General features: G+C 33.5%; 3 protein-coding genes across 6 annotated transcripts; 2 read left to right on the forward strand and 1 right to left on the reverse strand.

Annotated features, from left to right (window-relative positions):
• Positions 1-27783: 27783 nt before the first annotated feature.
• LOC138323911 (extracellular serine/threonine protein kinase FAM20C-like) lies at positions 27784-65020 on the forward strand. The gene is made up of 8 exons (XM_069268841.1): positions 27784-29220; positions 46718-46842; positions 47269-47347; positions 50242-50334; positions 53586-53698; positions 55177-55467; positions 58173-58254; positions 60326-65020. The coding sequence occupies exons 1-8, from the start codon at positions 28709-28711 to the stop codon at positions 60609-60611; spliced, it is 1581 nt and encodes a 526-aa protein (XP_069124942.1). The 5' UTR covers positions 27784-28708; the 3' UTR covers positions 60612-65020.
• An 8632-nt stretch (positions 65021-73652) lies between these two features.
• LOC138323912 (nucleolar RNA helicase 2-like) lies at positions 73653-90984 on the forward strand. The gene is made up of 14 exons (XM_069268842.1): positions 73653-73844; positions 75437-75668; positions 76230-76313; positions 76916-76935; positions 77124-77195; positions 77576-77693; positions 79254-79442; positions 79943-80091; positions 80424-80630; positions 81029-81253; positions 81523-81596; positions 82211-82370; positions 90062-90196; positions 90516-90984. The coding sequence occupies exons 1-14, from the start codon at positions 73764-73766 to the stop codon at positions 90822-90824; spliced, it is 2055 nt and encodes a 684-aa protein (XP_069124943.1). The 5' UTR covers positions 73653-73763; the 3' UTR covers positions 90825-90984.
• Positions 90985-91362: 378 nt separating this feature from the next.
• Positions 91363-113001, reverse strand: LOC138323913 (interferon regulatory factor 1-like). 4 transcript variants are annotated; one of them, XM_069268843.1, is made up of 9 exons: positions 112797-113001; positions 105437-105667; positions 99199-99375; positions 97472-97593; positions 96935-97079; positions 96482-96580; positions 94466-94494; positions 93300-93573; positions 91363-92850 (listed from the first exon to the last, which is right to left on the reverse strand). In XM_069268843.1, the coding sequence occupies exons 2-9, from the start codon at positions 105660-105662 to the stop codon at positions 92810-92812; spliced, it is 1113 nt and encodes a 370-aa protein (XP_069124944.1). In that variant the 5' UTR covers positions 105663-105667; positions 112797-113001; the 3' UTR covers positions 91363-92809. The 4 variants fall into 4 exon arrangements, with proteins under 4 accessions (XP_069124944.1, XP_069124946.1, XP_069124945.1 ...); XM_069268845.1 differs by having other exon boundaries at positions 93300-93570; positions 112797-112999; XM_069268844.1 differs by lacking the exon at positions 112797-113001 and adding an exon at positions 105813-105863.
• Positions 113002-115119: the final 2118 nt, after the last annotated feature.

Raw genomic sequence — 115119 nt, forward strand, 5'->3', positions numbered from 1 at the left:
TTCACACTAAAACAAATATTTCATTTATCCAATAATTTTGACCAGATTTAGTCTGAATTCATTTACCTTTATTTACTGGCTACTGTGCGACATGTAATTGGAAGACAATTTCAATGGTTTACTGGTTGCTGTGAAACAACGAATCTAACAAAGAACGACTTTTGTTTTTAGTCATTACTGCTCATCGGCTAACCACAAATATTTCTATCCACAAAATGATATCAATGCTCTGAAACATGAGAGAGTGCCTACACACAGATATTCGATGCTATTTGTAGTATTTGTAGTACAGTCAGAGTATTCCTTGTGGTAAGCGCATTTGGTTTCATCAAGGATGACACATTCAATTGACAATTTATTATCTGCACATTTCAACCATCACTCTGGAAAAGATATTATCATTTAAAAAGTAGATACAGGTGCAATATGAAAGTAATTGTTCTTGGATATCAAACCTACTAGGACGCAGAGTCAGATATATTCAGATATGACGCATTTGAACTCTACTAAATCTACATGACCATAGCTGTTAATAGGATGTTAATTAATCAAACAAAACTAAATCAAAAGTTAGAAGAATTCATTATGATTTTTAGGGGTCAGTGAAGACCTGCTTTTGAATTCATATACTCATGACATTTCTTTTTGACATGATTATTCAGTAAAAGCTCGTTTTCAATGGCGTGTTCAAAAATTATCAGAAAAGTCAAGGTTTATATACGAAAAGAATGGTTCATTTAATAATAGACTTTATTTAGACTTGATAATATATTGAGTCAAAGACTCGTCTCACATATGGTCAAGTACGCGGTTAAGTAGTTAAAATTTATGTAAACGTCGCTTTTCATATATATTTTAGATTCTTTTTATCAATAAGGAGCTAAATTCAGTTTTCCAATCGATATTTTGCATCTTTCCTAAGGGAAATCGCCATTAATCTTAACTTTGCCTCCACATCAGGTATGAATTGATCCTAAGTATGAAAGGTGTTACGCTGATATTCGTTTTTGCACCTTATTGACATCAACATATTGAATATCTGTCCTATATAATATATCTTTTTTAACAGCAGAGGAATATTGCGATGAACTTTAGATTGTAATCATAAACTAAGACAATGGTTAGTCATATCAAATTGACTCACTTCACACATTGTCACTGTGTCAAAAACATCTGTTACATGTGTTGATATAATTATTTAAATACATTATGTCTAAATCTGATGAATACGACATCTGTTGTCGTAATTTCCTGATTAAAGGTTGGGTCGATCAGGATATTCTTATTGATCGGTCATAACCTCGAGGACATCAAAGATGTGTTTAATAGATACAAATAATCCCCTGTTTGTTTTAATTATTACGACCTTTGTTATTGATATACGACATTTGTATATATGGTACATTTATTTAACAATTAAAGGATTGTTAGATTGCATTTATTGGAGATATAAATGCAATCTGGGCAGCAGAAAAATAGAATAGCGCCCGTACGCTATGAATATTTATCTGCCACCCAGATTGCATTTATATCTCCAATAAATGCAATCTAACAATTCTTTAATTGTTATATTTACATTTTACTTTCTAGTTCAAAGTAAAACATAATTTAGATGCCAGTGAACATTTGATTTTCCGCTTTAGCCATTTATCCTCAACAGCCAAGTTCAATGTGATAGAAAATAGTCCCTATAAAAAATTGAAAAGACAACAAAATGTTTTAGCTTTTCAGTTTACTTTCCATTATCCAGACATTTAAAAGAGTTTTTATAGTTTCATAACCAAACTGATTCATTCAACTACAATGTCAATTTTCCCGCGCGGACTAACACGGTGTCAGTAATCAAGACTCGCATCCATTTATATAGATATTACTACACCAATTCTAAGGCTGCATTTATTGACTCATAATGCAGATCACGATTATCATTAGAGTAATGGGAGTATCTGTGACAAAATGTAAATATATATAGATATAGCTGTGTACGGTACTGACTTAAATTTTTTCTTTAAAGGCCCGCTTCCTTTCCAAAACAGCTTTTAATTTTTTAATGGGAAAGTAAAACGAGATCGATAAGTTTGTAGAGTCACATAAGATACTAACTTACCGTTAATACTATACTGTACTTAGCATCATATTCTGAAAATTTGAATTAAAATAATTACAATGTTAATTTCCATAACGCGGGTCGTCTTATGTTTCCCGCCGTCGTCCTTTTATGCCGCGCAGTAGTTGACTATCACTGCGCCAGAAGGCAAAAAAAGCGAAACGAATCTCCAAAGCTATTATATATTACGCATGAAATCTTGCATATGTTCGGTGTTGTTACCTCATCTTAGGCCATCAATATGTATTTTCAAATGTTATTAATGTTTTTAAGAAACCTTGTAATTTCAATCAGGAAGGTAGTGTGCCTTTAAAATGATTTACTATTTACTGTTTAGGACTTAATCTCGGAGTTCGTGAATATGTCCAAAATAACAATGGCGCGAAGTATTGTACATATATACATGTAACAATATACAATGTGTCAATAAATTCAGTGGTTTGTGATAATTGACAAAAACTGAAATCATAAAATTATTATGAAAACAAAACTAAATGATGTTTCATTCACTCGGTTGGAACAAATAAAGAGAGAGTACAATGAATGCTGTAACTTATTCATATTTCCCGAGGGCTGTGACGTCGCGCACAATGTTCGGTCACTTTTATGTAACGTTATTTAATGTAAAAGACGTCATTATCTTATATAACATGACGAGCGCAATTGACGTCATTTCCGACATTCGGCAAACCTGCAAGACAAAGAAAAAACGCAATTTTTCGAATACTTTTTTGAATTTTCAGTAGAGATTTCGCACATGTATATTTGAGCAAAAACGTATTTTTTTATTATGAATAGAAAACATACTTCCTAATATAAAGTCATTTTTCAACGTCGTGAACTTGCGTGACAGAACAGTCAATTTAAAAATTTCATTTTGTGTCATTTCTGCAAGACAAAGGTTTTGTTCGATAAAAAAGTAGAACGACGTCGCAGTCTATATTTTCTGACATGTTATTAAAATAGAAGAAAAACGTATTTTTATATTAACAATTCATGTCTCTATCTCATGTATTAGTACCGTTTTGTACTGTGTGTATTTGTGTTTTTTCACTTTTTTGTCTTTTCTCTTCGGATCTGTGATCTGTCGATTGGCAAGTCTACAAACAAAGTCCACCATTTTGAAGTATGACGTCACAATTCATTATAACGAAATGATATCATGATAGTTCGTTTTTGGGGAATTTCTTTGTCAAATTTTACCGCCATGTGGTGTTCAGTATGACCACAGTGACACTCTAACTGAAACCGCATACAGGTGCGTGTTACATCTGTCGCGCCAAAAAACGTCATTTTCTCAACAAAAACACATCAATAGAAACATAAATATTACAAATATTTTGATAAAAGTCCTCCCGTAATTGAATAAATATATCCTTTCTGTTTTTCAATTTAAAAAAATAGTATTGCGCTTATATTATTTTACTGTTCAACGCTTTTTCCAATGAAATTCCGGCGTGACGTAAAAGTGACCGAACATTGTGCGTTATGTCTGTACGATTTTGAAAATCTTGTTATATGATTTTTTTTAAAAATCCCTGAAATATGCCGTCTATACGAAGGCCATTGATTAGATGACATGCCATTCGCCTATAAACAAAAATAAAAATAACACCATACATTTTTTTCTTATTCTGATAAAGAAACTAACCTTGCGTTCCATTTGTTGATTCGTACCAGTTGCACTTAAGTGATACGGCACCGCCAAATGGAACGCGTTTGGGTTTTCCATGATGGCGGCACACATATGAAAGATACGCTTCGAATATAAAAGCTAAGTATTTTCGGTGTTAGCAATGATATGGATATAGAAATAATACCTAAATAGTTTCAGCACACATTGAAATAAACGATCCATGTAATTTTATCGGATATAAATACGCTCTGCCTTGTTTTCAACAAAGAAAGCATTCGGGTGATAATTTAAGAATCTCGGGTCCGCCATTTTGGATACAAGAGATACGCTTCTGAAAACGAACCACTTGCACCGGTTCGGTTCGGCTGGTACAGCGCGTTCCATTACAGATACAGCGGGTTCGTACCAGTTGTATCTGCATATCTAGTATTCCACCAAAGCATGCACCCTACACCTGTTGTATTTTAAGCCCTCTCATTAAAATCTTGATTCTTTGGATAAATTCACAAAAGATGTAATACAAAGGAAAGTATTAAACACCCTGCAGACTTAAATCATAATTCAATTAAAAAATGAAATTAATTTAAAAAATTAATCATAAAAGTTTGACCAGTTTTTAACGGATCGGGAAATGCGAAAGAAAGTACATGATCAGAATGTCAGTTATTAACATTTCGACGACAGGTAAATATTGGAATTCCGGGTTCGTCCATAAGATAAGAGGTATCAAAATATAAATCATATGACTAAACTTTCACAGAGTATCGCGCTTTTCCTAACATTATATCCTTATATTTCACTTTTACATGCGATATTTCCTTATCACTTTTGAAAGTTTCTTTGTTCACGTTATCAAAGAACACCCACCTTTGTTAAACGTTTATTTTCAATATGCAATTATCAAATTTTCAAAAATAATCTCGTGATTATTAGAAGCTTATGAGTTAGGTATTTGAAGGTTTCCTTTAAAAGATGCACTTTTCAATGTTCCAAATACTTCCGTAATTTCTTACAACTTAACACGCATAGCCTTATCTCTTCCAATAACTTTTTATACACCTTTGTAGCAGTTTTTCTCTCCTAACGCGCTGATCTATCGCCAGGACAGATTATCTGTCGGCTGATGGAAAGGATTGCACGTAATCGAAATGAAAATACTACATTTGACGTTTGTGTGGTCTGCAGTGGATCCACATGTCACTGTTTTGTAAACAATACTGTTACAAGAAGAGATCTGTCATGTCTACAGCACAAAACAGCGGTAGCCGTGAATCAGTTTTTGATATCCAAAATAAACATTCAACAATGAATTTAGGTATAATTTCTGTGTGAAATTTACATGAAAACCAATAAATCAAAACAAAAATTGAAATATAAATCGATGTACTCTTAAACCAAACTACCTGTTTTATCTATTGTCACACATAACCTTCAAGTTTGCTATGAAGGAATTCAGGGGTTGCTATAACGACAGAGATAGAATCTCCTGAAGTATAGAAGAATGAACTGTTCTAGTTGGGTAACCGGCAGTGATATACTACTGGGACACAAGAAATTTAATTTAGTTTAACTATTTAAGGATTAACTTGAATAGATTTTTTATGTTATGGAGATATAACACAAAAATCTGAGTGTACTCTAAATAAACCGCGAAACGGTTTATGATGAGAGTACACTCAGATTTTTGTGTTATATCTCCATAACATAAAAAATCTATTCAAATTAATCCTTATAATTCAATTTACTAAAGATAATCTCTTTAACATTTAAAATTCATTTTGGGACTCTTTTGTCTATGAAATTATTACGCCGTCATCTCAGCCAATCAGAAGCGACGTTACAAACGGCGACGCCATTTTTTCCTGTATGGGCTGATAAAGTAAATTTTTAAGCCAATGGAAATGCTCGTAACAATCAAAATTGAATTATATCTATATACCGAAAGAACAGTAGCTATATATTCTAATGACAGAGTCCCATCTTGACCTGAAGGTATCCATGTGATTGACAGTGGAAAAGTCAGTGATTTTCTTTGCTAATGGAGTTCACGTGACTTTTAAAAAAAACATCACCATACCAGTATACTGATGTCACATCGACACGGCATTCTCCGACACACACAGAAACTAAAATTGATTGTGATCGGGAGGCATCGCTAAAATATGCTCTTAACTTTAAGCCTTTGGCAGCAGATTTACCAAAACGAGTTTTTATTTTTGCAAACTTGGGAAGCAGAAATTAAAACATCTAGACGAATTTTATAGAATCTCATATGAAATAAACACAAATTGAAGACACTTTTTATCACATAACTTTAACAACCTACATTTCGAAGAATGCCACGTCAAAATATCGAATGGAAGTCACCATTTTGTTCCGACGTCCTTGAAATTCTAACGTCACATTATTTTTCCAGACGTCATTTGATTGTTTCTTTCTTGACGTCACAGTGAATTTTCACGCAAGGAAAAGAGCACCAGGTCCAAGGTAGTGACAAAATTGGGTTTTTTTTGTTTTTTTTTCTTTTTTCTTTTGTTGATCAATTGTTAATTTGCATTCGTAATATTTGATTGTTTTTTTATGTTATTTACCACTTACTTAAGTATTATCTTACTGTTAATATGCTTCCGTTTTGAAAGTTTTTATATTTTTGTTATATTTCGTCCAGTGTGTTTTCAGTTTATCACCTCAATCATGTTAAAGATGCTAGATCGCTGAAGAATGTTGGTTTTTTTTTGTTTTTTGTTTTCCTAGAAAAAAAAAAGCAACTGGAGCTGACGAATTAGTACTTTACTTTAGTTACAACAATTTCTTACTTCACTCCATTACCACCATCAAAAAGATTGACCATCTTATTTGACTTAAGTTGCTTAAATTATTAAAAATGATTAATTGCGTCCACTACGGCCTATGTTAAATGAAAGACTGATCGCGCAGGCATCAAGAGCAAAATATATTATTCTATGTCTTTTTGTGTTATTTAGACATACATTTACATATATGTAAACACCAATTATTGTTCAAACGATGAGTATCGTTATGCTTATTAGACGTTGGAGAATCTTTCAATATAAAAAAAAAACAGGTTTGTAAACCCTTTCAAAAGTGAGAGATATTTACTACAGTCACCGCCAGTTCACACTGATGCCTATATCAATTATAACGGACGATTTACTTGTGATTTACGGATGTTTACCGTCAATCAGGCCACCAAAACACAACTTTTTAAACGCGATATCGATGTACCGTGGGGCGAACTTTATCTTCCCAGGAGACTTTTTCCTCGAGTCTAACTGACTACGAAGTTTCCAATAACCTTAAAATAGAGTTTAACGACATCATGCACTTTTGCATTAAAATAAATAAATCCAATAATTCTAATCTGGGTTCTAACGAGAGTTTATCGTGAGTATTTACTTAAAGAAGGAAACAACAAATATAAAGAACATGCAATGAAGATTTGAGTTTTGGCATTAGTATTTGTATTATCTCTGCGCCGTTTTTAAAAAAGACAAAAAAACCTATAGATTATTTAGTTAGTGTTTTTCTTGCTATATAAATATAGAAACATCGTACTAAAGCACCTCGACTGCACATACTGCTGTTTTATCCTTGATCGCGGTCTAACGCGATACTGGTAAATCAATGTACAAAACGGACTCAAATTCAAGCATAAAAACGTTGTGGCTTAAATAATTAAACATCACGATTCTTTTGTTTTGATTCCAGTTCAAAGTCACTTTAAGAAGTAGACTTTGGATTTACCTAGAACTCATTAATAAATATTTTAATTTTTTTCAAACGCTTTCAGAAGACTACAGTGATATGTTTTTAGTAATTGTGTTTGCAGCTTATTTTAAAGTCAAACACTTTACAGACATGGTGCTGACATGAGAATTTATTTAATAACGGCGATACCAAAATCTCTATATGCTTTGTTTTTCGAAATTTATCGATGAATATGAGAGGATAACATAAAATATTTTAAATCTCATAAGTCTTATAACAAATATAACGTTAATAGTAATATATACTGTAAATTACTTTATTTTAGCGTATACACTATTTTGCCGTCTTTTGTATTTTCCAGCATATTCGCGAATACATGAATCCTTGATTAAGTGATCTTACTTATAATCATCATGGGGTTGAATGTGTCTTGGTAGGCCAAAGCTCCGCTTCGTGTTTCAACCGTGATTTGGAAATCACTCATGTCTCTTCTATGCTACATGAAACACTCTTATAGATATTGCATTTCGTTGACAAAATGATTGCAGTTTATAAAAATGCAAGAGATGATTATTGTCCTCGTTTATTTAAAAATCAGCCCACGTAATTTTCCCGCTGTGAGAAACCATTGTATTTACAGTACCGATACCAAAACACGTTCGATCCCTTGATCATACATATCTATGCTGTTTGTTGTATACACTCATCCGTGAAACATGAAGATCCGCGTCCGCGCTTTCTCAAAAAATTTCACGATTTTTTTAACTCATGATAATAAAGTGGTTTGCGGTACTAAAAATAAGGTACCTCAAAAATTGAGTTTCCCCACGGAATAAATTGTTAATGATGCATTCTCAATTAACTGATAAGGCCTGTACACTTTATAACGTTATGAACAAGACAATATCGATATATAATGAATGCTAAATGCAGAGTAATGATCTTATTTGCTGAATATGATATATATGTAGATGGAGTAAAGTGTCTAATGTGATTTAATTTATGCACACTTTACGCCTTGAGGATGTAGGACATATTCTGCCAGCATGATGGATAAGTAAAGGTAAGAATTAAAGTGATATACTACATAAGCACATCTTTAACTTATCCTACCTGTCAAAGGTGCATGAATGTTCACCGTCCATACAATGCTTTCTAGGTGAAATTGCATTTTGTTTTTTCGTCTGCAGTTTCTTGACATTTGTGATTGACTTAGCGCCATCTGATTTATCAGTACTGGCGGAGTGAAAGGAATAGAAAAAAAAACCAGAATGTGTCGCATGATATTATTCTACTATTGTCACAATAACAATTCAAAATGTTAGCCTTCAATAACTAGTACACTAGTATAGAGGTTTGCATATATATAGGATCTTAAAGATGCTCCACCGCTGACAAATGGTATTTTTTCACTATCAAAAACAGGAGCAGATGATTTGGTATTTTTCTTCAGTTACAAAAGTTACTTACTTCACACCATTACCACCATTGAAAAGTTTAAAATATAAAAAATAATTAATTGCATCCCGAAAAAATTCCCTGGCACTATATTCTATATGGAATGAATTACTGATTGCGCATGCACCAAAAGCAAAACAAATTATTTTATATTATGTTTTGTGTTAATTAGACATGCATATACACGATTAAACACCAATTATTGTTCAAATGATGAGTATCATTTATGCTCTGTCGGCGGTGGAGCATCTTTAAATATTTGAGTGTTCATTTCATATGAGATTTTATGAAACGAGTCTAAGAAGTTTTTTAGCCCACCATTATCAGATGGTGGGGTATTCAAATCGCCTTTCGTCAGTGGTCCGTGGTCCGTCCGGCCTTCCGTCCGTTAACAATTCTTGTTACCGCTATTTCTAAAGGTACTAAAAGAGTACTAAAGGGATCTTTCTCAAATTTCAAATGTAGGTTCCCCTAGTTGTGCATATTGCATTTTTGGACCGATCGGTCAACAAGATGGCCCACATGCAGCCATCTTGGATTTTGACAATTGAAGTTGTTACCGCTATTTCTCAGAAAGTACTAAAGGGATCTGTCTCAAATTTTATCTGCCAGTTCCACAAGGGCCCTTGTTGTGCATATTGCATTTTCAGGCCATTCGGTGAAAAAGATGGCCGACAGGCCGCCATCTTTGATTTTGATTATTGAAGTTTGTGACTGCTATTTCTCAAAAAGTACTGAAACGATCTGCCTCAAATTTCATATTATTCAGATTTCCCTAAAGCCCTAGTTGTGCATATTGTATTTTTCGACCGATCAATCAACAAGATGACCACCAGGCCGCCATCTTGTATTTTGACATTTGAAGTTTGTTTCCGCTATTTCTCAGAAAGTTTTGAAGGGATCTGTCTCAAATTTCATGTGCAGGTTCCCCTAGGTCCTTAGTTGTGCATATTGCATTTTGGGACCGATCAGTGAACAAGATGGCCGACAGGACGCCATCTTGAATTTTGACAATTGAAGTTTGTTATCGCTATTTCTCATAAAGTAGTGAAGGGATATGTTTCAAATTTCATGTGCAGGTTCCCCTTTGAGGTCTTGTTGTGCATACAGCATTTTCGGACTGATCGGTGATCAAGATGGCCGACAGGCCGCCATCTTGGATTTTGATAGTTGAAATTTGTTACCGCTATTTCTCAGAAAGTACCGAAGGGATCTGTCTGAAATTGTGTATATAGGTTCCTCTAGGTCCCTAGTGGTGCATATTGCATTTTGGAACCGATCGGTGATCAAGATGGGCGACAGACGCCATCTTGGATTTTGACAATTGAAGCTTTGTTACCACTATTTCTCAGAAAGTACTGAAATAATCTGTTTCCAATTTCCTAGTTGTGTATATTGCATTTTTAGACCATTCGGTGAAAAAGATGGTCGACAGGCCGCCATCTTTGATTTTGATTATTGAAGTTTGTTACTGCTATTTCTCAGAAAGTACTGAAACGATCTGCCTCAAATTTCATATTAAGGTTCCCCTAAAGCCTTAGTTGTGCATATTGTATTTTTCGACCGATCAATCAACAAGATGGCCACCAGGTAGCCATCTTGGATTTTGATAATTGAATTAAGTTTGTTACTGCGATATATCTCAGTAAGTAATGAAAGGATCTTTCTCAAATTTTATATGAAGTTTGTAGTAAAAGTTTGAAAAGCAGAGAAAAGATCCATCTTTCCATTGTCAGACGTAGATCATTCATTGGTGGGCGCCAAGATCCCTCTGGGATCTCTTGTTTAAATTAAAACTTCGAGACGAGTTTCATGAAATTTCATTTGAAATGAACACAAATTTAAGATACTTTTTTATCACATAACTACAAAAACCTAAATTTTGAAGAATCCCACGTCAAAATGCATCGCGAAAATCCACCGAAGGACGCCATTTTTTCCCGCCGCCTTCGAAATATTACACGGTCAAAATCACTGGGTATCAGGCGGATTATATGATATAGGCAAATAAGAAACGTTTGAATGATAAATACTTTTTGATATTTTAACTATTTTAATCATATATCGAATGCTAAATATAAAAGTACATATCCTTCAATATGTGGATTTGTGTATGCTACTATTAAATCGCTATGACGAATCTTACATTGACAACCAACTGACGACTTTTTACGAATTCTAATATTCCGCGAAATATATATATTAGTGTATATATAGTATGGTAATACATATGTCAACTCGAATCAAATCATGACCTAGTATATCTTATTCAATTTTTAAAGAGAAAATAAATAGAAATTGCGAAAAATGTGTAATGCTCTTATAAACGGACGTTAAAAGGAATACGGTGATCACCCAACTATTGGCTAACTTCCTGTTTGGAAGTTTTCTTTAAATATTTGCTTTTTAAGAAAAGGTATGTGAGAGTGTTACTTGTTATAAACAGGGAAAAATACGCAAACATAATTTTTAAAAACTTCCTCTATTGAAAAGACTCCAAAAAAAGGTAAATGGATTGATCTAAAAGATAAATTTTCTTTTCATTTCAACTACCTGTTCGTACAGTTATTGTCAGCGTTTGAAATGCGTAACGCACTGTAATTCTATAATTCTGTAGTTTCAGTTCTTATTTAATTGACAGGATTTTCATGATTCTATTGGTTATCAAGAAACTAAGCAAGACATTTTCATAAAAAAATGTGATAAATTGACAGAAATTTCCACAAATCGAAACGCAGTTTATTTATCAATTATTTTGAGTTATGAATTGATTTCTTTGAACAAATAAAATCCCCAATGGTTTCGCAGAAATTGAAATAATACTTGTAGAAGTACATCAAAACGATTATTACCTTTATATCTTCCAGAAAACATACATGTCGGACTTTGTAATCAACTATAAGTCACCAACTTCGTATTTCGTTTTCGTTTATGATTTGTTTGCACGCATTAAAACGAGAGGTTATTTATAGATATTCCAGGTTTTGACGCATGAAGTGAGATTCTTCTGCATGTTTCTGACAACTTTTCATACTATCCTCTGGAACATGGAGAGTGTGAAAAGTTGTCAGAAACATGCAGAAGATTCCCGCTTATGGTCACTGTCACTGTTGTCATATCCACCCTTTGGCTATGCCATAGTAAAAGGGCAAAATCAGGGAGAAAACACTTACCTTTGACAGTTCTACAGATTTTTCAAAGCAATTCCATTGAATATTACAGAAAGTGACCGCCCAACTTCAAGCCATTACAGTGTACCGTTATTCCATTCTTTTGATGTACGTCAAATAACCAAACTATTTGTCTTATCTCTTTTCGCACACAGAGCCTTCAGTTTTGTGATTACATAAAGTGAAAACAGATGTTTCAAGGGTTGATATAATGATAATGATAGACACATCTGTAATATAGAGGATGGCAAGCGACGGAAACTAGTGGGACACATCAACCATTAAGCCAACGACAGATAATAAATTGTCAACCTTTGCCTTTCGGTCATATATACAGTCACACTTGTCATTTCGTTATGACTAAACCTTTATAACGAAATGAAAACAACATAATGCACAATTTTGTATCAAGACATTAAAATACTATAAATGTACAGTGAATAAGGCCAATAACTTCTGAAAGACAATACACAATGAAACTCGAATGTGTGCCTCTTTATTTCTCAACCATAAAACCATAATATTCATGAATGTTTTTGTAATGACTTATGATATAAACATATTAATAAATCCTGATTCCTTCATTAATCAGAGATATGATATTGCACTTGACGCATTGCAAGAATTAATGACCTTCAATTAAAACAGCGCGCTCATACATTTAGCTTTGGATAGTTATAAATAGGTTTAATATTTCTTTCTGTCCTGTGTTTTAGACGATATAAGAAACCTAACTGCTGTAGAGTGACGTGTCCTTTACAGTCATTATAGGCTTACGGAATCCTAATGTCACTACGCCACTTCAAAAGCCCATCTGCATACTACAGCTCTCGTTCAAACTTAATAACGTATTTGAAAATATGACAAGCTTATTAATATTACAGAACACATCAGAAAACAGTGACAAAAAGAAGTGTGAATTAGTAATGAGAAATGCGACTTCTAACTATGATGTGTTTGCGCCTCGCTTGCCTTGTACGGCTGGTTAGAATGTCGCCGTACTGTTTGATCTTTTCAACAACTGAAAGCTCAAACAATGACGACGGGGACAACATTTCTCAAAGATCAGTATTGTTAAATGTTTATTTCGTCTTTGCACATTACAGAGTTACCCCCTTTGCGAATATTTATCCATAGTAACGTCATTATTTTTGCAAATAAAACGTCGTTTTCTCTGAATTACGTGACGTTCGCAAACATTTGACGTCATAATCAATACCTATCCCCAGATAATACCCACCCCTGGATTCTGTCATTATAAAACAAGAAGACATTTCAGGAGAGAAAAAACTGACCGATCAAAGGCCTACAGATGCTTCCTCTAAAGATTACATAGAGCGACGTCAAACTTCAAAGTGTACAAAATTCATTTACTCTATTCTTTTGATGTATATTTAAGGACAAACTAAATGTTTCATCTGTTGTTGCACAAAGAGCCTTCAGTTTTGCAATGTCATGTTCCAGTGTGAATATTTGAGAGTGACAGTAACCTCTGAAATACTGTCATGTTAGAACAAGACTTTAACAAATTGGTCATCCTACTATTAACTCTTTGTTTCAACTTTACATAAGGATTACTAAATTTTTGCTTTGTTTCAAATGCATATATCAAAGCACCAATACAGCAAGCAAATACAACTGATCGTGTACTTTCTTTCATAAGAAAAGCATCACAATTGGTCAGACCGAGAAAGGATAGAAGATACACCGAATAGACAACGGTAAATTAATTGAATCTTGTATCTATTTAGGAAATTGTCAATAAATTGATTCTTGTATTGTCCTTTACCACTGTGACAGTACACATAAACTCGTGAACGTTACCCAACCAACCTTCGATTTTCCTGTACGGGTTTCCGCTGTTTTGTCTCACAGCTCCCCATAGAGGATGTCGTTACAGGCACAGGACAATTTGTGTTGGAATGATAGATGTGTAAGAGAAATACTGTAGCTTTCCTATGGAAATTGAGAATCACTAGAATGGAAAGTTTCACTCGGCTTCTCTCCATGTTCCTGACAAATTGATTCACTTGTAGATGCGAGGCTTGTTTGAAGTGGTAATGTTCTTGCATACCAATTCTTCCGTTACATACTATGGCTTATGTAGGATATCAAAAATATAAAATTACAAGCACTTTGTAAAAATAAAGATGTCCTACATATACAGTTATAACATTGTAAATCAATGAAGAATTTGATTGTGTAAAAATACATTGAAGGTATATTTTCATTGCGGGGACCATATAGGATGTAATCTGAAATAGTTTAGGACGGATTAAATGCAAAGATCATGATGTGAACTGAGATGAAAGATAAACGCAAACAAAGACTACTCTTTATATCATGATTGATTTTCCATCCAGAAAGTTGATGTCAAATGTAGATGTAATCTTTTCTTTTTACCATTGATGAGTTCTGTTTGTTGGTATCTATTCATCTTCAACAACCAGCACCATCGGCCTCTAGCATGTCAAGTTTTAGAACGATGATACAAAGTCTTCCGATTTTCTTTTGTACAAAAGGCGGTATCGTGACACATTGGTTAAATGTTCAGTATTGTTAACAAGTGCCATATAGGTATTTAAGTGCAGCAGAACGATTGGCGCTTGTGATCTCAATGTTCAATATTACAACCCAAAATCATGATTTTATTAACAGACGAAATAAATATTGTGATGTTACAAAATAGCATTAAAGCACGACTTTGTTACTTATTAGAGTTACTAGTATCGATCTCTAAGCAATGTTTACATGATTAAGTTTGACAGGAATGACTAATATGTTGCGTTGATGTCAATTAGTGGCATATGTTGAAATCGATGGTCGCTGCAGATATAAGGCCCTGTGGTTTCTAACATTGATGTAATAATCGCATCAATCAAATTAAACGACACACAGACTAGTGGATTCAAACACATCACGGTAGATAAAGGTCAGGGGTCAGGTGTCACAAAGGACAAAGGGATCCAAGTCAGACAGATCAGATAGATAAAAGAATACGCAACAAGAGAGACAGGAACGAAAGTAACAGCAAAAATAAGCTTTGATAAGACATCAAAGTCAAAGAGAATCATTAGATATCATGGAAACTGAACAGAAGAGCCATATTAGATTATTTAGATAAACCAAATTTATCTTTAATGTAATGTTTCACATATGAACGACGTAATGCGAATGATCTTTGATATAATGTTTCACATATAGGACGTAAAAAAATTTAACAAAAATTATTCTGACAAAAAATCCATTACAAAACCAGAGATGAACTCTTATTTATATCAACCGGAACGACAGTGAAATATGTAATGAGTTTCGTTCCCCATCAAGGTTAATTTAAGAGGTGTGATGTATGTATATCATGTGATGTATTTATATCAACGAACTATTCTTATAATGAAGCGAGTTCGTTGGTATATAGGCAGAGGTTCCGTGTCTTTTCGGTACCAGGTGAACTTCAACCGTCGACAACAATTGTCAATTATAATAAACATGATTGTCAATCACCTTTCTTGATTTGATATGCACATATCACCTAATACACTATGTAGATAGATGCATATGAAAGTAAAGCATGTTTGAAATGAATATAAAGTATCATTTCCTCGCAGTCATATTTATGATTATATTGTTTTATTCAAAAAGGGGATGAAATATGATTGAATATCCTCCGGATAGCACGCATATACATGTATCATGAAATAACAGGGATCGATTTCCATCCAGACAATGCGCCCGCCAACCAGAGGTTATTTTATTCCCGGAGAAGTTTCTGTTTCTTTTAAAAAATACGTTTTCCTTTAAATAATGAGGAGTGCCTTGTCTGGTATATTTTGCATTGCTATTTATCACGGATGCTGTCTCACGGCCACGACGTTCTGGGTAATTACCGATCGATCGCCCTGTGATAGGGTAGTTAGGGCCAGTAATGACAGTCTCTCCGAGTCTCGCCTCTAACGAAGTCGACACAACTCTGATCACAGCAACATCAGTTCCAGTTAAAATCAATTCACACTACCGCCACGCTCCATCATTTGGTTTGAGGTTTTTTTTCAGTTTTCTTAATAAAGTAAAAACAACCAATACAAGATTTTCTTTGGCTGACAAAATATTTTGAACATTTTCCAGAAAGGCCGTTTCGACACACTTGCATCTTGTCTGCAACATAATTGAATTTCTAATCTGACTCGTTGTTTTTTAAAATCAATGACTAAATTTTCCAGTAGACCATTGGGATTCCGATGGTAGATCAAAATTGTTGTTTTCATAAGAAGCAATACAACTTACCAGAACGAAAACAGATAATAGTGAAACCAAGGTTGAGTTCATCGACCATGCTTAACGCTTATGCTTAAATGTAAAAAATAAATCTTTCTCGTTTGAAGTAAGAATCTCGAAAAGTATACGAAATAAACACACTCCTTCATATATCCTATATAATACGAAAATATACAACTAAAGAAAACAAATTATCGAACTTTAAAGCTTTGCTTATGAAGGTTTGATTTGGCATTCTTCCATTTATTGTTAGTAACGTTCCTACATTCTAGTCATAGAGTGACTTCATGCAGGTCCTGTTTGGCTATTTCATGGCTTGACCCCTTTTTCCTGTCACATTAAGATCAATAACAGAGAAATACACACGGTAGTTATATAATGTCACAATACAATGCTACTAGAAAATCTAATCAAATGATCTGTCAAGCAGTGTATCCGCGAGGTAAAATGAAATTTCTGAAATATTTGGTGTCACAGAGGATATAATTTGCACTGTTTCTTGTCGTTATCACTTCCTGTGATACGGTTTCTTTTTGTTTGGCTAGTGGAATCGGGAGTAGGAATAGGGACAGGACCACTCTCCAACGGAACTTCATTTCATAACCATGATTCTCTTATCCTTTCAGGTGTAATACTGGCTGGTCTCGGGCAATACATGTGTGAGGCTGTAATGCATGGTTACCCATGCAATATTGTCTTGTGATGTCACAGCGTCAACAAATTACTATTTTCTCGGTACATTTTTTTTCTGAAATTATGTGGTGTTTACTTTAAAAGATACAAACAACGGTATTCGCGTTGAAAATATCACGCAATTTCGACGTATGAAGAAAGGACTTGCAGTCGCGGTTTTGTTTTCGAATTTTATTACAAAAACTGCGGATAATCATAGTTGTAAACGTGCAATAAAACGTCGAGGTATGAGAGAAAAATACTCTTTCATAAAAATTATGTGGATATGAAGGATAGGGATATTCTACCCTCGGGTTTTACAATATTTTATGACCCTCGGGTAAAATATCTCTATCCTCCCTATCCACCTATGGAAGAGTCTTATATTATTGTACTCCATGTGCTCTTGTTCCTTCACTTCCAATATACGTAGATAAGCTACAAAGAAATCTGTATAAGAATAAAAAAAAAAGTCAAAACCAAATTTTGATTACAAGTTATTCCAATACATTTCATTTTTTTATATAACTGCAAATTATAAAGATTGTTTCTTTTTTTTTCTCTAGTAGACACAATCATCGAGTACAATAAAGTTGACTTTTGAATAGCAATCAAGATATAATAATAAGACACAATAACTGTTCATGTATAACTAACAAGTTGTATACCTACGGCCTTGCCTATTCTCAATCCCTCACCTTCATTCGCCCCTGTTGAACCATTCCTGAATAAGTTAATCCTTAACCGTTCGTAACAGGTGCACCAATGATATTCTAATCCTATTATCTAGTTTACGTGTTTCCTTGGGTCGACATTTCTTTCATCTTCTACTGTAAATAAACACAACCCCATGTTCCTCCCAATCCTTGTAACACACATACGCTATTTCTTTGTGATAATTGAAAGATAAATATCCTAAATATATGTAAATCTATACTCTTACATGATGTACTACAATCCGTCTTTAGATAAGTATGAATATTTTACCTGGCGCATGCTTATATAGTCTCTAAGGAAAGGTCATTTCAGATCATAGTGATAATATGTTGTTTATATGACTTGCTGATATGGTTCATATGATGACGTGAATTGAATAATGTTTTCCCCCATCTGCTGCAATAATGTTAGAAAGCATATATACTAAGTAGCATTTCCACACTTTAGCAAAGTGTATCAGGCACTAGGTTTGGGCCTCGTTAAATTCAAATTATTTCGAACATACTTGATTACTCAAATGCACGCAAAGTGCTTCATCGAAGTTATTTCTATCACAAGACTGGCATGTTCAGCCATGTCATACGACCATGTTACGAATATCATAAGACCCACGTGTAATAACATTGCGGTGCCGTCACTTGTAATAATAACAAAAACGATTGTCTCGATCGGCGGCATACCTTCCGGCCGGGTACGAAATGGTCCCTACATGTATGTATCCTTGTGGAGAACTGCCTCCAAAAATCACTCGTGCACAATTTTCTGTATGTTTTGGGAGGTTTCCAATTATTTTATGCGTGTACATACATTTGTAGTTTCATTTTCACTACAGTCCTATTAAATGTATGTAACCTTATCAAGCGCAGTTGGCAGACACATTGACTATGACGTCATTATCATTGTTACGTCATAAAACTGACTTCATGGACTTTGCCTCTGTCCAGTTGGTATTCATATTGGCTATGAATGTCAACTGAAAGACGTTCAATGTTTAACTATATCATTTTTGTCTGAAAAGAACATAACGATCCTTCTTAATATCTCACGTACCGCTCACAAGACGTCGAGTCAACAATTTGTCAGATTGACGTATAAATTCCCTCCGGAAAGATCTTTATTGTGCATATGTAAAAGAATACTGTCTGGCTCTGAATTTGATATTTTATACGATTTAGTTTCATTGTCTTGTAGGTAATTGATATAAAACAAGTACTATAAAATGAATACAAACGTTTTAATAATGATTTGTATGATCATTACTTTGCTCCTTTAGCAGTAATAGGCACCAATTGTAGCTCTAAAGATGATACCATATTCTGTCTAAAAGTCTTTTGAGCTACAATATTGCAGATAGGTTGACGGAAACATCAAATCCGAGCCAGATTTCGCCACTAGTATATAGAAATGAAATTGAAAGGCTTTTCTATTAAACTACCTATTAAACTTTCTTTTTATGGAATGTATAGTCTATATAGCTGTCACAGCTGATTGATTGTCTCTAAACCTCTTGCATCTATATAGACCAGAGACAGTAGACATAAAAGGATAGCTTAATGCTTATATTTAAATTGTTTCTTCATTTTAATTTGATCTTTAAAGTTGTTAAGGATAGCCAGAGAACCATTCATCAGCCATGTTTAATCCATAATCATTTGACGTGTCAACGGCAACATAAGTGACGTCATAATGGTCACGTTTTTTATGTCAATTATGTCACTAAAGACGTCACTTTGAAAAGTTTATATAATAATGGTGACAAGCTAACGTAAATGCATTTCCATGAATACTAATTATGTGAGAAAAATACTCTGTTCGTGGCTGTATTCTATGAAATTTATCTGATGATGATAATGTCGTAGCATAAATTCAGCAGTAAATCAAGACATAAATTTAGAGAGACATAAATCTAGCCATAATCATTACAAGCATGAGAAGAAAACTCAATTATGTTAAATGAGTTCTACATAGTTTTAGAGAAGAATAAATATCGAAAGCAAATGGATCCGTTACGGAAAGCTTATTGAGAAAATGTCTTCTCTCATTAACAGCAATATAGAACGAAACCGATGACTCAAAGCGAATATTCTGTATTTGCATATTACAGAGTTATCTGCCCTTGCGAGTAGGTATTGATTGTGACGTCATGTGTTTGCGAGCATAACGTCATATTTTTCGGCGAAAACGACTTGAATTGCGCGCACAAAATTATGACGTAACAATCGATACCTACCCGAAAGGGAGCTAACTCTGTAATATGCAAAGACGGAATATGTTACGTTACTCATCTCTGACGACCCATTCTTTGATAGTAGTGGTAGTTCTTGGATATTGTGCGCTTCCTTAAAAAGGTTGTTTCATGTCAATAAATATCAATGCAAAATTACGTATGTAATAATCATATGACCATTCTTCGCCCAAAGGTATTCAGTCATTTTCACAGAAGTTAGAGAACATAATCAAGAAGACTTAACGGAAAATCTACTCTCGAACATTTAAAAAATGTCAAACTAGACTTGTAATCCGAATTCTTTACTGTGTTCGTAATCCGAACAAAACATATTGTAACACGAAATGCGTAATTGACTAACTCGACACTCGAAAACAGTAACTTGAAAATGTTATTTTGAAACTCGACAAAAACAATTCTTCAAATATTGCTCGATTTTTATTATATTGGAATTATATTTTCGTCACTTTTGGTACAAGATGCGTTTGAAATATTTCGGAAATTTTGTGCGAGAAAACTTCAAGGATCCAGTGATATGTACGGTTTTATCAATTACACTTTCTCTTCCTTTACCGTAAGAGTACTTTTTGCGTACTCTTTATACCCGGATCTTATATCTCCAATGAAAAAAATTCATCATTGCGAAAAAAAGACATTGGGAATTCAACCTGATATAGTAAGTTTCAGAAGAAAGTGATACAGACTGTCGATCAACTGTTAAAACAAATTATATGATGTTAAAGTACTATTACAATAATTCTCATATCATGTGATTAAGAAAATAGCGTTTATGCTAAAAAGGCCTTTAAAGTTTTATAGTTTAAAAGGTATGTACTTTTAGTACAAGTAAGTACGCAAGGATTATAACTTCCCAAGCTAAATTGAAAACATGATAAATATTGTTTTAAGTAAAATAATATGCTGTCTTCCTTAGACGAACATTAATACCTGAACAGTACAATGGCATCACCGTTAATGATATATCTAGGGTCTCAGTCATTACAGACTCGTGTTTTACGAGAGTTTAAGCATGGAGCCCACTTTTATTTAATGCCGCAAAAACTTAGATAAATACAGAGAACATTTCGTAATTTTAGAAGCACTTCATATAAATTCTTTAAAGATTTGTCAGCATGTTATTTTTTATCAAATTAGACCGAGGAGAATATAAATTGTTGTAAATAAATATAGCCACCAGGTCCCAATAAATGCACATGTGTAATTTTCTTTCTATGCAAGGGCGTTTAATGTTAAAACGCTCTCTTCCGATAACAGCGGAAGACATTCCTGGTCTGTTGTATGTGAAGTTTAATATTGGTATCCGCCTTGTTATTTGGTGAGAAATAACATCTGTGCATCTTGCAACAACCAAAAAATATCAGGACAATTTTAGTAAGCCATTTTTATACGATATGCAAGATTTGAAACTTCAATGTATTGCTTATGGATGATTATTCTCTCGGTCATGGTAGCCATTGTTTTTCTATTGTTTAACTTGATGTAGATAAACATATCATTGACAAACACGCATATGCATATTATATATAAGATGCTACACGAATACCGTCACACTAATCAAGAAAACCAAAAATTATTACCAAAACATGCATATATATTTATGTTTATAACCAACAAATAGTTCTCACAAAGATAATAATAAAAAAAACTTACATAATATACCCAGATGTACCTGAAAAGTAAGCGTTCTCGTTATTTTTGACGACATCCATTAAAGCAATATCGGTGAAATATAGGTAAGTAATGGTTAAAGTAGCCAAAAATGTTAATAATATCTACTATACTTCTGAGGTAAACTCTTTACACTAGTGTTCAGGTTACGTCATTGAACTAACAACTGTAAAATTGCTAAATTTCGCGAGTGTTTATTTCTCGATTTCCTGTTTGGAACATATTCACAGGATTTTATTTTCACGAATTATCGTTGTAGTCTTTCTAATCGTCATTTTTACCACAGACAAAACACGTAAAACGTTTGTGACTCGTATAACTTTGAATTTGATACATTTCGGGAGGTGTTAATTTTCACCAATTGGAATACTAGCATCTACATAAATTTAGTTTCTTTTGCAATTGAGATAACTTAATAGAAACGTGACAATCATAATTTTATAAATCTTGCATAAGCACATCAGTCAATTCTTCTTAATAAAAGAAGATTTGATAGATCAGATTTCAAAATCAAGACTTAGCGTTACCTACAAATATGCTATTGAAATATTATGTCTCTTTCGAAATTACCAACTGTAGCTTGTACTTAGCTTATGATTTACCTTTGATATGCCTATAAAGTGATATTGATGTATGTACCTTTTACCTGGGCAGGTATGCATATTATATGGTGTACAGGTATACCTGTTACGGAAGTCATTATGCCAGGTAAAGTATATCATCACAGAAACACACAGCCTTAGGACATACAACATATTATAGGCTCCGACCACCCATTTACAGACAACATTAGGTCAGCTGTTTAATTCATCGCTCAATATATATTTATTTGTAGATTTGCTAATCAAATAAAAAATTAAATTATGAACATTCGTTGTTCCCTTGTTATATTTCTGGACCCAGTTGTTGAAAGGGTAATTAGCTTATTCATATGAGTATTAAAAAAGTTCATTTCTCACTTGCTGCAAATCGTGAGATTATATTTGCTATTAAAATGTGTAAGTAGACAGAACATGGAAAGTATCAGTTGAAGGTTCTTTTACAACAAATCATTTATCTTTATTGAAAATTGTCGATAAAATGTCATTAGTCTTATTAGGAATTAAACATATGGGCCCCAAGTTAAAAGTAATTCTTTCCTGCATACGATTACATTATGTTAATTGACTTCCAGCTTGAAATTGTACAAAATTCATAAGCAACTACCACCGGTTACTTTAATTAAAAGAAAATTCATAATAACTAATTAACATAAATAATTAAATATTTTGTTTTCAAAAGCAAGTGAAGTCAATGTCATTTGAGCGAATATTAACATTTTTTATCTATTGTTTCGTGTTGAAATTGGCTTGTAATGACCTAGGAATTTCAGTGAAGGTGAAAACAAAAAGATTAATAACGCAATTAAAATTGATTGCACCTTGCATCTGTTAGTGAAACTTAGAGGGAACAGACGTAATGCCCTTGAACTGAGGCTAGAGCGAAACAAGGTCTAATGACACAGACTAAAGAAGGAAAACGTTTCGCAATAAATGACACATACGAGAAAACAGTTTCTGGAATTTTTTTTTCAACTTTAAGGTGTAATTTGAATACTTACTTTTATTCAAAAACATTCTTACCATATAGAATATATAAGACATGTTCTGCGTGTTAATTGTTATTATTGTATTTTTTTGAAATACATATATTAAAATACCAACTTAAATCAAAATATATTTTGTCATGTATAAAAATGGATAAGACATTTTCTATATATAAATAAATATAATTGCAAATATTTAAAAATAAACAACATTGAAGAATTATTTTTTACAAAATGCATGTAATTATATCAAAATTGCCTAATCAATACTAGTAGCATCACAAGTATTTTTACTTTGATATGAAGTGTGTGTTTAAAAGCAACCAAAATATAGGTGTTTGTTAAATCATACACTTTATATTAATATGCATTACTTCCCGGAACATGTCGACTTGTTTTGTCTTGCAGTGGTGCTGGACATTTTACGACCGTAGTTGTATATATTATTGTATCCGCCCAGGTATTCACCTTCTGTATATCTATATGCTTACCTGTATCACGATTTCACAGGTAAACGAGACGTTTTGACATATTCATTAAAAATAACCTCAAACCAACAATCAAATGTGTGAAAGTTTTGCCTTTCTGGACGATCGATCTTGATCAAAATGTCGTCTGCTCCATCGATTTCCGGTGTCCGTCGTCATTGTAACCAACGCCCTTAACCTGTAAAAACAAACAGAAAAGTCGGTATAGGTCATTATGGTTTACCTGTGCAATTTGTCTTTATCCTAAGCGACCTTGGTGATCTCACTAGTGTCTATCCTAAGCGACCTCGGTGATCTCACTTATGTCTGTCTTTAAGGTTAATAAGGTCAAAGATGACAGATTTCCCCGGGGTCAGTTTGTAAGTTTCTTTCATAAAAGCCGCTCAGCATTAGCAAGCTTCCTATATTTAGAAAATGACCTCGAATTCGCTGACCTTGTAGACAATTAGCGAACATATATCAACCATGTAGTAATAAACAAATGATATGTTAAACAACTATCAGACGGATCCATATGATTGTGTTACTACAGTTTGTCACGGATAAATTTGATACTTTACACGATAGAAATATTGGCAGTATAAAGTCCATTAATCGAGATAATTCTATTTGACAGTCATTTCAATAGAGAAAGTATCTATATCTTCATTATAACTGTTTCCGAAAATCCAAAAAAAGAGTAACTACTTTAACTTTATTATGATAGAAAGTAATTAAATAAATGTTCAGAAATATATATATTTAGGTAGAAAAGTGATCAAAACACAAAAAAGTAGATATATACCTATTTGGTAAATATTGCCAAAATATAATGTACAAGTATTTCCTCGCATTTTTATTGAAGGGCAAGTGACTCAGAAAAATATACTTTTCCATATTGAGAACAAATAATTAAATGATAGATTGGAGTATCAACGTAGAAAAAAAAGGAGTTCAGTGTCCATTAAACTTTGACAGAGGATGTCAAGCTACATCATTACTTAATAATTACAAATAATATTGAACAAATTTCCATTATATAATGAGGTTACTGCCTTAAGTGTATTATGCAAACAAGTGTATGACGTGTGAAGATTTGTATTATTCACACTTTTTACCACAACTGCAATCCATTTCCGGGTTTCTGTAAGCTAGCTGTAGCCTACAACTGTTTTACCATATCGACCACACGCGAAGACGCGCCACAAAATTCACCACTGAGAAGTTTGAGGAAAACGTCGACTTCGGCTGGATTCCAATGATTTCGCTAGGTCTCGAATGATAAACCACGAAGTATATAACCTTGTACCTTGTAGTTTTGCAATAAGATATCGTGAACTATCTATTTTCAAATAGCTTACTCTCTTAATTTTACAATTCAATAGCCCAAATGTGAAATTTTTGACAGTTAATGATATTTCATTGTAATGACGATTTCGTAATGGCAGGGACATAAAAGCCATTATGCTAGCTACAAATGTTTGTGGTAGCATTATATACTAATTTATCTTCTGATTTTTAAGAATTCTAACTTTCATGTTGTTTACTATTCTTATATTGTTCTTGAGGCGGTTCTTTCAAAAGTAATTTTCTTTCTAAAAACAAGAATGCATACATTTACTTCGTACAGTTATAAAAAAATTTGTTTGATGTATTTCGATTTTGCAAAATTGTAACATAAGATAGATTATAATAAAACTTAATATAGAATAAACAAACAAACAAAAATGACAAAACAAACTAAAATTGAGCTCAAGATATCCGATCATTTATATAAAACTATACAGAATTGTTAAGGTATTCGAGTTTTAGGAAACAGGTTAAAATGAAATTAATAGATTCTCCATTTAGTGTGGAAGCCATTGACTACCAATCTAGTTGTCACAGGGCCGGTCTATCGATCCAGGACACCAATAGAAAACATACTAAAATTGTATGATCGATACTTCGGATTCCATAATTGGAACATAGTGTTTGTTTGGATTGCATTAAGAAATCGATAACATTTAATCAGTTTCATCGTTTGTTGATTTTACAATATTGACGTACATGTTTTTAGATATACAACATTATACCATCGTGTTTTCCTCTATTCACCTGTAAGTAGCACATGTGTGAACTAAGATAGGTTTTATCTGATAAAAACTCAAAGGCATACATTATTGAAAAGTTAGCATGTATTAAATGCCATTAAATTTGTTAATAAAAGCACTAAAAAGCATATAAGGTTGGAAAAACCTCATCTTCTCATCTTATATGAAACATATCGTGTTAGATTCATCGCACATGCAAATGGTTACCCTGCAGATTATTATAGACAATAGTACACCTTATCCTACCGTTCAGTACAGTAGAATAATCTTGACTACACAGACCCATATTAGAATATCGAGTGAACATGGCACAATTTGAAATAAAAAAACATAATGTCATATATCATTATGTCTTGTGAGACCTCCTTGACAGAAAGCGAAGAAAGAGAGAATTAGACCCAGGTGTTCATGAGGGGTAAGCGTTTGGTGTTTTAGGTCAAACCAAGTGTGAAACAACTAACATAATGTACTAAATTTTAAGACATGACATGATATCCGTTAAATTTATAACTAAATGGTAACAACTGAACTAAACAAAACTATATCTTTAATCTCGACTGTTTTAATGGTCGGTCCATTGCCTTCAATTCTGTTGGTAGTAATAACATAAATTATCCTTTATTACCGTAGGTAAAACTTTCTTAACATTACCCCAATCCTAACTTACAACGTCAACTTAATTGTATAAATTGTATTTTTATCCTAGAAGACAATAGGGGCAATTCAGAGTTCTTTTTAGTCTTTCGTGTAGCCAAGCGTGATAGTACATTGCCAACTCAATGAAATCTTAAATCTATATAAGAAATGGTATTCCGGTCACGTCAATCAATTAATGTGATGCTTGACCTTGACCTTTGACCTTTGTGAGAAGTCAAGTTGATATCTCGATTTCATATTTACTATTAAATATTGGTTTATTTTAGCTGTAATTAATGTAATTGAAATATTCTTTTGTCAATTTCAACAGATGTTTTCTGTCTCGTTTATCGACTTAGTCACGCCTTGTGATAGAACATGGTTGTTTGTTTTTTGTTATTTTCTTTTTTATTAATATTCTTTTATCATTTTTATTTATAAGTTACGTGCGTTCGCGAAACCATTATTTAAATAAATTGCAATGACATGCATCGCGCCAAAATATTAATTGGTTTTAGAGTGTTATAATTATCAAGAACAACAATTTGATATTTGTTCTGGCCAAAATTTGTTACATTACGTAATGGCTTAAAAATGTACTTGGTTTTTATACAAAAACCATAAAATCGTAAGCTTTAATAAAATATGCACTCGGCCTTACTGAAATCGTTTAGGTGTAAACTAGTGATAAAATGTGGGAGAAATTGGCGCAATATGTATGCTGATATTAATTTGCCCCATACATCAAGTTGCGTCTCCGCTCCTAGCTAACAACCCGTCAACACTCGATGGGAAATACTCTAACGGTGATTTGATTTTGGCTAGCAATTCCTTGAAAATCGTATGCATAGCACTTATCTGCAGTCATGGCTTCCCGGTAATAAAATTACTGAGACATAACGACCATTAACAATATTCTCTACTCAACGCCCTTGACCAGGAGACAAACTAGATAGATTATGAGGCTGTTCTATAAACGAGATTTGTTTTTAAATGTGTGTAACTTTGTATTCACGTGGAAACTTGCGCTGTTAAAGAGTGAGGGCCTAATTACATACACAGCAGTAGTCCTCTCTTGAAAAATTTAATGCTTGCACATAAAATGAGTTCGCCGAATGGTGAACACTTGTGTCCTTGTGAGAGCTATCCACCCCGCGCCGAAACATCCAGTCTGCAACAGATGCTGGAGGGCTCCATACCGAACGCGGGAATGCTCGGTGCTTCGCACATCGATATCGTTCATGTGGTACTCCTATGATGTAGTAAATGAATCAAAGCTTTACGAAACCGTGTATTGTTTGGTATGCTTTACGTGTGCGGTGTTATACTGTCCCCGGCAGTTTTCTAGGACTGTGAAAAATGAAGCTTTTATACGTTTCCAAAGGAATTTCTTTCATGCATCTATAAAGCAGTGTATGGTTTAATGGCTTCTACATAAATTTATCTAAACCGTTGTTTTGGTGTTAATATAATGAAGGAACGAGTCGGGAAATTACGATCCATCAACATAAGGTCTTAATACACATTATGTGTTTGTCTAAATGTCTTACCCGTATCGTCTCGGCGTTTCCAGCGAAGCATGAACGAAAAGGATAGTGCTTCTACCTTTAAGTAATTTTGATCAATAAACAGCCTATTGCCAGGCCTTTGATTGTGACGATGTTTATACTATAAAACGAACCCAGGCGGACAGCTCTTTACAAAGTGCGTTACCGAATCAACACTGGGACAGTATGGATTAATGTGTGTGGTTAGGAACTAGGAAAAGTGTGAGGTTGTCGTCTGCCCACGCCGACTCTGGAGTATTTAGAGCTGTACTTCATCATGGACATATAGCTACATAATGACCAAGGTGATATCATATTATGTTGTGTGATAAACGATAGGCTTGTATATACAGGAACTGAACCCCACCGTCTGTAATAATTGGTCCATGACAAAATGAAATACTTGTTTGGGTAGCAGTATTCTACTTTCAGACATTTTTTGTCGTTCTACACGATGTGTATTTGAATACGTTTATTTAGTATGAATAAGCACAGGTAAACACACACCTATACATGTGTGTATTATGTAGGTATACCTGTGTTAGGGCGACGTCCACAAACATGTAGATATATATATATGTAATGAGTATACCTACGTTCTGCCGAGTCGTTCAGCAGGTACGTCCGTAGTCACATGTGCGCAGGTCCGGAGTAAAGGTATGGAGCCAGGCATTAGCAGTTTAGTGTCACAGCTCGCAGCATGAAGTTAAGACAGAGAGCCGTTATCTCTGGTGTGGGACTAACAGTATTAACTTTATTTTACGTGGGTGTAGAAACAATTTACAATGCTAATCCGGAAAAATTACCTGGCTTTTTAAAGAACTCTATGGCAAAAGCCGGAAAAGAATATGACGGATCGCACATATCTGCAATTAGAAAGCGCCTTAATAAGAGCAACTATACTAGTGATGACTTCAGCCCCGAGGGAGGGGACGGAAAAGCCCCGGGGGTGGGGAAAAGTCAGTTACATTCCAGCGACCATCGAGGAAGGGGAGATGGAATTCAGAGTTGGATGTCTTCCCCATTTTTATTGAGGATTAATGAAACCGACTCTGATGTTGACATGTTGTTGGACAAGCTGCAAAGTTTCGACAGACGTAAATTTGATTTCACAAAATTGAAAACGATACCATATTATGATTATCTAAATACGTTAAGGAAACGGATTAAACGAAAAGGAACCAGTTTGGATGCTTTTAGAACTTTTATAGGGTAAGTAATGTTATTTTGTGCATTTTGAGTAAAACTATAGTACTAATGAAGTATAATTGTATTATTCAGGTATATCACGCTTAGACAGTGGCTGATATCGTTCAGAAATTCTGTTTTGATTTATTCAGAAACCTTGTTATGAATATGAGGGGGTGTATACCACTGTGTCTTCCTATGAAAGTCCACAACCCTTTGCATATGTGTGTACACGGTCTTTTTTCGCTTAATTGTTTACATTTCTAAACAGTTTCAATGGTGGTCGGCAGTCTCGGTTTTTTGGGAGGTATTATATGGTTGTTGTATGGTCTTACTGGATAAGAAAAAAATTCAAATGATCTTAACTTCAGATAATTCCTCAGTTATATCAGGTTTCACGTCCGTCCCATTCTTCTCGATACACGAGAAAATGAAATCCACTTTATAAAACGCCCGCTGACATATTGCCTTTGTATAGCATGGATGTTGCCCCCATTTCCATACAATCTATACAATTCTTATGTCAACACTAATGCATTATGTTTCTAAAAACCTATAGGAACTACTTGCTGTATATGAACGATAATCTATATATATACTGGATTCCAAATACCTTGTACAACTTGTTTGGTACTTTCGACGTTTTAAAAACCAGTTTGACTTCACTTCATTGTAAAAGAAAAGAAATTTCAGTATAAATTCCAGTATAAAAGTAATTATATTGGAGTATAGGTTTTGATGTAAAATTAATGCTATTGGAGTATGAATTAAAGTGTAAATATAATGATTTTGGAGTATAATTACATTAAAAAAGGATTGACATTAGCATCAACAATTATCAAGATATAAAAAGAAAAACTCCAACTCCACTTTACGACCGAATCAAACGTTCCCTCTGTGTACAAAACGTCTAAGAGTGAGCTCGCATATAAACAATCCATCGCTCAGATTCAATATTGACACTAGTGACAATGTGTAAGTAAAATCGTAGCAGATCTTGGGTGTCGTTTCAATTGACTAAACAGTTATATTTATCTTGTATTAGTATTGTTTATGAATTGAACCAGGTAGTGGAACAGTCTGGTTGACCTGTTCTTATTGAATCGTCTGGGACGATATTGTAGTTTCTGCATGTTATAAAGAGTATATTGTTTAACTAATGAAGTTGTAATCTAATTATATATTAATTAACAAAAATACTTAATTAAGACATTTCACATGGAGGATATATTCATCACATGACCAAATCTAGATCTAGAAAAAAAAATAATGGCAATGAGATAATTTTTACATGATTAAGATAAATGGGGGATTCCTACAGAAAAGCCATTAAGAGCGTCACGATTTCAGTCTTTAAAACTGTGAATTAATCTATTCTTACATGTTAAACAACATTATTGTAACCTTTGTACGTTACGTCACACTAGGTAATTAATATATAGCTTAATTACTTTTCTATCAAATTTGCATATAAAGTTAAAATTCGTGTAAAACAGCAAGAGTTAACATGACTACCTATCTCTACCAGCTTTGAGAATATACAGACACCAAGTTTCTCGGTACAAATGAGATATATATTAACATATCATATATCGTACCAATCAATTCGCGCTGAGTTCTTCATATCACATAAAATGCATTTCTCGTATAATCTGATATAAGCTTAATTTCTTTGCTATTATATCAGCTTAAAATGTCGCATGGATATATTTTGACTGCTTTAATGGCGAATGATGATGAACCAGAGTCACGATCAAATATGATTGAGACGATTATATAGCTTGTGGTAGCTTGAATATCTTCGTTTAGCCCTGGTGATATCGTTATGAATCACACACATACATCATTTCTCCTTCAGTAGTAAACGTGCAGTAAATATTAATCCCTTAATATTACTGTTGAAAAGATCAGTATTTCTCCTATGTATAAATGTCGATGAATGACCTAAAGTGAAAGAGCGTACAAGAGTTAGGGTAGGTAGAAAAAGGATGACGTTGAAGGTTTAGTCTGTTTGGGAGAAGTTAGGGTTAGTAGAGAAAGGATGATGTTGAAGGTTTAGTCTGTTGGGGAGAAGTTAGGGTTAGTAGAGAAAGGATGATGTTGAAGGTTTAGTCTGTTGGGGAGAAGTTAGGGTTAGTAGAGAAAGGATGACGTTGAAGGTTTAGTCTGTTGGGGAGAAGCTAGGGTTAGTAGAGAAAGGATGACGTTGAAGGTTTAGTCTGTTGGGGAGAAGCTAGGGTTAGTAGAGAAAGGATGACGTTGAAGGTTTAGTCTGTTGGGGAGAAGTTAGGGTTAGTAGAGAAAGGATGACGTTGAAGGTTTAGTCTGTTGGGGAGAAGTTAGGGTTAGTAGAGAAAGGATGATGTTGAAGGTTTAGTCTGTGGAGAAGTAGGTTAGTAGAGAAAGGATGACGTTGAAGGTTTAGTCTGGGGAGAAGTTAGGGTTAGTAGAGAAAGGATGAGTTGAAGGTTTAGTCTGTTGGGAGAAGTAGGTTAGTAGAGAAAGGATGACGTTGAAGGTTTAGTCTGTTGGGGAGAAGTTAGGGTTAGTAGAGAAAGGATGACGTTGAAGGTTTAGTCTGTTGGGGAGAAGTTAGGGTTAGTAGAGAAAGGATGATGAAGGTTTAGTCTGTTGGGGAGAAGTTAGGGTTAGTAGAGAAAGGATGACGTTGAAGGTTTAGTCTGTTGGGGAGAAGCTGAGGATAGTTAGTAGAGAAAGGATACGTTGAAGGTTTAGTCTGTGGGGAGAAGTTAGGGTTAGTAGAGAAAGGATGACGTTGAAGGTTTAGTCTGTTTGGGGAGAAGTTAGGGTTAGTAGAGAAAGGATGACGTTGAAGGTTTAGTCTGTTGGGGAGAAGCTAGGGTTAGTAGAGAAAGGATGACGTTGAAGGTTTAGTCTGTTGGGGAGAAGTTAGGGTTAGTAGAGAAAGGATGACGTTGAAGGTTTAGTCTGTTGGGGAGAAGTTAGGGTTAGTAGAGAAAGGATGACGTTGAAGGTTTAGTCTGTTGGGGAGAAGTTAGGGTTAGTAGAGAAAGGATGACGTTGAAGGTTTAGTCTGTTGGGGAGAAGTTAGGGTTAGTAGAGAAAGGATGACGTTGAAGGTTTAGTCTGTTGGGGAGAAGTTAGGGTTAGTAGAGAAAGGATGACGTTGAAGGTTTAGTCTGTTGGGGAGAAGTTAGGGTTAGTAGAGAAAGGATGACGTTGAAGGTTTAGTCTGTTGGGGAGAAGCTAGGGTTAGTAGAGAAAGTATTATATTTAAAGTCAGGTCGTGTTTGGGAGAAGTTAGGGTTAGTTATGGGATAGATTAATATATTTCAGGCATTAAGGCCGAAATGAGAGATATTAAAGCTGTGCGAACATAGCCAAATATATTTGGGGCACACATACAGGTTTAGAGAACATGAGAAAGGATCCGCCTTAAGATATGGAATGAAAGGAAGTGGTGTACGGAAGAGAATTTCAGGTTTAGAGGCCAAGGAGAATGATATCTAAAGTACCATATTAATGTTTAACATTTAGGTGATACGGGGAAGGGCTTAGGGGTTAGAAATCAAGTAAAATATTACACCAGAATGGATTACTGATAATTGTAAATAGTATCTACACATGTGGGTATGTTGTAGATTATACGAAAAAGTTTTAAGAAAGTAGGGATGTTCGATATCTACAAAATGGCGACTGAAATTAACTACTGGGGTTATGAGATTTTAAAATGATAAATTATTCAAGGCTATGAAAAATATAAACATGGTTTTATTTAGGCTGGAATGAAATACTGTGGTTTAAAGGTCAAAATTCGGGTTAATCTAGAGTAAAACGTAAAGCGTGGAGATTTAGGTTATTATTGAGTTTAAAATGAGTTAACATAGCTTGGAATGGGATTATAAATTTGGGTTTCTAAATAGTAAGGAATAGCATAGAACCAGATTCCAGACAAACTGTAGCCTCTAACCCCATTGTTTTTGTTTCTATCAGCTAAATAAACATTCTCTCTTTACAAACCGTGACTACAGCGGTATTTGTAACCAACTATCTTAACCATCAAATAGTAAACTTGGATATATCACTATCTCTTCAGGACGTTTAATTTATCTATTTAACTCCATTTACGAAATTAGAATGCAGCAGCCATTTTTAAGCTTACGAGGAATGAACTCTATCAAGGCATGGCTGACTTTCACATATTTAAAGCATTCCTATAAACAAAATCCTGCCTTTTGTACTTGAATCTTGATAATAAACGAAACAAATACTTTTATTTACAAAATACCAAATAAGGCTTTAATCTTAGCTTTGTCAGCCAGCAGAATATTACCAATTTTCAGGCATCATCATCGTCTTAACGGTAAACACATATACAAAATACACTCAGCTTGCAGGACTGCGTTTTTCAGTAGTTAATTATGATCGGATTTGGTGCCCTGTTTGATGTGTTCGACTGTATGTGTCTTTGGGATAGAACTGTAAAACGTATATATGCTTTTATATATTTGTTTTTTTTATATACATAAACTTTAGAGTCATTTTGTACAGCGCCATGCATATCAACAGCTTAAGATTATTAGAATGACCTTCATGTGTACAGTAGGTGTATGGGAGATTCAGGAGGCTGTGGTAGATTCGTGTTGTGTCTCCTTGCGATAGTGGTACTCTTGTCCGTTTTATAGTGCTATCCCACTGAACCAAATTGCCGGAGACACTGAACAACACACCCCAACCAGTCAAATGAAGAGTTAATAAACCGTAGTTTCCCACGACAAAACCGCATTCCGACTATAAACACCAACTTCCCAATTGGAGTCCTTTTGTGTAATGAGCTGGTCTGATGATGATAAGCAATTAAGACCAACGAAATCAGTGTAGGCTTAAATTAATTCTTTTTTAAACGTTTACTAATGTCAAATAAATTCCATTTTCGATCATTACATGAATTTTCAATTATTCTTTGAAAGAGGATATACCATTAAGGAACGAGGAGTAATTACTTGATACATTTATTCACAAACATTTTTTTTTCCAAAAACAACCTACACAGTAAAAGATCACACACTATTTCAATTATTTACTTACTCATGTGGATCGTATAAGTTTTCGGCAATTTTGTATACTGTATTTCAAAAATATATACCGAAACGTCGGTAGTTAAAGATATATCAAATAATCATCAAACAGAATATTGAAAAGTAATTACAAATACACTTCATGTTCATATTAAGTGGAAGATCAACACATATATCTCATTGTATAAAGACTAGTGTCTTCCTATTGAGACTTGCTTGGTATTCTTAATTGTTTTATGTTCTGTATCTAGGTATATATGTATTTATACAAGGTGTCAAGTTTACCCATCTATCTTTCACGCGAATGAACACCAGTTTACGTGTAGTATACCTATTCTTCATTTGCCTTAGGCGAAGTGACAGCAGACTCATTGCATATAAAGGTAGATGATGTTGGTGTTGAGAGTTCGTGTTTAAATTATTGAAGATCTTAACTTTACATCTTCTCCCTGGTTAGGTCCCAGATCCCGGCTCCCCGGGATGGACAACTTGACGTCATTCGTACATATTGGCGAGATTATCATGTGCCTGTTGCCATTCGCCCTTATTCCATATATTATTGTTACAGCCAAATACGTCCATCACAAACATACTACAAACCAAATCATTTTGGCCATGCGATTATTTTCGCGATTAATTTATTAATCAATTTATCTATTTTGATTAAAATTCAATAAAAGCAACCAGCGCGAAACAGATTCAATCATAGAGATGTTATTTTGGCATTTGGTCACTGATAAAAGGTGAATAAGTAATATTAAGTCGCAGCGGAAATAGATTGGCTTAAAGTACACCTCATCTAATAGAAATTATTTCATATAAGTAGTTAATGCTATTGATACATTATTTTTATTTGATTTTAAGATGCTTAAAATAAAAGAGATTCGTCATATTTGACCACATTTTGTAAAAAAATTAGAAATACGAGATTGTTTAGACTCACTATACAGATCAGTTCGTTGCTTGATTTAGATTGACGTCGTCCATTTAAGGACGCCTCCCCTGTGCTACGTGAATGAGTGTCTGCATGTTTTGAGAGGCTACGGAATTACGTATTATTTCTCTTTTAAATAGCGGTAGTCTTTGTATAGTGCTATCTCACTGAAGCATCTGCCAATACCACCAATAGCATATTCCACACGGTCATATTATACTGACAACGTCCAAACAAATAGTCCAACTCACTCACTGAACGCGTTGAACATGAACAAAACCTACCACTTGTATAAGTTATACTTAAAGTTTCTACATAACATTTATCATATACCACAGTAAATTGTAAACTGACAAACCCAGACAAGGTAAACAAAATGTTTTACACTCAACGTAAGCTATATCTAATAACTGAACCTCTAGAGAGACAAAATTTCCGGATACTTCGTAATATAAGTTTCAGTCTTTCATTTTGTGTCACGTTTTGCTGATCTTATCATTTTGTTATTAAATCGATAAATCATGGAAGTGTAAACACAGTACCTTTAAAAGGAAGCATGGGGTACACTTAACCAAAAACGTAAGCTTTGAAGGAAATACTTCAGGGAAATACAAATATTCAGACATGTTTTCCTTTTTGTTTCTGGTTACTCACTGAATATCCCAATATGTCACCGTAAAGAGAGTAAAACTATTGATAAAAATTATCGAAAATTTCCATAACTGTAATTTTCAAACTAATTTCAAAGTAAATGGCAATCTACTCTTACTAATTTTCTCGGTAGGTGAGTTCGAATGATAAATACCGGTATTCAAGGAATGGAAATATGGATATATCCCCATCTTTACTATGATAACTGTATGATAGCTGGAATGTCGATGTGTTACAACACATTATGGATAACGTTGTTTGACCTTGACCTATTAGAAAAAATAATCTGTAGGAATGTCAATTCCTCTGGGACTTGTAGACAACAAGTGTGTTTATTTTCCCAGATAAAAATTTCCTTACAGATCGACAGTTTTGATTGGTTGCCTAGCTTGTGAATTATTACGTGACTGAATTGCTTTAAAAGGATTAAACTAATTATATGTCAAAATGTTCAAAACTTAAATCATTTGAGTTATATTTTTTATAATTGCTCACTTGTAACAATTAACTCACGGTCGGTATGTTCAAACGTTTACTATCTGAGCTAGTTAATCCGATATTTGTGTTTAGAGTAACAGGGCTCATGGACAAATTTAAAGTAATTAGTATCTGTCTCTTTTGTGATAATAAAACAGGCCTTATACCATACGACAAACAAGTGAAATATGTCTCTATCTAAATCATTGTTCCCCTTAAAGGGCATTTTCCAGCTGGTCCTAAGGACCGACTGACCCTAAAAGTTACTGGTTCTGACTGTTACAACGTTAAAATTCATATACTAGCAGAGCAATAGTTTTACTAACAAAAATATCCACATATATGTTTTAGTGTCGTGTGCTTTCAACAAAGTTGACTGAACACCAGAATATTACGAATATCCGTTTTGTACAATTTGACCTTCAACCTTTCTACAATGCCACTGCTATTTGTGCTTTGTATATCTTTAGTAGTCTAATCAGAACTGGACCAAAAAGTTGCCTGTCAGAGGACCTGTTGCATGACATCAATTGTCTGTACTACTATAAAGTTGTCGGTCATGGGCAGACGAACAGGCGTGAATTTCGAACGCTGATCTAAATTAAAGAACGTCATTAAACATTAATGCTTTCACCTTCACCTTCATGTATTTCCTGTAAATTTATTTCTAAGGCATCGTTCCCTTGGCAATATTGAAAAAAAATCGCATCTCTTACTAAACAAAACTGTACAAAAATGAATCTTTTACTAGTAAGACAATACTGTACACAAGTACCCAAGCCTATTGCATGGTGTGTTCAAAATATTATGCCTTTCTAAGTATAAATACTATCAAGCACACTCAATGTCGTTTAGGTGGATTATCTGGAGGGAAAATCCAGGATTGGAAATCATACTACCACTGTATCATTCGAATCTCTTTCTACGTTGTGTCTCCAACCTTCACAGTCGTTCACCTTCAATTCCAAATAACATCGCCTACTAGTGATCGGAAAGCAGAAACTCTACTCGCCCTTAATCGTTTCCGAGGAATTTTATTCCCTTATTATGCGTTATCATGTCATTAACGCGCGAATTTGATGCGATTGCTGAAAAGATAAGATAAAAGGCAATGTCATATGAGGAGGCAACAGCTTATATACTGAAACCTAAAACGGTAAATATGACGGTGGGAATGTGAGTGGTACTTATAATGACATAATTATGTCAAAGGGTAAAGGTAGCTATAGGGCTTGAAGACTGTTACGTTAGATGTTGAGATAGCAAATGATTCGGTGGTGTAATCGATGATAATACTTTCATCACTTCAGGTACTACCCCCTCTAGTAAAAATTTTCAAATATATTCCAAAACTGCTGCATTTTTATTTTTTCCAACCGAAACTAACATTTTTCACAAAGACTGTTACGTTAGATGTTGAGAGAGCAAATGATTCGGTGGTGTAATCGATGATAATACTTCCATTAAAAAAAATATATTCCAAAACTGCTACATTTTTATTTTTTCACCTGAAACTAATATTTTTCACAAATGTTGCCAACATTAACCAGCTACAAAACAAAGTACGACGTAATGTTTGCAATGATGAAGGGAATGGAGTCCATCAACGTGGAACTAGAGATGAAAAGACTTAATAATATGAATTAACTTGAATATATTTTAGAGTACATTCAGACGTTTCATAATATAAAAAAAATTCGTTCAAGTTATATTTAAAAAATAACAAAAGTTCATATCTTTATCGCGAATCTTTAAAGAAAGGATATATTAGATTTTAATTATTTGAATGATTGGGGAAAGAACTTATATAGGCTATGCCTGTTGTTCAAACCCTTTTTAAATGATGTATTGAATTAAAATTTATTGAAATTGAAATTGAAAAGGCCTAATGTCCTATTAACACCTAAGACCATTTAAGGACATCCTCTGCTTATGTGATGTGTTGCGTGTGTTAATGTTTTGGGAGACTGACGTATAATTGTGTTGCATCGCCTTGCAATAGTATCTCACCGATGTCTGCCTCCAAAGACATCGACCAACACACCCCACCCGGTCAAATTATCCCTGGTCACATCAATATACTGACGATTGGCAAAGCAATCGCCAACATCCGTTATGCTTGCCGCTAAGCAGAAATTGACGTTTATAGACTATGATGTATCTCGGCAAGGGGATATCTTATTAAATTGACTAGGAGATTTATCACAAAGCTTTCATTTACTACCCTTATGGAGACGCTTCTTGTATTTAAACAGTGAAGATTAATCTGTTTACCTTGGTTTCAAGTGTGTTGAAATAAACATCACTGTTAATTTCATTTGCCCAGTAACCTTGTTACGCCTGTGACCTACAGTATCTCAGAACATCTTTTCAATTTCCTTGTATAAAATGATCATTGTAAGTGACATAATTCTTCGCGTCACCGACTACCTGACAGCTCGAGTTTTGGTGATGAAAGGTCATTAAGTGCTATCGCCATCGTATTTAACGATTTGCATGAATGACTATAATATTATATTGACTATAAAATCCTATATCGATCAAACTTAGATAACAGATAAAAAATAGTGATAATTGGGGAATATTTCTTATGCATGTCGCATAAGTCAAATCATCCTCCGCTAAGAGAAAAAAAATATTTATATATTACCGATATCATTGCACGATTCATTTGTTGGTGTAATGCTTTTTGTAAGCTAAACGTCACTTGAAGTTATTACTATCATTTAAATACCACAGTAAGGTTTAATATTATAGGAGAGTAGTCGTGGAGACAGAATTGTCCATTGTCTATATATCAGATTAATTCAAGGTACTTGTTATAGGCTCACTATTTTTATCATAATACTCCCGTTTTCCGTTTTCCTACGACCGAAAAACATGACATATCATAAAATATCTATATATAAATACATTGTGTAAAAGCAGTATGTAAAATACATAATCAAGATGGATTCACATTAAAATATAAGTGTTCCTACAGTTTAACTTTGAAAGGTTTTAGTGAAGTAGCAATTATGAATTATTTAGCGTTGTCTATTTGGTTTACACATGGTAATAAGCCATATTGAGATGAAAATAGCATTTTCCTTCCCCATAATTATATGTGATGAATGAGCATGTCGTGACATGGGGAGCAAATGTATGTGTCAGGAGTTGTGTTTTTAAAAACAAAACATGTCTAAATCCCGACCCCAAACATTTTTTTTATCTCAGTCAGCATTCACAAACATTTCAGCATGTCTTGCCACGATTCCGTGACGTGTGCACGTGTAATTATGCAAATTATTGTATTCATGCTGGCTTAACAATGTAAATCAGAACATCACGAAAGCATGGGAATAACTTGAGGGGATTTCAGTTTCATTTGACCTGCCGTCTGGTAACTGACACTAAGAAACACATGTGGCAGATACGAAAATACAGAAAGCAATATCTATGTAAATCTTTCTGAGATGTATTCTAATAGCATTTCGGTCGATTCTTCTCAGAACCGTAATGTCGTGTTCCGTGGAATGTGGTTCGGTTTGTTAAAAGGTATAGGCTGTTACGTTCACCATAAATAATAAATAAAAATAAAGAAATTTACGAAGCTTGTTCATAGTCACCGCCTTGTTTGCTTCAAACGACCAAAGTTACAATTAATGCCGAAATAATACTTGTTTGAATTATGAGTAAGCTATACCAGATGGCATTTACCCTTTGAAATGAGAGCTAGACGCCATGGAGTCTTTGTTCATATTTAACTTATTACACTTATTTATATCTATGTAATGTTCTTAAAGACAGACGTTATTAATGGTCTGTAAACAAGTAGTTATTAGACTAATTGACGACATTAAATTCGATTTAATTATTTATAGTTTTCACCTTCCTGACGTAAAGGTAAATGTTTACAGGCACTAAAAACAACTATGTCAATCTAAGATCAATAAGAAGATTTAAACCAATGTTCCTTTGTAGTAAGTGCTCTTTGTCTCACCGTGCAAAGGTGTAATCTACATCATATCGAGGTTAAATCTAGGTCAGATCGAGGTTAAATCTAGGTCAGATCGAGGTTAAATCTAGGTCAGATCGAGGTTAAATCTAGATCAAATCGAGGTTAAATCTAGGTCAGATCGAGGTTAAATCAAGGTCAGATCGAGGTTAAATATAGGTCTTAATGAAGTTCAATATATACTGTGCGACAATATAAAAAATGTGATGAGAACTGAAGCCAATGTATAACTAGAGATTCCGAGCAAGTCATAATTAATTTTACACAAGGAGTATTTCCCGACCATCATATCGGACCTGAAACTTTTCCATACTCTTCATCGACATGCACCCAATGAATTCTAGTGTTGTCGATTTCGTTTTAAGCGAAAGAAATCAGCTACGGTATCCTGATATTACGATCATAGGGAGAAACAAACAGTTATTATGTTATGTCTTTAAGCAAATTGTCCCATAATATCTTAAAATAAGTTAATTGACTGTTTTCCACCCAACATAAAAACAACTCCTTCTGGAACGAATTAGAACATTACGTTTGTCTGGCTGTTAATTAGTGGGTGTTTTCTTATCAAAACTGTCTCCGCGTTCATTTACATTAACCAACAGCTGTTGTATTGTCTGTTTCAAGTTTTGTTTGTTTCTTCTGGCAAACAAAAGACAATATATCATCTCATAAAGTTATTTACAAAGCGGTAAAAGTTAATGTTTTCCTTTTTATGAAAATTAGGAAATTGAAACATTACTAATTATTTAAGAGTATGCGTAAAGGCTTTCTCTCTTTATTGGGGATTTTCACTTGTTTTCGACACATTTTTTACTTTTGACCATGACATGTGTAACTATGTGGAGCAAACACACACTTCATAAAGCGTTTAACGTTTACCGCTATGTTGTTTTTTTTTTTTTTTTTTTTTTTTTTTTTTTTTTTTTTTTTTTTTATATATATATAAATGTTTTTTAATGAATCATTTTCATGTTTTGCAATTGCTAGGAGTCATTTTTGTTGAAGGTCGATAATTCCTGTTGATTTACGACACATGTGCACCTTCTTTAGGCGGTATACTTATCTTTTAGGATATTGAACCTGATTTTTTCAGAACAGATTTGTTTCGTTTTCATTTCTTAGGCTTATAAGTGTTGAGAACATGGAGCGTGTGTATGCAATAAAAAGAAATATAAGCGTAGAAAAGAAGAATAACTCCAAGAAAGAGATATTTATATAGTTTATTATGCTCTTGTTTGAGACTTTACAATTCCCGAAAGGTGGTTCTTATTTACGGCAAATCATAATGTACCTACGTCGCTTTGGTAGCTCGAAATAGACTTACTGAAGAATGTCTTAATTTCATTGAAGAAAATAAACTAATTGAAAAAATACAAGGGCAGGTGTAGATTGAAAGCATTTCATTCAGATAAAAACTTCTCTAAGATTTCAAATTGCACATGTTCTATTCTCATTTCGCCTATTTTAAAATACGTGTGTATGTATCACGTCGTGTGTACCTCTAGCACGAACTATTTTCCGTGACAAAGAGACCGCCTACAGCTTTCTTACGTGTGTCATCTGCCCTTTGATGTACGGTGTAGTGGTCAAGAGCAAACTATGTACACTTGTACGGTGTCCATACTCTGAATTTTCCTCTTAATAACACATGTAAACCGAGTGGGTCGGTGTGGTTTATACATAGTTTTAAATACGGTCTCTGATACTCAGCTGAGGGAGCATGCTTCTTTTTTTTGGCTCAGTAGTTTTTCACACCAGATACCCAGGCTCGATTCTTGGTCAATGCACTCGACAGGAATCATATGTGTATTTTCTCTGTTCTTCTACACACATATATGCATCTAAATGTTAAAAGCACATCTCTCATGCACATTCCCGTTTGAGGTATGCATTCACGTGTGGAACTGATACACATATACATGTGTATTCACTACACATGCACGCAGCCATGCAAACCATCATGATCAGGCCACATACACAATAACTGTGATGTCCATATGTTCTTAAAACAAAACATATTAAAACGTTTTGAAGAACAAATATAAAACTTACACTGATAAGAATAAAATAGTTGGATTAAGTTCATTCATGAGGTGATAGCATCATTTTTTTGTTTAATTCAAAATGAATATCTAATAGAAAATTATAATTGTTTTTATATGAAGCATTTACATGTCAAGAGAGTCAAAATCTCTACATTTGTTCAAATATATAAATATTTATTGAAAATTTTCGTTATTTATTGTATTTGTTCATTATTTATTACAATTTAGAATTATTCATTCAAATTTAGAATTATTGTTTGTTTATAATTATTGTTTGTTTATAATTATTGTTTGTTTATACTTATTTTTTGTTTATAATTAATGTTTGTATATAATTATTTATACCTGGTTTTGTGTCTCAATGTCTTGATTTGTTTGGTTACACTTCACTGATCTCAAATTATTCCGTGCTGACAAGTATACATACGAACTTGTGATGAGTTTCACAAGTCCTAACCATGTATTTGATTGATGGTTTGCTAATGTTCCGGTTGAGTTGCATCGATACTTTGACGTCACCAAAATGTGTGTATAGCGTACCAAACACAAATGTACCATCACTAACTAAGCTCCACTTTTAATCGCACTTGAAATCAAAACTTAAATTTTGGTAATTATCTTTAATCATAAACATATCGATTTTGTTCAATTGTGACTCTGACACTGTACAGTAGTATTTAAAGTGTTCATTATCACTTGTTTCAATTATTAATTAAGGAAGTGAAGCCAACCTGGGCCTATTGATGAGTTTCACAAGTACAAACAATAGTAAATATATTTAAATGATAAATGTCTGAAAATAAGACAATTAATGTAGAAACATGTATGTTGGCCTGATACAATAAGATACAATGCTGCCCCTTGCCACACGATACACACTTTATTATTTTTTAAATGTTTAAGTTATGCGAATTGGCTTATAACCATTTTTGCAATGAACGTTTGTTACACATTTATTTTAACTACTATACACATATGTTAAGGTATGTACGATAGAAACAATAGATTACACAGATCTAAAATAATAACCTTTGTTGATTATCTATTGAAGCATTTCATTCATTGAGTAAATATGAAGGATGGAAATTCTGTCAATTTTCTCTGTGGTTACGATTACCATCAACTTTATTCTATAAACAATGACATTCATGTACTGTACCAGAGTAAATAGCCTCTGGGGATGATTTTACATTATCACATTGTTTTACTTTTTGCTCTATATAATTACATTAACATATAAACAGCTATGTCGTGCTTCATGCATGCATGACTGGTTTTGATGTTCAGATTAGCAAACGTTAATTCCGTACTATAAAAATCTGAACAGCAATACACTAAGTAGATAGTGTCCTTTATAACAAAATGTAATATCCTATTTTTGTTGTATTTATAGCATTTTAAAACGTATGCGTAAGCAACCATATTTAAGTCAAGAAAAGAAGTCCATAATGATAAAGGAGGTTCTTGCTGAACGCGAAAAAGCTGCGAGGTAAAGAACTAAAGAGTCTAAGCACGCCTTTACGTATCAGATGGCTAAATATTACTTGTGTCAAGGTCTAACCTTTATATCTATTTATAAGAAATCGATTTTGAAAATTTGTATTTCTCATTTTAAGGTATTGTTTTCATTCAATTTCGACAAACAAGTAATTGCTATATAAAACCTATATATTTCTTTTTTTAAAAGCACTTGACACTAGATTTTAGTCGTCTGGTATTGCCAGTATTCACATGCACCAACTTCTACAAATGCACGCGCGTATCTCGCGAATGTATTCGCACGTGCAACACGCGCATATGCTTGCACAACAATGTAGATCATTGTTTTGAGTACCAATTGATCGCCAGCAACCAGATTTGTAAGCAACGACATTAGGAATATATGTACTGTACAACGATACACTAAATTACAAAAAAATGTATGTCTTAATTCACTGACTGTCGTATATGTTAATTGTCGACTTAATAAAAATATAATTATTCTAATTTATGTAAATCTTGACGTTCATGAAGACACGTTCTGTTCATGTTGTCATAGATGAAAAAATACTTATATATGTATTTATGTAGTGTATGTATAATCTGTTACGTTACAGACTTAGATTGGAGAATGAAATATAATTTCTTACTGAATTTTTCAGAGTGACTTCAATGTTGTTTTCGAATGAGACAAATCAACAAATCAACTAAGTATAAGGTTAATAGACAAAGAGAATCTGCAAACAATCGTTTATCCACTTAAAGATGCTCCACCGCTGACAAATGGTATTTTTTCACTATCAAAAACAGGAGCAGACGATTTAGTATTTTTCTTCTGTTACAAAAGTTACTTGCTTTACACCATTAGCACCATTGAAAAGTTTGAGCTTCTAATTTTACTTCAAGTTAAAAATATGAAAAACAATTAATTGCATCCCGAAAAATTTCCGTGGCACTATATTCTATATGAAATGAAGTACTGATTGAACATGCACCAAAGGCGAAATAAATTATTTTATATTATTTTTTGTGTTAATTAGGCATATATATACACGATTAAACACAAATTATTGTTCGAATGATGAATATCATTTATGCTCTGTCGGCGGTGGAGCATCTTTAAGGACTTGGTACTATTGTTTACCATTTCATTTATTGTTGTTTTACTGCCTTAGTATTTGCGTATATATTTACACTGAGCAAGTTTTTGCGGAAATGAAATGAAAAGAAAACAACGTTTGTCATCCAGACAAAACATGCATGCATTTAGAAGACGATGATTGTAAAAAATTGTTGAAATTTCTAAGTGGACGCAAAAAAATAGCATGTCATTTTTATTTATATATAATGCACTGTGGTATAAGGAAACAACTTGACCTTGACTCTCAGACAAAAACATAAATACAACTCCGTCTCTATACAACGGCGTCAATGGCGAAAGCGAAACAAACACCCCCAAGGGGCGCGTAGTAATTCATCAAAAGCACTATGTGTAATCAGGTTTATATGTTTTATATGTAGAACATACTAACAGTCTGTCACACGGGCTTGTCATAGTGATGGTCAGTATTAGTGCATACATGAATGGTCAGTGTCCGTTACTAATGAATGTCTGGACATTGGCGTGACGGGTCCTATCGACTAAAATCATGTACATCTTGCTTGACCACACAAGGACCAATGATATGACTGTTAGTACGCAATATAAAAATGGATTTTTTTATTCGATACATAAACACGTACAACTCATTAGTGTTTGGACATTGTGTTAGGGATTGTTATAGATATGATGATAATACTGTCCAACAGGCTATTGTGGTTATGATACGAGCCACACATACATATAAAGCCATCCTCTTTACACTACCACCATCATACTCCCACGACGGAGACATCACATCAATAATTATGAGATGTATCACCGGTCAGTATTTTTAGCTCATAGTATTGAACAAATAACAATAACGTAGATGTATGCAGACCAACATATTCATATTGCGAGGAAACAAAAACGTGAACTAGGTCAACACATAAAGAGCTAAAACAAAAAGAATACAAAAGGTGTTTGTAGACAGGCGTTTCTCTTTCAAATGTGAATCCAATACTTTTAAAATGTCTATAAACATGTCATTCAGACATTCATTCTCCTCAGCAGAAAATACATGGTACTGTTAACTACAGCATATTACCATTTGCAAATGACCGTATTACAACCTTCACACAATCCTCCATGATCCCATTCCATCAGATATGAATATTTTTCCAGAAGAATAAGCAGTTTGTTTTACTGACATAAATTTTCATTTAACTATCAAAAAACCTGTAGTATACTTGCATAGAGTGGTGGTTGTGGATTAGGGCTTATTAGAGATGGTTTTCTAGGAATTGGTGTTATTATGACATCGTGAGTTGGGTTAGTATGAGTTCCAACTTTAAGACTACGAATTCATGAATTATCTAAGGTGATGAAGAAGAATGGCTGTTATGGTAATGGTGTAAAATTGTATAATAAATATTGAACCATTTTCAGAAGTCTGAAGTCTGAAGGTTATGTTGATATCTGTTATGATTATTTGTCAAAATTTCGCAATAAAACCGAAAAATCAAACGATGTCATGTCAGTAGTATTATATTTTCACATAATTTACGAGCATTACGAAAAAACTCAAAACTATGTTCGAACTTTGTATCGATATTCCATCACAGAAGATTGCTTTCTCAGTTGAATAATCAGATGTAAATGTTTTTATATTGTGATATCATATGTCGTGTTTCGGTTTCAGTAACGATAATCTACACCAATATATCATTACTAACGTTTCAGGATAGTGAGTTATTCGTTGCTTTTCTAACCGTTTCTCCCTGTCGTGTACAGGTCTTTGACGACGAGTTGGGAGAGGTTTCACAAAGGTATCCATCAGTACCATCTCTATAACCCTGACGAGTCAACTGTCGACGATCTTCTAAGGGACATTGCCCGGGAGCCTATTGTCGACGTTGGTAGGTAAAATATGAAAAGTCTGAACTATTGTACATTACGTGACCCGTTTTACATTCCCAGCCTAACGTAAACGCAACGCAAAACGGTTAAACGGTTCATGTACTGTACCAGTATTATCCTGTACAAAGAGGGAAACAATCCTATCTTATCAAAATATTTCATAAACTATTTTATATAAAGAATTAAGCAATTGTCAAAGGTCTACATTATGTTTCTCAAAATAATGCCTAAATAAAACAAAACGTCTTTTTTGGGAAAATTGATGAAATTCAAAATCTTAAGATAAATCCATGAATATTCCAACAAATGGGAAGGCAGAAAGTCATACAGTTATTCAGTTGCCGTTTTGACAATATTCGTTAAATATTTTATTTTTGATAAATAATCTAATTTGATAGTAATTCATGATAATTATAAATTTTCAGAACTGAAAGAAGGAGGGACACAGCTGAAGTTGATTATAACGTTCAGTGATGAAGGGCAAGCGTTGTTCAAGCCGATGAGGTGAGATACCTAGAGCGCGTTTCTGTTTCTTCCTTAGTTTTGTGAGAAAATCATATCCTTTTCGTGCAAATACATGATGTCATTCTCATAAACAAATCAATATAAATAATACCATATAACAATATATATAACTCATATCAAATACTGTAACAGTAAACTAAAACTTATTTTCGCACGCGATTGAATTGTAATTCATGCGTAAGAAGAAGTTGGGGAAATAAATCGCTACGAATATGTTTTTAAAAAAAAGTAAAATAAATCGTAAAAATAAACAATCATGAAAAAACACCATAGACATGAAAATGCGAACTCAGTTAGCCGCGAAAAAAATTGTTTTACAGTAAACAACATTAGGACTATATTCTCTGCTACAATAAAAAAAATACTGTAGCTGGTTTGGTGCTCGTTTTTACTTTTTGATAAAAAGCACAACGTGCCATAATTAGAACTAACATTATAATAATGAATATAATGATATAAATTATTAACTGTCAACGACAAGTTGTGATTGATTAATATTTTACGACTGACAGCAGAAGTTATTTTTATCGCAGTTTGAATCACCGGTTTATCATCAGCATGTTTAAGACTATATATGTGTATTGATGAAAATCTAAGTTCCAATGTGATGAGCCAATATTAAACATGGCAGCGCGCATAAATCAAACTTCAAAATTTGTGTAAGAGTGCATGTAAATTCTTACCGGTATTGAACACGCGCCTTTTCAGAGTATATAATACAACCAGTAATACCAATTAGATAGAAAAGATTATTAATAAGCTACTTTTAGATAAATTCTCATATAAAATCTATCAGGACGAATTATTTCCGTAAGGAAAATATTTCGTAGTTTCCGGAAACTTACGAAGGTCGTGTTGACCTTTGACCGTGTACGTGAAGAGGAACCTCAGCCATATAACTAAAGAGTTTTATTTCAATCGATAGTTTTTTTTCGATATGTCATAAACTTTTAAAAGGTGACGTACTTTGGTATAACAATGGCAATCCTTAAATATTTACATAAAATAACAACACAGCGATTGTTTACAAGAGCCAATTTCTGTCATAAAAAGACATTTTCTGTGTGTACCGATTACACATTTGTCAATTGACATATGTTCTTATATTTAAAGTGCCAAATTGATAAAATTGACGTTCGACACATGCGTCAATCGACATATGTTCTTATTGTTAAAGTTCCGAATGGATAAAATTGACGCTCTGTGCATATCGTCTTAAGCAAATTACATATCACAATGGAAAGTATGAGTCACATAGAGCACACTTTTAGGCTGACGTAACAAGTCTGAAAGGAATTTAAAATTTAAATAGAATAAGTGCAGCTATAATATTGAATACAAGAGCTGTTTGTGGAAAGGCGTGGTTCTTCCACCACAAGGTGAACACAAGACTTTTAACATCCGTCGGTTAAATATGTTATTCAGTCATGAATTACCCACTGGAAATCTTATGAACTATATTCTTTCCTTTTACCTCGACATCCGCATAAAACTTCCTTTTAAACATCATTTCTCTCTCAGCTACCTTCATCTTATATATTTTAGTAACTTATATCCCAAAGCGGTTAATAAGGAACTTCAAGGAAATGTTCTGAGCACTGATACAGTAAAACAATAGGAATCTAAATCACGAAATTAAATCATTTCTAATAACATTTCCTACAATATTTTCTCAATCCTTTCTTGAATTCTCTTTTCGATTTCTAGTTGTTTAACTTTGTCTTACATTTTCATACCATCTCCGCTAAATTATGTCATTTCATCAATTTTTTTTTTTTAAAAGGCAAATGATCAAACTACTTTCAACTAACAAAGAGTATATACATTTTTATCAAAGTACTGGTTTAAAATATAATAAAAAAGATATATAAAATAAATACATGTATAATTTAAGATAAGCAAAATTAATGACTTCATCATCATGTTATTATATTGCCTTAAGACTTCCGTGTAATATTCTCTTGCATTCCTTTCATACGTTTGCTTAATCATTTTTGTATTTTAAAATAATCTCCGTTTAATCCTTGATTACAATTCGTTGACTTCATCACTTATCTTCGATTGAATTCTCTACACATAACACCTTGCTTAATCCTCCCCTGAATTTGGATTCACAAATTTGCTTTGGCTTAGCATCTTTTGCTGAATCATGTGGTATGACACCTTCGCTTATTTCTTTACATTTCCAAAAGTTAGCAAAAATCATCATCGTAGGCATGCGTTTCCAGAATATCAGTTTAGTCAAAGAAATCTATATCTTTCACCGCTCCCTTATGAAAATTACTTCGACTAGGCTAAATCGAATGAATCAAATACCACTGCCATAAATATTGCATCACAGATATTCATTATGGTAAAAGATGGCTATGAAATATCTACCATAGTGGTTTTATGTCGATTTAGTAAGCCTGTCTGTTCAACTTTGACCTTTCAGTAAAAATCATTGCACAAAGAAATAAATTGAACGAATCATATTTCGATATAGTTTCATAATACTGTCTATAAATATCTTATAACAATCATCAATTGGAATGAAATAAACAAAAGCAGCGTAGTCGCTTTGCAGTCGTCGTGGGTTTAAGGAATAATTGTATGTTCAAAGTAACTTAAAATATCTTTAACCTTTTCGTAAACAATCATTAGACTGGACGAATAAATCAAATGCATAGATCAAATTGTCGATGTCATTGTCCATCAAAACACCCTCGATCCTAGTAAGAAACGATGTGAGTTTCGCTCGCAAAACAATGACGTCACAGTCGATGCCTACCTGCAAGGGAAGTAACTCAGTAATGTGTAAAAACGAAATATGCTCTCCGTGTAATTGCCTCGTGTTATCTTATTCTAACCGGATTCCTTTGATTTTTCTTCAGGTACCCCCGAGAGCAGGAGACACTCCCAAATCATTTCTACTTCAGTGACTACGAGCGCCATAACGCAGAAGTCGCAGCATTCTACTTAGACAAGTAAGCATGGCTATACTGGTCAAGGCACTGACCGTTAAGACCAATGGTCAAAAGATTTCGGCTGTTCAAAGCGCTGTAAACTATGACTATAGTCAACACAATTCTACTAATATTAAGGTCACACGCGCGAAACAGCCATTGTTTACCTGACACGTTATAGGTCCTGACTAAATACTTATAAACTGTACTTTCCTCTAGAACCATTTATCAACGATAACTTGTCAAAATTTTTGTCCTCTAGGTCGATGGTCAATGATGATATTTAAGGATTAACTTGAATAGATTTTTATGTTATGGAGATATAACACAAAAATCTGAGTGTACTCTAAATAATGATGAGAGTAGGCTCAGATTTTTGTGATATATCTCCATAACATAAAAAATATATTCAAATTAATCCTAATAATTCAATTTACTAAAGATAATCTCTTTAATACTCATAATTCATTTTGGGACTCTTTTGTCAATGAAGTCATTACGCTGTCATCTCAGCCAATCAGAAGCAACGTTACAAACAGCGATGCCATTTTTTTCCTTTATGAGCCGATAAAGTAAATTTTAAGCCAATGAAAATGCTCGTAACAAGCAAAATTGAATTATTTATAGATAAATATGTATACGGGTACTTGTAATTCAAACATGATGTGTGTATTTGTTCTATACCGTTTGAGAAAGATATACATGTATCAGTACGTTCTATACAAGACACATGTAGTACAGCATAGGGACACATATATTAACTAAGGTCTCCTAAGAAAGTCGATAGCAATTAATATGGATGCTAACGTATTACCTGTTAAGTTCATAAATAATTCTGAAATGCTCTTCTGATGTTTTTGCTTACAATCAATCAATCCTGCTCAAACATTTATGTTAACACAAGGTTCATTTGAAGTTCAGATGCTACTTAAACTGTATCCAGGAATCCACGTGCATGAAAATGAAACTCAATAATATATCCAGTGGTTGGGTGATGTGCACTTCCTTCAATGGCATGGAAATTCCCACCGTTTTTGTCGATCACGGGCAAGCAGAAAACCTTTGAGATTCACAGTTTCGGTGTCCGGGAATCGAGAAAGCTCTCTCCCTGAAGGGTTCGAAGGCCCTCGGAGCCAAGGAAGAGATTTCTTTGATAGATAGATTCCCATTCATTCACTCCCCTATATACATGTACCTGTCAGATTTCCATTCAATTATCTCAGATTATAAAGTGATATATCCCAGATGATTGGTCCAGCTTAGAGTCTCCATCTAGAGAATAGCAAATACCTTTTAATTAGATTTATACGTTATATATATAAGGCTTCACTACTTACTTCACTCGTGAAAACTAAAAGCCTTGACCTATCCAACATTGGATTCGCATGTGTATCACGGATGACATTGTTTTAATGACAGTGATGTCATTCCCATTTCAATGACAGGTGAAGGTAGTTGAAACGAAAATACCTTGCAATCCAGTATAGTTCAAATCATAAAAATGTTATAATTTGTTACTTTAGGTCACTGCAATCATTAATTATTACTTTGTCATTCTTCATTGCAATATTCATATTTTTATAGACGTGGATGTTGTGTTGTAGTATAAGCAGTAGAAATGATTGGCTAAACGAAAAGGTGCTTTAGATCCGCAGTTGTAAACTTCAGGATATGGTCGAAAAAAACTTTATATTTAAATGTGATTCTAATTAAAAGAAACCCAAATGTGTGTATATAGTTTTTTATTAATAAAAAGGAACACAACTATAAAACAGTTTTTTTTCGCCCTAGCGCTTGCTCGGCTCTTGTCGGTCTTCAGTGATTTCTTAAAAAAGAACACAACTCAAACCCCTGAAGACCGGCAAGAGTCGAGAAAGCGCTAGGGCGGGAAAAACTGTATTATAGTTGTGTTCTTTTTTATATTAACCATCACATGGACATGCTACTCTTTTACTTATAATTTTTATTATGTATTCAAACGAACACGTTTATAAGGACATGCGGCATTATATTTATAACATCAATTTGCATTGAATTCCTTTTGCTTGTTAATAATGCTTTCCACGTCCATTTTGACTGACCACTTACCTTCAGTCAACAAAGATAGGAACAACATAAAGAATTTACAGTAATTCGTCACAAAGACTAGAAACAAAGTCTTGATTGGGTTATTATGAGACACAGAACCCTTACGATCGACTTGTAGCATTCTTGGGTGAAAGAATGCCACGCTTGTTCACTTTGACCTTTATTCAAGGTTACTGGGGTGTTGTGTATGATTCATGAATTCCCAAAAAGAAACAAAGGAATTTCTGAATATTGTTAATTATTTTATCGCAAAACTGAGGGATAGAAGAATCATCAGAAGTCGTTAGTATATCTCCATGGTTTTGTCTTGCATTGAAAGTTACTATTTATCATAGTCAGTCACACGTGTCAAATATGTAGAGCTCATCACAAAAATCATATACACTGTACATAGATTAATATTCATTCCTTATTAAAAAACAACAGCGCGCTGTGTTTTATTATTATTAGGAAGAAACAACTGCCATATATGTCAACGTTTTTCTCATTCAAACCCGAACAGAAACAATTAGACACTTGATTAGTGTCAAACTTAATGATATATTTATTTATAAATTTATTTAGGTCAGTCTGTACCTTTCCTTGTATAAAACTGCACGATCAGCTGCGTTATTCATTGGATTCGTATATCACGTTAGCATGACAGGGTTATTTAATATGAGATTCTGGTCTATTAATATGCTCAGGTTTCTACAAGTAATTATAATTTAGATAAGAGGACAGCGGTTTACCGCAGGCTGGAATATGAAAAGTTATGACACCTTAATCATACATTTCAAAATATTTAGTGTAACCTTGGTCTATACTAGGCGCAAAATTCCGCTCGGCTAGAGAGGGCTTCTCTTTAGCTCGATCGGTTAAGCGTCAGACTCGTAAACTAGTGGTCCCGAATTCGATACCTAGCGGAGGCAGTGATCAAGTTTATATGAAATTCTCATTAGCATATTGCTACTTCTCATTAGCATATTACTACTTCTCATTAGCATATTACTACTTCTCATTATGATTACTGACAAAAAGGAATTTGTTTTCTGTATCTTTATTGGTTTATTTCAATTTCTATCATTCGTATTTTTATTTACTTACTTAATTTAGTTGTTTACAGTTCAGGGTATTGTAGTTTTTGAGTTCCAATAATAGATTGGTCAAATGTATATTTATTTATTTATTTATGTTTATTTCAGAGTACTCGGGTTTTACAGAGTTCCACCAACGGCTGGTAGAATAGTCAACATGACACGTGATATAAAGCGTCTAGCTGACCATAAATTAGCCAAAACATTCTTCATATCTCCTGGTAAGAATAAAGAGTTTAAATGATAACCTACCATCTGCCATCACATTTATTTGGTTCCAATGAGTTACAATGTCTGAGTAACATAACTAGATTGAGTGTCATAGTTCCTAAAAGTAACAAATTCTGTTTTACTCTTTTAAAAAGAAAAGGGGCGGGAGGGGGTATGGGGTGTTGCAAAGGCTTAGTATTTAGTTGTCTAGACAAATCAAATCCTCTACCCATGGTTGTGTGTTCGAATCGCAGGTCGAAGTTTTTGCTACGGTACTACTTCTTACATTTGTTTGACCCTGTTCGTATGTTAAGAAAAATAAAAAAAAAATGAAGTGAAAAAAAGATTTAAAAAAAAACACAGTTAAAACGAAGTTGTTACGTAAAATGAAAATTTATTCAGCGACTTTGAAAATATATTTAATCTTTGGTTTTAAGAGTGCTTGAAACGCTCATCGACACTACCCATGATGGTTTGGTAGTCCATTCGGCCATATAGACAATGAGATAATGTTAAGTTGAATCGGAATATTATTTATATTTACATATATTTATCATGAAATCAAAAGCATGACCATCAAAGGTATTTCCTCAAATCGTTTTCAGATTAAATACAATATATATGTCACACAGAGACTTTTGAACGTTGGTAAAATAATACAGATGGCCCTTCAGATGTTTCTAAAAATACGATGTCGGGCACATGTGACTGTGATATCCATTATTAGCCTGACCCACCCACAAAGTACAGCGTTAAGTCTGAACATTTGGGAGCAGTTAGTGATTAAGAGATGAAAAACAATGTATGTCTTATGTTTGGTGCTAACAGACAACACAATCTCAACTTTATGCACAAGGATTTTCATTAGTAAATCAAAAGTCTTTGTTCATTATTTGATATAGTTGTTTTGTTCTCATTTTAGGAATTACTATATTTTTGCATGCTTCGTTCAGAGATTTGTTTCATGTCAAAATATTTCCGCATGAATTTGGAACATAAGAGATATGAGAATGCAAACATTACTCCTACCGAAGTTATTCACATTATGAGTGAAATTTAACAAAATTTTCAAACTGTTGTTAGACTAAATCTCACATCAATATTTTGACATGACCAAAAATAGCAGTCTGGTATATTAGTATTATCCTTAAATTATCATCGGTTAGCTTTGTTTATCGCTAACCAGTCAAATATGTTCCCAATTTGTTCCTTCTTATCAAAATATTAAACAACGACCAGATATATACCAGATATATATTAGTATCATATGCATGTATATATACACGTTCTGATCAAACCTAATGACATTACGTTTGAGTCGAATTCTGGAGGATGAGTCGAATTAATTTTGTTGGTTCGTTGAATTTCGAGATAACGAGTTTCGACTGTATATGTATATACTATTGGTTCAAAATTTCTTGCCATGTTCCTGTGGTTATGACATATGACCAATATCTCTGTTTCTTACATAATTCCTTGCTTTTTTCAGCCAACAACTTATGTTTCCACGGAAGCTGTTCATACTATTGTGATACCAGCCATGCGATATGTGGAACCCCGGATTTACTTGAATCATCAATGGCGGCATTTCTTCCACCGGAGAAAATTGCAGCTCGCAAAACATGGCGTAACCCATGGAAACGATCTTATAGTAAACACCGCAAAGCCTACTGGGAAGTGTACGACGATTTGTGTGATAAAGTGAAATTAAAATCTCCGTATAATACAGGGCGTCGACTTCTGGATCTCATGGATACGCATATATTCGACTTCTTAACAGGTAGGTCTCTCATTTTCAAATTCTGTGGACCAACTTGTTAATGAATGCGATTAAATTTTAGCTTTAAAATAAATCTCTCCAAAATTGTTTCAAACACAAGTGAAGTAGAATCATGTGGTTCTAGATCGCGGAATCAAATCGTCGTTAATAAGTAATTTGCCATAAAAAAGCGAAACAAAGTCTCTGCGAAAAGTCTCTGCGTTTTATTTTTAAAACATATAAAATTTGACCACAAATGGGCATCACAAGGTTGTAAACGTGTCGGCATTGTGGCTTTCCTCTTAACGAATGTGTCACTGGTACACAAATTTTGCTTGTTGTTTTATTTGTTCTTGCGAAAATAGTAAATAGGTTTACAACGTTGCTTCAAACACAAAAATACACCACAGTTAATCCATGCAAACAAAGCCTTTAACTCCGCAGACTAAAAACATTTCATAGTATTAAAGTCCATTCACCAATAACCTATTGATAAAGTTTAGAACTTGTAGGACAAGGCAAATGTTCACCATATCTTTGAATTCTGAATAGGTGCATTTTTCTTCCTTGTACATTTTCAATTTTTCCAGATTGCTTCTTTGCCAAATTGCTTTCAAATCAAGTCATATCCATTACTTACTTTTACTAAGTATCTCCACTCTTAACAAAAAATTTCCTTCAGCTTAAAACACTACTTACAGACGGTGTAGCCAGTAGCTATGTGAACTGTCAGGGGTTCAATAGTATCTGGTTCACCTTGGCATGGTTACATAGGAGCGAATCATTTACTACTTTTATCAGTTCAGACAGACGCTATGACTTGTAAAGCCGCAAAGGGATTTTACATCAATTAGGCGGAACTAGATAATGACATTATCTCATAACAATAAAGGCATTGTACATTTCGATATCGAGCCCAGAATAGCGGCCTTTTCACACTTCAAATCTTTCACTGATTTTAACATACCACATAAGTACAAATATCTTTCGTGTGTTGGTGAAAAAAGTACTATACCTGATTTAGTAAACCTTTATGCATCCTAGGTGCATATACTGTTTTACTTCCATATTTTTTTTATCAAAACTAGGCGATAAAGCCACAGATTACTAACAAACAATCAGTCACTTTGAAGGGCAGAAAAGGTCAGTTCATCAAATAGACGCTACTACCGTGCATTTAAGTCCGGAAGCACAGATGAAACACACAGAGTTTATCTTAAAGATGCTGGTAGCCTTGACCCTTAATGCTCGAACAAAGATTATCTACTTATCACATCTTATATGTACCATGTAAGCAAAATGGACATAGTGATCAAACGTCTTTGTTTGTCAAAGAGTTCTCATAAAAAACTGCTGGTAAAGAAGGATATTGTTAAGGGCTAGTAACTAACAGAATATGGGGGTTTTCGCTTTGTACAGAAAATGCAATTGTCACTTTTGTATTAATTTAGGAAGAAAAAAGGAAAATGTAAGCAAAAGTATTAAAGTTATACAAAATTTTATTAATGCACTTGTCATAATATATAGTTATCATAACATAGGTACTAATTATAAATTATGCACAGTCGTGCAGGGGTGATATTAAGTATGTTTAGTGATGTAAAACTGTTTAAAAAAATAATGATATTGACATAATATTTTTAGATATAAACACATTTAATAGTGAAGGCCATAATTTTCTTCAGTTTTTAACATGTTAAGTGTCTGTAGCTTTACCTTGATCGCAGTTTTTTTCCTTTCAATGTTTATTATTTTTTTATAAAGTTTTCTTCATAAAAGGTAAAAGCGTTAAGAAACTTTGAGTACCATTTCCTGCTGTCATGAATTTTCCTTCACTATTCAAATAATCAACAGTGATAAAGTGTTAGTTTATTATTCATCACAAAAATGCCTTCAGACTTAATTATCGGACTGGTTTTGAAATGAACATCTACATGACAAGATGTACATATAGCTAATGTGTATAACTCAATTTGTCGCGTCATTTACTAGCACCTTAGGGATGTGTTTGAAAATCCATGCAAATATAGGGACAATATGTTGACTTTATCTCGTCACGGAGCTTTTGGCGGTGACAAGTTACATTTCCTTTAATTAAACAACCATGTAAGTTAGATTTAGCAATTAAGCGTTTAAGTTAATTATAAGGAAGATTTGTCACATAAACGTCAAAATTTCTACCATTAAATGTCTGCCAAAGAATAAATTTACATAAAAGTAAATAAAAGATAATATAAAAAGGTCAAGCAGAGGAACCATTTTGATGGTAAACCGAGTGAATGTAACATTTTAGATGATTTATTTGGCAAAATTTGCTTTAAATGATATCGATGTATTTCGTTCAATATTGAATCAAAATGGTCTTTATTCAAGAAGATTCCTCGAGGATAAAGTAATAGGTAATATTATTTACTGGAAATTGATGGGTTATCATATATAATAGATGATGCTGCCTTGTTCATGTTCCATGCCAAATTATATATGAGGTTGACTAATTAACCGTCGTTTAGATTTATAGATAATACTCTTAAGTCTGTACATTGATGATCTTGTGAGGTAACTTTATTACTGCCTTTCAATAATATTATCGCCGAATGCTTCCTCATCCACTGATAGAGAAAACAAAATGTGTTTCCAAAAAAAATAAAAAATTGTACATTGAAGGAAAAGGATATATAATGATCTTGTATTTTTAATTTCAAAACTATCTATTTTTTATTTTTCAGGAAACATGGATAGGCATCACTATGAAACATTCAAAGATTTTGGTAACGATACTTTCCATCTTCATCTAGATAATGGACGATCGTAAGTACCCAATCCTTATCTTCCTTACCTGTGGGACATCATTATACGTGTCAATTTCTGGGTATGTCAATAACGTGAAACCAGTACCAAGTCGAAGAATAAATATCCAAAATCTATCAAAGGGCATCAAAGGGCGTTGATTCATACAGAGGCATATAAAATAGAAAGAGACAAACAAAAGGAAAGTCTTCTGCTAAATATTTTAAATGCATCCTTTATTTTCCATATCCTAAACAACATTACAGATAGCAAATAATGTAAATAAACATACAGAATTAGACAAAACTTTGAATATGATCTCATGCAAAAAGTTTCATATTTGATTGTTGAGCAGGACTCAATATCCAGTATGTTGAAGTCATTAAGAAACACAACTGAGCTTAGTAATCATCATGCATTAAAAATCATAAAGTGTTAAAGCAGAGAACAAATTCTTCCACAGATAATACCAATACTATTTATGAATATTGAAAACGAGGTCACAAAAAGCTATATGTTTTTGTATATTACACAAAAAGATAAACCGACCTAGTAATTTATGTCCTAGAGAGGGATAAATGAAATATAAAGCCTCTCGAAAAAATATAACCACGCCAACTGGCGTGAAGGAGAAAGCACTGATCCCGCAGATTGGCGGTGTAGACTGGTATTCTGATAAAGGTTGTAAGTAGGTATTGAGTAAATACGTTCTACATCAACCAGCAGCTGTTGCTTAAGAGGAACATGGTCACTTAAATCTCTCACGATTATCATGAAGTCATTACGTTAAGTTTAAATTGCTGATTTTATATACTGTAGTGTATAATTATTGTAAACATTACACAATGTCATGGGTATTACGTTACCGAGATATCAAGTTATATGCAATGTGCATGTCAAACCAATTATCTTCAAAATTAATAATATTGCAATTAATATGTGTATTCATTATCTTATGTTTTGTTTTCAAAGCAGAGAAATAAAATTATTGTATTTTGGAAAAGTTTGGAATTTTAGGGCCGTATTTTAATTTTTACTTGATTGAAGGTCGGAATTTAAATTATTAACAGGTTTTTATTTAGGTATTTATAGTATTATGAGTTGATATCAGTGTCATTTCCAATAAAGACTTGAAGTAAGTCCGAAACTATATGAAAATGGCTGCAATCTAGTTTGAAAATATCTTAAATGATTTTAATTAAACAATAGAACTATACAACCATATAAAACGCTGTATTACATCGGACAAGATATGGAATTTTAAACCACTTTATTTTTATTTTCTCGTTTTATACATGCCCTGGAAGCAGAAGTCTTTGCTACGGTTTGTAAATCCCAAATCTGTAGAGATTTTAAAACAACTTTATTTTTCATTCTTCATTTTCAATATTTCGTTGTATACACGCCCTGGAAGCCGAAATCGTTGCTATGGTTTGTAACTTCTAAATCTGTTGAGATTTATGTGTTTCCAGTTTGTCTAAACCTAGCATCATACGTTCAATGTAGTGTGAATAAACCTCATTATGAAGCCAGCACACACGCCTTGAATGTGTGTTTTCTCTATTAAACGGGAATTATCAGATAGATATTTTTTCTCTAGCTTTGCGGGCGGCACGATTCAGTTTCGTGGTTCAGGTAGTGCAACTGTTAGGCTTATGACATCACTTATGTAACCAATAGGGAACCTTCGGCACATTCCGTAACGAAAGCGATAACGGACGAGGATTTCCGATCGTTATATTACTAACATTACTAATATCTGCCTCCATATGACCATTTATAAGCCAAAAATCAGAGCATATCTAATATAAAGAAATTGAAGAAACACTTGTTTACAAATTTAACCATGATAATGTCTTGCAGTATTAAGAAAGATGTATCATATTTGATGACTAGATATGTTCTGATTTTCGACTATTCTCATTGGATGATCACGTGTAGGTCGATATTCTATATTTTTACCAGGGCGGTATAACACTATGTGGACCTCAACAAAGGTCCATAAATGAAAATTATTATGATGTTATAAGACATACAGTATATATATTGGTTTCACCAACTGGATTTAAAACTGTTTATTTTTTATCTTCAGGTTTGGAAAATGGCGCCAGGATGAGATGAGTATCCTTGCCCCTATATTCCAGTGCTGTAAGATAAGATATTCCACTTTCATGAAGCTCGCAAAATACTATGTGGGGCCTGAGAAACTTTCATCGTTACTGAAAGCCTCCACTACCCGTGACAAAATATTCCCCGTCCTCATCGAGAATCAACTAATAGCACTGGACCGGCGCGTTATAAAAATCCTAAAGGAAATTAGCATATGTGTGGAAAATGGAAATGACATCATGGATGTGATTGAAGATGATCATTTCTGAGGATATTACAATGAAGAGCTTTCTAGTGTTGTGTTGATTGAAGTACATGTGCTTCCATTTGATGGAGTAATTCACAAATTATCGAATTATTCTACATGGAGCACTTAGTGTAAGACAGAGCGGGTCTTGCCCTGTTAGCTTGCATGTCTGGTAGCGGCCTACTGTGGTATCTGAAGAAAGTAACCAATGTGGGACGAAAGCAGTAAATACCATAACGCAAAAGCCATTGGTCAGATCATTATCAACTTTCATTTCAAATAGAGATGTGGGATAAACAAAAGGGATGGGCATCATGGCGCTGAGAAGGATATTTATATTTTATATAATATGATTAAAATTTGATCTTTCAGATTTAAATCCAGGATCGTGCTAACAGCGTTAGATCCGACCATAAGCCGACAGTGCATACCACTGAGGATATTAGAGGGCGAAAAAAGTTACATAATTGGCGATCGTGACTGCATAATATCTCGACATAAGATACAGGCAAAATTATGTCATAATCGAAGTCTACACTGACGTGTAAGAACCAATGGCGATAGAGGTTTTAATGCGGTATTCATGTCACGACTCACAGAACTCAAAACAATATTTTGGATAACATATATCTGATTTATATAAGGATTGAAAAGCGTTTTTATTGTGTTTACGGTGGCATGAATGCAATGTGGATACAGTCATATTTAATGCCAATTATTATCTTTTATATTTGGGAGTTGAACTCGGTCATTTTTAGATCTGAGAAGCATCATGAGAATATAATCACACCAATAAGTGTATTTTAAAGCATTCCAGAGTTTTAACTATTTCATTTTGCTACCTAACGGGGTAAGCAAAAATATAAAGATGTTTTTGTTTGAATTCTTACAGCGGTATTACTGCCACAATTCGCTTTTAAGTTAAGTATGCGAATGCTTTTTAAATCTTAACTTACTTTAATGCGGTTAATTTCAAATGTCTTTGACACTTGAAGGAATTGTCGATTGTCGCTTTGAAAATGGTATCAACTATAGAAATATGACGTTAGATTTATATGGTAACTATTCTACAAACACACGCATGAGATATCACGAAGCTACAAAATCCTAACAAAATAAAAATAATATGATTTTGAATGTTTAAAGATTGTTTTATTAACACTGATAACTTTGTATTTTATTTTATTTTTCAAATTATTTTATTATTTTCTCTCTGCTCAGTGTTTGCTATTTAGATAGCAACAACTCCAAAATTTGTCATAATGTTACATTTGTATTACCGTACAAGACTATATGATTAATTTCTGTATTATTATTATGAAGTATTAGGTGCATGAATAATAAAAGTGCCTTAATTAAAGTCTACTTTTGTCTAGTTACGTAGGGTAAAATTAATTTAACTGAAAACTGTGTGTTTAATGGGCAGTAATTAATTGTGGTTTCAGGTTTGTTACGTCATTCTCTGGATCATGTTTTAGAATGATTATTAGAAAATTAGACATTCTTATATCGTTACGAAATGGACCTTCAAGAAAGACGTGATGGTGACTAATCATAATCAAGGAAATGCATGCGATTTGTGAAAATAAAAATGTGCTTGAATAAGTTAAATAATCAATTAAATTCGTAATCATTTAGAAAAGTAGAAACTGAAGCAATTAATGTCATAACCCGAGGCCTCATGAAAAAAAAATAAGTATTGTAATTATCGTTAGATGGATAATCAGTATTTTATTAGCTTAGGAAATTACCATTCAACGATTTTATCAAACACTAGAAAATTCTTTAATAATCTAAATTAACATATTAGTGATATGTGTGTAAAAAATTAAACATTTTTTGCGCCTTCAGCCAATGCTTTGATTAGTCGACCGAAAGAAAAGATACATATACAATGTATTATTGACCGATTTCTTTTCGGTTAATATTTTTCTTAGGGTAATAAATCAGGTATTGACCTCAGCCAAAAGCAGTAATTATACACTGTATATCGGTTAAAATGTTTTGGGGCCATGTCTCAAGTTGTGCCATATTCTCTTCTTTAGAAGGGTGAACATCGTAAGAATAATTTTCTACTACAGCCAAAACTTAAAAAATTAAAAACATATATGTCAGAGGGAAAATGTTTGTTTATACATTGTCTTTATTAACTCTCTCTTAATAAATTACGTTAATCATGAACGAATTTACTATGAGATAGTTCAGGGGTGTAGAGATCGTTAGTGATCGGAACCCCTGGAGTATCGAGGATGAGTAATAATGAATGATGAACTATCATTGTATAAAATCACACTATCGTTCTTCTACATTCCAAAACGACCAATATGTAAATAGCATTTATCATACAAAATATGAATTACGCCCTTTATACCAGTATGATATTGTAGAAATATATTTTCAGATATTTCGTCTTTTTCGTAAAATAAAGTTATCTGTTCTTGGCCGCGATAACTGATACATTTTTCCTGCTAGTTACATCAAAAGGATTTTTTAAATAAAATCATAACTGCCATTAGCATGCCCAAAATAATAGATAACTCCGCATCAGGATTACGAAAAGTCCTTATGACAATTTCGTATCAATTACATCATTTAAGAATCGTTTTAGCTTATCATTTTTACACTTGATTAGCTGTGACTAATTAATATTATTTATTTGTTGACATAATAAAATTGTCGAAATTAAGTATTATTGTAGTTAAACAGAAAAATATTTGTAGATACACATGTAAGTAAGGATGTTGATAAGTCGGGAATCTCAATAAATGTCCATGTTCTTATATTTAGCAAGACAAATTCTAATCATTTTGACGCATTCACCCCTGAAATTTCATAATGGACTGGTCTAGTCTTTGATTTAGAAGAGTCTAAATGTGTCTTAGGGGTGAATGAATTAAATGTTGATTTCCTAATGTGTTCTTAAGTTTCATTTAATAATGTAATTATGTTATTGTCGTGTACACTGCAATGCTAAAAATTCTTCAATTTCATTTCATGTTTATGATAAAGCTAACTTTTGTTGATTTCACAAAAATATAAACATATTGCAATGCTACATTCCAAAAAAATATTCACTTTGATGTTCTTTATATATATTTATATGATACATGTATGACTCTCGATTTGAATAGCCAATAAAGTTCACATTCTACATGTAGACAGCAAGAAGGTTTCCTAATAAAAAAAAAATCATATTTTTCCCCGACTGTGAACTTCGGTGAGTATGGTCTTGACATTGTCTAACTATAATTAGAGAGATCAAATCTGTTAATTTACTTACTTTTGTAGCGATTGATTTTCGCATTTTAAATTCCTGACAAATTTTTTTCCGATATAGAGTAACAAAATGCATATATGCATTACGTTTTCTTCTTTTCCATCTTTTTACATAATATTTGAATCGCACACAGAAATAAGTTTTTTTTTTAATAATGATCATCATTGTATTTCCTAGTCTTAAATATATTATATAATGTAAGTATGTTCAAAAACATATCCGAGTCGTTTCCGCCAAAACAAATTGAGCATAATCATAATCTAATAATTCCTCCGTAAGGAAATATTCATTAATATACATTGTTTATGTAAAAGGATAAGGAACTTCTAAGACATTTTAAACTGAAGTGACTTTGATGGTTATTTCCCCTCAAAGATTGGGGTCGTTGGTTTGTTTCAATTATCTGTATTCTGATGTTTTGGTGTTATTTTCATGTTCAAAGCTTTGTGGATAGATGTTATGACGAGAATGATGTGTATTGAGATGATGAGTTGTCTGAATGCCAAACGAGTGACAGTTTATAAGTATTATCTGTGGTTTTTAAATAAGCGGTATAAATGGTATGTATGGTGCTAAAATCAACTGTCAATCCTACACGATTGTTTCAAAATAGCTTCTTTTTTACTCTCAAGCTTTCAAGAGATGCTTTCATTTACTCAAATATAAATTTATGTTTCAATAAATTTGTTTGAGGAAATCTGAAATATACATATATTCATGATAAAACATATTCACTGTACGTTCCCAATGCAATGGATTTTCTACCTTCGAATATAATTTGAGGTATTTTGTTCTGCGGTTTTGACACAAGAATTAAGAATGTTTTATGTGCGTGGGGATTTTCATGATTGACATTTCTTAAACATAGAAATGTGCGAGTGTAATAAATAACCATTCCGATCTATCAGAGTTACGTCCCTTCGTTTCATGAAGGGAAGTAACTCCATCAGTGTGAAACGAAGGGAAGTAACTCTAATGGATCAGAATGAAAATGGCGCATGTGTGTATATATACATAGTATGGGCTATATGTCACGTGAAATAACGTGTGGAATTGACGTATGTTGACGTGTAAATGTGAGATACGTCCTTAAATCATTTTTATGTCTGACAGTGCTATTGTTGAGAATTCCAAATAAACTATAGTTTTCCTTATAGTAGTCTCAGTTTTCATTTTCATATACTGCAAACGCAAGAGGGAAAATGTCGCTAATAGATCTAGACCATTTGCATTTCTCAGTGATATAAGCGGCATATTTTGTAATGACGTAAGAAACACCTGATAAAAACGGCACTTCCTGTCTATTACCTGACACATTTGTTACCGGTGTCAACGACGAAACACGTTGTTTTTGGTGTAAATATCGGCGTGACAACTCCTGATAAGATATTAAGTGCTTGAATAAGGTAGACGAAGGGAAATTCCAAATTTCTTGAAGAACTCTTTCTTTCAATAAAATCATTACGCCGTTTGACGTTGTATCAGCCAATCAGAGGCGATGTTATAACAGTATGACATATGACAGGGAGTTATACACAATGGCAACCTCGATACTCCAGGGGTTCCGATCACTTACGATCTCTACACCCCTGGACTATTTTTTCTATTACTTCAATTTCACTCTGAGATAGTCCAGGGTTGTAGAGATGGTAAGTGATCGGAACCCCTGGAGTATCAAGAATGACATAATGGAAGCAATTAATAGTCATTATATCTCCAATTTTAATCCATCAAGGGCATACATGGAGACTGAAGTTGCATCAACTTGTTTTACATTTTAATATCGCATTTTACGATCATGCAATAGGGGCTACAGGTACAATTCTAACGCACCCAGGTGGTAACTTTTTTTTCCTCTCTTTTTTTTCAACTCCGAAGCCACAGTCACAACCACGGCGTACAATTTTTCTATCTTGCGATGTATACATAAGGCCACAGAAATATGTCTGTTTAGGGTTATTGGACCGACCCTAATTTTTTTTTTATCCCACGACCCTAATTTTTTCCCCATTTTTCTACAAAAAAAAAATAAAAAGTCGGGATTTCGATCTCAGACTCCGGTTCCGGCCATCATTTTAGAGTGAAAGACACTAAAAAAAGAGAGAAAAAAAATCCTCCCGACCGACCGACTCTATTTTTTTGCCAGTGTAACCCTAAACAGACATTTTTGGCCTAATGGATCCTGATACCTGTCAACTTTCAGGAATTGTAATGCTGGACCTGATTATAAAAATTGAGAAAAGCATAATTGATGACATAAGAAGTAGTTGTACTATAAGAACGAGCTCTCGTTAATCTCTCTACTCTTACTGATACATCCGCGATATTACAGGGATTACTATCACTGTCGTAATATCCACCCCTGGATTATGCAATAGCAAACTGACGGTTATGTGTGTGACAACGGATTCACAGTTAATTAGGTTTGATGTGCATTGTAAATGAAAATTGGTATTGTTAACCGTAGTCTGTTAGATTTGGGCATGTCTTATTTGTCATATACATACGTGTAACAACGAAGTTAGCAATCAACGAAATTTTACTCTTTAGGAATTGAAAATAACCTGTTGAAAAAAAATGAAACTTTGATCAAAACTTTGCTTTCGAACGTAGAATTCAAATTTCTCTCTCTTAATTTTTTCTTGAATCAACACTTCATTTAACTTGAATTGAAGTAAAGAGGACACGATAGATATAATGACATACAAATATAGAAAGGGTATATCGCTGGAGTGGGAGAAGGGAGACAACTGTAATTAAATGATTTCGTAACAACAAAAAATTCATTCAAGGGAACTCTTTTATTAGGTCATTTCACCTATGGGCGAAAAGACCTGATGTTTTTGTTCTGTTTTTATTATTCTTTTGCACAGAAAGTTGTATACGAAGGAATTCCCAAATGGTTAGACAAGTCACCACATTGTAGGACATGAGTTGAAGGTGTGACCGCAGCATTTTTATGTTGCCTGGTAACAAATCCAATATGGCCGCTTTGATCCGACTTCATGTTTTAAACTGATGTCAATATCTCGTTAAAGGCATCATGAATTTCATTTTATGTTGGATATGTTATGTAGAATCAAAATTGGGGTAAATAACCTATGTACCACTTTTCTGTAAAACGCCGTCAACTTTCAGTTGGAAATAAGGATCAAAGATCAAAAACAATTTTTTGAAGAAAAAAAACCCATTAAAATATATTCTTCTCAAGTTCTAGAAGGCCCAGAGACCTAATATTAGGCCTATAACAAGCTGACATAAATGCCAACTGACTTTTATATATGATTGACCTTGACTTATGTTCAAGGTCACAGGGGCCAAATAACCAGAAATCTTCAAAATTTCTTTTTCTGCTCATACATTTAACAATTTCGATGGGAAATAGTTTTTTAATTTCTGAAAATTCACAAATTAGTTGTATGTGTTACCCTTGCGTAAAATAAGGATGATTTATTTATTTCTATATATTTCTCTGTAAGTAAATAGTAAGTAACTCAACGTGTATACTTGTATATAAGAAGTACATAGTATTTATAGTGAGAAGACGAATTACAGGTGAGAAGACGAATTACAGTTCATCTGTTTAACGGTAAGTACTAGTACCTCTCAATGTTAATTATCTTAATCGCCGGAGGCAGTCGACTAAATGTGTATACAGGTACACGGTTCATTCCCACTCAGCCAACATGTTATTTTTGCTATATAAACTTTACCTGAGTTTACCTGTGTAAAAGTTGGCTATAGTCTGTATCAATTATGTCGATTAATTCCAGGTGTAAAGGTAAGAAGGGAAGCAGAATTTAGCTGTATAAAATTAAAATACAATTCTTATGATATTATAAATTTAAAAAAAAATGATGTGTGAATTTGGCTGTACCAAATGTAAAACCTTATGATATGTAAGTAATATGTTTTGTTAAAATAAAATGATTTTTTAATCTATGTCTCAAAATAAGGATGCAGGTTAATGTGCATTGCATAGTGATAGATTTTTTTCATAATTATAAAGAGTTTGTTTCTGTGTTATTTAATCAATCGGTAATTTACATTTTTTCACAATATTTTAATTACTTAAGATATATAAGTGATATGTTTTGTTTAAAATAAAATGATTTATTTTAATCTATGTCTCAAAATAAGGATGCAGGTTAATGTGCATTGCATAATAATTTTTTTTTTTTTCATAATTATTAAGGTTTTTTTCTGTGTTATTTAATTAATCGGTAATTTACGTTGGTTTCGGATACATTGCATATCACATTTACGATTAGAACGAATACCTGCTATACCTTTCGAAAGACGACACCATTTTCAGTCTAAAAGCCTTTTGAGCTACAATATTGCAGCTAATTTACAATGTATATTTGCAAACAGTTTCCGGATATCTATACATGTATATCCCAACGTCACTCCGACTATATACATGTGTATATACTGCTTTGCCTCACTTTTCAGTTATTTTTAAGGAAGTTGAATTTTATTTTTTATATTTGTTTCCAATTTTGAAAATTCATTAAAGATGCTCCATCGCCGACAGAACATGAATGATATTTATTATTCGAACAATAATTAGTGTTTAATCGTGTATATATGTGCCTAATTCACACAAAAAATAACATAGAATAATTTATTTCGCCTTTGGAGCATGCGCAGTCATTACTTCATTCAATATAGGTATAGTGCTACGGATTTTTTTTCGGGATGCAATTAATTATTTTTCATATTTTTAACTTGAAGTAAAATTAGAAGCTCAAACTTTTCAATGATGGTAATGGCGTAAAGTAAGTAACTTTTGTAACTGAAGAAAAATACTAAATCGTCTGCTCCTGTTTTTGAAAGTGAAAAAATACCATTTGTCAGCGGTGGAGCATCTTTAAAGTAAATAATGGTGTAACAATCTTTTAACGCACAGCAGATTTAAGGAATCTACACCGACTGAGGGATCAATTAGATAATCATTGAAATAACACAGACTTGCCATTTTAATATAATCAAGGGGATGGGCATGTACTGGTATCATCTTGAACATACAGCGCACCAATTTCCCCTGGTACATGAGGCTGTATTATGCTCTAAATTATTATGTGAAAACGGTAAATCTTCATGGTTCAGTTGTATCAATTCTATCTTTTCAATGACTAACACAAATAAGAGCATAATCAATAAATCTGAATATCAATTCAAACGTATTCTTATTAATTGTTCGTGAACATTATATTAAAATGTGGCACACAACACGCAGTATCACTGTTGAAGGATAGGAAGCTCTCAACTTATTGTCATTTAAAAAGTAATTGCGATAATATCTAATTTACCTAGCAACTCCAAGTACTATTTGTTAACATACATGTATATTTCTTTCTCATACTGATTTCAAACACACAATAAAAATATATCATCAAATACAAAATACATATAATTGATCAGATGTTAGAGCGAATCTCTAGTCATAAGTGCGTTTTCACTTAAAAAGTTGTCTTGTATGATGTCTACTTTATGTAATCATAAATGTTTTGTATGTAAATGCCCCGTGCGGGACCTTGATTGGTTTAATAAACATTGTCTATTGTTTAACATCTCATGACTAGAAGTATCGATACCAACGGGATATCATTCACCTCAGGAAAAAAGACATTAATAGTTTCAATGGTATTATGACATCTAAGAGGTTCGTCTATGATTTCAGATGATCAAACAAAAACGATTCAGAAAATTATATTTTTACTGTCAGTGTGGTGTTATCAAACTATGTACTTAGTTGTTTCCCATGAGTAATCTAGACACTATATGCACATGTAAAGTGCAGTATATATATGTTCCCCGTTTTGTAAACCATTTGGCATTAATTTCTGTCCTGTACGTTAGAACTAATATACGTACCCGGCCTACTATACCTTTCGGCCGGGTACGAATTGGTCCCTATGTGTCGTAGTAGAAAATCACTCGGGCACAGTTTTCTATACTTTTTTGTACGTTTCCAATTATTTTATGCGTATACATGCATTTACATATTATTTTTTGTCCAAAACAAACATAACTACCATTCTTAATATCTACCGTACCGCTCATACGACGTCATATTCACAATTTCTGCACTTGCCGTAAAAATCTCCTTCAATAAGACCATCATATGTATTACATAGAAAAATAATGCCTCGGTGGGAATTTGATAATCTATGCGGTTCAGTTTTATTGCCTAGTAAGTAAGCGATATCAAACAAGTAAGAGAAAATGCAAATAAGCGTTTTATAATGGTTTGCATAATCATTACTATGCTCCATTAGCAGTAATAGGCACCAATTTTAGCTCTAAAGACGACACCATTTTCTGTATAAAAGTGTTTTGAGCTACAAATAGCTCTACTGATAAACTAGTGTTCAAATGTTACAATTAAGTTATAACATCACAAATATTAGCTTCCCTAAAAGCTAAGTGGGCTACGCGGAAGATTAACCCTTTGGTTTGAAAGCATATGGAATTAAACAATGATATGATAATATTGCTTAGCAATTTCAAATGTTGGAAATGAAACCACGATTCGCGGGGGATTTTCACCCTCACGGTGCAAAACACGCGTTCTTTGTAGTAAAACATAGTAAAATAAAACAAGTCACGTGCTTAAACCTCATTCATGCCATTGGCCGAAATAAATATGGAACTGTAATATGGGTAACTAACTGATCACGTGAGTGTGTATTTATTTAAAAATATAGTGATTTCTCTTACCTGTTATTTAGTATATATAATTTCGCCTATTGACGAAGATCGTTTTCTCCATGTTGTTCCTATGTATCTGTTATGAAACCTAAAGCAGGTAATTATATATAATTAATTTAGAATTCTACGAATTTAGCCGGGAGTAGCCGATCTTCGTTGATCCTACGTTAGACGGTTAGACCTATTGAATTGGTACATTCGCATTATACCCTTTATATATAAAACATGGAAATGACAGTTTTATAACTCATTTTAGTCTATAATCTTTAGTAAAACAATACATATGTGCAAGTCAAAATGATATTCAAGCAATATTAATAACATCTTGGAGCCTAAATATTCTCAAACAAATTGATTTTTCCGAAGAAATGGCAAGCAAATTATTACCATATTTGGAAGAAAACACAAAGTCACGTGATTTTATATTTCGGCCAATGGCATGAACAGGTCAGAGAAATCACTATATTTGGAAGTAAACACACACTCACATGATCATTAGTTACCCATAATGCAAATTCATACATGTATTTTGGCCAATGGCATGAATGAGGTATAAGCACGTGACTCGTTTTACTACGATTTTACTACAAAAAAACCGCATGTTTTGTACCATTTGAGGAAATATCCCCCGTGGGTCGTGGTTTGAATTTGATAAATACATGTATATGTTTTCATTAATCTTTTCATCGAAGTGTTTGTTAAATAAAGGCATAACGAATTTTTATTACGGTTTAAATGGTCATGTACTATTGATATCACGGTTCAATATTTGGGGTGAAGATCCTCCCGGGACGTAGTTTTACCTCCAAAGTCGGGAACCACATTGAATTTCATTAATATATATTTACATCCATCATTTCACCGAATGTATACACATATTTATATGAATAAAAGTTCAAAGTTCAAGCGTTAAACAAGTTTGAGAAAATTACCCTCGATAGTTTTCTCTGAAACTGTAACAAAAGTATATATTACCATATTTATTCATAAGAGTCAAAGAAGTAATATCAACAGGATTTTCCAGATTTATTCATATGGATTTTGTTATTATTTATCATGACTGTTTAAAGAAGATAGACAATTAAAAAAATGTGGCGCGTAACATGTAGATGACATATGTAATTATATCTTTCATAACTGCGATTGTCGATACTAAATGCTTTTATTCAATTCAAAATCATATTCACGATATTTGTCTCTTATAATTCAACTTTTCCTGCTCATGCGTGGATAACTGAACACGTACAATATATATATAATGTATACATGTTCCTAAATTATTTAACACGTGTACATAATCAGAAGTCATGTTAAAACCTGAAAATCGAGGTATCGCGATTTCTTACATCGCGCGCGCACCATATCAACGTACGTGAGAAAGATGAGTGGATTAAAAGAATTAAAAGAGAGAATGTAAGGAAGGCAACGACACCACTACTCATTTTCTGTCTTGCCGAGGTACGCGAGTATACATGTACATTTATATGCATTATAAATTGATAATTCTGAATAAAAAAGGCAAATAATTGAAGGTACAAAAGTATGAGTTGATTCTTTTGTTATTGCAAAATCAAAGCAATTCTGACATCCTTATAAGAAATAATTAACTCTGTTGAATGCTATTCACACAAAATCCAAGGTAAAAATTAAACGGATGTGTACACACATAAATCTTATTCAATCAGGTTCGATCTCGATTTCAGAGGTAAAATCACGTCCCGATGGATTTTTACTCTATCTGTGGAACTATCAAACTCACGTTCACTTTGAACTGCTATTTATATACATGTACATTTTGTTATACGTAAACATATACATGAAAGCCGTAATCACAAATTCGCTTTACCTTTATATAGCAAAAGCTTCGGTGATAAGACAGATGCAAATATATATTTATGAAATCCAAAGTGGTTCCCGTCTTTGGAGATATAACCACGTCCCGGGAGGATTTTCACCCCAAATATTGAACCAATATAAATTGTACGTGGCCATTAAAACTGTGATAAAAAATTCGTTATGCCTTTATTTAACAAACACTTCGATGAAAAGAAGTATACACAACTGAAGAAATCCGTGAGAACATCATCAAATTCTTCACCAAACTACTAGCTATCCTGGTGCAAAATCTCACAAGCATACGGTTGTTGAATTGATTAATCGAAAAATCGAAAAATTCACCAGTCAGTATTTCAAAAACGTAGATTGATAATTAATGTCTATTGACTTATCCAATTCCATGTATGTTTAGAAACATTTTTGTCAGCATGCTTGTTTGTTTAAAAAAAAAGGATTGAATACAACGGGTCGTAAACAACAAAGTTGTGGTTGTAAAGAGAGGTGGGGGGGTCATCCTCGATATTCCAGGGGTTCCAATCACTTACGATCGTAAGTGATCGAAAGCCCTGGAGTATCGAGGATGGGGGGGGGGGTATTTATATTGGCAAGGTTTATTTCTTTTCTGTTTATTTTTAAAACTCAAACGTCAATAGAACATATTCCAAAAAAATAATGAAGATTTTTACAACAACTTTAAAATGTGGCTTCTACCAAGGTATTATAAAAGTATACGCACTTGCTTTCACCCAATAACTCGATGATCCCAGTAACCTTACTGCCGGTTATACAAGCATATGCGTCATGTGTGCATGCGAGTTGTGACATACATTGTAGACTATTAGAAAGGCGGCGCACTGCTTCTTCTTCAAATCGGGAACTACGAAAAATATGAACATGATTTTTTTTTTCTTTTGAATGGTTCATGTACAGTATACAATTGAAGTTCTTCAAGACGTCGACGCATTCTAATTAAAAAGGAAACATATATTAATTGAAAAAGACCATCCATTGACTATATTTTGACAAAATAGCCACATAATTAGAAAAATGTCCAGTTTTTTATATTTACCTTTACAACAGTGAAAGTTTTTTTTTTTTTTTTTTTTGTGCCTTGGATCAACGTATTATAGGAGTTGTCTTTCTTGAACTACAAAATACTTTTCCCTATTATTCGATAAACTTCCGGTTTTACGAAGCTAGGCTTGAATTTGATTGGATAAAATTCTGATAGATGGCGCTAAGAGCGGTAGATGCCGGAAGTGGTCATATCCAACACGTGTGAAGCACACTATTTCAGGAAAGCAGTCTAATTTACTCTACAGTGTATCAAATTTTACGTCAAAGATGAAGATTGAAGTGAATGAAAAGAAGGAGAAAAAGGCTAAGGACAAGACTAAAAAAGATTCGAAGAAGTCAAAAGACAAGGTAAAGTATGATAAATTAGTCTCGTACGATATTGTTTTGACAAAATGACATTTGATTGCGAAAGTACCACGTGCTCACCTAGACACACATGGCTTTCTTGGTCATTTTTGACATTAATTGTAATTTATTTATTTCAGTTAAATTTCGACTGACAATCAGCTGATCTCAATGATAGAGATCGATTGGCTGAAATAAATGACGTGATTCGTCTATAAAGTATGTTAATCTTACCAAACGGAGAGCACGTGGCTAAATCTGTTTAGAATAGAGAAAAAGCACGTTGTTAATTAAGGGTAGCACGTGCTCATGGATAATCAAGTTATGAGCCAAATGTGTGGGTTATTGTTTTAATTACAAGTAATAACAAATTTGAAGATTAGCAACATCTTCGTTGGTGATATCGCCGTAACTGAATCATCTATCAGGTTGGGCGTAACCCTGCATATCGGTTACAGTTACCCATTTGAGTAACAGTTACCTGTTTGTAGTAATCAATAAGTTAGCAATTGGGGAATTCTGTGAAAAGAAAACAGATAATGTCGTTTTAAAAACTATTTTCAAAAAAGGGCGTCATAATTTTTAGAAAGTCTTACAACTGATCCAAGACTCTATGTTTCTGTAGGGGAAATATTAAATTCTTTTTTGTAAGATGTCAATTTAGGTGCTCTCCATTGACTACAGTGTATAGCTATTAGGGAAATTCAGTGCAAATATCATGGTTGAGTGAGTTTTACCTGGTTTCTATTTTAAGCACCATAGTAAGCAATGGAGGTGAATTAGTTTATGACTTTTACCAAAACTGAGACAATGAAGTTTGTCCCATTTTGATTAATAATTAATGTACTAAGTTATGTTAGTAATGGTGCCATGTCAAAATTATTACGCCCTTTTTTGATAAAAAAGTTTAAAACAACTTCATGCATTTTTCTTACACAGAATTCCTCATTTGGGTAACTTATTGATTACTCAAACAGGTAACTGTTACTCAAATGGGTAACTGTTACCCATATGCAGGGTTGTGCCCAAACTTTCTATAGGTCGGGGCCTGAAAACCACCAATTTGTGTATTATACGCAAACAGGTTGGGCACAACCCTGCATATGGGTAACAGTTACCCATTTGAGTAACAGTTACCTGTTTGAGTAATCAATAAGTTACCCAAATGAGGAATTTTGTGCAAGAAAAATGCATGAAGCTGTTTTAAACTTTTTTCTCAAGACTTTTAAATTGAAGTGGATCTGAATAACAATTCTAATTTTAGTTATATTGATATCTGCTATTGCACTGGACTGAATGCAAATGCAAAGTAGCTTTAACCTGATCACAAGACCTTTCTTTTTACATAAAACAAAAATATTAAGAAATTTGTTCAAATGTTAAGACAATTAATTAATGTAGCATTTGGTCATTATATATATATACTTGCATTGTGATAACTTTCGATCAGCTAATGAGCTTAATCATAACACTGATACAGTAAACATAATTTACACTGACTTCAAAACTGATTCACAAGATAAAATTGGTAGACAGAATCAAAAGAGATCAAAAGATTCTAAATTCATTTGACACATTTTTGTTCCACATTTTAGAGTAAGAAAGTAAAAGAAAATGGAACAGATTCCTCACCACAGCTGACAGCCATAAAACAGGAGAAAGATGTGGTGGACATGAAGAATGGAGTTGTTGAAAATGGGATAAATGGCCATCATGATCAGAATATCAAGGAAGAGAAAGACCAAGAAGTCGAACTTACACCAGAACAGAAAGCAGGAGCATTTTCCAACTTCAGAATTTCAGCACAGACTGTAAACAAATTAAAAGGTAAGAATGCAAGTTTAACTCTTTAATTTCCATACCTGAATTCAGGAAGTCATAACATTTGAGCAATATTGCGGCATATTAATTTATTGTTTGTTCTGATGAGGTTGGAATTGTGCTGAAAAACGAGATCCAGTGTTTGTGGCACTTACAAATTTGTTTGATAATTAAGAAAGATATCTTTATTTTCTAAGGTTTGTATTTTACTGACAGTAAACTCATATGTCGTCTGCTGGCACAGCTAATCATAGATCAGGTAATACCATCAAGTCATTTGTATACAACAATGGGGATATGAGACGTCATGTTTTTCTGTCATTCATTTTTGTTTACAACAACGGTACAGTATACGTATGGTTCATGGCTTCTTGGATGTTACTAATGTCTATTCTGGTTACTACCATTTTAGGTCAATTGAATGGGTCAGAATAATTTGCTAAATTGCCTAAATATGGCTAGTGTCTTTTATGCAATCTAGACTGATTTGTTTGGTTCTGTTATTATCAACAATATCTTCATAGGGATATATATTATTATAAGGTAAACTTTATTTTTGACCTTCAGACAAAGGAATAACGCACCTCTTCCCGATCCAGGCTCAGACTTTTGACTATGTGTATGACGGAGAAGATGTCATTGCACAAGCACGTAAGTATTAATATAACCGATAATTTAACACATCAATGTTTGACCTACATATATTTTACCTTGACATAGAATGGATTTTAATTGCTAAAATTTCACAAGTTTTGTTGAAGGATGAATTTCAGTTCTTGAAACTTTTGTGGTAAATTAGATGAAGATTCAATTATCTTTAATGAAAGTTACAAAGTAAATTAAAACTGTGCTTGTGATGATGAAAAATCTTTCCCCAACTTATCGACATATGACGATGTCAAAGCTGTTAGTTTTGCCAGATTTTCTGATGCAAGCGCATTTTGCACTGGTCAACTGAAAAGATAGAATTGTATAATTTCACTACTTTTGGAACAGAAATATTCCTGCTTTCAATTTGGGAAAATATACAAAAAAACTAAGATAACTTTGATTTGTGCAAATTTCTGGTTTAATTGGAAAATATGATAGCATTTAATATTAGGATTGGGGTCCAAATTTGGCTGGAAATCTTGTTTGAAAAAGTACCCTGACTGAAAACGGTTTGGCTTTTTAAAAACGTATAGATTTATGATTAATAAAAGATCATAATTACTACAATTTGTGTTAAACCTTTTTTCTGTTTGATATTTCAGGAACTGGGACAGGAAAAACAGTAAGTTTTATTAGATATATTTGAGTTGAAACAAATTAATCAATTAGATATTATTTGTAGTAGAATATCCTTGTGTAATATATCATGATAAAAGTAAAAAAAAATCAATGTATTTTTGTATGTGACGGTATTAAACAATTGACTTTCCGAGGAGACTAACAATTATTTTCATTGTTTTGTTTCCCTAGCTGTCGTTTGCTTTGCCATTGGTAGAGCGCCTACATCAAGACAACACACAGAAAAGAGGAAGACCACCAAAGGTTAGCCTTAATTACCAGTCATATCAATTAGTGTTTATAAAAATCACAATCGATAATTAACTGACTACTTGCCATTCCATCTTTGGTACTACATAGTTACCTTCTTTCTGGTAGGCATCCATTGTGCAAGCAAAATTCATGTCGTTTTCTCTAAAATCTATGACGTTGCGCTCGTAAACATGTGAAATTACAATCAATACCTACCAGCAAGGGCAGATAACTCTGTAATATGCAAATACAGAATAAACTTTATTGGACTTATAAATATAACCCATGTAACCTATAGTTTGCATGACTAGTTTCAGAAGGATGAAACAGAAGTATGAAGAAATAAATTTGATTAATAATAATTGCAATCTATTTCTCTAATGCATATTCAGGTATTGGTGATGGCTCCAACTAGAGAACTAGCCAAACAGGTGTGTAACGACTTCGAGACCATCAGCGACAAAATCTCATCCTTCTGTATCTACGGTGGCACCCCATACTATCCACAAGGTAAAACATGTTACATTCTAATACTGTGTAGTGTCTTTCACGCTAAAAAGACTTTTAATATGTTTTTCATAGAAAAGAGGGGGGGAAATTCGGGTCGGTCGGGTAACACTAAGGCCAAACAAAATTAATTTCTTGTTTCTCAGGCACATTTTTCCAAAAAAGGATGAGGGAGGGAGGCTATTTTTTTTTTTTTTTTACTACCTAAAAATGTGATGAGGGAGGTATTTTTTTTTTTTCTCAGTCACATAATAATATACATGAATCATGTGATTTGAAATTGTGTCAATTGTTAAATGCATAAAATGAATAAAGAAATCTTAATTTTAAACTATTGTCTTTATTTTCTGGTATTAAACTTACAATTTAAATTGAAAAACAATTGAAATACAACTTTATGTTCAATGTTAGCCAGATGTACATAAGCAAGTGATCAGGACTCCCTATGTTTTAAGATTTGGTCTTTTTGCTCCCCTTTCGTTCCTCCCACACATTTCTCTTTCTTTTAAGAGCTTGTTTGTCTATTTCAAAATTCACATAGGGCAATATATAAAGTTTACTGATAAGAAACCCCAGCTGGGCTTTCTGAAGTGTTGACACAAACTTGTTGAATTGGAGATGTTTACTATTTCGGATTTTGTTGTCTGTGTTGTACATATTCGGCAATGTGAGCTTTCTACCAGCATCTATGAGAACTTGGAAAGCATTCCGTTTTTTCTCACCTGTTTTATTCCGACACTCATTTTCATGATCAGTTTTGACATTGTTTTCAGATGTACATGCCGATGACCGTTGCACCTCGTGCAACGTTATTCTGACATAATGTCCAAACAGTTTCGTTGCTTCATTTACCTTTGAAGACATCATAACTTTGTCAAAAACGTCAGTTTTCCGTTTGCCGATAGCAGCTGACACATGATGATCCGCGAATTTTGGCGGAAATGACCAGTCGTCGGGACCAAGCGATCCATCGCACAGACCTTTGTAGAGTTCGCCAAACGAACAAGTATCACTATAATTCGAAATGATTGTCCAGGGTAAAAGAACACTCCCAGAAAAAAGATATTTGAAGCGAAATCATTATTGCTGCCGTGTACCATGTGCAATCACAAGCTTCTAAAGGATAAACAAACGTTTCAATGATCTGATTTGGGAGATTCTAAAACACGGATCGGTCAAGTTCCGGATAATGCGGGAACCAACGTCGGATTTTTTTCCGGAATTTATTTTTCGGCGCGGACGTTTTTATTTTTTTGATTTCAATAAAAAGTGAGTGGTGCGGGGGGTTCATATTGGATGCGGGCGGGCCTGAGAAACAAGAAATTAATTTTGTTTGGCCTAAACAGACATGATATTTTTTTTTAAATGGGTCTTATCAATATTTATTTAGCAAATATGATATACGGTAAGGTGTACAAAGCGCTGTAGTACTAGAGTACAGTATATGAAGCAGTAAACTTATGTCTGAGAATTAATACTAAAAAAAATCATAAATTATACCGCAATTAGATACACATGAAATAGACATGTATAATAGTTTAACTGTTATAAATTCTCCCACAGAAAACGCTATCAGAGCTGGCTTAGATGTATTGGTCGGCACACCTGGACGTATTCTTGATCATGTGGAAAAAGGCAATCTGGATTTTTCGACTCTGAAGTATGTCGTTTTGGATGAAGTAGATATGATGCTGGACATGGGATTTGCTGATAGCGTCGACCAGATTATTCAGACAGCCTACACAAACAAAGGTGGGCACTGGTTTTACAATTAGAACTCAGGACTTATAAAATATTACATTGATATTTTGTTTTATTTATTTTAGCGCTTTTGACGCTGTCTTTGAAACGGTATTTCATGTACAGGGCTTAATTTTATAAATGGTATTTCCGGTATTGAATCACAGAATTTATATACATGCTAATAAAATCATGATATTTCCATTTTGTATTTGTTAACCACCTGTATTATGAAGATGTGCAGTCTGATACAATGATCACTTATAAGATGCATGGAAATCTAATAAATTATTCCTCTATGTATTGTGATATGACAGAAGATAGTCTGATGCTTTGCCATGTATTTGTTAATTTGAAAATAATGTTATTAAGAAAGTAGAATGAACAAATAAATCACTTATCAACTTGGACAAGGAATCAGAAATGCACACACAAAACATGTGGTGATGAAACACGATGCTCGATATTTATTCTCAGTGCATTGATTTCATGATAAATATTTGTTACAACAGAGGAAGGGAGCAAGCCGCAGACCCTTCTGTTCACAGCTACACTACCTCCCTGGGTGTACGAGACGGCCAAGAAGTACATGGATGTGAAGACTATAAAGAAAGTGAACCTAGTGGGCACCCAGGAGAATCGTACATCCACTACTGTAGAGGTTAGTATGTAAGATTAAACTTTTGTTAAATGTTCATTTGAACCATCATATGACTGCCATGTGTGTTTATACTGGTACTGACTGCTGGGCGATGGTTTTACTCCAGGTACTCCGGCTTTCCTCCATCAACAAACCTGGCACGTCCTTACATGACCCTGGCTATTAATAGGACCTTAAACTATAAAACCAACCAAAAAATGTTTATAGATAAAAGCATATGATGCATTTGAATATAAAATCTTTAACTTTCAAAGTTTTTAGATGTCTCTGAATTTAAGATAAATCCATTATGATTAACTGTAGATTAACAGGAAGTTTCCTCTTTCTTTCAGCATTTGGCTATCAAATGTAGCTATCATGATCGAGCGGCCACCATTGGAAATGTTGTGTCTGTATACAGTGGGGAACACGGCCGAGCTATGATCTTCTGTCAAACAAAACGTGATGCTGATGATCTAGCCGTTAGTCCACTCATCAAACAAGATGGACATGTTCTCCATGGAGATATTCCTCAAGGCAAACGAGAGTCTGTTCTCAAGGTAGGCATACTCGGTAGGATGTGTGGTAGAAATGCGAGTTCTTTTAAAGGCCAACTTCACATAATATTTCAGGTTTTGTACAGAAAATATTGTGATTTTCACTTTTTTATAAAATTACAGTATCACATGACTCTTGCATATTTGATCCATAAATTATAGTACTCCTAAGCTAAACTTGGCTTTTGGGTAGATGGACTAGTCCGAAAGTTAAATGTTTTTGATATGGGAAATATATAGTTAAAAAAAAGTTGTTTGTGGGGTTACATATTGTAAAATAGTATTGCATTCATCAGAACATTAATTTATTGCAACTTTAGCAATGTATTATTTGATGAACAGAAAGCAGTCATCATTTGATTGATTGGAAATGAATTAATTTCATGTACATTTCATTACAGATGTTCAAAGAGGGCAAATATAAGGTCCTTATTACAACCGACGTAGCAGCGCGAGGACTGGACGTTCCACTAGTCGACCTTGTGATACAATGTAATCCTCCGAAGGATGTGGACTCATACATCCACAGGTCGGGACGAACAGGCCGTGCTGGCCGTTCTGGGGTCTGTGTGTGCTTCTACAAACCTCAGGAGGAACACGATTTAGCCTGGGTCGAGACAAAAGCGGTAAGTGGGACTTTTAATAATAAATTTCAGTTTTCTATAGAAGTAGCAGAAAACATACCTAATAATTCTGCATAGAGAATATATCTAAGATTTGTGATTTTCTAATTTAGAATTTCTATGATTGATTATATTTGATAAAGATATACCTGTTTTCATTGTAGCCAAAACAATATCGTTGGTAATATTATGAAACTTGTTATTGTGCTGTTGAAAAAAAGTTCTCCCCATGAAAGTGCTGTTATAATAAGTTTCTGTTTGTTAAATTTCAGAGGATCAAATTTAAGAAAATTGGAGGACCTTCCACAGCTGACTTGATCAAGGCCTCAGCTGATGACGCAGCCAGGTAAGAGATTAAACAGTTTCAGGGTTTTCTAGTGAAATATTTACCCAACAGCATTGCCCACAGAATTTATTTTATTTATTTTGTTAATTTATTTGATTTATTTTGAGAATTACATAAAATCTATTACCCAATCATGTAAAGGAGCTATCTATTCTGTAGCCGTGATGCCTTTAAAGATTTGTTAATGACAGACATACTATTAGTCCTTTCAGGAATTTAGGAAGAAAATGTTACGAGTAATTATCTCCCTTAGATCATAAATGCAGACTTCAAACTTTTGATGTTGCTTACCTCCCTTAGGCCTTGCAACACTAAATAAAAGATGTTCTTTTGCTATGCAACTAGATGATATTAAATTGTTTTTAGAAATGCATATTCAGATTTAATTATTGGATATATATTTTATATTTATCTTGACAAAAATAATCTTAATTAAATTTATCTTAATAAAGTTTGAATATAGTCTATTATCATAATATAATAATAACAATACTTTATTTATTGAGGGTGGCATATTTAGCATGGAGCTAATCTTCTATATGGCCCTCATTATATAAACACAACTAGATTATATTAAATTATTATTATTAATAAAATAAATGTTTTTTATGTAGGTCTCTATCTATGGTGACTGAAGAAACGTTGCAATATTTCCGTGAGTCTGCCGAGAATCTCATCGCAGAACGAGGTGCTGTGAATGCTTTGTCTGCCGCTCTTGCTGTTATGTCTGGAAGTAAAAACATTGTACCTCGCTCCCTCCTTTTGTGTAAAGAGGTAAGTTATTTCATTCTTTATTAGGTATAAGATATGAAACGTTTGTTATTGTAGTGGTTGTTTTGCGAAAAGAAATTGGAACATTTAATAAAATACTGATGGTTTTTGAAAACTTAGTTTCAACACAAAAATTATTTGAAAGCTACAAACCACAATAAAAAAGCACACAACACATATTAGTAAAAGGTATTTTGATTTATTAGTCACATAAATATAACATAAAGATAATCCTTTTCTGTTGGAATGATTTTGCTACGATGTCTTGTCCTATCGACATTTTAAAAAAAGGTCCCTGCCAAAGATGCACCGTAATCTGTAAAAGTTGTAGTTTCTGATCCTGCTTTTCACAATCTTTCACCCCTCTTGTGGTAAGACAAGAAAATTTCAATTCAAAGGATAAGATTCCTAATTTGTTAAACACTAGGAAAAAGACTATAAACACTGTCACAACAAACTACCCTATAGGCACACATGCCATATTTTTCTAGGGGTGGAGAGGGAGATTGATGACCATTTTAAGGGATTTTGGTCTCAAAAGAGGGAGGTATACGCGCGACATATATGAATAAATTAAATATCTACTTTTTTATGATGAAATTCTGCATTCATATTGAATTTTACTGGGGAAAAACAGAATCGTTACAGTAGTATTCAAAATGTAATTTAATCTGAGAGAGAGAAAAAAGTAAATTTCTTTTTAATTTTATTCATTTAAATTTCTAAAAATAAATGCACACAGAAATTCTAAAAAAATAATACTTTTTCCATTTTTAAAAACGTGGTTATTAGGAAATCCGGAAATTCTATAAAATCCGGATCATCTATTACAATTACCCAAAATGGCGGCCATTACGATTGCAAAGTTTGTGACGTCCATCAAATACAGATAGGCCTATTTAACATTAAAAACGTGAGTAAATCATTCACAGTTGTAAGCAGTATTTGTTTTGTTGTAATGCTCACTAGCTCTAGTCATAAAAATTATTGAAAGGCCAGCTGATTGTTTTCTAGGCGGCCAATCGGCTCCTTGACTTCAGTTTACGTAATACACAGACGTGAGTGAAAGTGACACCACAAGCCAAGGTGGAAATAGCCCAAGGCTGCTAATTAGGGCCACTTGGGTGTTGGTCAGGGGGTCAGGGAGTGGTTACTCTCCTGCTAAAGTTAACCTAGCATGTACACAAATGTGGCAACGAAAATAAAACAGAGGGTTTTATAGAAATCGGGAATTTAGACTCTCCTGCCGGGAGACAATAAAAGGCTTTAAAATACGGGAGGTTTTGTCTCACGCCGGGAGGTATGGCATGTATGTATAGGTATAAATCCAAAATGTTGGCGTTCAGAGATACACCTAGGCCTGCAAAGTCTGACAGCTTGTAAGAATCTTATCCATCAGGTTGTAATTCTCCTGTCAAGGTTACAGTTCAGGGTTAAGTTATGAATTATACATGGAATTTGGTCATGTGGATTGTATTGATAGATAAATCACCAGGCCATTGCAGGATAAAACTGGTTTATCCATTGTCTGTATTATGTGACCGGATGGACTGTGCTGTTCAGAATCTTCTTCATTGAGATAGCACTATGTAATTGGCACAAGTTTTACTTGTACAATGAGAAACAACCCAACAATACTGCAGCCTCCCAAAATGCACAAACTCACCACAGACAAATTACATACCAAAGAAATCAAGTTAAGCAAAACTAGCCATAGATATGTACAAGAGTATACTTGGAATTGTGTGAACTGCATTGTATATAGTAGGTCATTAGCAACTATATTTTGGGAGCAGGGAAATTTTGGCGATTTTGTATCAAAATAGGGTGTATAAATTTTGGTGTGTTTAACTTTTGTTGTTTTCCCATGTTCTGTAAGTGGTGCAAAACTCTTAAAAATCTGTGAAGATTTACTTGTTTCATCTGTCCTTTTGTCACACGTTGATAGAAAATACCTTTAAATGTATGTTTACATAACATGATTGAGTAACTTACCTGGGGCTACATGTTCACATAAGTGATAAATAGTGTGTAGATATATTGATCTTTATATACAAATACATTCATTAATACTTAGTCATTTTGGTTTGTTAAATTTTGGCACTTTGGTACCAAACGGCAAATAAGCCAAAATATGACAACATCCAAAATATCCGAACTTGCGCAGTAATTGGATTGAATTTACTCGCTGTATTCAACGTAATTAGTGCCCCTCCCCCAGAAGCGCCACTTCCCATCTTCTAGAGAAGGAGTTGAAGTTATTTGAACACTGCTATCCCATTGATTTCACATTTTATTACATTGTTTTACAAATTGTGGCATTGTATCTCATATTACATGGAAAAAATGTAATAATGCATCTAAAAGACAGATTAATGCATCATGAGTATGGAAAGAGTTAAATTATGAGAAGTTTTTAGAGGTTTTTCATCTACAATTTTCACTTGGATTTCTTATTGGCAGGGTTCTCGTTAAAAGCCGGTTGCTGGCAAAATAATTAGCCATCTATTTCCTTGTTTACAACCGGCTATTTTTGTCAGAAATAAGTATTGGCAACCATGGGGACCTGTGACCCCCCAACCACCTATTATTAATTTTCAACCATCTAATAAAAAACTTAGTGAGAACTCTGATTATTGATATGTTGTTCATTACTGGGCAAATGTTCGAGTAGTACAACATCAGATATACACAGAGGTACATATAAAATAAGATAACAACAAAAAAAGAGATATTAACAAAGCATATGTGTATAGATTGGTAGATAACCTTTAAAATAGTAAGTCCAATTAAACAATAGCGATAATAAAGGTATGGAGAGATAAATAGATCTATCATGTTGATAAAGAGATGTTGATCAGGAGATAATGAAACTATAAATAGATAGATAAAGAGACGTTGAGATTTTGATTGCCTTGAATATTTACCAGTTTACTAATATTTGCCCATCGCACCACTATCCTTTAATAGCACAGCTCTGTTTTATTTGTTTATTGAATAGCGCAATCATCCCTGAAATTTCACAATGGACTTGTCTAGTCTTTGATCTGGAAGAGTTTAAATATAGCCAGGGAGAATATATGTGTACTAGCTCTATTGTTTATATGTAAACCTAAAAGTTTAAAATAAAGAACATTTAACCTTTATAAAAACGTTATTAGATAATTTACTCCTTTATTCGTGGGTTTCGAGATCCCAAAACGATGTGGTTAAAGTACTGTACTATTAACCGTCGATAAGTCCCACCTTCTGGTCTGGGATGCGGGTTCGAATCCCATGTGGGGCAGTTGCCAGGTACTGACCGCTGGTCGGTGGTTTTTCTCCGGGTACTCCGGCTTTCCTCCACCAACAAACCTGGCACGTCCTTACATGACCCTGGCTGTTAATAGGACATAAAAAATAAACCAAAGATTATGACATCACAAAAATCACGTCAAATGGTGACATCATAATCACCGGAAGGCAGGACTAATTACAGTAAAAAGTACTTTACCCACATCGTTTTGGGATCTCAAATACCCCATATTGGTATGACCTAAAATACTTTTCTGTTTGATCTGTTTCAAAGACAAGAATACATGTTTAAATACAAGTTTGTGATAAGAATGCTTTTATAAAGTCAACAAGTATATCATAGTATGACCAGATCAGACCAGATAACAATATTTATCTTGGTTACGGGTATACAACCAAAAAAAGGAACATTTTTTTTTATAAATAGATACGGTATGTCCCTTATTAATGTATTGGATAGAAAATTTAAAAAAAACTTTAAATTATTTATAAATTATTAGATATGACATCGGCTTAAAGGTTAAATCTCCACTTTAAAATGTTAGAATCCTAGCTATTTTAATAGAAAAATTACATCATGCATAATGTCTCTAAATCTATAGAACATAAATTGGACCTAGTAATTTATATATGGGCGCTTTTTATGACAAAACATGGGTTGTAATTTGTAGTCATGTTTGATATTGATATAAAGGTTTATCTACCTGGGCCAGTATTCCACCTACCTAATCACAATACCTATACATTTACCTGATAATACAGGTGTAGTGTTATTTCCCAGGTACGTAGATGAAGGTGTATTGTATGACTCATTGAAGGATTTCTGAAATCTCTTGTGTCTCAGTTCTGGGTCACATGTGAAATATGACCAGTGTGTAGGCAATACTAGTCTGCTTACAGAAAATCCTACTCCAGTAATGAATCATTAATTGAAATGTTCATCATAAGGGAAATATGTCAACTTCTGAATGATGTTTGTAAATTCTCAACTACAAACAATATACCGGTAGCTTAATTTAAATGGATAGGGTATATATTCTCAATAATAGATTGATTAATATTGCAATTTGTCGAGTCATGAACTTACTTTAAAGCATATGATCTTCATTTCTTAGTTACAAGTTTGAGTTAAACGTTTAGTTTTGTCAGTTGTCGATTTGTAGATTACTTCATGTGAAAAAATAAGGTATCTTGGCCAAGAGATATGTATAAGTTTGTAAGAGAAACTTTTCAAATGTTGCATAGCATTGTTTTCTGTAATCCCAGCCTGTACCCGGAATGTCGTGGTAATTCTGTCTGAGTTTCAATTGGCTGTTGATACAGGCTGCGTATACATTGTGACAATATGATAAGCACAAGTACCACATTGTGTTAGGTAAAACCTGCCCGACATATTGAGATGTGGTGACCAGGCCGGCTCAATGATCATGACTTCTAAAATAAAAATGTGTGTGGGCTAGCTGACCTGGTCTCACAGCTAGGAAATCCCCAGCTCAAGCTAAATATAGGTCTTACGTGGAATCATCAGTTTAAAAAAAGATTAGGAATTACCCTGGTAACACTTAATTTATCGCTTTAGATCAATATACAATATAATATTACAATACACGTGTAGTAAATTTTTGTTGTGTTAATCTGTAACAAAGGAATATTATCTCTTGAGTGCCTAGCCAAATAAAACAAATATGTTCATATTGATCAAGTTTTAAGATTAAGCAAATGAAAACATCTGTTTAATAGTGATGTCAAGCAGGTTCCCATAGCTACCCATATTGTCTTTGAACAGTTGAAGCTTGTACACATTAAAACAAAAACTAAACTGATAAAAGCCCAGCTGTTGACAACAACATATTTCCCACAAGTTTTGAAGAAAGATGCAGAAAAAATGTCCAGATATTACTTGATTTGTACATATTTGGTTTCAAGGTCAGCATATGCATGTTCATCTTCATCTTTGTAGGCAGTTGTACCTGCTTTCTCTTGAATTAATTAAATCATTTTTGTTTAAAGAAAAAAATTATAAGCAGAAGTAAACACTTGAAAGATGTTGTTTTATGTGTTTATTAATGATTTTATAAAATCAATCCGAATTTGATGATTTTTTATTTCCCCCCCCCCTGATGTCCCCCTGTAAAATGAAAAACAAGCTATTCAAGGTGGCAGTGACCTTGGGGTATAACAGCTATACTGTGATAATCAACCAGAAGTATTGACTGCACTAGACACCCGGTGCACAAGTATACAAACATGCATTTTAGGGCTAGACTGTCTACGTTAGCATATACATGGTCGGGGCCTGTAAATGTGTTGCTATATATAGCCCAGTGGGTCAGTGGTGATTTTCTGAAAACATCTGCAGTACTACACTGAGGTAGATTAGATGTCTCAGTGTTTGAAAGACAACATATATATATATAATAAGGGTGGCATTCAACATGGTCTTTGTCATGAATGAATCATTTACAATGGTGCTCAAGACACGATAGAATGTTGTATACAAAATTATCAATATATACACTTAAGACTTGGAAGGGAGCAGAGAAATATATAACAAACCTGGGATATTCCTCCAAACGAGAGCTATCTAGTCCAAATTTATTTTAATGCATCAAAATCTATATTCAAAAGATTCTTGCCATTTGGAGTTAGAAGAAATGTATAGATTTAAGCATTTCCTTAGCTATATCTGAAGATATTACAAGTAGGTATACATTATCAGTTGATGGTCACACAAAGTAGGATTTATTAATTAATCCCTTCATCCAGCAACTATATATAATAGACAAAAAATTTGATGTGAATTACGTTTTCACAATTTCTCTTGCATCAGGTTTGGTTGAGAAAATTTCTTCAACAAATTAATAAGCAATAGATCAATCAATCCTATGTTAGCGTATACTCTTATATAGCCATATGGTGAAAATCAAATTTGTGAAAATATTTAAAGTGAATAAAAGAAAAACAGTCTTAAATGCGTTCATTAGCCTTCCAAAAGCCCTCGCATATCAAAACCACGGTCAAGTTCTGCTTATGTTGTCCAGTTTTGACAATTGAAATAATGTAAAAGTTCTAAACAAAAATTCACCCAACTCTTTTGAAAGAGAGCAAGGCTGTATGGAAATGTAACCTTGGACATGGCTAGCTTGGGAGGACGTTTTAGGATTCCTATAATTTAAATTAATTTCTTCGTGATGCTGAGCGATTTTGACGGAAGATTTTATTTTTAGCTCACCTGGCCCAAAGGGCCGGTGAGCTTATGTCATGGCGCGGCGTCCGGCGTCCGTCGTCCGTCGTCCCGTCCGTCCGTCCGTCAACATTTCCTTTAAATCGCTACTAGTCATAGAGTTCTGCATGGGATTGTAACCAAATTTGGCCACAAAACATCCTTGGGGGAGGGGGAACAGAACTTGTATAAATTTTGGCTCTGACTCCCTGGGGGCAGGAAGGGCGGGGCCCAATAGGGGAAATAGAGGTAAATCCTTTAAATCAATACTAGTCATAGAGTTCTGAATGGAATGTAACCAAATTTGGCCACAAACATCCTTGGGGGAAGGGGAACAGAACTTGTATAAATTTTGGCTCTGGTCCTAGGGGGCAGGAGGGGCGGGGCACAATAGGGGGAAATAGAGGTAAATCCTATAAATCGCTACTTGTCCTAGATTTCTGCATGGATTGTAATCAAATTTGGCCACAAACATCCTTGGGGGAGGGGGAACAGAAACTTGTTTAAAATTTGGCTCTGATCCCCCAGGGGCAGGAGGGGGGCGGGGCCCAATAGGGGAAATAGAGGTAAATCCTATAAATCGCTACTTGTCCTAGAGTTCTGAATGGAATGTAACCAAATTTGGCCACAAACATCCTTGGGGGAAGGGGAACAGAACTTGTATAAATTTTGGCTCTGGTCCCACGGGGGGAGGAGGGGCGGGGCCCAATAGGGGAAATAGAGGTAAATCCTTTAAATCGCTACTAGTCATAGAGTTCTGAATGGAATGTAACCAAATTTGGCCACAAACATCCTTGGGGGAAGGGGAACAGAACTTGTATAAATTTTGGCTCTGACCCCTGGGGGCAGGAGGGGTGGGGCCCAATAGGGGATTTAGAGGTTAATATTAAAATTCCTTCAGAAAAGAAACAATGAACCTGTATTCAGAACATTACTTGGCATTACAAACCAGGTGAGCGATACAGGCCCTCTGGGCCTCTTGTTCTATTTCATAAGAAATTATACTGGATACATTATACCATTTACTTTGCCTGACTATTCACTTTAATCTTTGAGAACAACCAATTTGTATATATTGTATGAAGACATCTATAATGGTAGTTCATATGTGCGATAGATCAACATGTGCTAATTACTTTTGCGTTGTCTTGTATTTAACCAATTTCATTCATTTCAGGGCTACACAACCTACATCTACAAGACGAATATTGAGATGCGTGGCATGACCTTCGCTTGGAGGGCCCTAGAGCGCCAACTACAGGATGAAACTAAAGAGAAAATCAAGGGAATGAGATTTACGAAAGATCACATGGTAATTAGTCTTCTGTCCATTGTCAGGGTAAACTTAGTGATAGGGCAAAACGTAATGTCTGAATTATTACTGAAAGTTTTTATCCTGTAAGATGTTGCTTTGATTTATAACTGGAAGAAAACATACCCAAATCAAAGGTTTGCAGATCATGAAACAGGTTAAGATGTTAACATATATATGTGTAAATGATAAAGCCTATACAAATGTACATTCCTGCAGGCAAACTTGTAAGGGCTGTGAAATATGAGGGAAACAATGCGATATTCTCTGTGGTCATATTTATTAAAACAAAATTTAATATTGTAATGTCATGTTTCAGGGCGTTGTGTTCGACATACCAGCAGAATGTGACGATTTCATTGCCAGCACTTGGGTTGACACAGATCGTGATTCTCTAACAAAAGCCACAGAACTTCCCGAGGTGGATGAGCCTACATACAGCAGCTTTGGCCGTGGGGGCGGAAGGGGCGGCGGTGGCCGAGGAGGTGGAAGAGGATTTGGGGGTCGAGGATTCGGAGGCAGGGGCCGAGATCGAGGAGGAAGTGGGGGCGGATTCAGAGGAGGATTCAACAAAAGAAAAGTCGACTTTGGAGCATCACCACAAAACAAGAAAATGAAGTTTGATTGATGAAGTGATTATTTGGGTGACATTTGACCACGAAATTTTTATCTAAGATATTGAAAATACATTAAGACATGTTAAATGATGTTGAATCATATTGAATGACATACTCTGTTCTGTTATTGTATTTATCTGTGCTTAATTAAATAATATGTTGTAAATATAATGTGGTGTTTTGTAATGCTTTATTTGGTATACCATGGTTTGGTCTGCCCGTGTAAATTAATAATTGAATCTGCTTTAAGGCTTTCATGGTGTCACCTCTAATTGTGTTGGTCATGTAGAACAAGAAATCGAAAAATCGTTTCAAACTTCAAATTCCGATTGGACATTCATAGTTATTTCAGAAGTTTCAACAGGACTGGACGTAAAATAATAACTACCTACCTGAATAATATCCATCTCCGAAATAAAGGTATATATCAACGATTATGTAAACTATACATTAAATAGAAATATTGTGAGAAATTGAGTCATAAAAAGCCATAAAACGAACATTTCTCCTCCCATTTTGAAATTCCGTGCTTCAAGACAAAAACCAATATCCATTTGTTTTAGTCATTTTTTATTTACATTTTTTCACAACGAACATGTATCAACATCATCAATATAATCAACAAAAACTCATTTCAGAATGATTCGACTCGTGCATGTATTTATAATTACTAACGAGATCTACCTCCATCCTTACTCTGTCGTAGACTTTTATTGCCAACAAGGATAAAGTTGTACATTATGTACTGAATGCTGTCCAAATATTGTAATTTTATCTCCTATAATACTGTAACAGCAGAAAGGAATGTTTATGATTTGGCTCAAATCGGATGAAATCTCTCACCAAAGAAAACACAAGAAGCGTCTAAGAGCTGTTTGTAAAATTATTAAGTTTTGGACATCCTCGATACTCCAGGGGTTCCGATCTCTACACCCCTGGACTATCTCTTAGTAAAACTAAGGGCAACAGAATGAACAGGTAATTTAGTCCTTTGATGTACATCAAAAGAGCCGTATAACGGTACACTGTGGTTGACTGTATGTGTGACTTTGATTTATGGCGTCACTCTCTCTATTCTTCAAAGGAAATTTTTGCTAGCCTGTGATTGGTCAAATATTTTCAGCTGAGCTGCCTTCAATTTCACTATGAGATAATCCAGGGGTGTAGAGATCGTAAGTGATCGGAACCCCTGGAATATCGAGGATGAGTTTTGGAGAGAGTACAAAAAGTAGCACATACATGTGTATCTTTCGAAAATGTCCCATATATTGCACAATGCATCTAAAGAACTCCAGCTGTCTTTAGTAATATGTATTGTAGTAGGCCTTGTATCGTATACAATGTATATATTTTGGTTATAAATTAATCAATGCTTTCAAAAGAAAGTTTTACTTTTTCTTTGTAAATCAATAATCTCGAACAAAGAGGATATTAAAAACAAGTATGCTCATACATATTTGGTTATTTACAAATTTAGTGTAATTGGAGTTTTAGACCGATACAGATGAATCCCGGTAACTCAAACTTGAATAATTTGAAGACAATGCTTTTTCGAAGTAATTTATTAATCCTGACTAATCGGTTAAAATAAGTTAGTTTATCTCGAATATTCAGATAAATTGAAATTTTACTATGGTCCCGAAAACTTTGAGATAACGAAGTCGAACTGTACATTTATGTAAACATTAATTTAATTTAAATTCCACATCAATTAAGTAGAGTGAGTTAACTTTTCTGATGAAGAAATTATTCCACGTTGTCAAAATATTCATATTATCACAAAAATATAGGTCGTAGTACACGTAATTTTATATGAATATATGATAAAATACAACAGAAACATTAGTAAATTGACAAAATACAAATTAACATTTCGTATGTAAAGATAAACTCAAGCTGCATGAGACCACCGATTCAGTATATTTTTCGTAGCACAACACCAGATATAGTCGCTCTTGATATAGCGTTGTGTATATGGACATCCTCACCAGGAAATCTATTGCTGGGATGAGTTGCCCGGATTTGAATCCATCAAGTCTGAAAAAAAGAAGAAGAAAAATGAAAGGATCTTCAGCTCCAAAGATTTTGTTACATTTAGTGGTACTAATATTAATATTCAAGGTTGATTCTTGTCAAATCTTCATTTAATAAAGTATGAGCTGCAACATCGTATTGGCAGCTTCGAAAACTGGGTAAAATACGGTACAAGTGGTTGCATATACAATGATCCATATTTAATTATAAATTCTATATGGTAACTGGTCAAATAAATATGGTCAGGTCAATGGTCTCACAATGACGTCATAATATTGGTTACTGTCACAGTTCTTACAAGAACGTTGTCATGGTTACTGGTCACTTCCGACAAGAACGTCGTCATGGTTACTGGTCTTTGTTATGCATGAGTTAGCTTAGTCCAATGTTTTCATTGTTACATGTGTTTACGACTTTCTGTGGCTAAAATTTGAGAAACAATTATATAATACCTCGAACTGGGACAGGAATTTGTGTAGTGTTAGAAGGGATCCGATCGGCCTCTCCGAGGATTTCTACTTGAGCTGCAATCACAAGATTTCCCTGTTGGTCCATGGATTGGGACATGACATTTAGGTCTGACATGTGGCATTCAGGCGTCAGTAACAAGTTGGAATACTCCGGGATGGACATTTGTCTGGAGGAAGACGGGGGATTGGTGGCAAAAAGGCTTTGAGAGGCATTGGATTCGTCGTCTGAGTCCGATTCAGCGCTGCTCTCATCCTGCTTTGGGGAAAAAGGAAAACATATCAAGCTCCAATTAGTTTATATAATGTCCCCATTTATCTAGGAATAGATTTAGCGTGGATAATTTTAGTTGCCAAGGGCACAACCAAAAAGCAAAAAGTATAAAAAAAAAATGAAGACTGGTTATTAATCCTTTAGTTAATGTTGGACATAAACTTCCATCAATATTTCTGCAATGTCCGCCCCTTTGGGGTGTTTATCAGTAAATAAAAGAGAAGTTCTATTTGACTACTTTTAAAGACCATTGCACTACCATTACACGTAACTTCATGGCAGAGGTGGATGTGAAGTAACTAAATATAACTTAAAGTAAAGGTTTATACAAGGTCACGAGTTAATTTGTAAATGACATTAAAATGTTAATCCCAGAGTCGAATTGGCCATGCCAAATATGAAAACAATATTTTTGGGGGTTGAACATGTCAAATATGAAAACAATATTTTTGGATTGGACATGTTAAAGATGCTCCATCGCCGACAGAGCATAAATGATATTCATTATTTTAACAATAATTGGCGTTTAATCGTATATATATATGTCTACTTAACACAAAAAATAATACAAAATAATTCATTTTGACTTTGGTGCATGCGCAATCAGTACTTCGTTCCATATAAGATATAGTGACACGGAATTTTTTCGGGATGCAATCAATTATTTTTCATAATTTTAACTTGAAGTAAAATTAGAAGCTCAAACTTTCCAATGGTGGTAATGGTGTAAAGTAAAAAAAAAACTTTTGTTACTGAAGAAAAATACTAAATCGTCTGCTCCTGTTTGTGATAGTGAAAAAAATACCATTTGTCAGCGGTGGAGCATCTTTAAATATGATAACAATATTTGTTTGGAAAGAAATAAAGTTGTTCTTACCTCGTCACAGGCGTCGTTAAGGATATTATCTGAAACCAATTAAAATAGCTTTCAAACAGGTGACAAAAAAGGTAGTTTTTGTATGCTACACTGTACACATCTTCTCAGCTGTTAACATAATCATGAAATAATCGTATCGAAAACTGTCATTATGTCATAAACAAGAGGCCCAAAGGGCCTTAACGGTCATCTGACTACCTTGACAATAGTAAAATTATTTATATATGGTGTCACTTTGTCAGGATCATGTCAGGATCATTTTCAATTTCTTTCAACAAATTTTATTTCAAACAAGAGGCCCAAGGGCCTTTAAATATAGGAACTTAATTATACATAGTGTCATGGTTGTCATCTTCGATTTGGGATCAACCAGAGATGTAACAATACTTTGTCTGGACCATGTCAGGATCATTTCATGCAAGTTTCAGCCAAATCCCTTCGGTAGAACTTGAGAATAAGTTCAAAATGTGTTTTCAAGATGGCGGCTGTGACGGCCATCTTGGATTTCGGATTGACCCGAAAAATAACAACACTTTGTCTGGACCATGTCAGGATCATTTCATGCAAGTTTCAGCGAAATTGCACCGGTAGAACTTGAGAAGAAGTTCAAAATGTGTTTTCAAGATGGAGACTGTGGCGGCCATCTTGGATTTCAGATCGACCCGAAAAATAACAACACTTTGTCGGGACCATGTCAGGATCATTTCATGCAAGTTTCAGCCAAATCGCACTGGTAGAACTTGAGAAGAAGTTCAAAATGTGTTTTCAAGATGGCGGCTGTGGCGGCCATCTTGGATTTCGGATCGACCCGAAAAATAACAAGACTTTGTCGGGACCATGTCAGGATCATTTCATGCAAGTTTCAGCGAAATCGCACTGGTAGAACTTGAGAAAGTTCAAAATGTGTTTTCAAGATGGCGCCTGTGGCGGCCATCTTGGATTTCGGATCGACCCGAATAATAACAACACTTTGTCGGGACCATGTCAGGATCATTTCATGCAAGTTTCAGCCAAATCGCACCGGTAGAACTTGAGAAGAAGTTTAAAATGTGTTTTCAAGATGGCGGCTGTGGCGGCCATCTTGGATTTTGGATCGACCCGAAAAATAACAACACTTTGTCAGGACCATGTCAGGATCATTTCATGCAAGTTTCAGCCAAATCGCACCGGTAGAACTTGAGAAGAAGTTCAAAATGTGTTTTCAAGATGGCGCCTGTGGCGGCCATCTTGGATTTCGGATCGACCCGAAAAATAACAACACTTTGTCGGGACCATGTCAGGATCATTTCATGCAAGTTTCAGCCAAATCGCACCGGTAGAACTTGAGAAGAAGTTTAAAATGTGTTTTCAAGATGGCGGCTGTGGCGGCCATCTTGGATTTCGGATCGACCCGAAAAATAACAACACATTGTCGGGACCATGTCAGGATCATTTCATGCAAGTTTCAGCCAAATCGCACCGGTAGAACTTGAGAAGAAGTTCAAAATGTGTTTTCAAGATGGCGGCTGTGGCGGCCATCTTGGATTTCGGATCGACCCGAAAAATAACAACACTTTGTCGGGACCATGTCAGGATCATTTCATGCAAGTTTCAGCCAAATCGCACCGGTAGAACTTGAGAAGAAGTTTAAAATGTGTTTTCAAGATGGCGGCTGTGGCGGCCATCTTGGATTTCGGATCGACCCGAAAAATAACAACACTTTGTCGGGACCATCTCAGGATCATTTTAGGTAAGTTTCAGCTCAATCCCACTGGTCAAACTTGAGAAGAAGTTCAAAATGTGAAAAGTTAACGCACGGCGGACGGCGCACGGCGGACGGCGCACGGCGCACGGCGGACGGCGCACGACGACGGACGAAACATGATGACTATAGGTCATCCTGACCCTTCGGGTCAGATGACCTAAAAAGCCTCTAAATATTTAAATGAATACATAGCTCGAATTTTAATTAAACAAAAGATCGAAATCTACCATCAAGATTTGTAACTCAATATCTACAAAACTAAGACAATATACCTTTAGATTCCGATAGCGGGTTTTTTTCTCCATATCGAATCATAACGAATCCACAGAAATGATTTGGCAAAGTTCCGGAAATTACACCAAGCTTTTCTTCTGTAACGAAAAAGAATAAAACCAGTTTTCATTATAATTGAAAATTGCACCAAAGTAATACATTATCTTGTCAAAGTAAAATTGCTGAGTGAATTTGCGACCAGCATTTTGGTCATTTTCTTGCTGCATTACATTGTGCATAAAAGATATTCAGTATAATTTTCGTTAAAACTATGACCAAAATTCGGGTCATAAATTCACTTGGCAATTAATTTACTTCGAAAAATAATTTGTTACCAAGCTTTTAAAAATTCTTATGTAACGACCATAAAAAATTAGTTTTCTTTCCATTTTTATGTCGTGGTTATACATGAAAACTTTAATCGGCGTTTCAAAATGATACAGTGTATTTACCTGTATTGTATTCCGTTTTGACGCGAGCTTGAATGACGGCGTCAGTATCCTTGCTGGGAATAGGGAGACTGAACTCGGATTCCTCATCAGGTCTGGAGTTTGGACTGTCGACCGGAGCATCAGATGTATCAGAGGATTCCACTTCCTAGAAAAACAGAGTTTAGCTATATATAGACTCCGAGAAGGTCATGGCCTTATAAAACAGAGGTCATTGTTCCCGAAAATGAGTAAATACCGTCTTCAAAATATTCCCAAACATTAGCAACGATTATTTTAAGGCAAGTTGAAAACCGTTAAATACATTGGCGATACAATATCGAAGAACAATTACCAGGTGATTCAGAAGGGAAAGTTCGCTGTTGTATCGCCAGAGCATTGCTGTAATGTTGTCATAGTCAATTGACAATTATCCACACCCACCCTTTTCAATTTTTTTAATCATTCTCCTTATTAATTTATATTCATATCCCCACGTTGTTAAGAGCATGCTTAAATCTTTCTCGTAAATACTTTTTATCCACTTAATCCACACCCTACCTTTTTAACAGTATATTTCTTCCGACGTTTGGTTCGTAAACTGTAGGACCTGGTAGGTCTCTTGGAAGTCGTTGGACTTTCCACTCCACTATCCTCATCATCAGAGTCATCGCTCGACTGCCCTTTAAAGTAAGGAAAGTACACAATATAATCGTGTCTGGAGCAAAAGCATAGCGAAAGCATATGTGTAGTATCGAATATGCACAACGTGTAATCTAGTTGGATATATTTGTAGTTGGATGCTGCTACCTTCCATCCAACATTTCTTTCCTGCAATTTCTCTAAATTTTGGACTAAACGTGTAACTTTTATCTGTTTAGCAGCATGGACATCAATGCACAGTTTGACGTCGACATAATCGAATATTTTCTGGTCAGTTCATCGATATAACCAGTACTTTTTCTGTATATTGTAGTAGATGTGTAATATGTACTGAACTATTTCATTGCTGCCTACATGTATATGTCCTGTTTACATATTCTCTACCCTACTGTTTGTATCTTTACAAGGATAAAATCATTGTCGTTGTCACTGGTAGATTTAAGTCTTAGAATTCTTCTTTCGCCGAGTTTGGAGTTACTAATCAAACATAGGAGATAGACTTCGGTTCTTCGTTGGGACAGGTCATCCAGTCATTTCATATGAGATGAGATTTTTTAAGCGAGTCTCAAGTTTTTTATTTGAAAATTTCGAGACTAGTTTGTAAAAACATCTCATATGAGAAATGAACAGAAATTTAATATACTTTTTATCACATAACCACAAAAATCTACATTGCTAAAATGTGTTGCAACAGTCCATCGGACGCAGCCACCTTTTTTAAGTTCCTGCCTTCCTACACGTATACACGTATAATCTTGACGTCATGTCATTTTTCTTGACTTAACATTTTCTGCCCGCCACAGCCAATGAAAATCGATCCAGGTTAAATTATACTAGTGAACTATGTAAAGATATCATACGGGCGAAAATATTGGGTATCAGACGTCTTTTGTGATAAATTATCAATTATGACTATACACAAACGATTTTTGTGGTCTAGATAGAACATGTAGCCCCAGCGTCCTTTTCTTTGAGGGTTTATGGCGAAATTTTCTAACTGGACACACCATTACGATTAAATTTATGAGGCTACGTATATAACGATAGTGAATTTAAAATTTGACGCTCATTATTTTAATTTAAGAAAATATATTTAAAAAAATTATTGCGTCACGAAAGCAATCAATAGCACTACATGTATGTCCATTATGGAATGAAGTACTGATTGCGCATGCACCAAGATCAAAATAAAATATTCATACTGTATTTTTTTGTATTTTTTCTTTTTTTTTTTTTTTTTTATATAAGACACATATATACACAATTACACACCAATTACTGTTCAAATGATCAAATGATGAGTATCATTTATGCTCTATCGGCAGAGGAGCATCGTTAACATTATTTATGTAGGAAACAAATTTTTTCGCGGCAACTTGTTTTCGCGTTTTTATGCCTTTTCACGACGATTTGATTTCACGATTTACTGTTGATAAACTTAATTGTAATTGAATAGAAAACGTGAAATCTCATCAAACGTAAAAATATGTTGGTTTACAGTAAACAACAATCAATGATCGTAATACAATTGAAAATAAAAAAACGGATTTAATGTCAGATGTCAATTTCATACAAATAAAAATCATATACTCTATTATGATAATAGTTATCTACAGTTTACTTACTCTGTCTTTTAACGGATTTCTTTTTTTCATCGAGAAATTTAAACACCCGATACGCATTGTTTCCTTTTGTGGTGCCCTTTGCCTTGACCTCTATGACGTCGCTCAGACTATTTAGTGCACACCGGAAGTTCGCTTTCCATCGTTTAGGATTTGGAGGTTGGTCTCTAGTGTGCCGTCCTGTTTAAAGAAATTACAATTAACCTTAATTTGTGTTGGCTTAATCAACATGTTACAGTTACTCTATATGTGTCTTGCGAAAAATGTACTCAACCCTATGAATCCGACTCTTGATCTTGAAGAAGAATGGTTTGATCAACACAAATCATATATCAACAAAATAAATTCATGAAATGTTGAATAATGTTAAGAATAAATGAAAAAAATAAGTAAATATTAGTTGATGGAACAGAAGCAAAAATGTTTGTTCTTGGTGCACTTTAGTTGACTTAATTAAAGTGAACAGTCAGGCAAGGATGGCTAAAGTCGGTAAAAATGGTGTGAATGTATCCAGTATAATTTCTTATGAAATGGAAAAATAAAATCTCTCGTCAAAATCTGTCTGCGTACGAAGAAATTAATTTAAAGTATGAAAATTCTAAAACGTCCTCCCGGCTCACTATGTTGTGGTTACATTTCCACGCAGCCTCGCTTTCAATGCTTTCAACTTTTCTTTACTTTAATGGTCAGAACTGGGAAACTAAGCAGAACTTGACCGTCCTATTAATATGTGAGAACTTTTGGAAGGCCAATGAACACATTAAGATTGGTTTTCTTTGCCCGACTATTCACTTTAACATCTGATATATGTTTTTCTTTCTGGCGGGTCACTGTTGCTACGTCACTTCCGGTTTGTAAGCTGAAACCGGATGGTCTCGCATTTTGCACAGGTGTGATTTTCAGAAAATCAGCAATAACTTCTTAATTTTTTTTCGCATTTTATTTGAAATATCATTTTTATCAATCATTTTTTATCAGAAAAGCATAACATCAATAACCACTACAGTTACACTAAGTTTGTTTGGCCTGGCTTGGCCTGGCTTTGACGTTATTGTGATTGATAATAAGGAAGAAATGCAAAATCTTAACTCTCAAATAATGACCTATTAATTAAACACACGTAACATTCGTCTTAATCTATTTACCTAGTTGTAGATGACACATTCAAATATGCCCAAAATGTGTAGTTTCGCTGTTTGGAATGGTTTTAATTAATTGTTTTTCATCATTGAATAGAAAATTGGCAAGACTTTAAAAAATGCAAATTAAAAAGTCACACACAAAACACACATACATCTTAGTAGGCTAAATCTTCGGGATCACAAAATGTTGTAAAACCCTCGGCTTATGAATGTCTTATAGTCCACAATATCCGCCATTGATAGGTTGCTTTGTGAAATAAGGAATAATTGGTTCACGAACAAGTTTATATAATGATTCAAATATACACGGTGATATAAGAATGAATCATACTTTTACAATTATAAGCAAGTTCATACTTGAATAATAACTGACATATCAGCCTGGTTATTGATAAACCTTGGTGTCTGGTTTGTACCTACATGTCGGTGAAAACACCGAAACAACCACACAATGTTAGTGGTATTCAAATCAGGACAAAAAGTAAAAGACTAGAAATACTTAAAGGCCCACTACCTTTCCGAAACGACTTTTGATTATTTGATATGTAAAATATAGATTACAAATGATATTTTGCATTATTTGGTGTTGTAACCTCATCTTAGGCCATCGAGATATATTTTCTTTTGTTATTATTATTTTTAATATTTCATTTTGTTTCGGAAAGGCAATGGACCTTTATAAGCTTTACAATAGTTTCCAAAACGACTCAATACTTCTCTTTTCGCTATTCATTTTTCAACATATAAACATATCTAGGTAAACTGACACTTTCCAGTGGAAGTTAAATCTTAATCTTTATAAAATAACCTAAAACCTACAAAATTGTAATTGGTTAGTTCCTAAACATTCAAAAAATAGATATTGAAATATAGCCAACTTATAAAAAATATTATTTACTTCAAATTGAATCAAAAAGGGTTTCCAATTTGACAAGAAAATAAAATAACAGACTGTACCTGGAATAGCAGCTGCTGTATACGGTTTTAAACTATAAAGATAAAATACGAAAAAAACGAGATACAAAAAAAAAACAATTTAGGGACCAATAGTACATCACGTAACAACATGAGTGCAGAATAACAAAGCAATCACTGAAAACCGATCGTGTCAAAACGAAACGAACCGAAATACAAAATAAAGATAACTAACTAAGGACATAGCAAACTAAAATGAACAGTAAATGTAACATTTAAGACAGCATGGCGAAATGAACTAAGACTTAACACTGAATTCCCATGTAAATTTGAAGAAAACTAACAAGAGCTATGAGAGTTATTTAATATCAATTCATTTATTGATAAATGACAATTGTGTTTAAATCCTTAATAAAAACAAAATTGAGCTCTGTAGTATGTTCTGGTTTGATATTTATAGAGTGAAATCTGAATATTGTAAGAAAAGTTGATTTTATTTTTTTTCAAGCAACTGAAACTACATAATATAGATATCGTTGAGTTTTTATTATTTTATTCCCCCTGCTTAAAAGTTATATGTGCCGTATTTTTCATACTCACGAATTAAAAAAAGAGTTTGATATGTTATTCACCACCAAAAGTTACCAACATTTTGAAAATTACAATACTTTCAATGCATAGGTTTTAATTTCACAAGTACAAATAATAGCTGAATATGATTTTTGGCAATACTACCAAGTATAACAAGAATTTTACAGCGAATAATGTCTGTTTTGTAAGTAACATGATAAGGTATCATATGTGTCTGTCCATTGAAATGATTTTAACAGCTTAATTCATCAAAACTTATGGTTTTCAATAGATTGCTAAAGAAAAAAATTACATGTCAAAATTTTCGCCCAGTTACGGCACGTACATCTTCAAATATTAAGCTATCATAAATAATTAGAATGGATCTTTAATAAACAATATGAACTGGGTCTTACACTTGTACCAACAGGTAATCATTGATGTTTTATTATGAAGTATGGAAATGAGAGAATATTAAATACAGAAATTGATGCATATCACATATTTCAATGACGAAAATATGTTTTCATATACATGTACATGTGCGTTTAAAGATGCTCCACCGCTGACAAATGCTATTTTTTTACTATCAAAAACAGGAGCAGACGAATTGTTACAAAAATTACTTACTTAACACCATTACAACCATTGAAATGTTTGAGCTTCTCATTTCATTCTAAGTTAAAAATATAAAAGATAATTAGTTGCATCCCGAAAAAATTCCGTGGCACTATATCCTACATGGAATGAAGTACTGATTTCCCATGCATAGAGGCAAAATAAATGATTTTATATTATTTTTTGTGTAAATTAGACATATATATACACACGATTAAACACCAATTATTGTTCAAATGATGAAGTTCTGTCGACGGTGGAGCATCTTAAATGTATACAAATATCTAGAAATATATCGATATATTTTTTGAATATTGCAATATTAAATATGCCATTTTTTAGAATTTTGTGTTATTTCAGCTTTCAACATTTTTATTGAACTAGTTGACTTTGTTAACTTTTTTGCAGTCGTTTGACAAGGGAAAACGAAACAAAAATTGAGAAACAAAAAAAAATTATTTTAACCCATGATCTTAGTACGTATTTTTTTTATAATTTTTTTACTTACTTTTAATGACAATGATTTGATATATTTTCACAACAAAGTTTAAAGAGTGCTTACTTAGAGAAACTAGCTTTATTTTGTTTTCATTTCCAACAACTGAGAATTAAGTTTTGTTGTCATTTATCACACTTAAGTGACATGGGAAAATAAATTAAAAAAAACACCTTAATATCATAATTATGGCAGTATTCTGTAGGAGAACAGAACAATTGGAGTACCAAATTGGAAAAAATAAGGGGGTGGCATATTGTAGATTGACAAAAAAGCATAAGCTATCGAACCTAGCGCGAAAGTATTCTATGCTATTAAAAAGTAATATTTTAAAGATACTGTACATTTTACGAAAACAAATTTGTCAAAAATTGTTAAAATAAAGTCTGACACAACAAAACAAGTAGTTACAACGCAGGAATATTAATAAAATGTATTTGTATCTATGATATTGCGATATGTTGAGGTATGTAAATATATATTAGTATTCAAAGTTTCATCAGTTCACACAATTAATATTCAGTTACTACACATGTATATTCAGGGCAGGAAAAAGTGATTCACTGTTCCAAGTTTAGATCGATACTAAATTAACGCACTTTGTATTATTCTCATTTGTTTTAAAGAAATTAAAACACCAACAGGTTATTTTATTTGCATGGTGTCAGCAAAAATACATAAAAAAAAATTGGCAAATAATTAAAGACACATTCCACAAATTCAATTATTGATTAAAGACGCTCCACCGCTGACAAATGGTATTTTTTCACTATCAAAAACAGGAGCAGACGATTTAGTATTTTTCTTCAATTACAAAAGTTACTTACTTTACACCATTACCACCATTGAAAAGTTTGAGCTTCTAATTTTACTTCAAGTTAAAAATATGAAAAATAATTAATTGCATCCCGAAAAAATTCCGTGTCGCTATATCCTATATGGAAGGAAGTACTGATTGTGCATGCACCAAAGGCGAAATAAATCATTTTATATAATTTTTGTGTTAATTAGACATATATATATACACGATCAAACACCAATTATTGTTCAACTGAGGAATATCATTTATGCTTTGTCGGCGGTGGAGCATCTTTAATATGCTTCTTTTATCAGAAAAAAAGCATGCAGTTATAGTAAAACTTGAATTATTGTAAACAAAGAACGGAAGACATTCTCAGTGAAATTAAGTATTAATTGAAATAATAATGTTTTTATGTTTATTTTCCTATGACTCTGCAAATATTCAAGCATAGAACAACACATAGAGCACATATCCCCGCAAGATTTGATATTTCGCAGTATTCATTTGGTTGAAAGTGTTGATGATATGATCTGATCTTATTTCAAAGTTAGAAATACCCTGTATAAATAATAAATAGAGTAATAAAATTTTTAAAAAAATGCCGAGCTTATAACAATACTAGTACTGTGTATAGCGATCCTTGCTTCACCTACCTGCTGTAAATAATACAAACAGTTGTTTTGTATTCCATTCAGAATATAAATCTAATGAAATATGATCATAGCACGCACATGCTCCACATCTTAACCATGATAATGTTATGTTTCTTAAAGTGAAACTAGGATTCAAGGAAATGTGTGATTTTTGAAAACAGAAACTAGGTCGATTACAAATGATTTTTGAAAACATTACACACATTAACACATGGACAATTTCATAAAGCTAATCTGCAAGTCAGAAGCGATTTTCGAAAGTTTATTTTAGAATAGGTATGTGTTAAATAAAAACAAATGAAGAAGAAAAGATTTGAACAAATACACAGCTTATTTTTCACACATGATGTGGAAATCTAACGTAATCTAAAAAGTATTTATAAACATGGCGCTTTCTAAGAAATCATGTTGACACTTATATTGTTTACAAATTTCTTGACTATATATTTAAGAGCTAGGCCCTGTTTTTAAGTCAATTTTTTGCTTTTTCACGCTTTGTCGAAGGGGAGAGATAGTAATATATGATTATAAAGTTAATCGCCATAGAACATTTCTGTCATTTACAAATTAGATATTAAGCGGTAGAAACGAGTAGAAACATTTCAATTTCAAATCGGAAAATTATATAAAATTTTGCGTAGGTTATTAATCTATGACTCGTCGCCTAAACGCATCATGAATATTTTCTTTCTATTTAAACAATTATTTTATAAAAGAGAAAATATGCAATCAAAGCAAATGTTATCAAATTGTGGTCATATTGATTGGATGTATTTTTTATCAATAAATTTACAATATTTTTTTCATATTGATATCCCCAATAATATATATAATTGAAAACAATATTACTCTGATGAAGTTTACGGCACAAAGCAAAAATAAACAAAAGAATTCTTAAAACAACAACATAAACTCTACGGCAAATTCTTTGTTTTTGTTGTAGTTTTAATAAATACAAATCAATAAAATTAATTAACATAATCAACAAAATATTAAGCGCATTTAACCAAGTCATTAATAATAGGTCTGATTTAGCTAACAATACTTGTATGAATGGCGTAGAGCTCAAACACGTTGGCATCTTTGTCGATGTTCCAACCATTACGAGCGCCATGTTTCCAGTTGACCCTGAAGGTACGTTCGTCTCGGTCCTCCCAGGTCAGCCCGCCCGTTTTATTACTGTTAAGGAGTTTAATGAGCCAGGGCCTCATTTTCTCTCGCTCTACTGGACGCCGTCCTCTGTTGTTGGAATGAAGCTCTGATTTTGACATCTTTGCTGTTTAAAAAAACCCAGAATAAACAACTGTGAAGATGATACTATCAACAGAAACCTGAAAATTAAAAGGATAATGAATGATATAAATATAGCTTCCAAAATGACAGAAGTTTAGGATATTTAGTGATATCATTGTTGAGCTGACCGCCGCTTAGCCACCCTCCATACAATGTGAATACATTCTACCGGCTAATCGGTATTACCCACAGCTTAAAGTTATGGAAAGCAATATAGGTCTAATCATCCTTGGGTTGTGAGATGTCAGATATGTAAGGACAGCTGTCACATACAGATATGAAATTAGTTCAAAACTAAAATGAAATTAGTTGAAACACACAAAAGCTAACGCTTGGATAGCATTGCAAACATCCAAAAAACAAACATCTTTCTTACTTGGTGAGTAATCAAAATTTACGAGAGGACACAAGGATTTTGTGTTACATCTCCATATAACATAAAAAATAATCTGATTGAAATACAAATAACGAAATTGACTTCCATGGAACATATAAACATAATTTACATCACGTGTCATCAAAAACATCTTTAATAACACATAAATGACCAATGTAGTTATAGGTCAAAAGGTCAAAAGCCATATGTATCTACCTATTATGGCTACACATAATCAACTCAGGGGTGTGTGTGGCCAGTATATGTTACCGTAGAGACGTGACTGAGCACGCCACCGATGGAGGAAAGAGTTATTGTCGGAGCCATGTGCTTTGATGATTACCTTCTACCCAATGGTTATTAGCAGAGTACTTAAAATCTCAATCGATTTACCATTAGAAGTTTTAAACACGATTTTCTACCATTTAATATGAGCATTGTGTTAAATGAATACTCAAAAAATTGATTTTTAATATTGGTGAATTGAACATTTTTTTTCGAAACAAGTTTAATGTTATTATATATTTGAATAAGAAAAAATCGTTTTAATGGATATAATGAAACATGTCGCGTTGAAATGTGTCAAACAAACAACAAATGCCACTATAACATAAAAAATGCCACTTTAACATCAACAAATGCCACTGTAACATCAACAAATGCCACTGTAACATCAACAAATGCCACTGTAACATCAACAAATGCCACTATAACATCAACAAATGTCACTGTAACATCAACAAATGCCACTATAACATCAACAAATGCCACTATAACATCAACAAATGCCACTATAACATCAACAAATGCCGTATAACATCAACAATATTACATCAATGGTTTTGACTATCCAATACAAAACCTAAGATGCAATTTGCAAATATTCTGAGAGATTGTGAAATTGCTAAACGTATGCAAGACAAGAACGGACATACGGACATTGTTTAAGATCAACAGATATTCGTTTCCATCGATACAGCATTTATTGAACTATCAACAATAAAACATTGATTTTTTGTTATTTTGAGTATGGACTTGATGTTCAAACATATATTTATGCAATATCAGCAAAATGGTGTTTTTTTCGCATGAACAAATAATTTTAGGGTAAAAAGTAAATAAAGACATAAATAAACACATTTTACAAGTGGCATTTTGTAATCAAACAGGTCTCAACACGCCCCCATTCATCAAATGAATGACAAATACATCTGTATATACAAAATACATATCCTTTATTTAAGTCTTACAATCTTATTCGAATTCTACAAAACTTTTTTATTCCTATCTATCGCTTCCCCAAAACCATTCTTACAGGAGGCGCAATTCATTCTACAAAACAATTCTTTTACTTTCAGAATTTTTGTTTTTCTAACTTTAATTACATTTTTGGTTTTTGTTACATTCATATTCTATTCTTTTTCTGACTTTCTCACCCATTCTCCATTTTTCTTCTTCCTTTCGTCGCATTCATTCTACGTTTTTCTTGATTTCGTCGCATTCATTTTCTTTTTTCTTTCTACGAATTTTTCCTTTCCTTTTACGATTTGTTGTTGTTAGTTGCAGCCTTTTATCTTACTTAAATAACATTCTTTCTACTTCTCTCTTACTTTGTTCATATTTTCTTCATATTCATTCTACGATTTTTTTTTACTTTCGTCACAATTATTCTACATTTCCCCTTACTTTCGTCACAATCATTCTACATTTTCCCTCTATTTCGTCACAATCATTCTACATTTTCCCTCTATTTCGTCACAATCATTCTACATTTTCCCTTACTTTCGTAACAATCATTCCAATTTTTCTTCCTTTCATTTTATGATTTGTTTCTTACTTATGACACATTATTTCATTCTTACGATTTATTTGTTACTTTTGTCACATACATCCTACTATCTTTTCTGACTTTTGTCAAACTTATTCTACGGTGAATTCTGACTTTTGTCACACTTATTCTACGATCTTTTCTTACCTTTGTCACACTTATTCTACGATCTTTTCTTACCTTTGTCACACTTATTATACGATCTTTTCTTTCTTTTTCCAAATTTATTCTATGATTTTTTTCTATCTTCGCCACATTCATTCTACTATTTTCCTTTTTTCCTCACATTCATTCCACGTTTGTTCTCACTTTCGTCACATACATGCACATCCTACACAATTTCTTTTCTTACTTTGATCACATTTATATTACGGAATTTCTCTTTTTTTTCTGAATTTCATTCTACGATATTGTCTTACTTTATTCACATTCGTTCTAGAATTTTTTCTTACTTTCGTCTCATTCTTGCTATATTTTGTCTTATTTTGTCACATACAATCTACGATTTATAAGTCACTGTTTTCCAATATTTTCTCATTACGTCATATTCACGGATTTAATTTTCACTATCGTCACAATTATTTTACAGATTATCTCCTCCTACTCATTTTTCAAAATTAATCTGTCACATTTATCCCATAAATATTCATGGTCAATTTTTGCTTAATTTTTTATTGTTAATGGATGAAAAATGTTCATCACCAAAGAAGGATTTTTCCCTGTTACAGTATTTGATTATTTAGTTAGTAAATCAAATACATTTATGGATTTGTCATTTTTCTCTTTAAATAATTCATGTTGCTGTTTTGGTGAATTCTATTATAAATTACTTTATCTTGGGCTAATAGACTCGTCAACATTATTTATGATATCCCATTAGAGTGTTATAGCTGTCATATATACTAGATGGTTCTGGTAGGGAAGGTCGTAAAATACAAGAACCGAAAACATCAACATTTTTGTCTATTTTACGGTGAAACAGATAAATATTTATTTTCGTCTAGTTTGTATTCTATTTACTTATTTTATTTTTCACTTTTGCAATGTTGACATGTCTTACTCAAGGCGACTCGCGTAACTTTCCCTCAGAGTCAGAGTTAAAACAAAAGTTGTTGATTACAAAAACAATAACAATACTTTTTCATTTTATTGTCTTTGCCAAAAAGGTTATTCCGAATCATTGAAGAATTATAGGGAACTAAAAACTTATGTATACTGCCTATGGAGAAGATTTTTTTTAAATGTATTAACCAGAATTAATAATTTATTATTGTTAATTACATATTTTCTATCCTGATATTGCATTTAAGTTATATTTCAAAAACCAGTCAACAGAACACCCCAACGTAGCTAACATTAATAATTAATAACATGGAACAACCAAAATAATTGAAATTAAGTTAAAACAATTTAAATACCTATATGTTTATTTGATTATACCTTCTAACGTCTGACACGTAAATCTATCCATGAAGTAACTAATTGTTACTAAAAAATCGTAAGCGATGAGGAAACGCAAAAATAAAACCAGAGAGAATTTTTCAAGATGCTCTAAAATAAGCAAATAAAACATAAACGAAATAATATCTTGAGAAATAAAATCGCTTTGAAAATGTTACAAGGTGTTAAAACAAGAAATTATGTCACTGCGAAAACAAGTTGGTTGACAGTATGCTAGTAACAGGCAACAATGCCGCATCAAATTCAGTTTATGTGGGAAATGCGTTGTCTTTTAACTATTACCTGGCAGAGATGGTCGGACAAGGATATCCCATGTGACCTTTCATGTTTGTACATGTATATGAATATAGAATTTAAACAGAGGTGAAATGATATCCTAATATAAGTCATAGTCTTGCATTCTGATCTTATTTATAAATATTGTCTGTCATTTTTGCAGAATTATGAATAAGATATTGTTGACATAATGAACTCGTGTTAATATCATATATATCATGTTAGTCACCAGAACAAAACAAATATGAACATTCTGTAGCCGATTCACTTTGTCATGGACTACCAATGGGCGAGATGGATGGCGGTAGCTCTGTGTTTAATGTTTAATTGAAACAGGATTATCACAAAAATTACCTATATATATATATATATCTATATACACACAATTGTTATCATCTAAGCCCCCCCCCCCCAGCAAAAAAAAAAAAAAAAAAAAAAACATAAAAAAAACTTAAATTCTATTTCAATCTCAATATTTACACAGGTAAAAGTATTGTTGATGAGAAGAAGATAATATCTTAAAATAATATGCATAGAAAGATGCCTAATCTTAAAAGATTTTGAAAAAAAAACCAATAATTTGAATGATGAATTATTTATATATGAAGCCTATAAAATTAACACACAAAAAACATGTCTTAAAATAATTTACTAATCAATTTTAATCGAAGTGTCTTGAAGACATAATTATTACCTATATATCCCCCTTTTGTTTACAGTAGTTTTATTTCAATAGACTGTGCAAAGTATGACTTCAAATGAAACTTCTAAAAATTGTCACTTACAAATGGTTTTTTTATCAACGAAAATAAGCTATAACAAAGATTTAAAGAAAATATGATATAACAAATCTGTCTTACACTTTTTTGGAACATATATCCGATGGAATTCGTGGAGGAAAACCTCAAAAACAAGAATCTTCGCAGAATTCATTTAGGAAAAAAATAAGGTCAAAATGCACTTCCCTGTAGAGCATCTGTAGAACTCCTTTTAGTCTCAAAATCAATCAAAGGACTATATAAGGTTTGTGCCCTTTTTGACAGGATAGAGGTGAACCTATTTCTAAGATTAATTTGGTATTCTTAGAAATAGTAATATGAAATTTGTAAAAATACAAAATAAATAAAAAATACACAATATAGTGATAAATGCTTCAATTGTCAATATCCAAGATGGCTGCCTGTCGGCCATCTTGTTTTCGTATGGATCTCATGTTAGAAACCACACATATGAAATTTGGGAAAGATATCTTCAGTACTTTCTTGCAAACATTGATAAGTAACTTCAATTGTCTAAAAAAAACCTCTAAATCCAAGATGGTTGACTGTCGGCCATCTTGTTTTCAGATTGGTCTCAAAATGCAATAGATATAATGAGACACCAAGGAAAAGATACCTGTGAAATTTTGGAAAGATCCCTTCAGTACTTTCTGAGAAATAGTGATAACACACTATATTCAAGATGGCACACTGTCGGTCATTTCGTTGACAGATCGATCCTAAAATATAATATGCACAACTATGGTTCATGGGGAACCTGCATATCAGATTTGAGACAGATCCCTTTTGTGTGTATGTTTTTTAAAGAAATTACGGTAACAAGAATTGTAAACGGACGAACAGACGTCGGACCACGGACGATGGTGAGCTAAACTTGCACGAAATGCCACTGTCAGCAAAAAAAAATCAATTTCGCAGGTAATATTGCTGAATGGTAATTGTGATGGGTTTTTTCACAATATTAATGCAACACTATTCTGGTAACATGAGCAGTGAACGCATCATCGATAGATCGATAGATCGATTTTATTGATTGATTCCATTGTCCGTGCGTGTGTATGTAGGACTTATGACTTCACACTACCCGTGAGTTAATTCTCTTTAGTCCGCACCATAAAGCCAGAAACAACACACTCATTCATTAATGGTGTACAACGTTCTGTCGTTAGTATTTTTAAAAATGTCATACACATATAACATGAGTCGGCAGTATACTACAGCCGTTAGAAACCGTAGCAGGGACCATGAGTTAGTGCACCATCCTCGATACTCCTGGGGAAGCTATAGAGTAATCCTTGCAGTCAAGGGGACATGGCACGAATTTTTTTTAACTATATATAGTTAAATAATATATATATACTGTTGGGTAAAAAATTTCGTGCCAGGTCCCTGTGCTTGCAGTATCGAGATTTTCATCAATATACTTTACACTTATTTCATTTTTGATAAATCTTATTTTTGTATTATTTACGTCAAGTAATAATAAGAGGTATGAACTTAATCATCTCTGGAATCAAGGACGTATACTTATAAATCCTTGCTGGAATGCAATGGGGGGGGGGGGGGATTTGGAGCATTATTTGTTGACATCTATATATATACACATGTGACATACGTGTACCATGAATACAAGGTACAAGGTTACTGCAAAAGCTACGTCAGAAATGTACGTGTACAAACAAATTCTTCAAAATGAACATTTTTCAATAAAACCTTGATCTGTAATCTATATACCGACCTGCCCCTTTTACATTATAAATCATATCAATGTAGACCTATCCAGTATGCAAAATATTTGCTTCGAAGTTTTATTGATTTGAATGACGAATATTTATTGACATGCAAGTTTATACACAAGGAGATTCCGGCTTCATGTAGGCCCTATATAGAACACACATATATATATATATATATAATTTCAACCGTTTGACTGGGGAATTAGGTTGAAATTGTTTTCTCCATAATACGGGAACGTACACGTGTCGGTATACCTATGTTGGTCATTCAGGCGACTCAGGTAGATGGATATACACTTGTTAATTGTTTTTTGTGAGTTTTGAGTTTTGGGATGAACATTCATAAAGAATAAAATTTTGTTGTGTCGAGTGAGATTTTTCTAAACATTTGCACTAATTATAGATATATGTATATAAATGGTAGTTTTGTAATAAAGCCAGTGCCTCTGTCGCCGTGAAAATACATTTCATGTGTTGTGGTCGTTTATCCTATTGGATACTAAATGGAGAAACACGATTACTAATGAAAACAACAGTGATAAGCAATATCTGCAGTACAATATAGCAACATCGCCGTAGAAATACAGTACATGTACAATTATTCACATCTTAATCACACAAAGGACGCATGCAATATAATGAATTAAAATTCTTACCTGATCTGTACTGTTACAGATGAAATATATACCGCATAAATATTGACTTCTGTATTTACAATGTATTTGTAATGCAAAAATCAACGCGCGCTCAGGAGTGCTCTCCCCTTTTCCGAGAAGCGGCTCTATTTTTAGCTCTAGCCAGCTTTCAAAATGCAGTCAGGTTGATTTTTGTAAGCAGCTAGTGTTTACTGGAAGTGCAACCGCTAGATGGCCGTCCGGACTGTATGCTACGTGATATGTATGTTGTCTGCAATTATGTATATCACGTGCTGTAAGACATACAGTAGGTGAAAAAACAGTTAGTTTTTCATGGTTCAATTGACTTATCAGCGATAATCATCAGGGGCCCATTTGGGAGTGCGTAGAGATACTGTAGGCACGTTATATTATATAAAATCATATGTGTATACAGTCAGCTGTAAGCGTAAAGGATATTAAGAAATAAAACGCATCGACATACATTAACACACAGATAATATGAAATGAGAAATTCACTCACGAAATAATAAAGATCTGCTCCAATATTACAAACTTTAATATATCTGTTAATTAAAATGCATATACACGGTTTATAATATTATTTTGTAATATTTGTATCTCTTCATATGGATCGCGTCAACATATGTACCAATCAATCGGATTTTTTACTGGCATGATATCACATAGCAACATTACATCTCGTTATTCCAGGGGTTAATATCACTGTCGTTGTGCCCACCCCTGGACTGTTGTGTCATAGCCACAGGTACTTAGCTCGCTGACAAAAAATCTCTTATATATACTTATATATATATATATTTTTTGTCAGCGAGCTAATTACCTGTGGTCATAGCAAAACTAGAGGCATTCTAGAAGGGGGGGAAATTACCAATATCAGGTCTACAATGTTTTCCTTTGATTTGAAACAGCTAAAGTGCGTTTCAGCTTTTTTTTCTTATAAGTACATAATCAAAGGACAAATTAAACAACCTGTCTCATTTGTTGTCGCACACATATAGCTTTGATGAATTTAATTTTGCTATGCCATAGCCCAGAGGTGGCTATAACAACATTGATAGTAACTCCTGGAATACTGAGATCGGTAACATACACAGGGACCTGGCACGATTTTTTTAAACTAACAGTATACATATATGTATTATAGTATGTTACTATTGGTTAAAAATTTTCGTGCCAGGTCCCTGTGGTAACATATGCGGGAATACATATATATATATATATATAATATATATAGAAAAAAAACAAAACTAAAACAAATCTGCGATCGATAATATATATATATATTCATAGATAAAGAATTATCAACCGGACAAAGTATGTATAGTGTATTATACAGTTAACATCCCACATACAGATATTACACTTTCAATACAATACATACACAATATATTGAAATGTATACCTTATACTAGGTTCAGACAAGAACATTAATACGGTACATATAGAAAATTGCATTCTTTTGAAGTAAAACAATTATCGATAAAGTTACATGTTTTATGTACATGTTTGGAAAAAACTTTTTGAAAATGAAATAAACACTTTTGAAAAAGAAAATACATGATTTAAGCCTCTCAAAAAGTGGATGGATTATATAATTAGTAACTTGTTTAAAATTATAAAATATCATAGGTAAATAAAATTACTTCAGAGAGGTGTTTCATCATAGTTACGTATATGGGGACAATCAAAAGTGAAATGCTCCTCCTTGTCTGAATATAGAAAACATATTTGATCTTTTTGTATAGTTGGTCCACAGGGCCATGTATAGTTTCTATATGAAAAAAATAGCCAGACATGCATATAAAATAGGTCAGATTTCTGGCAAGCGATCGATGAATCCCTTGTGGTATTTTATATGTATTTCTGGCTATTTTTTTCAAATAGAAACTATACATGGCCCTGTGGTTGGTCTTTTATAACGCCCAACCACAGGCGTTTGGCTCTTTATGTAGACATTTTCTCTATATTTGTGTGTGTAATACTGTATCTTACATATATATATAGAAAATGTCTATAGAGCCAAACGCCTTTGGACCAACCTCAATTCCCAGCTTGCATAATAATACATAAGTAGTATTTTTAATCGAATTACCTCCCTTACAATCTTATTTTACAACGTATGTATCCACAAAATTTCAACTAAAATCTTGAGATTGGAACACCGGAGAACCTGTTTCCTTTCCATGACCGTCATTAATACGATATTTCCAAATCGAAACCAGTAAAGTACGACTACTGTATATCTTAATGAAACATATATTTGTCGAGATTTGAGTTACACAACGGCGGAAACAGATAGGGTTCGTTTCGAATGGAAAAT

The sequence above is a fragment of the Argopecten irradians genome, chromosome 5 (assembly GCF_041381155.1).
Source record: "Argopecten irradians isolate NY chromosome 5, Ai_NY, whole genome shotgun sequence".
Lineage (NCBI taxonomy): Eukaryota > Metazoa > Mollusca > Bivalvia > Pectinida > Pectinidae > Argopecten > Argopecten irradians.

Coding starts and splice junctions, on each gene's coding strand:
- LOC138323912 (XM_069268842.1), top strand. CDS start 73,764: ATGAAGATTGAAGTGAATGAAAAGAAGGAGAAAAAGGCTAAGGACAAG. Junction 80,092..80,423: donor GTACATCCACTACTGTAGAG/GTTAGTATGTAA, acceptor TCTTTCTTTCAG/CATTTGGCTATCAAATGTAG. Junction 81,597..82,210: donor TCAGCTGATGACGCAGCCAG/GTAAGAGATTAA, acceptor TTTTTTATGTAG/GTCTCTATCTATGGTGACTG.
- LOC138323911 (XM_069268841.1), top strand. CDS start 28,709: ATGAAGTTAAGACAGAGAGCCGTTATCTCTGGTGTGGGACTAACAGTA. Junction 47,348..50,241: donor GCGTTGTTCAAGCCGATGAG/GTGAGATACCTA, acceptor ATTTTTCTTCAG/GTACCCCCGAGAGCAGGAGA. Junction 53,699..55,176: donor AACATTCTTCATATCTCCTG/GTAAGAATAAAG, acceptor TGCTTTTTTCAG/CCAACAACTTATGTTTCCAC.
- LOC138323913 (XM_069268843.1), bottom strand. CDS start 105,662: ATGTCAAAATCAGAGCTTCATTCCAACAACAGAGGACGGCGTCCAGTA. Junction 97,080..97,471: donor AGAAATATACTGTTAAAAAG/GTAGGGTGTGGA, acceptor CTGTTTTTCTAG/GAAGTGGAATCCTCTGATAC. Junction 93,574..94,465: donor TTAACGACGCCTGTGACGAG/GTAAGAACAACT, acceptor TTTTCCCCAAAG/CAGGATGAGAGCAGCGCTGA.